Source organism: Amblyomma americanum, chromosome 11, assembly GCF_052857255.1.
Source record: "Amblyomma americanum isolate KBUSLIRL-KWMA chromosome 11, ASM5285725v1, whole genome shotgun sequence".
Classification (NCBI taxonomy): Eukaryota; Metazoa; Arthropoda; class Arachnida; order Ixodida; family Ixodidae; genus Amblyomma; species Amblyomma americanum.
The window spans coordinates 42,779,286-42,918,839 of NC_135507.1; the positions used below are offsets into that span (position 1 = coordinate 42,779,286).

Below are 139,554 nucleotides of genomic sequence, written 5' to 3' on the forward strand. Positions count from 1 at the left end.
TGTCGGCAGTTTGAGATGCTTAAGCAGCATTCAAGTCTCTACTTTTTCAGGGATGAAAGCTGCAAATACTACTTGATAAAATAGCATTACGATCAAGTATATACTGTCATGGTCCTGTCTGCACTGACGTCACAGGCCGAGGTTTCAAGAAAACCGATGAAAGCACAACAGAGTAGGACTTCATGAGATTGTAAATGCGACAATTGGGTAATAGGAATTTACTTTTTGCAGGCTTAACATCGGTCGACAAGCTTCATGTCGGCATTGATGACTCTAAGGTCTGTTCAAGAAAAACTATGAAGCTCATTAGCACATGCATCAATTATCCCCTATATTATTCCGAACCACCAAACATTTAGTTTTACCACTGCTGAATTCAACCTCAGTTTTGAAAATGTATATGTTTTTAGACATATGCCAGGAACCTGATTAAGATATTATTTGCACAGCTTCACAAACAGCGTGATGGATTCAATTTCTGTAATCAAAATTAAATTGTACTTCCTTTTTCAGTGTGGTCATGACCCATGCGACGGTACCTGAAGACCAGAGAAAACGCCTGGGCATCACTGACAACATGATCAGGCTCTCGGTTGGCATCGAAAACGCTGACGACCTTATCAATGACATTGATCAAGCTCTTAAGAAAGCTGTAAGTCATGTTCCTTCCAAGCAACGTTGTCCTGAAGTTTTCCAAATGTCCTGATAGTCGCATTTATATTTTCATGCTTTATTCAAAGGTTCTATTTGTTCTTTTCAGATACATGCTTAGCTGGATGTCGGGTTATGGAAGCTATGCTGGTGCAATTTAGGTTTTCTTGTTCAACAAGTGCTTAATAGAAAGTTCGCGCCAACTTTACACAAAATAAAGGCACCTCTCATGCTTTTACACCAACTAAGAAAGCCGTAAATATCTTTGTTCTTTCTCACTCACATGGCCAAGGAAAGCCTTCTCTACACCAATGTAAATACCTTTTCAACTGGCTGGGCCTGTTCACAAATCAAAAGCGTGAATCAATTAACAATACCTCACGGCACAACTACAAGTGCAGCAAACACACTCTCCTGTGAAAAAACAGAAATGGCAAGACATCATTCGGGGAACAGACAAAACACCAAAATGCCCTAATTGAATCTATCCTATTCAAAGTAATCTTCACACTATCCACTCAAAATCAACCATGCTCTGAGAGAACTGTTATGAAGACAGGCTGCACAACATACGGCTAGAATTTATGAAGAACAACTTGCCTCACTAAACCCTTTGCGGTGTTGTTAAAAAAGCCTGTTCAAGAACTTGACGTTACTGCTGTCAAGTGGTGCCACACTCGGCGTGCAGTTTCATTATCTTTTGCCTCCAGCTAAACGGCTTGATCTGAAAGAGGGCAACCTACAGTGCGGGACCGCTTTAAAGCAATAGCATTATATGGATCATAGGCAACGATGCCCGTCGTTGTCCATAAAATAGTAATCTGTGATCATAGCCAATGAAGCAAAGACATTAGACGAGATAGTAGTTGTTAGTGACAGTTTAGGAATGATAAAGGACGTTACGAAATAATGACGAGCGTCAATGATGGCACTGGCAATGACAAAGGCCTTTCTATGCACTTCAAGTCACATTACCTATGCACTACACATATCTATGCCCTTCAAGCCACCTTAAATTTACTGGTAAATTAGCTGAAGCTTGGCAACCTCTTTTTTCATGATGGAAGTGTACAACGCTAATAAAGTCGAGGACACAAGAAGACACATGGAACACACGAGCGCTGACTTGCAAGAGTTTATTTCGAAACTGGGACCAGTATTTATAGCTGAAAAACCAGGCAATTATCACACATGCGCAGTAGGTGACACATTCATATGTTGGCACAAATTTAACAGCTCCTTACTAATAAGAGATATATATGGCTTGGCCACGCATGGCGATAACAGAGCAATCTTGGTAAGCAGGCTGACACAAACTCTTCATCTGAATCGTTATCATTTTCATCCTTACCAATTTTCTTACATTTTCGCACACTGTACGCAGCCATCTATTGCTCTTACTCGTAAGGAGCTGTTATATTTGCACCAACATATGAATGTGTCACCTGCTGCACATGTGTGATAACTGCCTGGTTTTTCAGCTACATATACTGTTCCGAGTTTCGAAATAAACTGTTGCAAGTCAGCACTCGTGTGTTCCATGTGTCTTCCTTGTGTCCTCGTCTTTATTTGCGCTGTACATTTCCATCATGAATCACCAACTTGCCCAGACTGCCACTTTAGTTTCCTTTTTCAGCCTATTTGCTTCATCTGTGCCGTGCTCGCATCATCTTTCCCAGTTTTGCGCTGGCCCAAGGTTGCTAAGAACTCAGATGTTTTAGTAGAACATCTGTGTGATCTATGAACCAATGAAGTCAACGAAACCAAAAATAACAGCTAACAAAACAAGAATTAGGCCTAGAATCACACTAAACCAGTTACAAGAAGAAAAATATACGAAGAAATGACAATAGAAAGACGGAACGTGTTTCATCCTTAGTACAGTGGAACCCCGTTCATACGTTTTTCACCGGACCGGGGAAAAAAACGTAACAGCCGGGAAAACGCAACAGTGAGGAAAGCTCCGAAAATGAATCAAAATGTGCAGTTTCAACTATAGACAATTTATTTCCACACAGTGTGCTTAGGACTTAAATAAGTCCAGAATGGTGGCTTGCCGTTTTTGCCACGAGCCTGCTTTGCTTTCGGGCCGAAGAGCGCGGCATTCCCCTCTATCTCGGCACGATTCGAGATGATGCTGTTAAGCATCGAGGGTGGGAGACCAAGGTCCTTGGCAATGTCGACTCTCTTCTGCGCTGGCTGCCTGTCGACTGCCTTTAATGCGTCCAGCTTTTCCTCAAGGGAAAGCGCCTTCCGCTTGCGCGACGCCGTCTAAGCACAAGTTCGACGTTCACGAGGCTTAATGCACAATGACGATAGCATGATAGAAGAGGAGTCGACCTGTTCAACAACCATGCGGTGACCGTAAAAGTGAGAGCATTTTTCACGAATGGCCACCTAGTGGCGGCCTCTCGAACTGGCGTGCGGCTTCTTGCAGCCAGTTCCATAGCCAAGCCCGGCCAAAACTCGCCAAAAGTCAAAATGGCGGTTGCAGCGCATTGCCTACTTCAGCCCAGGCGTGTTCGGGGTGCTAAGTTGCGACGTATCATGCGGGAACGTTTTCACAGCTACTACGTAACAATGGGGTTCCTTATACATTGGATCCTATGGAATCTATGCCGGGACCGGATGAAAACGACGCAGCAGCCGGGAAAACACAGCAGTGAGGAACGTAACAGCGGGGTTCTACTGTACTACCATTCCATCGTGCATTTTTTTGTTTTTTTGCCTTGTAGCCAGTTTAGCGGGATCCCCTGCACCATGAGCCTAAAATGAGGCCCACTGTGCCAAGACAAATAAAACCAACAAGAATCAGTGCCATATAAATTTATTTACAAGCATCACAACATATGTAACAAATCGAGCATAGTGATAACCGTGACAAGAAAACATCACACTGTTGGTGCTAAGACGTTGTCTTGGCCAGGTTGCTGAACCCAACTCCGACGCACGTGAGCTGCACCTTGGGTGCCCCAATGCCCGGACGGTCACCATCGACCTTGAAGGTCACTCCAAAGAAGTCCCGCAAATGCCGCAGCATTTGTATCCTGCAGGGAGCAGGGTACAATTTTACAAGACACTCTTGAAATAAAAGCGATCTAGGAAGACTGCGCAATAGGACAGCAAAAAAGGGATGTGCAACAGAAGCTGCCTCACCTCTACTCAAGATCAATCCAAAAGTCAGTTGCCGCAGGAAATGATGACGTGTAAGTATAGTAACTACAGACCACCAATACTTCTCACAGTAAAGCCTGTCGAATATAGATGCTACAACATCAATGGGCCAGGTTCAAGTGCGGGAACCCCTAAGCCAGGGGCTCTAAAACTGGGTTTTGTGGTAATTTGGTCCCTTGAAGGGCTATTTGAGTTCCTCAATGTCTATATCCATGCATGCCTCAACTCTCAATTTTCGTTTAGCCACTTTTTACTTTGAGACCAATCGCAAAGTAATTACAGTAGACTGTTAACCAGACAGCCACTAATCATAAAATAGTAATCTGTTATCATACGCAATAAAGCAAAGACGTTATACAAGATAGTAATAGTAGTAGGGAGCAGAGTCAAGACACAGGGTTCCTCAACATCTTTTGAAAGCTTCCTAAGGTGAGCCATTACCATAACCATTATTTCTCAGGTGTGTAATGCACCACAAATGTTCAACCAGTATACGAATCATGCAGATATCACAGGACCCATTTTACGGTACAACCTGGTTGATGCGCTTTTTTAAATATATAGAATACGGAAAAACATAAAGCTTATTATCCGCGAAGCACAGGATTCAAACTACCATGATTTTGAAAAATGTGACTCAAGGATTTGCTTTATTTTTGGTAGAAAGCAGGTATACATAATAAGCAAGACAATTTAAAAGAGGAATATTCTACCAAGTAAAACGAAACAACATGCGTTTCTTGTATGCCCGACAAGGCCTCGTCTCCTGAAATACAAAGGCATCTACAACAATTTTACTAACTAAAAGAGCTTTTCAGTACTGGCGAAAGTAGGCGATCCTCTACACTGTCAATTCAATGACTACAGTGCATTCACTTTGCATGTTCAGATTAGGCCAATAAACATAGCAACCAATAATCCATGAAACTTTCTTTCCGTTACTCTATGGTTTCGTCAATTACAGGTGTCTCCTGATGAACGCAGTCAAATGCACGTAGACCTACGTGTACGGAGTCAGGGGTCCGACGAAGCACTTGGAGACATCAGGAGGACCAAGACACATGCACACGGCTGCCAGTCCCTGGTTGGAGGAGTCAACGCAGCCCCCCTGCACGGTTGAGGACACCAAAAAATTTTTATCCCTTCAATACTTTCCTCGTCTACATGAAATCAAGCTTTCACCAACCGCTGCTCACTTGTGAAAAGGTTAACAAGCTATAGACACAGTCACCAAATGCAAGGCAGAGCTATTTAAAAGCCGGTAGCATTTCTCCGAACAGCGGATAAGCTTGTCCATGTCTGCACTAACTGAACAAAATGTGACTTTTGCTACCGAGCTCAGGCAGTTCAACACCTATGTGGCCAAATCACTGAAAGCTTTGCAGCAACACAATTTCCAAAAACAGAAAGCTGCTGATTAAGCACGGTGAGGGGTTTACAGACATGGTGTGGTAGAACTGTTCCCTAATCCTGCACATTCAGAAGTGCACATTTTGCTCGAACATATAAAAAATCAACTGCAATGTTCATTCTCCGTAAAACAGATACCAATTTTAAGCATTTGCTGTTTCTATCCAGAAACTATAGAAACTCATCCGTGGGGAATGTCAGTGGCACTATATGAAGTGCACACTGACTTCGGCAGCCGCCTTTGGTGAATCGAAACGGGATAAAAAAAAACTCTGCAGTACAGTGAACTAGAAAGTCTGCTGGAACACTGCACTCTGTAGGCGTCTTTTGACGCGAAAAAAAAATACAGACAAGGTGACGACCTTATGTTTACATTTCTTCATTGCAAAATAAATTGAGAAGTTTGTTATGGGGGAAATTGCATTACCTTATACGGCTAGCAGATAAGGAATTGAAAATATTTCATTATAGCAGAAATATCACTGTAGCAGCGTACGTTGTCACGGGGTTTGACTTTACACCACAAATATTACAGCACATGAGTAGCCTACCAGTCAAATACATGCAGTGTCCTGTTCACCATTGTCATGCCATACAACTATGACTGGAAAGTGGCACCTGTCGAGGACAAAGAAGAATAGAGGAAATGGGACAGCCCAAGGGGAAGAAGAACAGGATAAAGATTCGATCTTTCCACCCTTAGACCACCACGGCTGTTCCCTTTCCGGCTAGGTATTTTACAGCCTCCGTTACACTGGCAAAGGCTCTTGCTGATATTATATATTTGTCTGTAGCACCATCAGGGCAAGATGCACCACAGAAACAGTACCAGTAAAAAAAAAATTTTGAAGGAACAAGGACATGAAATAGAATTATGGTGAATAATAACATCTCCCAAAGTATCACCCATCACTCTGATGCAGTAAAAGCTCCTGCACAAGAGAAAGTTGGGCCTTGCTGGACATCAGTAAGATGCCATTAAAGAACACAACACAACTTTTTTCCTCAATTATAAACAGTTAGCTACTCTTGGAGAAGAAAAATGTTTTTCCGAGTAAAAAATTATATCTGGTATGCGTCACCGCAACAAGCTGAATTTCGCATCATGAATTCATGGTAAGTTGCCATTGAAAATATAAACGTTGGGTTCCAGAACCTTAGTGCACACTAGCACTCTGAAGTAACTCCAGTCCACGTCTAAAAGGCAGTCTTGACCAAGAGAAGCCGCATCATGCACAACCAATGACAACCAAGAACTCACCCTGTACACCTCACGAAGGAGTGCGCGTGCCGCCTGCTCTCCGACATCCTCGGGAATGCTGGGGTTCTCCTCGACACCCCCAGGGTTGGACATGGCCTCCGCGCAGAGGAAGGCACCTTCCGTTGTCTCGGCCACCAGGCAAATACCAAAGCCTGGAGACCTGAAACACCACAGTTGAACTGCAGCAGGGCATTCTTATGGCAGTCGGTGAACTCTGGACAGTTTATTGTAATACTGGATGACTCCCTCTTTTTAAGACAGTGCTGATGAGCCATTGACATCATAGAACCTTTAAGATTCAATCGAAGTCATCGCATCAGAAGTTGGTTTAAAACATCAGTGCCCAAATTTCAAGAATGTGTAAGAGAACGCAAGAATAGTTTAGTAAGTCAACAATGAGACAGATAACTGACGAGGTGTTTGCAAAGAAGCGTTCCTTGAACATTTCCAAAGAAAATAATTTTTTATAAATCCTGCTTGCAGGGCTTTTAGTCAGCCCTTCTGTGGCTGTGGTTTTTAGCATCTTCTACAAAAGCAGCTCGCTTGTCTTGCAAACAAACACAATCTCAGTGTTTGCTAAGGGTTGTTCACAACCCTAGAGCTGTGAAAAATTTGTTCTCAAGCTTTTCAAAGAGCGTAATGGGCCTAAAATAGTGCCACATATAAAAACACCCACAATTTACCACTGCTTCATCAAGCTGAAACACGTACACACCTTGCAAAAGTATCCGCTGCCTGGCACATACTGCCAAAGCTACCTGTACAGAAAAACTGGAGCTACCCACACAAATGTCCTCAAGTCAGTGAAACTGCAGTTGCGAGCACCAGCGCCTGAGTGTGGTTCTTGTTCCGTGTCCCACGTCTTCATCGCATTGTAAACCTTTCGAGCAACTACTTTCACTAACTAACTCAGCTTGCTATACTGTTGCACAGCACATCCCAGCCGCCATACCTGCTTCCCTGAGCGCCACCCGTGTGGTCCGTGTAGAGGTACACATCAGGGAGGAAGCCCAGCAGAATGCCCTTCGCAGCTGAGACCACGCGGTTGGCCACCGTGGGTGACACCCGGACGGTGAAGGCCCAGCCACGCACCCGCTTCACCTTCCCCGGGTTGAGCAGCCGCACTGGCCGCAGGGCGCGGCAAACGGGGGCGCGAAAGCGCACGCGGCCACCACCCAGGGGCGCCACGGCTCGGCTCAGGATGTTGAGCTCCAGGCCCTCGGTGAACATGAAGCGACCCAGCACAGGAAGACTGGCCTGCTTGATGGCATCCACCTGGCAGATGAGCGGGTGGAACAAAAGTGCGAACGCAGGTGAAGGCAGAGGTGTCATAGTGAGGCATCAAGGGTGCATGTAACACATGAGCTAACATGAGCAGCGCTGCTGATGTGGTCAACAACTCAGCTGCGCCACAATGAAAGGGTGAGGGAGGGAGTGAAAGAGGGAAGAGAGGAAAAGGTGCTGCAGTGGAGTGCTGTGGTAGAGCTCAAGACCACCAGGGGTTCTCAATGCGCACCAATGTAGCACAGCACACGGGCAGCTTTTGCATTTCGGTTGCATCAAAGCACGACCGCTGCAGCTGAATTTGATCCTTGTCCTCGGGCTTGGCAGCCTAGCACATGGCCACTGATCCATAGCAGTGGGTCAATGATAGCAGGCAAAGAGAAGAAAATGCTGCATTGTCACAATGCAGACGGCGATGGTCTGTGACTGTGTGTTCCCATACTGTCTGCTGAAGAAGGTCCTTTGCCCTGGCCGAGGTGTGCCCTACCTGTCTGCGTGACTTTCGGAGCACCCAGACACCCTCTTACTGCACCTACTTGTCACATTTCAGTTTCCCTCTAAGGGTCCCATTAGTTCCATTAGGAAAATACATCTATCACCTAATTAATGTTACAGGTTTCGCAGCACTTCGCACTGCTGCAAATATAATATATATATATATATATATATATATATATATATATATATATATATATATATATATATATATATATATATATATATATGACTCATACGTTACGCTCGTTCAAATGCACTCGAAACCGCCTCCAACCAATATCTGCGACAGCCAGCTAACGCTGGCATATTAACCACGACAGCGCCTGCTTACCTTTCAGGATTGTCCATTTCTGCGCTCCTGTCTAGCAGATATGCAGCATGCGCAGGTGTTGCGAATGCAGTGCAATTAGTGATGATCAGTGCCCAGCATGTAAGGTTACCAGCACGCAAGGGAAGAAAATTGGAACCGGAAGAGCCTAGCAGATGATTTTCCTATGAATCTTTTTGCACGTCTTCAGAAATGCACCTCAGCTATTGTGCATTCCCTCCCTAAAGGAGCTCTCAACAAGGAAAACTGCCAGCTCAAAAACACCTCGTGCCACAAACTAATTCTCAACAATAACATCCCTGCAGACTGCAGGGCAGGCATGAAAAACACTGTCATTTCTGTTTGAACCACTTCAATCGGGTCGCGAGTGATAGTCGACAACATGCCCACTAACCTTCCCTGCCTGCAGTACCGTGAAATAAATAAGCAAATAAATACGTAAAAGTAAGGTAAACAGGTACAGAAATAAATACGTTAGTTAAATAACTATACGAGGCTCACCGAGGGGTCAAGCGGATGGTGAGTGACACCTGTCAGTGTGGCATCCATCGGCTTCTTGCAGAAGGGTGCGAGGCACAGAAGAGCCTCCAGGTAGTAGCCCACCGCCCGCTCAGTTGAACAGTCGTGCTCCACCTTCCCGCCATAGAGCAAGCCTGGCCTGTAACGCACGCATGTGCCTGCATTTTGGAGGGGAAAGAAGAAAGAAGCAAACGGCTCAGCAGGATAAGTAGGTCAAAGGCGGAATTCACGCGGAAGATAGGCACTGGTGGTCACCCCGAGATGCGAGGATGGGAATTTAAAAAAATTATTTGTAAATTACCAGCTGAATTTTGAGGCAGTGCGTTAGTTGCAATTATCAACACTAGAGGGTGGTAGTTGTTTATGACAAGCGTTTTGCGCATTTGGAAAGTGTTTTAAGGCAAACAGCAGTCATTTTCGCCAAGAATCGTCTAAATAATTTGGCGATTTTGGTACGTTTTTAAGGAACTGTGTCATACTTTACACAATGCACGCATTTGATAGTCCACTTTCAAAACCGAATTTCATAAACCCTTTCACTATTTAACTAGTATTCAAGCTCCTCTAAGGTAAGTATCAAACAATAGCTTTTAGGATGAAAAGTTTGGTGAGTTGATTGCTACATGACATGGTTACAGCATCACGAAAGATGAAGGTCAAAACTTTCTACATACTGAAGGAAGGAGGCAAGTGTGTTGCACAGCCATCAATTAAAGCGCAAAAATGCGAGACTGTTTTTGTGCAGTCTGTACTGGCTTCCCCTGAGTGATAGAAAATGCGGGGTGCTGGTTGCTTCTTGTACATTACTGGCCAGTGCATGCGGGGCTTTTTGCTTTTAAGTTTTTGCCACCTTCTTTTGCTTATTTTCCTTAGCATACCTGTACAAGCATTCTTTCTGAATAAACCAATCGTTGTTCTTTCTTTTGAGCTGTTGCAACCAAGTCAAGGTAGTGGCGAGGAAGATTTCACAAGGCTCAGAAGATTGCTCAAAAAGTTTCACTGAGCTACAGGACTACAAGTGTGTGCAAAGTTGAACAATAAAGAGGGTCTTGGGGTATGACAAACACGGAAAATTTCCACCTCGTACAATGAGGCTCCCTAGAGTAATAAGTGCATCTGCATAAGGACATAAAAGGGAGCATTTGAGTAGAACCTTGAGTTTAAATTTACCATCTGTTCCGTCTTTCCTCTGTGTCGCCTTCACTTTTTGCGCGATGAACTAAAATCACCGCCAACTTGACCAGATTTCCATTCTATGGGCATTCACCTGCAAATTTGTGACTCTACACAAACACAAGCTTTCCGAGGAACTAAAGTAGCCCACCTGTTTCACTGATCTCGACAACACTTCCATTGGTGACTTTCTCCAGCAGCTTTAGCAAGTCGACCTCGAACTCTGGAAACATGAAAAAAAAAATGCAGATTTACTAACTTCTCTGTATAGAGGCAACACAATAACTTACAAAGCACCAATGGTTGGACAACATCTCTTCTGATCCATTAGTGAAATACTATTAGTGAAAGAACAGCTCAGCAGAGACAAAAACGTGAAAAAAAAAAAGCATTTAAAGTAATCCTCTGCCTCCCATATGGATGCCTTGGGCTTCTATCTTTTGTGTACCATGCATAGCACCGTTTTAAATACAAAAAAAAGGTTCATTTTTACATGTCATTTTCACAATGTTACACATGGAATAAATGAAGCAACGCACACAAGAGCCTTGGATAAATTTTTACTTCACAGAGCTATTTAACATGCAGCAAAATGCCGATACATGACTGCTGTTTTAATTCACCTTCAATGCAGTGCAACCACAATGGCCACCAGATGATTCTGTGAACTCACACCTGCCATGACGACACACTTGGCTATGATGATTGGTGCTCTCCGTTTTATTGTCACATTTTTTACCAGGTGTGTCACATCAAGCACTGAACTGCCCCCACTATGGCACAGCGGTTGAGGCATTCAGCCGCTGACCTGAGCAAGTGTTTGCAGATTCAGACCATAATGCAGCAACTGCAATTCAATGGAGGCAGAAAGCAAACACACCGATGAATTGAGATTTCGGTGCATGTGAAAAGACTGCGCGTGATCGATTCTAATGTAGAGCCGTAAACTTTGGTGTGCCTTAAAGACCCTTCCGATATGCACTCCCTGGGCGTCGCCATACTGCTCGCTGGACTATTATGTGCCCCTAACGCAAGCACGGTGCAAGCGGTTGTGCACCTGCAACAGTTCGCTACAGTTCAAAGAGCAGGTGCTTTGACATTTACATGTACCTGACGGAAAGGTAAACTTACTGCCCACAGTGCTCCTTCGGCACATTATGCTCTACTTTGCAAGCACAAAGAAATTGTGAGTTCTGAAATAACGCCAAAAAGATAACGAACAGCGACAGTACACGAATGGGAAGAACAAACTAAGCACTGTGGAATAATGTAAAAAATAAACACTGTTGTACAAAACGCCAATATGAACACCGCATACGTAGCTTGAGCACTTATCTTTTATGTATGTGCATTCAACAAATAATGGGCATACTCCCAAGTGTCTTGCACCCTCAGTTTGCGACCGAATCTTTCACCGTGTAACTCGCGGTCATTCCTAACCAGCACGAGAAGTAAACACCAGCGAAAATTCCGGGGTCTTCTGGTCAAAAGAGCAGATGCTTAAAAGCTTGCTTGCTTGCATATACCCCGAACTTTAATGAAGAATGGCCAGAAACTGCTTTGTTCCTCTAGAAAAGTTCGGTGCTCAAGCGCCAGCTAACAATGGTGGCACTTTAACGTAACGCGTAAACCGCACATACAACTCGAGCACCAAGACGGCTTTTGAAACATTTTGACAACTATATCGAAACTGACAACAAGAAACCGGTGAGTGGCCGTATGACGGCATGACAGCCGGCAGGACACGGTGGAGTACAAAGTAAACATTGAAAAAGCACGTCGTACTCTTTAAACCAGGCTCTTCGTCTCTGTGGCGTATGTTCTTGATCTCGATCGGTCTGCTGCTCAGTGTCGACAGCACAAGGCGTTGGCGAAAGTAGTTACATCCACTGAAAGTCAGCGAACACGCTGCCGCACGGGGCGCCGCCATGTTTGCCATCTGCTTTAGGCTGCACTTGACAGCGACTCTGGCTACGAATCTGTTAATTGAAGATTCTGGCAATGCTTTGAATTTCTTGTTACAAACTTGATAACTTAAAAACTAAATCATATTGAAAGGTACTCTGTATTATATTTGTATTTGTTGATAAATAACAATGTTTTGATTGCGACGCTACATTCGGCGACTTCCGGGCTGAAGGTTCAACACGCTGTAAAGAACGCATGGCCGCGCGCACGGCAAAACCAGAACCGTCAAGCTGCGTTTGCGTGACGAAACTAAGTTCATGTGTACCCAGCTCAGCAAAGTTTTGTATTAGCCTTGTTAACTTAAAGTAATGGCCTTGATAAGGTGTATAAACAACAGGATTGCCCTGGTGTGCGCCGATCTGGTGTACATATACGAAACGAAAGACGGGTACGCATTGGCGTTTGGTGGCGAGCGGTACAACACTGCATGTAGTGCAATATTCGGCTTATTTCGTCCTTCTTTACCCCTGTTATTTGTGTAGCGAGATTCACGTCATTTGTGTGCTGTCATTTTTTTTTTCCTCTTCACACATTACAGAGGCTTTGACAAAGTGCAACTCACCATTCCAGAGGAGACGGAGGAAGCTGCTTGCCGTGATAGGTGATGTTTTCTTAAAACATGTATCGGATGCATTAGCGTCAATTTTTTACAACCTCTGCAAATATGTGTCTAGGGCAGTTGACGTGCATGCCGAAAACTCCACTACCATGGTGGCGCGACCTGTCTATTGGGTAGAAACATGGGAAGAAAGTAGGTGCCGTGCTGGCGTCTTCAAGAGTCAGATTAATGCGCTCGCACCTACAATATGCACCCACCACACACTTGCACCTGCCGTACGGCAGCTAAACTATGCTGCTCTGAATCTCTGCCTGCACCTTATCTCTGGCTCTGCGACATTGGCGAGTCACCGCACAACTTGCAGTTTGAGCAAACCGTACCAGTCATGCACTGTGGCCGGGAACGCGTTAGGTGCAGTCAGCAACTCAATTCTCCCGTGAGCACTGCCATTGTGAAGAGGTTTTTTTCGGCTCTGCGGAGAAGCTGACACTGAAGCTCAGTGAAGCGTCCTTTCCGTGAATGTTTAACACGTTTGTGCCTGTGGTTGGTGCTGTCGACTATGGATGGATGGATGGATGGATACGGCTGAACCCTTTACATCGGGCGGTGGCTCAAGCCACCTAGCCATGTCTTGTGAAATTTTACTCCTGTCTTGCTTTTAGCCACCAATCAGATAACCTTCGCTTGGTTACTTATAACCTCTTAAAATCCACTTTCCCTTCACTATCCCTAAACCCCAATGCCTTGGGTAAGTCAGCCCCGCTGCCTTCCACTGTAGGGTGAAGCCCTTTACAGGAGAGTATCAAGTGTTCAGCCGTTTCCTCCACCTCTCCGCACGCAATGCACAAAGTGTCTATCTCCTGGTACCTGACTCTATACGTCTTAGTCCGCAAAACTCCCGTCCTGGCCTCAAACAACAAAAAACTTCCCCTACAATTATCATAGATATTTTCTTTGACAATTTCCTGTATTGAAGGATAACGCGTCCACCTACTGGTGACAATTGGCAGCAGTAAATTTCAGTGACTAAACAATGCAGAGGGAAGACTTGAGATTACTGCAAGCGAAATTCGAGTATCATATCTCTTTTTTTTCTTCTTTTTTTTCGCTCATAAGTGATGAGGAAGAAAACAGCGAGTCGACCGAGAAAAAAGACAAGCAGCCCAAAGAGCCGGGATTCTCCTGCGCCAACTTTTCGCCATGTTCGACCTACTTCATGGCAGTGACTCATGCCAAGAGACTCATTGTCTGGAAGCGTCACAGTCCCGGTGACTGGACTGTTGTTTTGCAAAGGTTAGTGCGTGTAAGGTTCACTTCACACATGTGGCGGAATCGGGCAGCAAAGATGAAAGTTCTTCAGCAGAGTGTTTACGAACGATGGCCTACTTGTGCCTGCAGCGTGTTCGCTGCTTGTGTAAATTTTGCGCCCGCTGGATCGCAACTTAGTGAACAAGTTTAATTTCTTTGTACACAGCCCTTTGTGCTTGAGACTGAGTGGCACACTGTATAATTTGCACATTAACAATTAGACAACAATGTCTATTCCAAGCTGTGTGCAGAGACTGCGATGAACTGAAACTTCATCTTTAATAATGCATTCCATAAATTTTTGACAGCAGGTATACATGGAACACTTAGGTCCTCTCAGGAGAGTTGTCAATTTAGGTGCGTGCGAATAGTACTTCGAAACTTAATTGAATACCAGAACAACCATGGTCAAAGTATACAGTATACTGTAAAGTGTAACTGTAAAAAAAAGGGCATGAAATCTTTTAGGGTAGTTTGCAAATAGTGTTTTTTTGCAATCAAATCAGATGCAAATAGTATAGTTTTGCTTTCAAATTGAATACGATAAGTGTTGATAAAAAATGAAATCGAATATGAGTCAAATATTTTTTTGAATATCTGGTCCTGGAGCAAATATATGTACAAGACAAATGATCATTTGAAACATCGAAGTACTAGTGGTTCCAGTGCATTATGGAGCCAGAACTTATAGCCATGAGTACCAAAGCCAGCCATCAGTGTAGGGTTTTCTCAACCTGCGTGAGCCCTGCACTCCACCGTGTCTCCCAGACTTAGAGACCACGCATAAGCATCATGAACATGACTTGAACAGACACTGTTGCGGCACTATGATTCTCACTGCGATGTTGAAGTGGGTCTTGTTTTTGAAACAGTCCTCAAGGAAAAGTACAGCGTGCCTTATTCGAACTTCGTGCCATTTATTCGAGAACTTGAGAACATGTGCAAATTTGGAACATGCACTATTTGATTCATTCTACGATTGAATGGGAGGATATTTGCAGACCCCTAAAATTTAGCCCTAATATTTCAGAAGCGATTTTGTAATTGTATGTGAGGTGCTAATAAAGAGCAGCATGGTGTTTCAAAAGCATCATTATCAACAATAATGCGATATTACTAATGTTTTCCAAGAACATAGCAAAGCTCTAAAAGAACTTTCTGTTGTTCTAGTTGGTTTTGGTTCATATTTGATTTTAAAGGCTCCAAAAAAAAAACATAACAGAACCTGAAGGGAAATGACTTCCTTCCTTCGTGTTCTGTCATATTTTTTTTTTGGGCACCTTTAAAATAGAGACTGAAGCTCTTTGTTCAAAAGCATTTAGAAGCTGTAAATGCACCTCTCTGTGCATGCTGATCACGGCAGTAGGTTGTACAGTGTCTGGATGGCGCTATTTCTAAGATATTTTTGAATAATTGGGCACTACGTCATACGCAATATTTGAGCACAGTTTAAAAAAAAGTTTTTGTGCGCACTTGCATTCAGTTCGCTCTCTAAATCAAATAAGGGTAGCTGATTCCGCTAAAAAACTTATAAGGGACGCTGAGGTCAAGTTGAAGTCGGCCTGTATCGATAATGTACCTTGTTGTAATGAAAGATTGGTTCTTTTCACTAAAAGCGCAACTTTTACAAGGTAGGAAAGGTAAAAAAGAAGGAATGTAGAGTATTGCTGCGACGAAGTTTTCATAAGAAAACTATGATGACAATAATATACTTTTACCTCACAATTCTAAGGGTAATTTTCGCTGCAATTCAACAACCTTTTGGTTGTTGACACCAAGAGTTCGAATTAAACAATGAAAAAAAAAAGTTTCATTTTTTTAATGTAATTTTGTCAATTATAAGTGAGACTTTTGTTTCCAAGCAAACATCAGCACAGCCTCAGAAGCCAAACAACCAATTTTTCTCCGAGCAAAAATTGGATGAAATGGTCCCCAGTATCCCCATAAGAGGGAGTGCAGGCACTTTTATTTATCTCGAATGCTGTCCAGCTTGTATATTGAAAGCCTGATGCTTGTCACGCAGGTGTGTGGCACGCAGGTGTGTTCAGGTCCGAATGTGTGCCACGCAAGACACGATCATTGTGGCGGACCGCTCGGGGGATGTCTACTCCTTTTACTTGAAAGATCCGAATGACAACGGTGGTGAACTCATTCTGGGACGCCTCTCCATGGTTCTTGACATGGTATGCTGTCTCTTCTGTGTGTTCAAAGCTTCTGCTCGTGTGCCCATGGGTCAGGTCGTGCCATTTTTGAGTCACTGTGACTCATCTGTTAATTTGTTAATGCAAACTAATTTCATCTTTTCTTGCTAGAAGAGATTGGAGCTGTCACGTGGTTATCGACGGTGTCAGCTCGGAAAGTGTGGGTGTAACTTCAGGTGTTCCGCAGGGGTCGGTTTTGGGCCCTCTTCTATTTCTCATTTTTATAAATGACCTCACTAGTAACATTTCAAGTATAATCAGACTTTATGCTGATGACTGTTGTATCTACCGCAATATTTCTTCTGAAGCAGATGCAATTTCACTACAGCATGACCTCAACTCTGTATTCTCTTGGTGCAACAACTGGAATATGGCGCTAAACATCTCCAAATGTAATCTGGTCCGGTTTACAAAAAAGAAACAATTCCTCCAAACAGACTATTTCCTTGGTAGCACTGAATTATCCGCAGTTTCAACTTATAAGTACTTGGGAGTCTTTTTTTCTACTGACCTATCATGAAATACACACGTAAATTACATATCTGCTAAAGCCAGTCACACATTAAACTTTCTCAGACGTAACTTTAAGGACGCTCCCCTTACGCTGAAGGAGACATTATACATGTCTACTGTACGTCCGATACTTGAGTATGCTTCCGCGGTTTGGGACCCGCATACAAAACTGAATATTGAGGAGCTGGAGCGCGTCCAGAAACGGGCTGCTAGGTTTGTGTCCGCCGATTACAATTTCCAAAAAAGTTCTTCTGGTTTGCGCGAGAAGTTGGGATGGCCATTACTTGAAAACAGGCGCAAATATTTGAGACTCTCTTTCTTTTATAATGTGCTTAATAATAAAACTGGAATTCCAAAAGAGAAATACATTAGTGAACCCAGCTACATTTCCGCCCGCACTGACCACCCACTTAAGGTGCGCGAGTACAATTGCCGTATAAACGTATTCAAATATAGTTTTTTCCCACGAACAGTGCATGATTGGAACTGTCTCCCTTCGCGGGTCGCTACCGCTCCTCCTACATCGTTTCTGACCGATTTGCAAAGCCACCTGTCAATATAAGTGCAATAATTCTTGTCCGAGTGTATTATGTTTTAAGCACTGCTGTATTTTAAAATGTATCTTTTTTTTGTGTGTGTATGTGTGTGTTTAGGGTATGTTTGCCTTTCTACAATGGTTTTTATTTTGTTTGTTTGTTTGTTTGTTTTTGCTTCCGTGTGCATGGGTTTATTGTATTTTCTGTGTAGACCGCATCATTTGCCTAATTTATTATGTACTAGATGTTTGTTCTTATTTATGATGTTTCCCCCCTACAATAATGCCCCAATGAGGGCGCTGTAGGTACTGTGTATAAATAAATAAATATAAAATCAGACTATAGTTCTATAAATGGTGCAACTTGTGTTGTTGAGCTGAGAAAGGAACGTTCCGCCATAGTTTTGGTCAAGATAAAGGGGATTCTAAGAAAAGGTATGGCAGCTGCAGGAATCCTTTTCATCCACTGCAGTGGAATTCGGCTGCTGATTTCACGATCGCATGATCAAATCCTGGCCGCGGCAGCCACATTTCGATTGACGTGAAATGCTAAAATGCCCATGTACTACGCAATGTCCTACACGTTGACTGCCCCAGGTAGTCTAGATTAATCCGGAGCCGTTCACTGCAGTGTCCCTCATAGCTGATGTGTCGCTTTGGGATGTTAGACCCCACATACCAGCACCAAAAACCTTTCTCTTCGTTGTTTTGTGTTCAGAGCAATTGCCAGAGCTGTAAACCTAGAGGAAGACGCTCTGAAACAACGGTGATCCATGTAATTATGAGAGATGTGTACATTCATTGCATCAGAGTTTCAGATATTTGTTGTACAAACTAAACACAATCTGTATAAATTTATGAGTTCACATTCATGTATGCCCATACCATTGTGAGTGTGTGTGAGTCTACAGGGTTTAGGGTTCTAGCCTAAACCCTTTTTTGATAAACCCTTTTGTGTGCAGCTTGGCGTTCCGATCTTTCTTACACCTTGGCCTGAAAAGGCTACAAAGTTAAGAAAATGGGGCAGAAGGCTGGTTCAACATTCATTGCGTTGCTACTGGCATGCTACAGGTCAGGACATTCCTTGTAATTTTTTTCGTAAAGCAGGAATTTTGGTTTTCGGTTTTTTTGCGATGCGATATTCGTTGACGTATCTGGAGTAATAAGAAAATTTCGCACTAGAAATTTAAAGTTCAAAACATTTAGAAACATAGAATGTCTTGACCTGCACGATAGTAAGTACAACAAAACAAAAGGGGGTCACAATAGATAAAACAGCCATGAAGAAATAAATATGCTTCGCAAGCTGAGTATCTAGGTAGAAAACCATAGTGAAGAAAAATGCCCATTGTTTGAGCGTTTCCTCACAATACTTTTTTAAGAGTAATTCCCGGTTGGTTTCAGCAACGAAATTTTGTGACAGCATAAAGAAACTGGGCATACAAGCAGATACAACAGTTTTTGAAACCTCGATTTTTTTTACGATTTTGGGGGATTTCAAAGCCCCTTCATCGCGTAGAACTTCACGCCGCCTTTAAACCACAGCTGCTTGTTTCTTCCTTTGGACTCTTTAATGTGAACTACACTTGTAGTAGTCATTTTTACACTGTTAACTTTTGCGGTACACAGTTCTTAGTGTAATGGCCACTGCAGCTTCAGCTGAGGTGCAACAGGAAAGATTGGTCAGAGCTGTCTTCGGGCAGCCATCACCTCTGCATTCTTAGTTGGTGCAGACTGGAGTGGACATGCTGTTAGAGGACACTCACTGAATATGAGCCTCATTTGCATCTGTGAGTGCTTGAATTCACTGATCTTCTCTTCTCGGCAGGTGATAGGGGAGGAAGACCGTTTTCTGGCCGTCTCGGACCGTGACGAGAAGATCCAGGTGTCGTGCTATCCAAACTGCTACAACATCCGTACCTTCTGCCTCGGCCACAAGCAGTGAGTGCTAGTTGGGATGCTGCTAAGCCAAACACAACTATGTCGAGCTGCAGTCTGAACGCGAAAGGCGGTCGGTCCGCAAAGCATTTCCCAGGTTCACATTGCACGAGCACAGCGCTGCCACTTCTGTGGCACTGCATTTCCTAATAGAGAGTTGGAAACAGCTCAGGCATACCATTGAGCTTGAAATTTTGCTGGCACCTCAGCAGCAGAGTCGAGAGTTGTCGCTAAATGGAAAGGCACATTCTTGTGGAAGTGTTTTAACGTATTCCCTGCATTGTGGGTCAACAGCACGTCACGCCATTTATCCATGCTGTGCGGCTTCGGATACTTGGTCATATATTAAAGCCATGGGTCAGAGTTTATTGTGACGTCTAAGGCGAAGGACCTCACCATAAAATCTGCCCCACGGCTTCATTGTGGGACCCATTATTCGTGGCCACACAGCATAAAAAAATGAAGTGACCCATCAGTGATCCACGAGGCAGTGAACATATTGAAGGGAGACCAAGGACAAATCCGCACAAATTTCCGTGCTCAGTAAAAAAAATATATTCTACATCTCCTTTTGGCTATGTTGATTTTTTTCGGTGTTGAAAGACCAATTTATTACCGACAAAAATGTGTTTAGAGGTGGAACATTTTTTTCACCACCCACCATCTGTGATCACCATCTGGAAGTAAATGGCTGCATGGCATAGCCTCATAAGTCTTCAGCAAAATATTTCGGCAGAGAAACTCAAGACTGCTTAAGTGTGAGAATGTGAAAGCATTACAGTGCTGACTCATGCTATGTTGCAGAATGACTGAGTCATCAGTCATGACTGTGACTACGAGGCACGACTATGCATACTTTGCACAAACTCTATACACCTTGCATTATGTTACTTGTAAAGTGGTGAATCATGCTACATCGTAGAGTGACTACGAGTCATGACTTTCTTACATTATGTCCGTCATTCATGACTACACATGTTCACTTACATGTGTTGTGTCGTCGTACACCGGTGACAGACGCCGGCCTTTGGGCTAAAGGGACATATAATGCTTTCGCATTAAAGATGTCCTAATGTCATCACAGTTTGCTTGTGAAAACGGCCAGTAATAGTGGTACCTGCATATTGTTTATTGACCTGCCCGGGAGGAATTTAATGGCTCCATTGGTGGTCAGTCTTGAGCAGCTGTATTATAACCAGGTTGTCTAAGATGTAGTGCAACGTTCAGGATGGTAGTGTTCAAGCAGCTGCCTATGGGGTAGCACTTGATGCATCTAGTCAGTGATCCTTGTAGTATATGTGTCCACACATGCTTCTCTGTCATTTAAGATTCCTCCAGGCATCGTAAAGGCCGTGCTGCTTGAAGGGGCTCCCTGCATTTTTAAACTGAACGACAAGAGGCAGTAGTGGAAGTGTGTTTACCACACCAAATTTCAAAGCCAAGGACTTAAAAGTTTCAGCACTGCAATGCATTGGCATTGTACCTGGGTGGTCCAGCAATATGAAACTGATGAACTCCCTTGGATGTCCTGTTATATATGTGTGTTGATAGAATGAATATAATTCAGAGCTGCAATAAGCCACGCAACACATTCTTTGTAGTCATAACACTGCTAGCATAAGCGTATGTGACGAAGAGCTATTGAGGGCCCACATTTCTAGCATTTGCCTTCTGTTTAATATGGAAATAGACAGGCATTTCGTCTTCATTTCTACGCACCATGCTCTATGATAACCCATGATAAATGTTTGTGTTATGCATACTTCTTTCTTTTTCCCCCACAGGTTTGTAACCTCCCTCACACTGCTGCCTGGTCTTCCTCAGCTCCTGGTGTCCGGCTCCGGTGTGAGTTTTTATGCAATTTTTTTTTTTCATTTCGTGAACCCAGCAAAAATCTTTTGTATAGTACTTGCTCGGTGCTGCATCAAGACCTTCATGATAAATGTCATGAATTAGCCTGTGTTCCTTGCACCCTCGAGGGAGCGTACAGAAATTACTCTGCTGCACAGAAAACATAAAGCTGGTTGAAAACATGCGTATGAATGCCGCAGGTCTGATCTGCTTCTGCGAACTGCGCATGTGAAGTGTCGGGTGCATAACAGGTGTGCATGTTTGCACACCAGACATAAAGAAAACTAGTCCAAGGACCTACTCTTAGGCAGTAACTTTTCAACAGCACTTTTGCCTCTGAACGATGCATTTTTCAGCACAGCATTCTCAGTGCAGTCAACACTCCCAAGGGCCAGCGGGAGCTGCTCCGTTCTTGATATGCTTGGAAAATTGCATTGCCTTCTTCGGGTCGGCATTTGGCCTTGAAGCGGACAATGCAACGCTTCCTTAAAGCTGCACTAAAGTGTATTCTGAGCTCGTCTTTTTACTGCAGGAACTTGATCTACATGCTCCAAGCATTCTTAGAAACTTCGAATTATTGTCCTGTGCAGCTAGTTTACCTATTAAATCGAATTTTTTTCAGTCGCAGACAATAAAGCTGCAAATTAGGTCCACGGAAATAAAAATGTGCATGGTCTCTTTGCTTTATGTGTCACTCTGCCAATGGCAGAGCGGCAAGCCACCACACATGACAACACGGTGCAGTGATTTAGCGAGTTGATGTGCTCCCCTCGGAAGGTGTTTCAGAGCCCCCTTAAAAAGAGTTTTCTGTGTCCATCTCGGACTTGAAGCTTTTTGTTTCTGCTCGTGGTTTTTATGTCTCAATGCATCTTACTGCATCAAAATTAGAGGACATCGTGCCTTGTGCTATTGTAAATTCCTTGTACTAGTACAAGATATTTTGTAGTGTTTAGGTCACGTCCGCAAATGTGTTTGCTGTGCATGACGGGGGTACTATGATCCTTATCTTTCGCACCTCTTCTACCTTTTGGGATATGAATGCTAGCGTGTGTTTTCAGGACGGTACCGTCCGCACATGGTGCCCGGAGACAGGACGACAGCTGCACCGGTTTGACATCAGTGTGGAGAGCCCACCACCTGCAGACACCAAGACAGAGAATGGCACACGCGAGCCCGTTGTGAAACGGTTGGCTCTGGAACCTTTCAGGACAACCCTGGCCTGCCTGATTGACGGGTTAGCCGTGCCTTCCACGCATTTTCTGAGCTCTTAGCTGAGTTTTCTCTCACCGGGAAGTCGTGCTCCTGTCTTCACGGCTGTTGCAGTATGCTTAATGTAGCCAAGCACCATTTAAAGTGCAAACTGCTGCCTCCTGCTCTGATGGGCATTATTCATGGGTCAGCCCTTGTGCTCAAATTTCCTTAGCTAACACGCGCCTTTACACGTCTTAATGTGGATAAAGCCGCGTACGTGTTCTTTGAAATGCAAGCAGTGGATTACAGCGAGGTTGTTTCCATTCTTTTTTTTTTTTCACAGCAGCATTTATTCATGTGAGGGACTGTCTCGTGTGTAGATGGTGTTGTAGTCAACACCGTGGTATTTCTTAACTGAAAACTCCGCCATTGGACTGTATTGGGTCTCTCCGAACCAGTGGCAATGGGCTCACATGGGTGGATGGGGAGGTGGATTGTAGTGCATACCTTGCCCTCGCTTTTTCACTGTGGGGCTAGTGAAAAGCCTTTCTTTTTTTGGTCATTTGATAACTCTAAAGAAAGACGGCAGTCGCTCATGAATTGTATTTTTTTCCTCTAAAATTCGTATGCCAATGCATAATTTGAAACGGAGCTGTTTAATCGTAATAATAATTGAAAACTTTGTGTGGGTCTTGTGTTTTGAAATTTGGCGCACTGATTGGTCCAAGATGTGGAGGTCTGCAGGTGGTTGCGCCATCTGCGGCATGCAAGATGAATCACTCTGGTCTGCTGCGCGGAATTCACATGGTGGTACCGATAGCAGATATTGAAGCTCACAGGTGGCGACTCTGTATGCTGGCCTGAGGGAACTGGCTACAGGAGATCACCAAATCTATTATAACTGAAATTTTATGCTCGGCACGCTTGGACAAGTATTTAAAACTGACTGACAAATTTACGAACTGATTGTTTATGCAGGCAGGAAACATGAAAGATTTGTATGAATAGATTTAGAATAATGTGCAGCAACAAATGCTGCTATGCAAGGCCTGCATGGATGCTTACTACAAGATTAAGCAAGTAAGAATGCTACTATTTGAGGGATGCTCTACCTCTGCAGATCCACTGATATTGCCGAAAAATGAATGGGGCCTTAATGTTTTCCTCAAGCATTCACTGCAGCAGCAATTTTCGGAGCCCTAATCCCTTTGCGTCGTGGCCCATTCTTGTGTTCGGCTTGACTCACTATTGATGCACCAGCAAAGCAAAGTTCTTGGAACTGCAACAGATGGCAATAGCAACCTGATATGCGTGCTTTTAGCAAGCTCTTTGAAAAATTTGAGCTGTCTTGCGGCTTCATTACACAACTCAGTATTCATGCCATGCAGCATGAATACACATATTTACTGGTGACCCACAACGCAGTGAACGTGTTATGAAAGCAAGTAAACAAAAGGAGCCGTGCTGGAATGAAACCATAGAATTAGTGAACATTGAGTTTTTTGTTTAATGACGTTGTTTTGTAGTTTCAACACATTTAGGAGTTATTCGTGCTTAAAATTTTCACAGACATGCATACTGAAGTTGTGGGTTGGGATGCATTTGGTGTGCAGGGTTCCAGAAGTGGTTCTACTCCACTGGGGGGGCCCAGAAGCTGGCTGGAGTCGGCTACAGAGCCTAGCTGTTCCATGTGCACCCGACGACATCATTTTTGACGAGGACGGCCAACTCTGGGTTGCCCTGAGCAGCCCTCCATCGGTGCAGCTTTTTGCACGTTCGGCTGGGACAGCAGACGTGAGTTTGAGGCACTTCCTCGATTCTACTTTGTTGCCAGCCACGCAACTCGTTTTCTTAGGTTCTCAGGAGCCATGAAGCTGGTAAAAGGAAGAAAGGCGCAGCATCAAGTAACGAGGACAGCAGGAGAGCGAGCACACACACGCCAACTTACAACTTTATTGTTTGGCTACCTTATTGTTTTGCTCGTTACCTGATGCTGCGCCATTTTTCCCTATAGTATGTCTGACCAACTTGCCCAATCCTATATGCTTCCTGAAGCTGAAACACGTGCTTAGGTCCATGCAGCCTGCCATTTTATTGAGAGAAGTGGAATGGTAGTAGAGAAGTTGTGTGACGTTTTGGGAGTGCAGAACGATGTCGAGGGACTGCACCCACCACGACTGGGAGTGCAGTCGCTCTGCGAGCATATTTCAGTGTTGCTGCCATCAGTATGCCTAGGGACAAAGCTCGTTATCATCAGCCTGACTACAGCCACTGCAGGGCAAAGGCCTCCCCTGTATCTCCCCAATTAACCTTGTCTTGTGCCAGTTGCGGTTACCTTATCCCTGCAAAGTTCTTAATCTCATCCGCCCACCTAACTTATGGCCCCCCCCTGCTCCGCTTACTTTCTCTTGGAATCCACTCCATTACTCTTAACGACCAGCAGTTATCTTGCCTTCGCATTACGTGCCCTGCCAAAGTTCATTTTTTTCCTCTCGATTTGGACTAGGATGTCATTAACCCGTTTTTTCCCTCACCCATTCCGCCCGCTTCCGGTCCCTTAACGTTACCCTATCGTTTTCCTTTCCATAGCTCGCTGCGTTGTCCTTAACTTGAGCTGAACCCTTTTAAAAGCGTTAGCTCTTACTCATCACGTTTCGAGATTTCGTGGGGTCTGCTACCACCTTTGATCACAGCGCCATCTGTGGCAGTAACTATTCATCACGTTTGGAGATTTTGTGAGGCCTCCTACTACCCTGAGATCAAAGCGCCATCTGTGGCTGCAACTAGAAAACAGCGCATCTCGCATTGAGACTTGTAGCGCCATCTACAATAGTATTGTAGAAACAACCACCCGCCACGTGCCAATGATGACGTCACGGTCCAATATGGAGGATAGAGGTGGAACTATGTGAGCATGACGTCAGGGGAAGAAATGGCGGCATAGCTTCGGTTTCTTGAATCCAATGTGGCGGCCATTAAAATTAGTTGCGTCCTCTCATCCCCCCCCCCCACCTTACAAAAAAATATCCTAAAACGGGTAGGAAAACTGTCCCGTTACAGGACAGCTATACAGCTATACATGTATACATTGCTGCTGCTGCTGTTGTTGATGATAGGAAGAAAGAAAAGGAAAGTGCACAGGCCTGCCTACTGGCTCAAGCCGAACCATGCTCGCTCGCTGCCACATGCTGAAAGTAGGAGAGTTAAAGGATAGGAAAGCAAAGATAGAAAGAAAAGGCGCGCGCTAATATGCACCGGCCGACCCGTGCCAGAGTGCTTCAAGCCAAGCACTCCGCCATGTTCCAAAAATAAGTTTAATATCTTGGGTCCAAGGACCCACAGCAGATATTAAATCAGGCATCAGGTATCATGGTGGTGTCAGAGCCACTTGTATACATTCCTTCCGCTATATATACAGCGGAACCCCGTTCATACGTTTTTCATTGGACCGCGGAAAAAAAACGTAACAGCCGGGAAAACGCAACAGTGAGGAAAGGTCCGAAAATTAATGAAAACAGTGCAGCTTTGCCTTGAAACAATTTATTTCGACATCAAGTGAGCTTAGGTCTTAAAAAAATCGAGTATGGTCGATTGCCGTTTTTTCCGCTCGCTGGAAAACACCACACGTTTCTCGATGGCCTGGAAAGCTGCATTGCTCTCAGCGTCGCTTTGAGGTGCGACGTACCTGCGGAGGAGGTCCAGAGCAGCGACGGCTTATCCAAAGCTCTGGTCCGCCAACTCCCCGGAATCATGCGGCTCGTGCTCCTCGTCGTCATCACAGTCTGAGGCTTCACTCGCGACCGAGTCTACAACGATCTCGGCGATACTCTGACACTCGGACATCACGACAGCAGCATCCACGGCGACGTAGTCGTCATACGTGACTCCTGTGGCACCCAGCGCATTCAAAGCTTCACTCAGCTCTTGATCATGAGAGGCTGCTTCCGTCTCTTCAGCTTCCGTGGCAGTTTCCTCTCTGCCGTCCATGCGAAAGCCACACCACGCGAAGCAGTGCTGTGCAGTTGACGTGCTCACTGCAGTCCACGCTGAAGCGGCATTCCCTTGTATCTCGGCACGCTTCGAGATGATGCTGTTAAGCGTCGAGGGTGGCAGACCAAGATCGGCGATGTCGACTCTTTTCCACGCTGGCTGCCTGTCGACTGCGTTGAGAACATCCAGCTTTTCCCTCGAGGGAAAGCGCCTGGCGCTTGCGCGACGCCATCAAAGGACGACAAATCGCTCGCGGTGTTAGCGAGGCCCGACGAGGCGTAGGCAGCGTAGCTGTTGACGGAAGGACACGGACGACTCGGATGGGTTGAACCGCAAAAACAAGAAAGACTGGATTGCTGCGGGCCCGCGGGTTTTACTCGCTTCGGCTGACGAGGCAGTGGCCATCTAGTGGCAATCTCTCCAACTCGCGTGCGGCTTTTTATGGCCTCCGAGATTACCAACACGCGTGCAATGGGGTGATCTCGGAGGCCATGGTCTTGTGGCCAATTCCGTAGCCAAGCCTGGCCAAGACTCATCAAAATGGCGGTTGGCGCGCGTTGCCTGGCCGGGTTTGGGGTGCCAGGTTGCGACGTATCATGCGGGAACGTTTTCACAGCTACAACGTAACAGCGGGGTACCCAATACATTGGATCCTATGGGAGCTATGCCGCAACCGGACGAAAACGGCGTAACAGCCGGGAAAACGCAGCAGTGAGGAACATAACAGCGGGGTTCTACTGTACTCCTACAGCAACGGGCACCCATCCGGGGACAGTCGTATACCAAATTTGGAAGGCAAATAAAACCCTACGGGCTATGGTATAGAAATAAAACCACAATTATATAATAGGTAAAAATTGTATACATGCAATTACTAATTGAAGCGTTACCATATCGGACCGCAAGCCGAATTTTAGGCCCACATTGACCCCCCAAACGAAACAAATTCCGTTTGGGACGTGTCTTGAGGGGGTGCGACTCGACAATGGGTAGAGGTGCATCGTAATTTCTTTGATAGATGGCGCTAGACGGCGATCGTTCCGCTTGGCAGCGTGCTTGCACGCGTAGCCGAGCATGGTGGCAATCCACCCCATTTCAAAGGGTATTACATTCCATTTCTCGAGGCAAGTGGCACGTTCTTCTTCGCTTTCTTTATCTAGTAAACCAAACAGCTAACGCTCGTTACTTCAACGCCTTCCAGACGGTGGCGGCCTTTTTTTTTATATCCTCCACATTTGTGCCCCATACGTGAGGACCGGTAAGGTACATGTGTTATATATACTAGACAAAGAAGAAGTATGTACAGTAGAACCCTGCTGATAATTTTTTCATGGGACTGTAAAAAAAAAGTAAGAGCCAGGAAGTAGGACGAATTAAAAAATTACAGTAGTGGCCAACTGAACACGTTTATTGCCGTGCTAGCGCTTGAAAAAGTGCAACGTTGTCTGTCGCATTTTCTCGCGTCCGGTGAGCACAACTCGCTTTTCTAAAACTTGCAGTGCCGTGTGACTGTCGCAGTCATTGCGGACATATCTTCTGAGAAGGTCTAATGCCGCTACAGACGATGTAAAGGTTGGTTCCAGCAGCGGCTTATCCTCTTCCTTTTCGTCGTAACTGCTGTATGCAATCCCATTCACACCAACCGCTTCCGTGGTCGTGTCGAGCTGTAGTCCTCAGTGGTTCCAGGATCGCCTGCGGCTCCAAGTTCTGCTGCGCAATCTGCGTCGCCGAAACTTTTCACAAAACAGTTTTTGATTGTTGCGGCAGTGACAGCACTCCATGCCATGGCCAAATAGTGCATGGCATCCAGGATTGTAATGCCAGTCGGCTTCTGCCCGCAGTCCACAGAGGCCAGGGATCACTTCACGATGCACTTTCTGTAGGAATGCTTCACGTTCTTTATGATGCCAGCATCCAAGGGTTGAAGGTGGCTTGTCGTGTTGGCCGGAAGTTACACCACCTTGACGCGCAGCAGCGATCGGAGGTGCGAAACGATGCAACGATACGTGTAAGGACGAAGTCAGCCGCGCAAGCACTAACCGCACAAAGGAACAAGTACGGAGGAACGAAAAAATGGCACAAGGATAGGTAAAACAAGACACAAAAAAATGCAACGACTACTGCTGATGATGATGACGCAGTCTGGATGGATGGATAAGGCTAAGCCCTTTAAATGAGGCGGTGGCTCAAGCCACCTAGCCATGATGCGTGAAATTTCACTCTAATGTCTTGATTTTAGCCACCAATCAGATAACCTTCGCTTGGTTACTTCTACCCACTTAAAGTCTATTTGTAACAGCTTTTATAACAACATTTTTTAGTGTAAAAAAAAGAGAAGGCCATTAATTTGTAAAACAAAAGCGAAGGAATGGTTTTACTAGCCACAGCATCTGCTATCGAAGTTGAAGCACCTGAGCTGCGGCTAGCAGAAGTAAAAGGGACAGGGTGGGAAAAGAAGGAGGAGAGCAATAGAAAGGAAGGACAGGGGCAGTGGGGGGAATATGAATCTCTCAAGTTCTCTCTCTTCTGGGCTGCATCATGGGCATTGTCATTGGCCTCTGCCAGCCTTTGCACAATCCGACTGAGGCTCTCTGTTTCCCATGTAGGGCTGCTGGCAGCGACAAGAAGTACCAGCCGAGGCACCATCTGCAGCTCAGCTCCCGTGGGCACCACTCCTCAAAGACATCAGCGGGACGCTGTGCACAACACTCCGAGGCAAGTGTACACCCATTGTAGTGTTCTCTGGGACTTTGACCGATTACTGTGGTTCTTAATGAGTTCATGAGCAAGAGCTCTTGCCCATTTCTCTCAGTGCGAAACTGGTGCTTGAACGGAACAGCAGTTCTTGAAGCGTGGGTTAACTTTAATAAAAACATAGGGTCACTGACCAAGTCAAAATTTTAAAGAAACGTATTGACGTTTCGGAAGCCCTACGGCTTCCTTGTTCACAATGGGTGAAACCAGGCAAAAGCATGCGTTTATATCTTATTCAAAAATGCGTCGTAATGATCTTGCGTAGTCAGCAGGCAGATTTCCTTGCGTCCGATTTAGTGTACCGGGAGTGGTTTGTATCATCAAGGACTCTAGATACAGGCGTCTAGAAGTGATTCGTTCTCTGGCAAGCACACGTGCCCCGTCCCAATTGATGACATGTCCAGTCTCTTGCACGTGTTCGGCCAGAGCGTTAGCAGCACTGCGTCCTTTCGCCACGTCATTTTTGTGCTGCTGGATCCGTCTGCACCAGTTTCCGGATTCCCCGATATAATTCCGGTCGCAATCTTCACACGGAATCTTGTACACGACCCCAGGATATCTGTCAGGGGGAAGCGGGTCTTTCACATTGACGAGCTCGTTTCTAAGCTTGCTTATTGGAACGTGGGCAACTTGCACGCCGTACTTTCGGAATACCCGACCAAGTGCTTCACTGATATGTGGCATGTAGGGGATGGATGCGCGTTTTGGCTTAGAAGCATTGGCGACGTCAGAAGGTGGCGGTCGCTCCAGTAGTTTCTTTTTTGTGTTTGCCACAAAACTTCTTGGATAGCTATTTCTCGCCAAATCCCTTTCAACAGTCTTTAGCTCTTCCTTCAGGGACTGCTCGTTCGAGCACGTGTTTATTGCTCTTTCGACTAAAGAGCAGACGACAGAGCGCTTGTGTGCCATCGGGTGGACAGAATAAAAGTCAAGATAACGGCCTGTGTGCGTAGGCTTTCTGTACACGGTGAACTCCAGGCTCGTGGGTTTTCGCGTCACACGGGTGTCCAGAAAAGAGATGCAGCCATTCGCCTCCTCTTCCACAGTGAACTTGATTGAGGCTTCTATGCCGTTGAGGTGGTTTAAGAACCGTTGGACGTGTTGTTTCTTTAAGATGCAAAAACAATCATCCACGTACCTGACGAATAATTTAGGGCGTGGCTCGAATGTTTCTAGGGCTTTCGTCTCGATGGCTTCCATTGTGAGGTTAGCCGCCGTCACGGAAATTGATGCTCCCATGGCTGTGCCGAAGGTCTGTCGATAGTAATTGCCACCGTACGAGAAATACGTGTTGGCAAGGCAAAAGGAAAGAAGCTTACATAGGTCGGGTACGTCGAAAGGTGTGCGTTCTTCAAGAGACGAGTCCTCGTTCAAACGAAGCTTGCAGGTTTCCACAGCCAGGTCAACCGGAACGCACGTGAAAAGGGAACAAACATCGAAGGAAACCATCACTTCACCACTTTCAAGTGCGACGTTCTTCACTTTGTTAATGAAGTCCACTGTATTCCGTATATGCGTCTCGGTCTTGCCAACTAGAGGAGATAAAATCTTGTGCAGGTAGCGAGACAAACTTTGGAGTGGAGACCTTGTAAAATCCACAATAGGACGCAACGGAACACCTTCCTTATGAACTTTCGACAGCCCGTAGATAGCTGGCGCCGATCCGTTTGTGCAGAGTAGCTTGTAATATAGGCTTCTTTTTGACGGTGGAAGGAACTGAAAAATCGTTGACAGTAGCTTTTGAAGGTCCCTCTGGACTTTAGAAGTGGGGTCTTTGGGTAGGCGGCTGTAAGTTTCCGGGTCCTGAAGCAAATCTTCAATTTTGGCTTTATAAGACTCACGGTCAAGAATAACTGTGACGTTTCCTTTGTCGGCTGGTAGTATCGCAATCCTGCGGTTACTGCGTAGCCTTTCTAGTGACTTCCGCTCTTCTGAGGACAGAGGGCACACAGGGTCAGACTTGCGTATACGTGAAAGTATCCCTATCACCTTCGTACGGACTTCATCCCTGAGACCAACGTCTAAAAGTTGAAAAGTTGAACAGACCCTGTGTGCCCTCTGTCCTCAGAAGAGCGGAAGTCACTAGAAAGGCTACGCAGTAACCGCAGGATTGCGATACTACCAGCCGACAAAGGAAACGTCACAGTTATTCTTGACCGTGAGTCTTATAAAGCCAAAATTGAAGATTTGCTTCAGGACCCGGAAACTTACAGCCGCCTACCCAAAGACCCCACTTCTAAAGTCCAGAGGGACCTTCAAAAGCTACTGTCAACGATTTTTCAGTTCCTTCCACCGTCAAAAAGAAGCCTATATTACAAGCTACTCTGCACAAACGGATCGGCGCCAGCTATCTACGGGCTGCCGAAAGTTCATAAGGAAGGTGTTCCGTTGCGTCCTATTGTGGATTTTACAAGGTCTCCACTCCAAAGTTTGTCTCGCTACCTGCACAAGATTTTATCTCCTCTAGTTGGCAAGACCGAGACGCATATACGGAATACAGTGGACTTCATTAACAAAGTGAAGAACGTCGCACTTGAAAGTGGTGAAGTGATGGTTTCCTTCGATGTTTGTTCCCTTTTCACGTGCGTTCCGGTTGACCTGGCTGTGGAAACCTGCAAGCTTCGTTTGAACGAGGACTCGTCTCTTGAAGAGCGCACACCTTTCGACGTACCCGACCTATGTAAGCTTCTTTCCTTTTGCCTTGCCAACACATATTTCTCGTACGGTGGCAATTACTATCGACAGACCTTCGGCACAGCCATGGGAGCATCAATTTCCGTGACGGCGGCTAACCTCACAATGGAAGCCATCGAGACGAAAGCCCTAGAAACATTCGAGCCACGCCCTAAATTATTCGTCAGGTACGTGGATGATTGTTTTTGCATCTTAAAGAAACAACACGTCCAACGGTTCTTAAACCACCTCAACGGCATAGAAGCCTCAATCAAGTTCACTGTGGAAGAGGAGGCGAATGGCTGCATCTCTTTTCTGGACACCCGTGTGACGCGAAAACCCACGAGCCTGGAGTTCACCGTGTACAGAAAGCCTACGCACACAGGCCGTTATCTTGACTTTTATTCTGTCCACCCGATGGCACACAAGCGCTCTGTCGTCTGCTCTTTAGTCGAAAGAGCAATAAACACGTGCTCGAACGAGCAGTCCCTGAAGGAAGAGCTAAAGACTGTTGAAAGGGATTTGGCGAGAAATAGCTATCCAAGAAGTTTTGTGGCAAACACAAAAAAGAAACTACTGGAGCGACCGCCACCTTCTGACGTCGCCAATGCTTCTAAGCCAAAACGCGCATCCATCCCCTACATGCCACATATCAGTGAAGCACTTGGTCGGGTATTCCGAAAGTACGGCGTGCAAGTTGCCCACGTTCCAACAAGCAAGCTTAGAAACGAGCTCGTCAATGTGAAAGACCCGCTTCCCCCTGACAGATATCCTGGGGTCGTGTACAAGATTCCGTGTGAAGATTGCGACCGGAATTATATCGGGGAATCCGGAAACTGGTGCAGACGGATCCAGCAGCACAAAAATGACGTGGCGAAAGGACGCAGTGCTGCTAACGCTCTGGCCGAACACGTGCAAGAGACTGGACATGTCATCAATTGGGACGGGGCACGTGTGCTTGCCAGAGAACGAATCACTTCTAGACGCCTGTATCTAGAGTCCTTGATGATACAAACCACTCCCGGTACACTAAATCGGACGCAAGGAAATCTGCCTGCTGACTACGCAAGATCATTACGACGCATTTTTGAATAAGATATAAACGCATGCTTTTGCCTGGTTTCACCCATTGTGAACAAGGAAGCCGTAGGGCTTCCGAAACGTCAATACGTTTCTTTAAAATTTTGACTTGGTCAGTGACCCTATGTTTTTATTATGCCTCTACCTGACCAGACGACGTTTCGTCAAACTCTTGACTACGTGGGTTAACTTTGCAACACGTCGCAAGTTGTGCCAGAGTTTGTAGAAGTGTATTTGCAGTCCTCACGGTTTGGGACAGTTTGCAAGAAGGTTGAGGCAGTATTACCAAGTAAGCTTAGGCTGGAAGAGAACCTGAAGAAAAAACGTGGGGATGCTCAAGTCACCCAAAGTGGAACGCGATAGCATTAGGTCTCACAATTTTTGCAGCTTCTATTGCAACTTGTGCTTCTATTGTAACTTCTATTGTATTGTGTGCTTGCATCAGTTTCTTTGCAATTTTCGGTCCATCAACCGCCGTATTCAAACTGCTAGCTGAAGCAGCAGGTATCCCATGTACTGTGATGGTGCCAAAATTTGGATATGTCACACATTTATTTAAATTTTGATTCCGGTTTTCTTTCTAGGTTGCTGTCTAGAAACTAGGTTGCTCACAACCCGTTGGGCAGGTTGTGACGACATCACAAGGTCATGTGACCTCTCTCAACCAATCATTAATTTAAATGCCACATGTGTGACCTCTCTCAACCAATCATTAATTTAAATGCCACATGTCACAGTGGACAGGCTGCCACCTGCCACATGATGTCACAAGGTCATGTGACCTCTCAACCAATCAGGGTTGTTCATAAGGGCAGGTTGTGATTACATCACAAGGTCACAAGATGTCTCTTAAGCAGTCAGTGAACTTCATCTCTGACATCGGCAGGATTTTGTTGCAGCGACGACAATAATGCTGTTGCATTAAAACAATTGCTTTTTATGACAGTGGACATTGCAAAGTTTCATCGCAAGCTAGATGGCAAACCACCATGTTGACACGCATTGACATTTAGAAAGAATCGCTAGGGGTTAAACATGAAAGCGATATTCAACACAATTGTGTTGAATGTCTCTGTCGTGCTTAACCATTTGGCTGTCCTTCTCTTTCATTCCAAATGGCAACGCACGTTAGTACAACATGGAGCTGGCTGTGACGACTGAAACAGTCAACAGAAGTACTGAGAAAAAAGTTTATTGTAAGCACTGCGTAAACAACACCCGTAATGATCGTTAACGTAATGCCTGCACATGTGCAGAAAGATCCACTGCCACCAACAACGGAGCTGCCGTCGTCAAGAGCAGCCTGGCCAACCTCTACAAGCACTGGTTCAACAACGAACGCAGCTACCTGGAGAAGAAGCGGCGGCGGCTGGAAGAGGCCGCCGCCGCCAGCACCCCCAAGCGAGCCAAGGTGGTGGAGGAGGCACTCAGCTGACCTGGTCCAGGAAAGCCTTGCAGCAGCGCAGGCACTGGTTGTACACGTCCTCAAAGCCCTGGCTGCCGTCGTCCTGTACGTGCGGGAAACGTGTACAGAAAGGAAAAACTTCACTCAACACCCCTGACAATAAAATGGCCAAAATAAAATAAAATAAAGCACCAGCATCATTGATGCAGTTCTTTCTTTAACTTCAGCACAGAACTGCTCAAGAAAATCTCAAGTGCACAGCCCATGAAGGCAGAGGTTCTGCCAATGTCTCCTTTACTGGCCAACGTTCGGTGGTGATACCCTTGATAACTCTAGTGTTGCCAACAACTCTCACTCGTCATGAATATGCAGGAACTTGTTTAATCTGGTGTCATCATAACAGCACTGAAAATATCTTTGAAAGAGGCTGCTTGAGCCATCCAGGTTCATAACAACACTGTCACATTCATAAATTAAAGAATTAAAATTGCTTGCAAAGAACTGCATTCTTCAGAGAAGCCAACTTCCATGCAAAACCTGTCGGTGCCCCAAAATGCATGCACCGCAGATTCCTCCCCTTGCTTTTGCTACACTCGGGGCCTTCATGCTAAAGGTTTAAAATTTATTCACTGTATGCGTCCAGGCTCAACCTAGCCAGGAAGAAATGGTATCTCAAGGGATCTAATGATATACCGCTCATCTGCCCAGTCATGGAATGGTCAAAGGGTGAAATAACGTCCGCACTTACATAGTAGGGATCGCGAATTATAGTCTTCCCCTCGGGGTCGTACTTCCCGAGCAGCTCGATCTGCGCCGTGCTCTTCTTGGGCTTCAGGTCATGCAGGTCGGAGATGTTGGCCTCGTCCATGCCAAATATGTACTGGAAGCTGGTGAAGTCATCGGTCGTCACCTGCAGAGCATGGGAAGAGAGCCCTTACACGAACGCAGAGGTGTAATACACCAAACTCTCTTGCAATTTCCTCCACAGTGCTTCTGAAACAGCGGCAGACATGCACCTTATCCCTGCTGTCTGTGCCCAACCCAGCTCCTTCCATCCCAGAAAACAGGTGGCTCCTACATTAAAGGGAACAGCATGCTTCTGCACAAGAACGAATCTGAAAATGTCTCGTGGACATTATCCGCCGACAGGAAAAACAACCAGTTAGAGCAAAGGAAAAAGGGTGCTTTTCACACAAAACTTGCGGAGTGATGCTGCATGAGCATGCTGTGTTCCCTTTCATATCAGACACGTGTACATTACTAAACAATTAAGCCTACCTCTGTTGAACCTTCCAGCAATGTGCACAATTCTGCAAAGGGTTAAATAAAAGGTGGCGACAAATTGAGGAAGTGGCTATCCAAACAACACTGACAGCATGCCTATGGCTATGTGCAATGAGCTGTTAAGTCACCAAGAAACTATGAAATGAAAATTTGGCTGAACTATAAATTATCAAGGACAGAACTATGGAAAGAAGAAACGACGGCTCGCTACGCACAAAATGATATCAGGAGACGCTCCCATGAACAGCCTTCGCACAAAGGCTTGAACGAATACTAGGCACTCATTTCCTCAACATTTCAATACCTTGACGAAGCCTTTATTGGGGCCTGTTGCAATCATTCTCCGTTTCCTTCAACCTAAGAGCCTCTTTTCATGTTTTGACGCGACAGCGTTAAGGAGCTCGTGCCGCAGAAAAGTTGATAAAAAATCTTATGAAGATACGAGGAATCAAGCCCAGGTCTTTCAGATTGCGAGGCGAGCACGCGCAGAACATGCTACGAAGATTCATTGGTTCGAAATAAATAAAAAGTGGACCTAGTGAATGAGCTCTGGTGTTTGACTTCGTAAAGTGTCTGTGTACTGATGCATACATGAGTAATTATGAGTATGCGATTTGCCCAACAGGCAAGGCGTCGCACCGAATGGGCGATGGCGTTCTGTGGACTCCCTGGCAGCGCTGCAACATGCTGTCGCGTTCCACTTAAAAATCAAAGCTTAAGTGTCCTCCAATTTTTTTTAATTATTTTTCAGCCTAGAAGCTTACAAGCGACTAAACAACTTTATGCTCCGTACTACAGCGGTCAAACTCCCAATGCCAAGTGTGATGTCGTGAAACCAAACACTACTATCGGGGCCAGCCAGTCATGACGCTATCACTGCAGGCTTTTTGCTGTCAACACTTTGATGCTTTTTTTGCACTTTGCAATCTCCTGCCCACACAAAACTATATCGTGAAGACTGTCCCAAGACAAAAAGTGTCTCATTTTGCCACTTTTTAGTGGCTATTCCTCTGAAACATTAGTTGGATACAGCCAGAGAAGTTGCTCATCTTATGATTGCTATCACTCGTAACGTGTGCTACGATGTGCATGGCAATTTGCAACAAGTACTTGACGTCTGCTTTATGTTCCCTTTCAACAAAGCTCCAGTTTTTGGTGGAGTCTGCATATTTGCTGCCCATGTCAGATCTCTCGATCCAGACTTGCTTTCTGTTGATGTACACAGTTCCCTTAACACAAAGGGCGCCTTCTGATTTGAACTCATTTAATTAAAAATTCTGGTTGATTCAGATCAATTCCCCGATCCCATCATTATGAGTGTGTATTAAAAAGAACCCCCTTAACTAAATCATTAAGAGCTGACAGAAGTAATAAACAGAGGTCAGATCTGCACAACCATGGACCTGGGATGTCTCTCTCATTCAGATGAGAACATTTAGAATGTCTTCACATAAACTCGTTGGGTGGAAGAACAAAGGCAGTCAGGCAACGTGGCAACTTACCAACCTGGCCCGATGGTCCATCTCAACATTATGGTCCTTCATGCACTGGATCGCACGCCTGTCAGGCTTCCTGCCGACATGCCAGTCGCCGGTGGCCGCACTGTCGACCACCCACTTGATGTGTGGTCACCATGTTGCCACAAAAAAGGAAAAAAAAAGAACAAGAAACAGCTCGGTAAAGGAATCCACATTTTGGGACCTTTCAGTGGCAACCTGCAGATACCCTTCGCGTACATCATCAACATGACTGTTTAGGTTCGTTACATTTGCACTCTTCCCTTCCCCGGTACAAATGAGGTCAGAGCGCATTACACATACACATGGTGGCTAGCTTTCGAAGCACAATATGTCTGCTGTCCTACAGCATGTCAACAGTCCGTTCACCCTTGCGTGCCGTATTTACTGTCTGCAATGTGCGTATTCTGTCTGAACCATATCAATGATGACGAATTCTTATGCCGCAACAGCGGCTTTGGCAAAAGAGCACCATGTGTACACAAGGTGGGGTCAAAGGCCCATTACCCAAGCATTTCACACTAGAGAGGCCGAGCACCAAGCCAGAGTAAAGCTTGCACCCATTGTATCACCGCTGGGTAACCGGTGGCACTAGGGATCGAACCCCGCACCTCTCGCTTGCGAGGCGGACGCTCCAGCCAGTTTGAACCATATCACCTAATTCACTAAAGACAGTGTCGTATTTGCCTCCCACTACCTATACACATCTGCTATTTGTTCATGCCCAATTTCTCCTTCGCACCCTCCAGACTTCTTGCATACAATAGGGCTTTTTAATGCTTCCTCAATCCTTGCATGTTACACTTCCGGGTGTTCTGCTTATTCAGTAATAATAATAATTGGTTTTTGGGGAAAGGAAATGGCGCAGTATCTGTCTCATATATTGTTGGACACCTGAACCCCGCCCTAAGAAAAGGGGGAAAGGAGGGAGTGATATTTTGGCAGTTTAGCTAGTTTTTCTTTACCCCTGGGAGTTCCGAGAATTTAGTGCTAAAGAATTTTTTAAAGTCCTCTGTTCCCTGAAAGAGGTTGCCAGCATCCTGCCTCTCTAACCTAACCCATCCGAGCACTCCATGGCTATTTGGTAAGGTTGTCGTTCATTGTAAGGTGCGACTTCTGCCTCTCTCTCTTCAAAAGCAATCCAACAGCACAGCCACACGAGCGAACATTTACTCCGTAAGAGTATACACAGCCCCATGTTCAATCTGGAACGCGCGCGAGTATGAGTACATCCGGTGCAGCAGCTTTTCCCACTTGTGTCGTTGAACCCTCCATTAAGCAGATGGCGAAACAGGACGTTTCTGAGGGGGGAAGAACTGCGGCCAGAAATTAAGAATGGCTTGAGATTGGACCAGAAATGCTAAGCAGCTCTAAACAGAGCTTAAAAACAGCTTTTCAGTTAAGTGAAATCGTAAGCTGAACAATACATGAAACGGCCAATGTATAATCGGCCAATGTCGGCACTGTCAGCAGCTAATTTGACGTGCAGGGCATTCCACGCCCGCTTACCGTATCCTGTCTCAAGAAAACCTCCACTAAGCATAGTTCGAAAGATCGTGCTCTGGTTTCATAACCAGCTACGGTACTTACTGTAATAAGCGCAGTTTTTAGCTAAACTTTAAGTCACGTGCTCTCCAGAGCGCAGGAATCGTCGTTTGGGATGCTGCCAAGTTACCTCAACAACTCTGATTACGCCGGCTGTTGGCTATCTAACGCGTTCGGCGAAAGTTCCGCTATCCGAAAGCTTACTGTATTTTTTGAATACGACTAGTAACAACAACCGTTTGATATTTGCAAAGCGTTACCTCATCCAAGACTCCTTTTTCCTTGGCGACGTGCTTGAAGACGGCTTCGGCGATCGGAGACCGGCAGATGTTGCCTGAAGTGAAAACAGGCTCTCGACAAACGGGCAAAAACAATATGTAACCGACGTGTTTGCTGTTCTCTTACCTAGGCAAACGAAAAGCACGGACTTCGACGACTCGGTCTCCGACATAATGGAAATTTTTCGCACACAGCAAGCGACACAGATAACGTTACTTTACAGCGGAAAGTACTTGCAGGTAAACGGCAAATAGCGGTAAACTTTTCTGACTGTACTTGACTTCGCTTCGACTGAAAGTGACTTTTGTCTTTCTTTAATGCCAGTTGTTCAAAACTTCAAAGCGTGAAAAAGTGCTAAAGGTTATTCAGTATTATGCCCACAGTTAAGTAGTAAATGTTAGATAATTAAGTATGTTTGTACTACATAGAACTTGAATACATAGTACTAGGCAGTCTAAGAATCCGTCGGCATTGTTACGTTTGCTATCCAATCCAGTATCCAAATCAGTTAAAACGTCGCACCGGCGTGCTGGCGTCAGTTTTCTTCGTGCACATTGTTCGGTGTGTTGTGTTCTGTGGGTGTTAGACGTCATTTTTTTGTTTACCCTAATACTTCACGATGGTGAAACTATCACAAGACCTCATACAAATGGCCGCGCAATCCATAAATCCAGTTCGTGACAGAGAGCTAGACTTGCGAGGTAAGAACATGCCCCCTCACTCAGTTCCTCGAACGCCACTTTCTCCCATTTCATGCGCCTACCATTTCTCTGAAAACCCCTTTGCTTTGGTGCAGGTTACAAGATTCCCGTCATTGAGAACCTGGGAGCGACGCTGGTGAGTTATAGAAATCTCCAGTTGTGGTCGAGTCGAACTTTCTGTGCGTGTTCTAAACGTTGCCGCTAACACATGTTTAGTGCTCGAACGCATGGAACAAGCCACATCTTTTTCTTCTGTTTTTTCTGTTTTTCATAAGCTTTAGCATGCGCACAATTCAGTGTAAACTGATGGCGACTGGTTGACGCTCCTATCGTTTTGAACCACGCTTAAGTAAACGCCAGTTTTAAGAACGCTCCTGTCGTTGAACGCGTATTCGCTCCCTCGCGTAAAAGAACGCTATTTGGTGTTATAAAAAGAAAACAGAAAAGAACGCTCCTACGGTCGCCTTGCTACACACTACGCTGTGCACATACGCTCCAGAATGACAAGTGCACAATTCTAAACCAAAGGCCTAATAAATGGACTGGGATGATTATCGAGATCGAAAACAAGGGCATGGGCCCATTTTAATGCTCGAAAATGAGGAGTGCTTCTTGTATTGCTCTACAGGTAACTAATGCGCGTTATTCTCCGAGTCGTATATAATTCCCCCCCGTCAATACAATGTTATTTTCCAAGTGCAGTCTGAGTCACTCTTATTTAGAACGCTAGAGCGTCGCACTGCCCTGTGGAAGTTAGCAGGGGCACTTAAGGGACATACTTGCGAGGAATGCAAAAACATTGCACTTCTATTCCAGTCATATCCTGTTCTATTTCTTTGTAGTTGGTGCAGTTGTATTAGTACTGACTACTATTGATTAACATTTCGTATTTTCCCGCCTTTGATGACGTCACATATATTTCGACCAACCGCGAGCTTTATAACGCCGCCACTTTTTGTGCGATGCCGGATTTTGTGTCGTTAAGCCATCTAATGCTTTCGCATTGATAACGCAATACCTGCCACAGCAGCTATGTTCTTGAGAGCCACGTAGATGTGCAGGCGAGTTGGGCACGAGCATTTCACCAGAACAATCGTGGTCTCCTGTCTAGTTTTATTTTTTGTCTGGTGCACACTTCTCGAACGTTTTATGTAATGGTGGCGCAGCCTGCACGTTGTGTGTGTATGTGAAGACTTAAACGCAAAGAAGTGTACCTTTGGCGTTCGGCTGACATTTTGGTATCTTCAGTTGCAAAAAGCCGTGAGAAGCCAGATGGTGAGCCGATAAGCGTAGATGCTAGGCTGCGTTCCAATACGCCCCGTGCACCGCCTATAGAGGCGCCACTGAAAGCCGCCTAGCGGCCGTTTTCGGACCATCTTCCGGGAGTCCGGTTCAGCGCCTGCCGTTGCCACTGCGAGAATGGCTGAAGTTCGCAGCTGCGATTTCCCGGTTGTTCGGGTCCCCGACGAATATTTCTGTGGAGACAGCGAGAGAAAGGGCCGGGCTTTGTACGAGAGCGGGCATGTCCACGACGTCGCAGCCGTCTAGGACAACCCAGTCCGCATACGTGCGAAGTGCGTGGCGCAGACGAGCGTCACGAAGCCCAGCTACGAAGTGGAGCTTGTGGTGAGTAGCCGCTTTGTCGATAAAGTAATCACTTCAACAGAGCCTCAATTTTTTTTTAAACACATCTCCCGCACTGCACGTATGTGGTGAGCACACGCGAGTCGCGCGTTTTAAATGGATCCAGCGCACATGCTCATGTACATGTATCCGGTCCTCAAAACATCGCTTCACTGACGTACTGATATGCGCTGGCGACCGGGATACACGAATGGCAGAAGCAGACTAGCGCGCTGTCACAATCTAACTCCCACCATTCCTTTGGAAAGCAAGAACGGGAGGTGCTGCGCATACGCAGGTGTAGTGTCGGCTGCGCTGCCGTGCATGCATAACCCTGACTGCTCATTCTTGCTGCATCGAGATATGCAGATCAGCACAGCGCGCTCCGTTTACTGGTGTCCGCGCCTGTACGAGAATTGCCATTGCAGCGCCCAGTTCGCGAGTCTACCGCCCAAGTAGACACCCTCCTTGTCTCTTTTACCTTTTCCGGCACAGATCTCACATAATTACCTTTCTGTAACGAGGAGACGCGTACAGAGGATGGTCGTTAATTTTTTTTTTCGGCATTTCTTGCACTCACTACAGCACGTCATATGGATATTAAATACCTACATGCCACACGGGTCCAATTGTGTAAAAAACTTATTTCCTCTTGATACTAGATTCACACATTAAAAAAAAATTATTGGACCATTGTGGTTATGCAAGGAACATTTAATTGCAGCATACACCATCGGCATTCATGCAAGCTTTATTGCGTTGCTCGTGTTCCACAGAATTAGTTACTGCTGAAACTTTCTTTCTGAAATAACAGAGCCTTAATTATGTTTAAAATCTCTCCCTTCAGCTGATTGCACAAAGAATTTTTCTCATCAATTTTACCTGATGATTCTTGCATACTGGCAGCTTGTGATGAAAAAGAGAGTAATACACATTTTTAAACTTCAGTTCATTATTTTCTTGGCAGGCATCAGTTCCAGACTTTTCACTGGAAGATGGCAATTGCTCCTGTAAGGCAGGGCCAGGTGGACGATGCAAGCATGTTGCTGCTTTAGTGCAGTACATAAACAAAGAAGAAAATGCATCACGTACAAGTGGACCAAGAGAATGGGGGAAGCCTTCAGTACGGTCACTGGGGACGTATAAAAAGGGAGCTTGCTTGGATGGTTTTCTTGGGAAGACGGTTGAAGACATTGAACCAATGGCACCAGCAGTACCGCCGCCTCAAGATGCAACTGCTGTAGCCGCATTACTTGATGAACTGTGGGACCATAACTGCTCACTCGTTACAGCCATCAAGCATGAGCTATCTGTGAACATCGTTAAAGAACCAGTGGAAGAAACAACTGTGTATGGGCCACCAGTGGTGCAAGGCAACTTGCGAAAGTCTGGTCTCTACCGCTGCCTGGCAACCAATGAAAACGACGAAGATATGAGTTACTACATGGCCAACATTGTACAAACTGCTGAGCAAATAGTAGAAACTGAAAGAAAAACACGAGGGTCAGAAAGAGACTTCCTGCAATGGAAAAAAATGCGGGCATGCCGTATTTCAGCCAGCAGTCGGCCGCACAACATACTGAAATCAAGAAAGGAGCGCCATGTACTGGCTGAGGAGTTCTTGTCCGAACGGTCATTTTGGTCATCAGCTACAGCGTATGGGAATGCCCTTGAAGAAGAAGCCATAGAGTCATTTTCGAAGCAAATAGAAGCAGAAGTCCACAAGTGTGGGCTTGTGATTATGCTGGAGCAGCCTTGGCTGTGCTGCACACCAGATGCTATTGTTGTACAAGGCCCTACTGCATCGCTTCTTGAAGTGAAGTGTCCCTACTCGTGCAGAGACAAACCTATTGTAGATTTTGAAAGCAACATATCTGGTGTTCCATACCTGGTTTTCCAAGATGGCAAGTTGGAGCTTAAGCGTACACACGTGTATTACACGCAAGTTCAAGTTTCAATGTATGTCCTCGGTTTAGAAGCGTGTTTCCTCTATGTGTACTCGAAACAGCAGCACATTACAGTCAAGGTACCAATTGACAACGCCTTCATTGCTCAGGCTGTTCCGCAGCTTGAAAACTTCTATTTTAAGTATTTTTTACCGGCACTAACAAAAGAAGTGATGCCCACTTTCAGGTAAACTGGTGTGTATTCTTCTGTCCATCAGAAAAAGATTTCAATTCAGTGTTGGATATTGTAATAGCGCGTGGTCGCGATGAGCACGCATTATCAGCGCGCTATCAGCCGCGGAAGCGTCGCCACGGTTTGGAGTGCGTGACGTCACCTTATGCTATATATGTGTTCTGTGCCCGTGAATAAAAGGCTTTTTGTTCCCAGGATGCCAGCGTGATGACTTACTTCAGATATTAATGCAAGTGCATTAGAGGGACCATGGCGAGAAAACGTGGTGGGGTGCCACGCCAACAACAGTGATACATGGCCACGATGCATGACCCTGGTGCATGGAAAGGAATAAAGCGCAAGAATGACGGAAGCAGTCAAAATGAAAAGTGTTGCAGAAAAGACAACAAGACAGTTTTCAACATCATCCAAGCAGGTTTGAAGACATTGGTGGCTTTTTTATGGCTTCTGTCAAGACAGGACAAGAACTAAATCAGTGTGGAAAATGTAAACTAGAAAAGGATTGAGTGCCACTGATGAAATCTAGGGACATAGTGTCAAGACTATTTTCAACACTAAGGAAGTAAGCAAGGTACGAGCACAATGGAAAGGCTAAGTAAAAAATAATTTATTGTAAACATTGATCCCTCGGAGAAGTGAGATCTTTTTACCAAAAGTTGCATACTTCACCTTCAGCATGAAATCAGCATTGTCTGGTTGCTTCACTTCATAAAAAAAATCATACGTTAGCCACGTTTTTTTATAAATCAACAAAACAACTAATAGATTATCAAACATACACCACAGCCACTGTATTTACAGTCTAGAGCACTGAACATGCAAGTGCGCTTTCCTACAACTGGATAACTGGCACCACAAATCACTGCCAATGAGCTCATAAGATAGAACAAAAAAGGGTGAGGTGTTTTCATTCAATTACTTGAATGTATGGGGCAGAAAAAGTGGGCTTTTCGTAAAAGCAGTTTGACAAACTCAGTTGCCCTTCAGCTCTCATTGTGCACATATTGCAGAAAAAGTATTTGTACACATAAACTCAGTGTGAAACGCAGAGCACCAAAGAAATGCTTCAAGATGTTCTGAATGCATATGACAGCCTGAAGCGGTGAGTGCTTAAGCAACTCCGAGTAACAAAGCAATCGCACTTCAAGCTGAAACAAAGGAGTGCTCGATGAATTTAAATCCCTACTCTGCATAGCATCACACGAGAGTGATGTCTAGTTTTTGACCACCTGAGAGAAGTTTGGCAACCATGGCAGCTGCATGCACTCTCTCTGCCTGCCCATTAGTTCACAAGTATCCAAAATGTGGCAGATTTGTGTTCTAGCTCGAACTGGACGACCCTGGACATATTGTCCGCCTGACTGTGCAATCCACCTGCACAAAACATGCCAAAGTATCTCTTGTATTTAAAATTAAAATCTGTAAATGTTACAAAAAAGTCACGCTATAAGTTCAGTCGGGGAATTAAAAGATAGCAATGATTGTTAGTTCCCATGGTCACTCGGAAAGTAAATGAAAACAGGATTCTCAACAGTGTAAACCAAAACCTGAATTTTTAAAAATATACATATTGCATTTTGACAAAAAATCTGCTTATTTACAAATTTGGTTTGTGATTAATGGGGGTTTAACGTCCCAAAGCGACTCCGGCTATGAGAGACGCTGTAGTGAAGGGCTCCGGAAATTTCGATCACCTGAGGTTCTTTAACGTGCACTGACATCGCACAGCACACGGGCCTCTAGAATTTCACCTCCATCGAAATTCGACCACCGTGGCAGGGATCGAACCCGCGTCTTTTGAGCCAGTAGCCGAGCGCCATAACCACTGAGCCACCGTGGAGGCTGTTACCAAAAATGTAGCTATGGCTGCACTCCAGAGATCTTGCTGAGACATACATACTCGCATTGCAAGGCTTACCTACTTTTAATGGTATTTTTTTAAATGCCTATATCAGTTATGCAACCTAAGTATAAATGGAAGTTGAGTGCTCATTGTGCTCTCACACAGTCAGGTTTCTAGATTTGTGTAGTAATAGCAGCCTAAGTTTTTCGTGTCTCAATCAGATCACTGTTCCCAACAGTCAAACAAGTCCCAAGTTTCTCGATGTTTTCCAATAGATGTTTCAAAATTTTGACAAAGAAATGTATCCTGCAATGCGTACCTTTTACTAAACACATCCTGGGTGCAACAATTTCGCTAGAGATACATGAAGATCCTAAAAAAATAACTACTGATTTCCTGCAGTAAAAAAAGGTTTTGAGCATTCATGGTAATAAACAGCCCTGAAAAGAATATACTTGCACTGTAACGTCATCTCAGTCTATTTTGTACATGGTGAACATGACAGCTTGCACATTACCACATTACTCTTTAGCTTTAATGATTGGGCTGTTTAAGTTTGTAAGCACACCGCACATATCAATTATTTTTGAGACGTGAGGAAGCAAATCAGCAGACAACTTTTCTGACAATATCCTGAAAAGTTTCATACGTTGAATACATCTTTCAACGTGTATTCTTGCACTTGCCACTTTGTATGAGGTAAAAACTTCCTCACGAGTAAAAGGCTGGTTTGGTCGTGCAAAAGTAGGCATCTGAAATAGCACGCCTCGTTCCACAAGTGCACTTCTGATTTGAGGAAAGCCCTTGTCAGCAAGCACAAGATCTCCTGGGCTAAGCAAGTGCAAAATGCCAGAATCAGTTGTTATGAATGAATCAGTGGCACGGCCACCATAAGGCCTTGATAAGAAGCTGATAATTCCACTAGGTGTTATTCCTACAAGAAATTTGACAGTGTATGTACCTTTATAATTAGAAAACATCAGCACTTTCTCATGTACAGTGTTTGGTGCTGAGCAGAAAACCTCAGTGCAATCTATAATGACTCGACATTTTGCATACTCAGGCTTGAAACATTCAGGCATCATGAGCTCAATGGTTGATCGTGAGGGCCAGTAGATAAGACAGCGCATTTTGGCATGTAAAAGATTCAAAATCAGAAAAAAATGTCGTGAACAAGTTGTCCTATGCATACCAAAAAAGACCGCTAAAGCCGAATAGGAAAGGTTGAGCTTTAGCTTCATGAGAAAGAGGAGGAGTTTGTTTGATGCATTTACAAATTCCTCTTCCCTACTGACATTAAGCGCCTCCACAACAATGCTCTGCAATTTTGAAAATACTGGCAGTGACACACCAGCAATGGATTTTAAAATGTCTGAGGCCTTTTCACTGGAGCAGGCAGATACACTTGGGTAGCCTCGAAAGCTACAGGTAGATTTCAAGCTGTCGATGTTCATTGGGTCACACGCGCTGTCCCTGACGCCATAGGAAGTGCCCCATGCGGCATCCTTTGTTTCCTTCTTGCTAGGAAAGGTAGCCTGGAAGAAATTACGCACACAATAATTTGAAGCCGTGCTTATTAGAGGGTAACAAAGCTATTTTATGTACACATCTGCATTAAATATTGCTTAAAGATTATTGCAGTGAACAATGACAAAACTGAAAATGTGCTTAAGATAAATACTAACACACAGTTTATTTCCCAAACTGAAGTATTTTATCTATCATACACGCTAGCTGCTATCTCAAAGCTGTACCTACACAGCCCAACCCCCAGTCCACACTTCAAAAAATTGGGGCGCTGCAGAAAGGTATCAACAAGAAAATATATGTAACTTTAGGTACAAGTCTATTCAGGTGCAATGAAATTATAGCAAATATGCATACTAGTTCCCATCCTACCTGTGTCTCAGCATTGCAATCTTGCATGCAGCAAAGGAACAGACTCGGCATATCTGGCTCCAAGGTCCAAGTACAGGGGTCTGTTTGTGTTTCTACCTGCATTCATTGAAAGGCACAGTCACTTCTTTTTTGTTCAAAATTTCCTCCCCACAATACACAATGCAGTCATGCAGTGAATCGTAGTGCTTTGTTAGCACCAGTATAAACTGCAATCTTTTAAAGAAAAAATATGAATGACATATGTGCAAATGACCTGAAAGAGTGCTGTAATGATTATTGAAGACTTCTGGTGTGTTATGTTCACTGACACAATGTTTTAAAAATGTCTAGGGCAACTTTTCTAGATAACAACACAACTGAAAGCACAAAATGTCAGCATGATATGTGCAAACTACAAAGAAAGAAACCAATGACTAGAACATCGTCATGTCCATAGACACAAGCATATTAAGGGCAAGGAAACTGGGAGAAAGCATTAAATCTAGCTTGCCAGAAATTCCAAAGGTTTGTTTGTTGTTCAAGTCAACACAGAAATTTGTGAAATCAGCTTAGTAACGTTGATATTGTGAAAGCTTTTCAGGATGGGTATGTGAAGAGACATACACTTATGAGTCCATTTGTGGAATCGTAGCCTTCATCAGTAGCCACTTCCTGCACACAGCTTGATGTGGGTTCTTTGCTCTGTTCACGTGACCGCAACCTGGATTAACACAACTCTTTGAGGATTGTTACACTGTGAATCAATATTAATTGAGAAAAGTCATTACCTAGATAGAACAAGCAACAAAAATTGCTCCACAGTTAATGAATCTTTGGATACTATTGCTGTATTTGGTCTAGCACTAGTTGAATCAGTTTCATACTAGCTGCATAGTTAAAGCCATGACACAATGCGTAGTTATAATCATACCACCACAACTGCTAGCCACTAGGACCTACAGTATGTAAAACAATCATAAAATTTCCAGTATCGCCTGCCCTGTTTGGTTCTCTCTGTCACAGTTCATTCCAAGTTCCGTTCCATTCACATTTAATAATGCCAGCTACAAAGCACACCATTTGATTACAATTTTTTCGCTAGTTCATCTTACCTTTCATATCTGTAAGCAGAAGGTGTCTTGGTGCGTCTGTATTCACTTGGAAATAGGGTGGGCAGATATGCTGGACTCCGAGGGTCGTTGGATTTCTCACCATTTACAAAATGGTTGCTGCAGATCCTTCTGTGTTTGGTCGGCTCCCACAGGCTCCCGTCTTTTCTAATAAAATTATGACAGAAGCACACATAAACACAGCCATTACAGCAAAAGGGAATAAATTGTTTGGTTTATGGCTACATGGGCAATGAGGGTCCCCGTAGCGGAAGACTTCAGATTAATGTAGCACCTGGAGTTCAAAACAGTTTGCTGTTGGGCTAGCGGGTACTTTGACATCATATCCATCTAATTTAACAGCACAGGACAGCGTGTTCGTCTTTTCTTTTGTCCTGTCCTTTGCGTTAAATTAAGCGATTATGATGTTACCTAAGGGTCTTTAACTTGCGCTGACATCGTACAGCCAACGGGCATTTTTTTTTATTTCGCCTGCATCGAAATGCCGCCTCCGGCGGCGGGGTCCAACCCATGTCCTTGGGATCAACAGCCGAATCCACAGGGCTACCGCGGCGGGAGAGACCTGATAATTCAATGTGCTGTCCTGCCTCTAGACACAATTAACTACAAAAAAATGGACACAAAATCACTGCAAGCATGCGGTCATCGCGTCACAAACGAAGCTCAGACCACATACATGCAAAATGAGCAGAGGTCTTGCACGCGGTAGCAATCTGAAGTTTCAATGCGCGAACACACAGGCCCAAAACATCAACATGCGGAAAATGAAGATCAAGCTTCTAGCGATAGCGAAACTATCTCCATGACGCCGAGACACATTCATGCAGGGGGCAACATACGCAGCATGCACATATCCTAATCGAAATAAAGCACATTATCACGGAGCAGACAATACCCACAACGAGTGCATTAAAATTATCGCCATTAAAAAGCAAACGTTTCAACACGAAAACACAGAGGCGCGAAAAATATCAACATGCGAAACTTTCGAGCGATAGCGGAACTATCTCGACAGTGACACCAAAATGCACTCATGCAGGGGCAAATTACACACGTATACCGTCAACAATTGAGCGCATAATCACGGTGCAGGCAATACCCGTAACGAGTTCTTTCAAAATACCACCACCAAAGCAACAGCACCCTGCACATGCCCTAGCTGCGATGCGCAGTCAAGACAACTGCTTACCAATGTGAACTTGAGTTGCAGCAGCATGACGATTTATGATGAGACGACGACTATCCCAAACACTTCCTAGCATCAATAAAAAAAGAGGCGTGAATAAAAAATTTGACGTTTTAAAGTAAATGGAATCAGTACCTCACCTCTGCCGTCGAACAGCGGCGATCCATTGCTGTCGTCGCTCCCGCTCATAGGGCCGCGCTGGGAACGAGTAGAATCGCGTCTCCGGCGTATTTTTATATGTGTTAGAGCAACCAACCACACAACAGTTGTTATTGGACATCGCTTCGGGCTCCTATCACAATGAAGATGCTCGGACAAACCTTATTTCAACGAAGAAACGACCGAGAAAGATAAAGCCACGTCGCAACAACACAGAAGCGACCGGCAAACGGCGCGCTTCACTCCCGGAAGTTGGGAGCAAAGCCGCCACCTGTGGCGCGGCCGTCGCTTTGCACGCCGCGCATACTCTAGACGTCTAACAAGACGTCTAGTGTGACGTCTAGGAAGCAGTCTACATGTCCATGTATTGGAACTTGTCTACTGCTCCCGCCGCCTCGCGGCATAATAATGTAACTAAAGCTTATGAACAGTTGTACTACTATTTTTCACAAAGTGAGCAATAACGATAATTAAAAACGTGTTTTCAACAAGTTTACACATTTCTTCTGCAATGACTTTGCACGTAGACCGGACTGGTGGATGTGCCTATCGGTCAGTCTACTTGTAGCAGACGGGGCCGCTCTCCGAAGACGACGCTAAAGAGATATGCGATTATTCTTTTATTATTGATGCTCAACTGTACATGCTCCTCGAACGTGCTCGTTCAGACGGTCCTGTAAACATAAGAAGGAATACGAAAGACTGTAATCAATATGCGCGAAATGCGATACGGCTAATATACACTGCAACAGGAAAACACATACGTGACATTAAACCTGCTGCCTGCCCTACGTGGCACTCGGAGACAGCGAAAGACCTAAATACAGCAGCGATCTTTAATCCTGCAAAGACTAAAATCAATTCGCAACATGCCGGTGTATTTGTTCTGAGAGTGTAGAGATAAAAAAGAATGCACGCGAAAGAGTTGATCAACTAATACAGCAACAGAAGAACACATTTGTTAACCGTCACGCCAGCCGTCTTAACGCCTGTCGAGGAAACCAACGACAGCGACGAGTATTCTCTAAAATCAAGGTGCTAATTAAGATCTGGCATCGTCAGATGCCGGATCACGTAAACAGACCTACAGCGTCCGCTGCTGTAGCAAAGCTCTCAACTGCACGATTTTCTCCTGCGTGATTCACTTCTAGGAATCGCACGTCCAGAAAGATTAATTAGCCACTAGTTTGCGTACCAAATAACATAATAGAATGACTCACATTTTTCCTTTCCTATACTCCGTGTACAGTCCGACGCCCGCAAGAGCACGACTCGCTCATCCGCGTACATCAGCTCCGCCATCTTTAGACAGCAAGTTAGCCTGCATCGATGTGGACTTCGGCGAAGCAGTCTTATGAGACTGCTTCGCCGAGAAATGGAACGCGTCCCAAGATGGCGGCTGTCCGGCTAGACGTCTAAGTAGCCGTCTACTTGGGAGTATTGGAACGCAGCCCTAGAGACACACTGGCCCCCTTTGCCAAAGAAACACTGCTTTGTGTTCTGGCCTTAACTGAAGGCCTTCTTTGTTTTCTCTCTCTTTGCGCGATCAGCTATTCATCATGGAAAACCAGCTTGCCCAAGTAAGCACCCTGGCATTAGAGCGTCGTAAAATGATGACAGTTAAGACCACACGTTGAGTGTGTTATTGTGGTGTTAACAGTTTTGAGATCGCAAATAAGTTGAGCTGCTTAGCTGCCTTAGTCTCTCTTGGTAAGCACACTATAATGGTTGCCGAGATTTGGATGCATTCGCTTGACTCTGCATGAGTGAACAGGGGCCATATTACGAAACAATCACAATCTCAACACAGTCGCAAAGTTCCGCTTAGATTGGTCGGCACAGGCCGGCAGACATATCAGCCAACAGTAGCAGGGCTTTGTGACCATTTTGTGATTGCTGTGAGATCATGGTGGTTGTAATTCGGCCCTTCATGTATCATCCATTTGAGGTATCGATACTGCCTCTATCGTTCAATTACATTCATCCGCATATTCATGGATGAAGCAAAAATGAGTGGTAGCATCACATCAGGGAAGACTATTCGTGACAGCAGAGCGAAAAGTCAACCTCGCCCATGACCACATTACAGGGGTGTCTTGCTCACAGCGCGAAAAAAAATGGTTAGGTTTGTTTTTACCAAAGTCTGCTGAAAATGAAGGGTTGAGGGGGTATTATGTTGGTCTAGCTTCAGTTGTTGATAGAAAGAGCTGTATGAGCACCATTGAAGGAGGCTGGCTCTCTAACATCATACTCACCTCTAGTTCTTTCCTCTGTACACGCATCTGTTCACACCAACATGGAATCAATACAGTAAATGTTGGATAGGCAGCCGTTCAGTTGACACTGAAAGGACTCGACTGCCACTGCACTCTGCTGCAGTGTTTGCTGCGTGGTTTTTGTATATATTTTTTTCTGGCACACAAACATTGCCTGCAACTTCTGTGGGAAACTAGAGTTGTGCACAGTATGTTTGAGTGCACCACTCAAAGCGTGTTAACTTGACGTGACACGCAGGACCAGTTTGACTCCATTGACCTCTCCGACAACGACATCCGGAAGCTCGATGGGTTTCCCCTGCTCAGGCGGCTCAAGTGCCTGCTGCTCAATAACAACCGCGTGTGGTGAGTTTCTGTGTGGCCAGCTACACAGTGAGCAGAACCATTTTTCAGGGCAGCATTGAAAACACTGTGCAGATAGTCCTGACTAGTAAGAGGGCACTAGGGTTTACTGTAACCTCTCAGTAACAGTCCACATTTGGTGTGCAGTCCACACATATTGCTTCCAATCCTTCTCCAAAAAGGAATGCCTTGAGAAATAGATAGTGCCAGGCCTTTAGAGGGGTCAGAGCGGCCGGAGCAGAGCTTATGGATCAGCTCTGGGCCGGAGAGAGTCAGAGATCCATCTAGCACCACCTGTCGCTATTGAATGGAACCTCCTATGAAGCTGCTTCAGCAAAAAAACGGGGTGCCCTAACTGCTGCTGCCAACATGGTGCTGGTAGCTTTCGCGTCCTTTGCTCTCTCTGTGATCGTCACTTAATCAACGTAGTTCTGCTCGTTTTGATGAAGGAGTTTCTGGTCACACAGTGGTCTAATTTATCGCATACTTTATGTGCTTTGTGCCATTTGTTAAATCATTAAACTCGTCGCTCCTTGAAGACTCAAAAGAGCTTTACTGGCACTTGGAAAGTATAAAGTTGAAGCAATTTGCAGCGTGTAGAGATAGGCCTCTTGTTTTTATTATAATTAAAGTGAGGCATAGTATTAGAGGGGCTCATAGCATTTTTTATTGGTTGAAGGCATGACCATCACTGGAATGAATAACACTCGCTTCTTCCTGCAGAGCAACTTCAAATAATGGTCAGAGAAGCCAACAGCAAGATGTTAGCCATAATTTGATTTGCTCGCAATATAACTATATGCTTTAAAATTGACTGCTTTGCGGGCAGCGCGCCTCTAGGGAACTGCTGCTCTAAATTGCCTCTCAAGCTGCTCCAAAGTGCTCTGGACTCCAAAACTTGCTTCATGCCATGGTTTGGCAGCAGCAGCACTGCGTGCAGGAAAAAACCTCATGTCATGTGTGTACCTCTCATGTCGTGACAGGTGCAGGCTCGCGCTAGCGTGTGCTTGCTGGCTGCTTCACAAGCATGATGCCTCTGGCACATCCAGCTGCTGCCAAATTTCACTTTGCAGTGCCATAGCCACGGCATCAACTTTTCTTCCTTATTCCACTGTAACCCACTCCTCCGTTTAATGCCTTGACCCCGAGAGAAAATGTATGAATCGATAAATATTGCATTTGCGGCCTGCCTCTTGATGGACAAAGCGCAGTAGACAATACTAATTAATGCTTTCAGTGCAGTACTGCCTTTCTTCTGGGTTGAGTATGGGTCCTCTTTGCGCACAAGTAAATGCAGCCCACCTTTCGGTTGATGTACTGTCCGTCACGCTTTCCGCTTGCAGCCGCATTGGGGAGAATCTACAAGAGCACCTGCCCGCGCTGGAGACCCTGGTGCTCACCAACAACCAGATCCAGAACCTTGGTGACCTGGATCCACTTGCCAGCATCAAGACCCTCACCTATCTCAGGTGAGTGCATGGAGAGGGGCTGCTGCTGCTTTTTCACAAAAAGCGAGCAGCAGTTCAGTTCCATGGAAGGGCTAATCCTCTTCGTAACCCAATCGCGATTGGTGCTGCTGGTTATGTGTGTAATAGGAGTGGAAAGATGTAGAAGCTGAACTTGACATTAAACGGAAAAAGAGTTGAAGGGCCTCTCATATACAGTAGAACCCTGGTCAAGTGAACTCGGTTATAGTAGAAACTCGGATACAGTAAAGTGAAGCTGCGGTCCCATTTTGCCTTCCATAGACGACTGTAAATTTTTTTAGTTATAGTAAAGGTTTTATTGAAGAAACGGCTATTGTGAAGAGCGTCTGGCCGTGGTAACGTACTTCCCGTGGAATGATGACATCAGAGCTCGCGCGAAGCCTAGGATCGCGAGGCGTATAGACACCGAATGTGATAAAACGGCGCTCTTTGAGTTAGCTTCATCACCAGACTGGAAAGCTGCGAGAAGCCAATTTTTGGAGAACCTGAGGCAAAGCGCGCGACGCGCACAAAAAAGGTAAAGCTGGCTTTAATTGTAGAAAGAAGGCAGCGTAAGTCGCTGAGAAAGGAAGGCCAGTAGAAATGCATTGAGGACTGAAAAGGGGAAAAAAAGGGCATGTGTTCGTAATGGCAGAATGAAGCACTGGGAAGCGGCAAGAAGTGAATGCTTAGCGGCACTGCCACGCTTGACTGTGTCTTGCGCATTTCTTGCCTCCTGCCTCTTAAATGGCACAGAAGACACGGGCCGCAGAAGACGACGCCGTGATCATGCAAAGCTTTAGTTTTCACATGGAATCAAGCCAGCATTATATTCGTAGCCACATTGTATTCGTGCAAATGCAGTATGTACTCCCACAAGACGTAAATCAAGTTGAAAATGTGATAACTGAAAATAAATAATTATCGCATAAAGGGATAATAAAAGCAGGAGTGTTTCTTTTGTAAACCAACACTTCGGGCTTAGTAAGCACCAGAAGGCATAGTCGGACCATGCCATCACCAACAGCTGATGTAGTAAAGACTCTGGTATAGTAAATATTTTTGCTGGTCCGAGCTAGTTTACTACAGAGGGGTTCTACTGCATTTTTCTGCTGCCTTTTTTAACCTTTTCTGGGTGCTTATCAGATAAGCCCGGCAACTACAGTACTCAGTGCGGCACTGCGGAGCCTTGATAATTGGTCGTAGTGTTATTCGCAGCAGTCAGTTTCATTTAAGTACCTGGCAATTAGGGCCCACTACAGCATCACGTGGTTTCCCCCGAGACTGTTGACAGTCGCGTGTCCTCAAAGACCTCTTATGTCACATGTTTACAGCTGGCATGGTGCGTGGCTTTTTGTCAACTTCCTGTCGTCACTGTGCATATCACGTAGTAAACCTCCGGCCACTTTGCCCATTGTGGTACCATTTTTGGGCACAGCACACCTCGTGAGGCAGCTGCGGTGAATAACTCATGCCATTTGTGCCGTTTCTTACATCTGGTTCAAAGTTTAGCGTGAAGAGTATATAATGGTGCCTCTATTCTACAGAGGTAACTGGGTGTGAAACGAGTGGACAGCACTTAAAAAGAGTGAAGACTGGTGGTACCTAAAGCCTTTTTCTATACAGTATGGTGCATCATGATGGGGAACGTCTGATTCGCAGGTAACCAGTACACACACAGTATGGCTTTGTGTTGGTCTTCTATTGGCACTAATGAATTGTGATAGGTTCGGGGCTAAGTCTACTGGGTCTGGATGTGCTGCACTGGCATTAAGTAATTTCTAGATGAAAGTGAGTGACTAGACTGCTACTACTTGCCATGGTTGTGAGGAGCTAGTCTCACTCCTTCCGCCGTTTGTCTTCTCTTTGTTGCAGTCTGATGAAGAACCCCGTGACGGTGAAGCGTCACTATCGCTCCTACCTCATCCACCGGATCCCACAGTTACGGGTGATCGACTTCCGGCGCATCAAGCAAAAGGCAGGCTTGCCGTCTTCGTTAATTCCTGGCGCACTTTCTTAGTAATAGATGCATTATTGTAACAGTACACCATAACTGAAAAAAATTGCGAGGAAATAATGCTGCAAGGAACTTGCCTAAATGCATGACATTAGTATGTGAGGGTACTATGTGTATTATGGATCACCATTACCGACTCGCCCAAGTTTCTACCCTTGTGAATAGAAAGACATTACTTTTTTGTGACATCAAGGAATGCTGTAAGGGTAACATTATCATCTTGCCTATCATACAACTTGGGTTATAGCGTTTTGAAGTTACCATTTTAGAAAGACGGGCACAAACTTTTCTTCCATTTCTGAAGTGGAGACTTCAAGACTTCGTAGCTCAACTTCTGTGACGGGCAGGGTGATAGTTTTACCCTTGTTGCATTCTTCATGTCAAGACAAATCAGTGGAATGCATTTTGGCAAGTTTTATGCAGTAAATTTTCTTGGACGCTCTCTCCAAAAAGATTGCATGGCACATTGTATGAGTGCACAAGGACTCGTTTTACATGAAATTAAATGACACATTTGGAGTAAGCTTACAAAAATACCGTATAACCTTGTGCATGAGCGCACCTTCAAAATTCACTCCTGAATAAAAAAAATGTGTGTGGCCCTTACACAGACTTTATATGGTACGTGGCTCCTGAAGAAAAAGATCCTTTCAAAGTGCAGGGTCCGCCCCTTAAGTTGAAAGATGTCAGCGAAGGCACCGCACACACATGCCTCAAGCGGCACGTGACGTGCTGCCATACGCTGGTCGGAGGGCATGGTGCCCGCGATTTCTGGGATGGGTCCTTGGGCAGACCGACGTTGCGCATTGCACTGCTCCGGCCGATGGCATGTTGTCTGTATAGGCCAGCACGAGGTGCGAGGAGATGCGAGCAAGCCCTCCTGCGCCACCAGATGTGCCACTGCGCAAGAAGAGAAGCGTAGGGAATGTGTACCTCTATGCCAAGATAGTAAATGCAAAAAAAAAGGGCAGTGCTGTCAAAGCGAAGACTGTGCACCCGCGTCAGGACATCTCGTGGTCCCGGTTTGCTCATCGCTGCGCGTGAAAAAACTGGCAATTCGTCTGTCATATAATTTTAGTCATTGAAGGGTATACAATAATGTATCACCTGATTTGAGGTTGGTTTTCAGCGACCCCGCAACTACAAAAGCCAACATCAATGAAACGCTTGCCTCGGGCATGTTGGTAGTTCTTCATTTTTATCTCTTTTTTTTTGTTGTATTTGTCTTTTGGGCTTTTAATGCGGTGGGCATAGTGCAGTTCCCGTCGCAGCACGCTCTCATTCCCATCTTCGAATCTGGGACTGAATTGCGGAACGCTCTCAATCTGAAGGCAGTCTCAAAACAGTCTCAAAGCCCCGCTCCTGTTGATTGGCTCTGACCATGCACTGACCATAGTCAGGGGTGACCGGTAGGAACGGGGGCTTTGAGACTGTTTTCAGACTGCCTTCAGATTGAGAGCGCCCCGTCATTCGGCCCCTGGGCTTTGTGCCATGACGTGCGCCGACATCCAGAGTGGTGCAGTCGTGCGGAAATCTCTTGAGCATGCGTAAGACCGTCAACTCCTTCCGGCCACTTGTTTTCCTTAATTCTCAAACTTTGAAACACTTTTAAGACATTCAAGGTTTTCAAAATCGAATACTGCATTATTCGCTTTTGTATTGAAAATGCTCAAATGTTCGCACAACCTACATTCTTGTTTTTTCCCACCCACCGTGGTTTGTCAAACAGTCAGACACCTTTTGCTTAGTTCCCTGCCATCAGGCACTGCTCCTGGTGGCAGAAGGAAAGATGTCATGCTGGCCGTGATAGAACTGTGCCCTGGGTGCCACTCTGCGCACCCGTGCTGCACTGGAGTTTGACATGCCTGGAGAGGTTTTTCGGCACTGTTTCCATCTTGGGAAAGAAACCATGCTGTGGTTGCGCTATGAATTGGCGAAGCATGGTTCCTGTCGCATAATGGCACTAGATGCGGCGGCAGTAGGGTTGCTAGTGTAGTCTAACGTTTGACGGAACACCGTCTGGTCAGGATGAAGCATAATAACAGGGTGAAGTTTGGGTCACTGACCAAGTCAAAAACAAACTGACCAAGTTTTTGACTTGGTCAGTGACCCAAACTTCACCCTGTTATTAGGGTTGCTAGTGGCAGCACCTTGTCCAGACCAGCTTTGCCCAAGATTGGTTGCTCGCTTCCCCACTTCTTTTTGTTTTCGTCATCATGATTGATGTAGCGACCATACAAAAGGTTACAAAATGCAGGACTTGGTTGCCTTCCCTTCACTGCGTACAACTTTTGTTGCTGTACAGGTCCTTTTTCAGTCCTGCGTTGGTGTGCAGTTTGTCTTTACCTGTGGTGGTTGGCTGCAGGAGCGCCTGGAGGCCCAACAGCTGTTCAAGGGCAAGCGGGGCAAGCAGCTCGAGAAGGAGGTGGGCACAGTGAGCGGGGGTGGGCCTCCCTCCCGTGGCTCCGCCTCCCAGCAGCCCCCGCCTCCCGGTGCGGGCCCCGCCCCCTCCTCCACGGGAGGCAGCCGCAACAACCAGCTGGAAGCCCTCAAGCAGGCCATGTCGCGCGCCACCACTCTGGACCAAGTGGAGCACCTCAGCTCGGCCCTGCAGTCGGGCGCCCCGCTGCTGCCCTCAAGCAGCAAGGCCTCGTCCTCAAGCACGAGGCCGCCAGGAAGTGGGTGTTCCCGGCAAGGGGGCATTGCACCCCCTCCTCCTCTACTTCTCTCCTTCCTTCTCTCTCCTTCCTCTCTATCCGGGAAGTAATACGTGCAGGTGCTGTAAGCTGCACAGTAACTATGCGTATACTTCCACTGCAGCCTTCTAGGCTGTCTTACAATGCAAGCACACCCAGCCCTCCTCCTGTCCGAACAGTGCCTTAACTTGTGCTTGGCTGCTGGGCACAAGTTCAGGGGTTCAGTCTTAGCCGCAGGGCCCCCGTTTCATTTGAGGCAAAGTGCAAGCATGTTCAAACACTTGATACCTCACTCCACGTTAAAGTGCACTGGTAGCAATCTCTGGTTCTGTTGGTGGCTAAGTTTATTCAGCAGTCGTGCTTCATAGTGCAGCACACGGTGTCTCTTGTAAACAAGAACCTGATGAACCGAATGGAACAGCTTTATGTCCTCCATCTGTACCTAGCTTTTATTCCTCTTCCTTTCCACCTCACTATTTTGAATGGTTGGTTTCTCGTGATTTTACAATAGTCTGTGTACGGCTCTTCATATCCAGCATCCAGTGAAGAGCCTTTCCATCGCTGACGACCGGCTTGCCGGGCGTAGGTTTGAAGCTGCGGTCTTCCTCTCACTTTGTTTTCAGGGTAGCGGTCTGAGCCTTTGAGACGGTCTCTGTTCATCTTTTTCTTTTCACTTTCTACATCCTTCATTCTCTTCTGTACCTCTTTCCCCTTTGCCTTCCTTCTTTTTTTTTGGGGCATTTGCCTGGTTCTGTGAGCTTTTTTTGTATTAACAAGCCGTGGGATGATGCAGCTTCTAATGCTAGCTGTATGCGTTCGATACGGATGATACCTGATAAGAGAAAGATGCCCTGTCAAGTGCGCCAGACATGCACAGACTTGTCAGTGATTTGCGATGGGCTCACGCTTTTGGAAGGCATTAGGGTTAGGGCGGTTGCATATATAGCTCGGAGAGCACTGCAGGCCTGGAATTCCTCGCTACACACCGGGGAGCAAAACTTCACTGCCGACGCTGCTCTTATCGGTACGTCTTCCGACTGTTGCAGCCACAGGCCCAGGGATATTTCAAAATGTCTGATGTAGTTTGTTGTGTGCTGCCTTAGTTGTGCCTGTGCCGAAACCAGCAAAAGTTATATCAGGGAAGATTCTCAGTAGCAGCATTGAATGGACGATGTGCGGCATTAAAGCAAAACTGATAACCAGTTGAAGTTGGCCTGTGTTGATAGATAATTGTGGATAGCGATTAAAGAGACTACTTTCATCTGGAAAAAGATAGAGAGGGCGAAAGAATGAAATGCAGTTATCACCATCACCAGACGTTTTTCACGAGCAAACTCGATGACATTAGGGATAATAGACGTCTCCCTGTTGTAAACAATGCCATGTCAAAGGGCATGAAATGATGGGCGGCACTCTTTATAAAGGCTAGCAGCATGTGCTTGGGTTATGTGCATCATTTTATCCTTTCATTTTCATCTTTTTCAGCGTACATGTACGATGGAAAAAGTTTAAACTCTGCGAAACCTGGCTTTTGAGCAGGGCTGTGTCGTGGTAAAGTGGCGAACTTTCATCCATTCATATCTTTACATTTGTATTACATTCAGATGTTGGCACTTACTCTAGCTCGTCAGTGTTTTGTTGCTTGGGTTCTCTAATTTGTTAAGTCCTGAGCGTTTTGTAGTAAAAGGCACTAGGTTGCACAAAAATTATGCGCACACTCACCCAAAAGAAAGGAAAGGAAATTTTCAAAAACTGTCATTTGGGTAAGTAGAGCTCGCCTTGCATAGTATGGGGCTCAGGTTGCTGTAAAATTTAGGCTCGGAGCTATCTCTGAAACGTCAAAGAAAGGGTCCAATAGGCCACCAACATTCAAAATTGAGGCATGCAGCTGCGAGTTCTGTAATGAATTGTAAGCAGTAATGCAATTATCCTTTATATTTATATTTGCCGTTATTTTAGTGTAACGTTCGGTGTATTGGGTAAGACGTGTTTTCTACACTGGCTTGACGTAAAAAATTTCCAGAAAATATCGGCATTTGCGAGTAATTTTTTTAAGCATAGGGCTTTGTGCTGTGGAATATTCTTGGTAAACGTGTGAACGTCTGCTTAGTGCATTAGGTCTAATGTGGCTGTTCTTGCCACAGTCAAGGCAGGCAAAGTGTGTTTCCTGTACTACAGTTTGCTTCGTTCCACAGAGTTTTAAATCTGGAAAGCCAGATGTCCATAACTTCACCTTAACTATACCGACTAAATTTTTTTCTTGACCATTCCTTCCCCCGGGTTCCCCCGGTTCTGCCGCGGCAATCATACCAATCCCGCTAATCTCTTACGCCGATATTACAAACGATCTATGCCTCTGCAGGAGGGTACTCCCAGGACCCACCAAGGGTCTCGACAGAACCGAGGAGTGCCACCTTAGACGACTCCAAACCGGGTCTTACATCTCACCGTACTAAAACACTTGGACCCTACATTCATGGGGAGGTGCAAATTCTGCAGGCAGTATTCTGACCTGTACCATATGGTGTGGGCCTGCCAGTATAATAATCATGTAGCTGTTGTAAATCTGCCAACTAGTTGAGGGCTGGATGGCGGTCCTGTCCAGCTCGGACCTGGAAGCACAGCGGGTCCTGGTCCACAGAGCACGGGCAGCAGCGGCGGCCAATGGCGTCCCGCAATAGGGACGGCCACCCAGCGCAACAACCGTCCCTACCTCCCATTCCCAATTTAATACATTGCAACAGTGAATGTTTTCTCCTTCTCCAGCGCAGAAAACAGTGCCGTTAAAAATCTCCCCCAATGTCCGCAAGGTTCTACTGGGCCTTGATGTAACCAAAGTTTTATGAGGAATATCCTTTCTTGATATTCTCAGTTTGACAAATAGAATTAAGAAATGTCTTTCTTTGAATCTGTAGATGGCTTGTTTATATATACGACTTCTCTTCCTATAGCTTCTGCCATTCTTTCCTATGTTTATGAGAAAAAGATGTAAAACGGCACAAAAAATGGAAACTAACAGTTGACGCACACAGTACAGACAGGTATCATCTGTCCTGCTCTAGAAACCTTGTCTATTTAACGTGGGATCATGGGAAGGAAGCTGATCACGAGCCTTTAAAACTCGCAGTAAATGTTTCTTGATCTTTTTTTTTTTTTTTTTTTCAGCGGAGGATGTGGAGATGGAGGAGGTGAACGGCCAGTGAGCGGACAAGTCCCACAGTCACCCCCAAAGTTTATTTGTTTTCGCCAAGACAAGGTGTTTCTCAGCGCACTTCATCAAGCCACCTTTCACTTGTTTATTTTTATCAATTTTTTTTCTTTCAGTCTCTCTCATGCTGGTGGCTGGCCAAGGTGATGTATGGTGATGTATGCAGCCTTGTCTCGTATGAGGTGGTGGCTGCTGGTTGTTTTTTTTTATGTGCTTGCATGGACAGCTTGATTCCTTAACCTTAAAAGTGCTGTAAAGAACAGATACGGCACATTTGGTTTTGTATGGCCAGCTGCAGTGCAGCATGAGAAGAGATCATTCGTGGGGGTTAATAAAGTTACAAAGACATTTTTGTTTATGTTGGCTGTCAGTGTGTCTCGTCTGTGGAATCTGCTGCAGTGGTTTGAGTAGTCAGCTGCGGCACTCGAAGTTGCAGGTTTGATGTCTGGCCACAGCAGCAGCTGCAATGCGATGGAGACAACTCAAAGGCACCCATGTACAGCAAGGGACCCATGGTGATTAAATTATTTTCGACCCTTCAACCAACTATGGTGTGCCCCTTGGACAAGTTTTCTTTTAGCACATAGCTTTTTTTAGTTTTTGTTGATGCTTTCTGTGCTGTTCTTGCTCCGAGCTATATTTTTGGAAGTGTGGTCAGTTTTTGGTACCTGGTGTTTGATGAATAGTGTGTTCGTTAAGGGAAGCTGCAAGTCTTCAAAACACCAGGTAACCAGGGAGTGTCTATCCAAGTAAATCTCAAGTTCGAAGTGAGCAGTTCAAGGTAAGCTAAAAGGACTCGACCAGACAGTTTGGTTCTATTTTATGTTTCTGGAGGGGCAAAGTTTTTTATACACTACATTGAAACTGAGGCCTATGTTTCAACGTGCTTCATGTATTCAGAAATAATGAGGCTCTGATGAAAAGTTATTGACCAGTTATTGCTATTCACAATTTCTGTTGCAAATTCTTGTAGGTTTCTTTCGGCTTTGTAAGCAATGTTTTCACAGAATGCTAGTTCCCATTTTGCATGACTGTTAATGCGGAAACGTGTTTGCATAGATTTTATTTTCAATACGTAAATCGTAATATGCAGAAGACATTAGTTGTTTTTTTCCTTTCGTGTCAAGTCTTGTGTATGCCCGTTCACACAATAGGGCATTCGAACGAATTGAGCCAGCCATGATTCGGGCTGCGACCTGCAGCTGGGCACCAACAATGGTCAGACCCAGCGCTGCTTTTACTGCCAGTATTTTTGCAAACGCACTAGAACGAGTGTTTTGCCATAATATAAAAATGAATAATGGTTTTTTTTTTGGGGGAGAAAGGAAATGACGCAGTATCTGTCTCATATCGTTGGACACCTGAACCGCGCCGTAAGGGAGGGAGTGAAAGAAGAGGTGCCGTAGTGGAGGGCTCCGGAATAATTTCGACCACCTGGGGATCTTTAACGCCCCGCCGCGGTGGCTCAGTGGTTAGGGCGCTCGACTACTGAACTGAAGTTCCCGGGTTCGAACCCGACCGCGGCGGCTGCGTTTTTATGGAGGAAAAACGGTAAGGCGCCCGTGTGCTGTACGATGTCAGTGCACGTTAAAGATCCCCAGGTGGTCGAAATTGTTCCGGAGCCCTCCACTACGGCACCTCTTCTTTCACTCCCTCCTTTATCCCTTCCCTTAAGGCGCGGTTCAGGTGTCCAATGATATATGAGACGGATACTGCGCCATTTCCTTTCCCCCAAAAAACCAATTATATATATTATTATCTTTAACGTGCACTGAAATCGCACAGCACACGGGCGCATTAGCGTTTTGCCTCCATAAAAACGCATCCACCGGGGTCGGGTTCGAACCCGGGAACTCCGGTTCAGTAGCTGAGCGCTCTAACCACTGAGCCACCGCGGCGGGCTTAATATAAAAATGAAAATTGGTTTTTGAGGAAAGGAAACGACGCGGTAACTGTCGCTTATCTCGGTGGACACCCGAACCGCGCCGCAATGGAATAATAATAATAATTGGTTTTTTTTTTTGGGGAAAGGAAATGGCGCAGTATCTGTCTCATATATCTTTGGACACCTGAACCGCGCCGTAAGGGAAGGGATAAAGGAGGGAGGGAAAGAAGAAAGGAAGAATAGGTGCCGTAGTGGAGGGCTCCGGAATAATTTCGACCACCTGGGGATCTTTAACGTGTACTGACATCGCACAGCACACGGGTGCCTTAGCGTTTTTCCTCCATAAAAACGCAGCCGCCGCACTGCTTTGTGAACATTGACCCAGAAATGCATCAATGTTCACAAAGCAGTCTGTGCACCATGAACACGAGGGCAACTTGCAGAGCAATGGAAGGGAATGAAAGAAGAAAGAGGTAACCGTAATGGAGGTCTCTGGATAATAATTTCGATCACCTGGAGATCTTTAACGTGAACTGACATCGCCCATAATAAGAAAAAAATGAAAATCGGTTTTTGGGGATAGGAATCAGATGCGAAAGCGTTTTGTGGAAGAACTTCGAGCAGACGACGAGAAAGCGGAAACGCGTCTTGGCGTCTTCCTGCCGTTCGTGATGATGATAGCTTGCTTCGCTACGCGCGCGCAGTCGGGTCGCGCACGCAAACGAGCAGAGACCCGTCATCGACTGATCTCGACTATTTGCCGCAGTAGAACAGCGTCACGTGCGCCCAATTACGTGCGATATCAGTGCGCTGCCAACGGCCGTAAACGGATAACAACGCGCTGGCCAAAAAGCTGCGCGACCGAGCGCAGAAACAGCTGATGACCGACTGGTGTGCTTACGACACGACGCGACACCTTGCCCGGTTTACTCGGCTCCCTGGAAAACGGTAAGAAAACAATTTTTTTTTTTTGCGTAGGTATTTTGAGCATTCACGCGCTGGAGCCGCAAAGCTCGGCGAAGTTATTACGAGCAAGGAAACGCCACACGTCTCGCTTTGGCGAACGCGGCAGGCCGAATCACCATTTCCCAACATTTCCTGTTTCTGCCCGTTTCGACGGTGCTTTTTGTTTTGGTTTTGTTCGGCTGGTGTGTGGCTCGCTGTACTGCCTGCGTTCGCTTCTCGCCATTGCTGGCGTTGGCTCCGGGGGCATTTCGGGGCAAGGGATATGGGTCTGCACCGCGGTCCGACGTCGCTAGCGTCGTCGGCGTGAAGACTTCTCTGGCGTCGTCGACGTAGCTGAGGGAGCGGCGGCTGCACGATCCGATGAGCAGACAGCACCACTCGAGCCGCGTGAGTAGCGCGAGAGGCACCGCCGAGGTCGGTCGTCCGTCGACCACGAACAAGCAACTAGGTTGCGCGCTGGAGCGAGAGATATATACTTTTTGGGCACATTTTTTTGCCGACGGCCCGCGGCTCGTTGCCCGCAACGAAGCGCGATCAGCATCTGGCGACAGACCGTCCACGAAAAGGCTGCAGTACTTAAGCGCTAACCCTCGAAAGACAAATTGGACACCGCTGTTTGGGCAGACGATTTCGGTTGCGGGAGCGAGCGAGGGAGGTCGGTAAAAGCAAAGCCTTTTTCTTTATTCCGCTTCCCCACCGTGTATTTTTTTTCTTTTTTTTTGTGCTAGCGTAGTCCGAGCGTCACCCGTCGATAAATGCGACGGCGGCTGAGACTTCTGAACTCTAGGGGGAAACCAGGGACAGGTTTTGTTACTACGAGTGATTGGTGGCGGTTCCCTCTTCGACTGGTCTTTTCGGGTCGTCGTCGGTGCGTCGCCGCCGTATCGTCCCACGCTTGACGGCGTTGACGACTTACTTCTGGCGGTCCTTCGGTGACCATGGATCTTTTACTTGTTTTTTTTTCTTTCTCTAGACCCGAGAGAGCGCTGTGTTGCGCAGCTTCACACGTCGCGTGTCAGTGATGTGAGGTTGTCCTGGGAGGTTCTCCCCTATGATACTTGTCATGCACGCGCCAGACGAGATGACGGGCTCGGTTCGGTTGAGGTCACTCTCGTTTCGATAGTGCACCGTTGGTGGAATGCGGATTGCACGGACGGACCGATTGAGAATCGATTGCACAAGTGACAGAGAACTGCGCCTATTTAAAAGCAAACAGAAAGCGAGCCGTAGAGCGAATGCTCGGACCTCACGGGTCGAAAGGTACAGGTATACAGCCGTAGCGATCACGAGGAACTTGCGCAGTGCGGTCGAGTTTTGAGTGATGCGTGCGAACACGATGACTGCAGGAATCCGGCCGTGAGAGCGAAATACCTTTTCTTTGCCTTTCTTTGTATAGCAGAGGCGAGACATATTAAGACCCAATCAGAATTGCGATCATTAAGTTCTAAATAGGTGTGGTCGAAGTCAGACAAGATCAATTGAAACTTCCGAAAGAGATGATTGGAACCAAGTGATATTTAATTTGCTACCATCTGTTGCCGATTGGTCCCAGCTGTTTATTTCGAAGTAACATTTAGTCGTTTTTGACTGGGGCATGATTCTAGACCGAGGAGGGAGCTTTATCTTAATTGGACACATGTATGACTGAAACAGACGTGTCACGATATGCCATGAAAGCATTATTTTCCTCTTCATGTTACCTAATCTACAATGGTGCATGAGAATTACGATAATGCATATTGTAGGTCTTCAAAATGGGCTGTGGGTCGCAATATGACTGAACCTTTGCATGCTCCAGCTCTCACCATTAGCTATTGTTTTATGGGTCTATTACCTCTGGTTTTGCTGTTGTTCGTGTTGCTTTTTTTTTTCTGCCATTACCTATTGTTTCCCACCAAGCGTCCTCCTCTCCTGAGCCTTTTCATCTTTGTTCGGCCTGACTGTCCTTAGAAAGTCATTCAATGGAGCTGCAGTTGTGAGGTCTCTGTCTCCATCGTACTAACTTGCCTAGGCTTGTTGTTCTACATGACTTCAGGTAGCAACAGCAGTTGGTGCAAAGACCACGAGGTTTTAAGGCGCAACCCTTTATCGGCTCATCGTTGTGAACAGGATTTGTGCCTGCTCAGAAAGTGTCCGCTCCACATGTCAATCAAGTGACTTAGGTGCCTTGCTCAATTTGAATGTGAAAGCATTACAAGGTGTCCGCAAAATGTGGAAGCAAAATATAAAGGAGGTTTTGAGGTGTCCGCCAGGATGGCCAGATCTGAGAGCTTCTATGCCCATTTCCTTTGGTCAAAAATGTTTCCTTTTCTCAAACACATGCTTCAAAAAAACGCATGTGAAAGGTTGAGATGTTGAGACCTGAGAGCTACTGTGCCCTTTCCTTTGGTCAAAAACGTTTCCTTTCTTAAAACACGTGCTTTCACATTCCTCCACATAAGCAGACTGAAGTGCCCTCAGAATTTTTTCTGTTGTACTGGTTGCTAAATTTTGCTTTGAAACCAGGCTATTCCCCATGGCCACTTCACAGAGGCTGACAGATAGTGAGATGTGTCATGCTGCAATTATCATTTCTCCTCTTTATTTGTGTTTATTTGACCAGTGGTGGGCAGCTTGTCCGAATCCCCCAGGTGATGTGAGCGTTAGAAAGTAGTGGCCTTTTTTTCTGCTGACAAAACGTTAATTTATGCATGTTGCCTATATGCAGGGGTGTATGAATATTCAAATTTCTCTAGTGTCAAGTCAAATATTGTTCACTGAAAACTACTTGAATTTTTAAATATTTGCAAAATGTAGTCGGATAATCTCGAATGCCTTTTAATGCTGGGTTGTGTATTTTGGGACTAGCATGTCAATCACAAGCAGCCTCTGCTGGAACATTGCACGACATAGCACGGCATTTCTTATACTTGGCAAGAGTGTGTTTAGAGGCCCTTGATTTTGCTGTGCTTTATGAGTGGTGCGCCCAGAGTTGGAGCATTCCTTGGAAAACAATAATTTAATTTGGGCCAAGTGCTAATTGATTCATGTTCAATTTGTTTTTCTGCTGTTTTTGTTCATGTTTATTTTGGCTATAAAGGTAATAATTTTTAATACAGATTTAGTTAACGTAATGTCCGTCTTGCCTTTTTTTTTTTTTTCTTGCACCTACTGATCAGCATGTGTGTGTGTGACCTTCAGCCCAGTTTTCTGTTCTGTTGCGCCACAGTGTGCAGTGTGACATCTGTCGGTGGGATTGCACAATGTCACTCGCCATGCGGCCGTAGGCTGCCTGCATTGTTAGAATTTTTCAGGGCTGCCGTTCTGGCTGCTGCGTTCTTTCAGATTTTTGTTGCGCTTTTAACGGCATGACCTGAAGAGATTCGGAGTTTGAAGCAAGCTATTGCTGCTTAGCTCGGCTGCCTTGCTTTCGGCTCAGTTTTGCTCGCAGTTTTGTCACTTTGTGTTAAGAGAGTAACAAAGATTTTATACGGGAGGAGGTCCTATATTCAGCGACAGTGTTCAGGCCTCCTGTACAAACCTCCTGTTCAGACCTCCTGTACATGAACTATTCGGGTATATTCTCAAATATACCCGAATTTTTCTGAAAAGGAACAACCCAAATTCATAGACTGGCATATATGCTAGATTTCTGTTTCTATAATAGCTACTTGCTTTTACAATACTTTTTGTCAAGTATTGAACATAATTTAGTTTCCAATTGAGTGCATATTGCTTGTAGTTGTTGGGTTCAATCTGTGTAATATTGGCGAACCTCTTGTCATTATATTACTTCCTAATCTTTGACTGCATGTTATGAGGCCATCTGACTGCAGAAACAGTGAGAGATGGGACAAGCAATGACACATACTTCCATCTCTTGCTGTACTGTATCTTTGTTTGTGGTGAAAGCGCTATGATTCAGCCTCATTTAAGGCACTGGCTGTAGGTGCAACTCATCCGGGTAGGGTTGCTGCAAGGCAGTCTTTTAAACTGAACAGAGCTGTGACTTTTGAAATTATCTTCGAAATTATCTGTGAAATTATCTTCGAGACAGGAAATCATTTAGGAGCTGCACTCAATAATTTTTTTTGTCCACAAAATCCAGTGGGTAGAGTTTTCACTGCGACATGTCGTGCATTGATTGTTGTCCAACTATCCATAGGAGGTATCTGAAGCCCAAGAGAAATCTTATCAAACAAGTTTCACTGTGTGCTTGGGCTGAAGTGGAAAGCAGTGATACACTGGCTGTGCAACCCTGCAGATAAATATCTAAGCATAGGCATAATCTGGCATAGACTGCTCTCACCACTCAGTGATAAAAATCAGTGATACACGCAGTGATACTCATCTCAAACTTTCTGAAACATCTCCTTGCTTTTAAAAATAACAGTAAGAAAGATTTGTGAATTCTGATGCCAAACTACTTATCAACTTCATATATTTATTATTTTTTCGTGAACTATCTTTGTCAGGAATAGACTTCCTGATGCTGCTTGTCTACATCTTTCCAGGCATCTGTGCTGTGCCAGTATTTACATTCTGTTCTATCTCTGGGCACTTCTATCTGTACCTGTGATCTGCATCTATCTCTTGCCTGTACAATAATGCCTGTGGGTGAAATGTAGCACTTTGTTTTCAGTTAAGACTCGCGACATTGTTTTGTACCCCAAAGACAGTCCCGAGTACAGCTAAGACTGTGAAAGATTTCTTGTAGACTGACTACGTAATGTTTAACGGATAAATTTTTTCTTTGTATGTATAGATCTCCACAAGCAGCTGAGAAACAACTTTAAAAATGAAGGCCATGGTGCCAAGTAGTTTTTTGCTTTGTTTGTTACTTTTGTTAATGTGGTGAAATAATTGAGCTGTTTTTTTATTCGAGCTTGTATGCCATAAATAGTTCTGCATTTACTTCTGACTAGTTTCATTTGCATGTGATGTGTAGTGCTTTAATGAAGGCTAAACATACGACTGAAGGTGCTTAATATACCAGTCCAATCACAGGTTGTTTACCTGCACTGCTGTGCCACAGAGAACGCCGGAAATTGTATTTCTTAATTACATCAACTGGCAGCTGTGGATTGAAATGTGCTTTTCACAATAACGATGGGTTTAATGACCAGGGACAGTAGATACGTAATTATGGACTCTTTTTGTTTTACATTTTCATCTAAGGAAATTGTATGTGAGACATTGTCTGCCGGTTTCGGTCTTGGAGAGCAGTGCTTTGAAAGTTGTGACACAATGTGCACTTAAAAAAATGCCAACAGGCAATGCTCTGCATTATAAATATAAACCACAGTGTGGCCTTAATGCTGCTTCAAGGCTGAAAGCATGGCGACGAGAACTACGGCCACCTTGGCTGCCACGTAAACAGCATGCATGTTTAGTAAGCATGGCAGGATTGTTCTGTTGGGCTGCTGTTGCTGCTTGCATGCTGCAGAGCTCCATACAGAGGCAAGGACTGTTCACTCTCTGTGGAGCACAGAAACGCAGCCACACACCCGCTGCTAGGGGATAGCACTGAGTTTGCGCATATACCATGTGCCCTTTCTACTTTTGGTGGCTGCTATTTGTGTGTATGGAGGACTTTAACACGCAGGGACGGCTTTTTTGTTTCTTTTATTTTTTCCCCCATCGTGACCCGTTTACTTTTGGCAAAGACTGTACATGTTGTATGTTTTGGTGTGTGCGCACGGTTGTTCTAGCAGGGGGAGAAAAGCAACTGCTTCACAGTGACTTGTCTGCCATTGGGAAGACCGAATGAAGTCCAGCGACAAGTCTTGTGTCGGGCTACTTGGCCCACATACTTTTGGCAAACACTGCAGGATAGTTAACGTTTCCTTCTTTTCTGTGTCCCCTTCCTGCAGAGGTTGTCCGCCTGCGGCAGCGGACCCACTGGCGGCTTCAGTGTGTGCTGAGAGGGGCAGCGTCCAGCAACCAGCTCTGGTGGCAGGAGCGGTATGAGTCGGCAGGCGGCCGGCAGCAAGGGGGGCGGCGGCGGTGGCGGCAAGTCCGAGGCGGGGGGCTACCCCGCCCGCGGTGGTGCAGCGGCGGGTGCGGGGGACACATCCGTAGGGGGCCGAGGGGGCCCTTTCCCGGGCGGCAGCGCCTCGCCAGCGGCCTCGACGTCGACCTCGGCCTCAGCCCTGGCCAGCCTGTTCGAGTGTCCCGTGTGCTTTGACTACGTGCTACCGCCTATCCTGCAGTGCCAGAACGGTCACCTGGTATGCTCTTCGTGCCGGCAGAAGCTCACCTGCTGTCCCACCTGCCGGGGGCCCATTGGTGAGTGGATAGGGGCAAGCTGGACATGGATGCACATGTCCATCAAGGTGCGGTGTGGTATATGGCATTTGGCTCTGACATGTGCTTCATGTAATGTCAGGGTAGTGGGTCTGTGGATAATTTGTCAACGTGGACACCGTAATGGTTGTTGTGCGTTGATGGGCCAAATTCTGGTCAAGAAAGTTTAATCTGGAGTCCGGTTTTGTGTCGGGTCTCAGGATGATGTATGCTTTGGGAAAACTCTCTGCTTGTACTCTTCCATCTGTCAGCAGTTCTGACTGGAGTGCTGGTTTAATATCACTGATTGAGGATGCAGTGAATATAAGTTAGAATAGGAAGGTCTGAATTCATTGCTTGTGGACTGGCAATGCTTTTTTTTTCGGGTAGAAGTGGAATTTTGTACCTGCGAGAACAACACCACTAATAATGTGCCAATGGCAACAGGCTCTTGTGGCTGTAGTGTTTTGCCTTTGCGCTCCTAAGAGCAGCTTGAGAATTTTCTGTTGATAGTTTTTTGCCCACTTTCTGCCACAACATGATGAGGTGAGAAGTCGAACAAATGGGGAGGGGCTCTCTCCGTGTTAGCAGCAGCATGGCGACGGCAAATATGCATGGTACCCGGCTGTTGCTTGTGAACACCGTTCTTGAAGGCTTCAGTCACTTGCTGTGTTAGCTTTTGTTGTTGAACGATGGATGATGTGACCAGCGGCGAGATACAGAAAACGAGGTGTGTGTCAGCGTCTCTGGCACTCTGAATAAAAAACCGCAACATGTGTAAAACGAAAGAATTAGAGCTTTTGCTGATCTTTGCTGCGAGTCTTTTGTTTGTTTGTTTGTTTGTTTGTTTTCGATACCCTTGGCATCACATTCCGTGCAATTGGTTGCAGCCATAGCGGTCAACCTATACAGTGTGACACGGCTTAGTGGTTTAGAAATATCTGCAGTAATTATCTCGTCGGTGTGCCTCAGGAGAAGATTGAAAGCATGCGTGAAGTCGGCGCTTGTGTGTTATCGAAACAGGGTTGATTTGGCAGTTAGTGACACTGGGTTGGAAGGCTGGGAAATTGGCAACGTACGTGCCGCCATCCCGGCAACTTTTCGCTTCTTGGCCTAAACGGTCGCGCAGTGTCTGCGACTCGTAAGCATGAATTCGAGAGTCATGTAGGTTGCACTTTTTTTTTCCAAGAAAAGCGGCGGTTATGTGGTGGTCACACGCTGCTAGAGATTCTAGTCTTACAACCATTCTCACAGGTGGTCACACGCCCTTCGCGGCTCCAATGTGGCCCTTGCGCGATTTGGGACGCACTGAACGCTGCCTGCCTCTTCAGTTTCGAAGGCGAAGAGGAAGCCTTCCTTTAAGTTAGAGCTCTAAAACGGAAGGTGTTAGCCATCGCCTTCGAAGAAAAATAAAACAAAAGGCTATGACTGAATATTTTAGAACAATAAAATTATGTAATCTCACTACCGAACTGCTTCCCAGTTGCAGTGTACCGCACAGTCAGTCCACTTTCATTAGTTCAAACTTTGGTTTTTTCGAGCTACATCGGTGTCCCCATGGAATTTGAATTAATGAGCTTTTACTGTACTTCTATATGACTTCTAATCACGCTAGACTCTTGACTCGCTACATGGGAGCTTGTAGTTCTTGCGACTCCCACCCACACCTTTACCAGTTCCGAAATATAGACCACTGGAATGCACAAACATGCGGCAGTACTAGCTAACAGGACTGCAGCTTGCGGCTTTTTACAGTCGACTGAATGAGACCTGTAGTTACGCAAAAGTCTATTGAAGAACTTATGTCAAACCCTGAGGCACATCAGATAAAAGCAGGCCTGTTGCTTTAATGCTATGATAACTATTGGAACTCGTGTATAGCCATTTTGCTTGCTTTAAAAATAAAAATGTAGCTTGTCTACTAGCTTATAGTTTGCCTGCTTCACATCAAGGGTTTTAAGACAAGCGATGCAGTCAAGTGCATGCTTTGAACCAAGTGAGCTATGGGGAACACTTCAGAGGGGCCACAAAGTAGATATTTTGCTACTTTCATGTGGTTATTCCAGTTACTGGCAGTCATCTGTGGCTTCTGTTCTGTCAAGGTAAATTTTGTTACTTATTTCGTAAAAATAAACAATGTCATGGATTGCTTGTATTTATAGGAGAATGTGAATGCGCATATTAATCGCTCGAAGGCAAGATAAAAGTCGGAATTGTTGGACAACATGCTGTTCACCTGGTGCTTGCTGCGCTGGTCGTGCCTCTGATTGTATCCTCATGCACGCTGGCTTTGTTGAGAGCGTAAGGAGAGCCTCCGGCTTTAGTGAAGGTGATATTTGCTTCAAAAAGTAGGGTTCGGAACATCTGAGGTTTGCTCAGTGAAGAAGTGGTGCAGGGAATCGGCGCTGAATAAAACTGTCCCCCTTTTTGTCTCTCCCTGTTCTCTGTGCAGGCAACATTCGCAACCTGGCCATGGAGAAAGTGGCCAACACAGTGTTCTTCCCGTGCAAGTACTCCCTCTCTGGCTGTGCCGCCCTGCTCTCGCACTCCGACAAGCCCGAGCACGAGGAGGCCTGCGAGTTCAGGTCTGTTTCCCCTCCCACTTTTTGTTCTTGCGGCTGCCGTTGTTCTCCTGGAGTGCATGCTTGTCTTGACTTGTGCACACATGTGGTAACCAGGTGGTTGGTTCGGGTTTGAGCGATGGAAACTGCTGCCAGGCTGCACGGTATCTATTGGCGAGCCAAGGTAGCCAACAGCTGGTAGGCATACCTTCAGTGGTGCGATTGCTGTGCCAATTGTGCCGAAAGGCAAAGACTGCTACATGCTGCTGCATTATGATAAAATACAAGTAGTCTGCGCCTAGCCTGTGCCAAAGTCCGTGTTTCCTTGGGAACAAAATTCTCTGGAGCCACATGTTATCCTTCGTGAACGTACACATGCTGCATGTAATGCTGGCCAGGCCCGTTGTCACCCCGCTTAAAGAAAACAGAGAAGCGAAATAGGCCTGCAGCTCGCAAAAATTTACTCTGGTTATCCTGTGGTGTGGAGGCCATGCTGAAAATGTGCATGGCAAAAACATGCACAAACAGCGCCGGTCTTGACTTCCACGTCCTTGCTCAGCTGAAGTGGGGAAACAGCATGCTACACTGGAGTTCTCAGTGGGCGTGGATTTTTGGGGTTCGCTTCGTTGCACTGTCACAAAGAGGCGGATAGTCCGGCACAATTCTTTCTCACTCACGTTAAACTGTCTTCTTGCTGCCTGGTTCCCTTTCTCCAATGGCACTCAACTTCAGTTCGGCATCGTAGCTTCTTTGCCTCGCAGGCAGCGTTGTGCTGAGTAAGAACAACGCCTGATGCGTGCGAAGCCATACGAATGCAACGCTGAATTCGAGACTTTCGAGAATGTAACTCGACTGGATACAGCAGCAGCGCGCACTTTGTTCTGGTCAAGTGTTTAAGGAATCGCCCTAGGTGGGGTAGATTTGTAACACTGTTCCCACTTCGAGTTATTGATCAATTCGCTATCACCCTACCATAAGCTTGCTGTCCCGGTTAGCTCAGTTGGTAGAGCGACTGCTCTGGTGAAGCGGTGGTCCCGGGTTTGAACTCCGGACCAGGACAAATTTTTCTTTAACTACGAAGTTTACGAGAAAGCTGTATAGCTTTCCTTTGTAGCCGTATGGCTGCGGTTAGGTGGATGCCAGTGAGTACTCCCCGCCGCCAAATTCTGTCCGGATGTTGGGAAATTATGTGATTCTAGCCGTAGGATAGTATCTAAAAATGATTTAGCATAGCGCGATCTGCGTTCCACTACTGTTAACAGCATCCGCGGTGAGCCATCTGCACATGTGCAGATGGCCCTGAGGAACACACACCGGCCATTGCGCAAGTGTAGTTGGGTCCCCAACTCATCGCGGAAACGGACCACGGTAACAGATTGCAATGTGCTAAAGCTAACAACCCGATTCTTCTTCTCTTTTACAGATAAATTTTCTTTTCAAACATAGCTACTGAACGGCAAAAGACTGTGCGTCTCATTTTTCGCTGTACGTTAGTCGCACCAGTGCAATATCTTACAAATAATGCAACTTATACACCGGAAAATGTGGCATATATCTGCACCAGACCGTCAATTTTCTGCTTCAAAGGGCATTTTTGCTTGCTCCAAAAACTGCTCCAAAGTCATTTCATCCAATCACATCACTCTCCCCTCTTTGCTTGATGTTTCTAAACCTGCGTGAAGTTCACTATGGAGAACGTTTAAATTTTTTAGCTTGTCAACATTGAGCATTTAATTTTTTTTAATTTTTTGTTATTGCAAAATAGGTACTGGTATGTAATTTGAAATGTCAAACATTTTGATTTCATTAGTGGCCTTACACTATTTCGCTGTTGAACATAAAAAATAAAATCAAGGCACTTCTGTTTCGTGCCCTTCGAAATTTTTTTTTTTTAGAAGGCTGCTTTCTCTGCATCACTGTTGCAGAGCTGCATTTAACCGTGCAGCAGCACATGACAACCCAGTCACAACTTGTACAAGGTCATCTTTGACATTGTCGCCGCGCCATTAGTCCGATCATTTTCTTTCTTCTCCTCGTTTCTGCCCTGATGCGGACGCAGGCCGTACGTGTGCCCCTGCCCCGGTGCGTCATGCAAGTGGCAGGGCTCCCTCGACCAGGTGATGGCGCACCTTGTCCACTCGCACAAGTCCATCACGACACTGCAAGGTGAGCGAGCAGAAACAGCTGCCTTCATCATGCCTGCATGACTAGAAACTGGTGACTAGGTGACTGTTCAGGTTTGTCACTTGTTTAGTGGCAGTCGTCGGCAGCTATGCTCCAAGACAACTTTTTCTGGCTATGGAGTGGGAACTACGGAGTCAAAGGAACAACAGCTGTGACGCGAAAGACGTGGAGGAGGGGGAGGGAGGTTTAGGCTAGTCACGCTGGCGCACTGCAGGGAGGTGGTGACGCGACTTTTTTTCGTTGAATTGAAGAGCAAAGTCCCTGGGCATATACTGGGGGCAGGTTTGATATTGTTATATTGTTTGGGGTGGTTTGGTTATGCCAGGATTCCAGAAGGAGCCTTTTGTGGTAATTTTTTTTTAGTGATAATGTAGCGGGCCCGGACGGGGCGCAGGCTTGATGCCAGGGGCATGGGCCGCTCTCAAGCTTTGAGTCTCGGGCTCGGGCCTCACAATGTGGCCCGTGCAGTGCTTTTAATATGGACATTGATAAATGTGTTGCCCTACAAGATAGGCTTCAGTCTGTGAATGTCCATAGGATGTGAACCGAGTGCTAACAAGTCTGAAATTAAGAGAATATGATGCATCACAAAGTGTTCTCCTCTCCATCTTTCTGCCAGGCGAGGACATTGTGTTTCTGGCAACAGACATCAACCTGCCGGGCGCCGTCGACTGGGTGATGATGCAGTCATGCTTTGGCCACCACTTCATGCTAGTGCTGGAGAAGCAGGAAAAGTATGATGGCCACCAGCAGTTCTTCGCCGTGGTGCAGCTCATCGGGTCGCGCAAGCAGGCCGACAACTTCATCTACCGGCTTGAGCTCAATGGCCACAAGCGCCGGCTCACCTGGGAGGCCACGCCACGCAGCATCCACGAGGGTGTCCAGGCTGCCATCATGAGCAGCGACTGCCTTGTCTTCGACACCAGCATAGCCCAGCTGTTCGCCGACAGCGGAAACCTGGGCATCAATGTCACCATCTCCTTGTCCTGAGCAGACGCAGCATCATGCCGCACTCGTGGCAGGTCTCAAAACTGGGTCATCGCGTTGGGTCGCACTTTTCGGGGTTCATGTTCGTGACAATCGCGAAAGAACACCGTTGTGATTGTGGTGTCACTGTCACTTTTCTCCAGGCATCATCGTCGCACTTCATGGTTGCGCCGTGCATGGCAAGAGTGCGTGCCCACTTAGAAAAGTGTGTCAAGACCTTGCTCTGCAAGCTGCCCTCGTGTTCGTGGTGCACGGACTGCTTTGTGAACATTGATGCATTTCTGGGATGCCTGTGCGTGGACGTATTCAACGAGGGCATGCTCTCCCCTAGAACATTCACTGCTCGGGTCGCTTGCATTTTTGAGTGCATAATGGCACAGGTGCGACTTGTTTGGCCGAGATCGTGCTCATGTAGTGCAGAGCTTCTGTTACGGAGATCACTGCACTGCCGCTACCAACAAGTGCTGCTGGCCCTTCATCTGCGCGTGCCAGGACAGCTCCCCAATGTGTGCCGACCATTCAACAGGTCTTTGGGTGATGCCATCAACACACACCTCACCTTTTGAGACCAGTGCAGCTGGTATGTGGACAGGTGCAGCTCTTGGGCTCTCGGTGGATGCAGCTTGTGTGTGTGCATACACCCATAACTGTGACGCATCTGTGCGGTGTGTGGACAACTGCAGAGACACCTGTGATATGGAGTGCTCCCTTTTTTTCTTATAAACATTATCTTTTGCAGTGTGGACACTCCGTGGTGTACCGTTCACAGGAAGCCATACCACAATGCAGCTCCTTGAGGACCGCAATGCACTTCCGGCGAGGCACTGGCGTTATGCTTGGAAAGACAGCAGTGTTGCGTGTGGAGGCTGGACGCATTCCCTGCGTCGCTTGTGAGCGCCGTGCCGCCGCGACCATAGTCATGTGTTGTTGCTCACCTAATCACACCACCACCGCCTTGGAGTCATTGCGGAGATGTCAGCGGTGGGGTGCGCATCTAAAGCGCAAAGCCTTTGAACAAACATATAAGGTGGTGAAACGGCGGCACAACCTTCCATGACAGTCTGCATCATTTGAGCTAGGCTGACCTTCTACCATTGTAGCCGGCCTGAAACTTGTCATTTTAATTAGGGTCGTTCAAATTCTATTATATAAATATATAAATATAAAAATGACTTGGAAAAGAAGATGCATTAACTGTAACCTTGGGCAAGTTTCCAACCAGGCGATTGCAGCCACTACTATCGGTTCTTGCAGCCTGGCTCATAGATTTAATACGGACAGACAACCCTAACTAGAGCAGGTTTCCGATTTGTTTGCTGAAGATTTTGACACTAAACAACGTAAACTAGCGAAATATCAATACTTAACCACTGACCCACAGATTTGGATGTTATGGTGATCTCCATCCGTTTTGTTCTGTGAACTAGGTGCAATCGCATTGCACTTCTGTGGTACCCAGGAAAGAAGAAAAAAAAAAGAATTGTGTCTCTTTCCTCTCAACAGAACTGTGCCCACTAAGTTCACAAACGCAACAATGACAAACAAGCCTGAGGTCTTTCGACGACGACAACTTCCCGAGGAGGTTGGCAGATAGCTATGGTGGCCGCCTTCATGTCCGTCACTTCCATAGGTGGCGAGAGAAGACAGTTGTGCAGGGCTTACTTTCTCCCCGCGGCATTATCTTAAAAGATGTCCGTTCGCCGCAGTGTGTCGGTCACGTTGCAACCCGACTATGCTGTGTTCACAAAATGACCTGCACACATTTGCACACACTGCCGATATTTCGTGCCGGGTGATCGAGCCTTCTCGCCGCAGCTTTTTCTTTCTCTCGCAGATACACGTTGCTGCGGTTTCCGCAGCTAACAAACTGCAGTTTTCTGTTTTTCGCAATGCTTGAAATTCGGCTGTGCACGTTCTCATGACTGGGTTGCCTAGGCAACTCTGGCCTTCTTTTCTTATCAAGAAATTTTTTCAGCTTCCATTCTCACGCATTTTTCAGCTACACAGATCCTGCTGTGTGTGCCAGGCTTGTCTGTAAACCCACCGTAATGTTTATAAAGGAGTTTTTTAAAGTCACTCTCCAGATGAGTTGACAAAATCTGATCAAACGTTGCCCAAAGGGAAGGAAAACCTGACGAAACTTTCCGTACTATACATGATTTCCGCACTGTTGATGGTAAGCTCCACGAGTGTGGCAGCTTTTAGTTAAGCGATAAAAATTTTGAGCTGGCAGGCATGCGAAGTTTCTGCAACCTGCTTGTATTTTGTCTGAGACTCTATGGTTGCTTTGTGTGCTACCGGACGCTAAATCATTTGACTTGCTGTTCGAGGCAGAAGGAATTAAGAAGTGTACATATGTTGCATAGTAAAGAAATAAATCTTTTAGTACCAAGATTGTCTTTCAATGAGGCATGTATCGAGTCCTAATGGGAGTCCTAGAACACTGGTTTCCCTCTTCACAACAGACACCACCTGAGGAAGAAATCGCGCAAAAAGTACAACTCTCCATCAACCATGTTGGAAAGATAGCATGCTTGTCTTCCAAGAACATGTTTTATACTTTTCAGTTTTCTCACAACAATCCTCAACAAATTCAGCACTTCGGTGCACGTGGTGTCATGGTTTACAAAATCCTTACTGGGACTGTGATAACAAGCACTTTAGCGAAAGACCATTAATAACGATATACCAACCTTGCAAAAAGCTAGCATTGGTCAGGCGGCGAGGTTACTTGTGCTCAACCGCACATTAACATATGGTCACGCAAAATAGTGATGCACACAGCGTGGCCAAGGCATGCCTGCCAATGTGAACAATGATAGCAGTTGTGCATGCTGATTCTTTTCTTATCTGAAACCTTGCACAATGCAATTAACTCCAATCCTACCGGTGTTTAGCAATTTCTCAACAATCCCTCGTGCCACTGAAAAAAAAGTGCAAGCAAGACAATAGGAGCAAGTCCTAAAAGACAAAAAACTCGACACTAGGGCGTCTCCCATACACACAACCGCACTGAAACGTCTTGAAGTTCATGAGAAGAATGCCCTACTACACCACTCATTTTTTGATTCTCTGAAGGGTTGCTGAACAGTGGAAGTCTCCATACATGGGCTCACATTGTTTTTTTCACTCCGGTCAGCATATTATTAGCTCAGTGTTCCAAGAGAATTCTTAGCGAAGAAAAATGCAACAATCGAGATTGTATCCATCCACAAAGTCAGGGGTTCACCAAAGTTCGCTGAAGCGGCCAATGCACTGAGCCACTATGCCGGTAAACACACTCCCTCTGGTCACAGTTGCTGGTTGTCACTTGGAGGTCTTCAATCACGGGGTGCTCAATCTTGGAGTCTCTTCATGCTGAACGCTAACAGGCAGAACACTTCACCCAAACAAGCCACAATTTCGCCATCCTGCCGATTTTCAGTGCAAATGCCTGAAAATCCTTTTCTTTTTCGCCTGTAACACTCTGCGGTTAAAAAAAAAACTGCACAGTAAACTCCACGAAACTCTGCTCACGTTGCTGCAAAACCTTTCCCCAACCTCTTGAACACCACTTCTGCCATAACCTTTCACTGCATGCCATCTTGCAGATTCAAATCCACCACCCAGCTGCTGTTTGCAATACTGGTGGAAGAAAGAATAGGCTAATAATAATAAATCTAGCGACAGCAGGTTGTTACCACTGCTGCACATTTTAAAAAGAATAAAATGCACAATGTGACTGCAAAGACTTTGATAAACTCTGCCACGCAGTGAAAAGATGGCAGTGCCGGAGAGGTGAAGCCTGATAATGGCACACATTAAGCATTCAAAGTGAATATCAACATATTAACTGCAGCTGGTGACTCCTGCTTCTGAGGCTGAAGACTATCTTGTTACAGAATATGCTAACAAAACAGCACTGTTTTTTACATGAGTCTATTTCAACATTTCAGCCTCTCCCCACCACCACCAGAGGTGTCATTTGGAACAGCAACTGTGCAATACCGTGCGGCAGCCTATAAAGAACTGTACAACTTGACAATGGGGAAAGGACCAGTGATGATACAGGCTAAATGTCCATGGCATCCATCTGAGTATTACCCCACTGCGGAAGCTGGGAGTATAAGGCCACTACCTGCCAAAAAACTAATGCCAAAAACTTAGCTTTATCCACCTCAAACCAAGTACCAAGGTTAACTTGGTCATCTAGTCGCTGACACATTGCTATGTGCACTCCACTTTTACTTGCATTGCCGAGTTGGTGACAAAACCAAAGGTGCCAATTGTTCGGGTTATTTCAAAATCTGAAGAGTAACGGCACACAGCAGAGACTACCTACCTTTGGCTGGTTACCAACTGCGAAGTAAGGTATGGAGAACAGATATCATGTTTAGGTCCCAACCAAATCCGGAGACACCAATACAGATTCTATCAAAATGGCTGTTTCCATTGGGCATGTTGCACTTGCCATTTTTGGGTTAATACCTCAAGTGTGACTTAACAGCCTTTTCGCTTAAATCATAACGAAGAAAGCTCCCAGCAATAGTGCCCACACAATTGCATCCAAACAAACCAACACGCGCAGCATTCTGCCCGAGTCAACTCTGCGACTTATTCCACAATAACTATCACAACTATGGCCCACCGGGACGAAAATCCGTGGCACTCGCTGCCACACGAATTTCTGTAGTTGAAAAAAAAAAAAACGCATTGAGTGTGTCGGAGTCTCTGCTCCAAGCATTGCTGGTCTTCTCGGCTCCTCAAGTTCGGCCCACTTTGCAGAGATTTGTCCCACACTGCCATGGTAGCACCATCGAGACTAGGCTGAGACGAAGAGTGCAGCTTGGTCGGCGCTCGGCTGTCACAAGACTTGGCTAACCGAGCTCTGGCTTCCATAGACGACGGCGCCGACAAAATTGACTGCGGCGGCTAGCACAAAGACGGGGAACCAGCGGCCGTGCGACTGCGTCACCAGCTCAGCCGTCAGTGGTCCGCACAATATTCCGGGAATGGTCGCCTGCATGCAAATGCCACTTTCATGAGCAAAAAAAAAAAAAAAATCACCGGTGATAACGCTTCTCAGTAGTCTGACTTTTGAGTGCAGCTGCTGTGGTACAGGAACCGTAGGCGACCGCATATGGAACACGTGTTTGCTTACTTTTCCTTCATTACAAACACATTTGTTTACCACCACCATTTTATACAGACACGTGTGCACGCAGCGCCACCTGTCATTAAGAAGGCCAACTCGTCGATTGGGATCGAGTGGAAATGTGCAGACGCCTTGCATGTGAAGCGTGCTCAGTACTTCAATCGGGACCAGTAGTAACCAGGTGACAGCAGCATAAGCTATGATGCGCAACGCGAGAACCCTGCAACAGCTGTTACACAGCGTTCTGTAAAACACCCTCCCACTTCCGACCCTCAGCCATCAGTGCAGTGCTCCCTTATGCCGTGTATCGGCACCTCATCCTCTCCCATCGCTTTGCAATGTAACTGAACCTCCAGCCCTTGCACTGCGCTTCTGTCGTGCTCATCATGCAGCTTTCCCCCTACACCCTTGCTGTGTGGACGTCTACGCCTTTGATCTGGGGCTTCTCCCTACTAACAGCCGTCGCTGTAAAAACAGTTGGCTGTGTTCCACCTATGTTCAAGTCTTTGCAGCAATCGCACCTTTCCACCCAACAAGAGAAGGGAACTAGAGCACCAAAATTCATGTCTTGATTCTGCACTGAATTTTTCATCTCAAAACAGCAGGGTGTGATTGCCAGCACTGGAAGGTCTTAACACCAACCCAATCAGACTTCCCCACTTAAGCATATGCTCTTTGCAGGGCCTAGGTCGTAAACACTGCAATAAATACCAAAAATAAAGTACCCTATTTACTTGCATACCAACCATACGTTTTTTTTTTTTTTAATTTTAAAATATTTGGAGAGAGTATCTACTATCAGTAAAGCAGCTGAATGGGCTAGTTGGTTTTGCATCTTGGTGAAAAAACAGCGCACAAGCAGACACAGCGCTTTTCAGCGCTTGTCCCCTTCTTTCTGTCTGTGTCTATCAGCGCTTGTCCCCTTCTTTCTGTCTGTGTCTATCAGCGCTTGTCCCCTTCTTTCTGTCTGTGTCTGCTTGTGCGCTGTTTTTTCACCAAGTATCTACTATGTGGTGTAATATATTAGCAAAAATATATACTTTTGTTAATAAAACTTGTGCTTAAAAGCAGGATGTCAAAGCTATAAACACCACCCACAGCAAGCATGCAAACTACTAGATCTGCTAGTACATGACCAGCTTTGTGTGCTTTAAACAAGCACTTGAAGGAAAGCCTCCACCTAAAGCATGGAGCCAGGAAGTTAGGGCGGTGCTCTAAATTTGAAGTGCCACAGAAGCGTAGGGCTGGGCGATCACTCCCTTGCAATAAGTGACGTGTCTTTGACACCATATACAGGGTGCACCATGCCTAGAGGGAACATTTCAGTGCATGATCTTCACACGACAGCGTTAAGGAGCTCGTGTCACAGAAAATCCGGTGTCACTGACCATGAGTGAAAAATCACCAGAGAAGCAACCTACAAGGCATGCAGGCCACCTATGTCTCGTAACATTGTGGCGTCATCACAACATGCCCACCGGATTGTGAGCAAACTGACCACTGCAGCAGGTAGCACTTAAATGAATGATTGGTTGCGAGAGGTTGCTCGGGAAGAGCAACCTGGGTCGCACAAGCTCCCCCGGTGGCAGCAGCTGCCATCACAGGGCAGTGGCACATTGCTTAACTGCTGCACCACTGCACCAGGAGTGGTATGAGGACTTCCAGGGATCTATGAATGTTATGTACAGAATGGCCAATTCTGCATTTATGGGCATTAACCCATTAAAGCTAAAGAAGTGTAGGACTGGAAACGTATTTAAAGAAAGTGCCGAGTTTTAAGACCAATTTATAAGAGCTAAATAAAAACAAAGAAAAAAACGAGCATGATGGCAGCTGCCACCACTCCGTTTCAAAGGGGACGCTCTCTTCCATCCATCGATCTGTAACCATACAGCGTCACTAGGCCCAGAAAACATGACAACGCTCTAGCTGTACAAGCTGCAGAACCGTGTGCTCAAATATCTCCTGCTAAGCATGGTCTACCTGGCACATTAATCAGCAGCACCGTTCATCCTCACCAGCGTGTTGCTGACGCTGAACGTGAGCGCCGCATGGGTGGGCGCCACATCGGCATGGTTGGCCAGGTGGCCCGCCGAGTTACAGGCCAGCAGGCCCATGGCGCAAGAGATGATGAAGAGTGCTGAGGCCAGGTTGCCGGCGGCGGCAAATGCAAGCAGGCCGATGCCCGGCGCCAGCAGGCCCAGGCATGAGGTGGCCAGGCGGCGCACCGCCAGCAGACTCCACTGGCGGCCGGCCAGGTCGGCAGCGCGTGCCGTGAGCAGGCCGCAGAGCGAGTTGCACACGTAGGGCAGCGCTGCTAGGCTGAGGTGGCCCGGCCGGGCGGACAAGGCCCTTGCCAGGTACGTGGGGAGCCACTGCATGATGGTGTAGCTGGACCAGTTCATGGCGAAGTGGGCGATGTAGATGGACCACAGGGGCCAGTGGCTGACCAGGTCCAGCCAGTGGGGGGTTGCTGGAAAAAAAGAGCAAAAAACAAAGCGTATAAAAAAGGTGGGTCCAACTATGTTACACTTCCTTACTGCAAGGTCGCCTATGTTTTTAGGCTCCCGCTGTATACTGCACTGTGTCCTGGCATAACCACTTCTCACATTTGCCTTCCACTGGAACCTATTGACACCACGCTCAGTAACAGTAGCGGGCATTAATTATAGGGGCTGCAAAACTCCACTTGTAAATCTGCCAGCAGCTATGTTCACCACCTGTCCGACCTTTTGCATTGAACACTGCCACTGCCTTGTATTCAGCCGTTCTATACTCTTTCATTACAGTAATGTGACAATCTGTAGAAACCTTAGCATTGAATCACTCAGCACGTTTTCTTTTTCTTTTCCAAATTCGTAGCCTTTCAGCAGCTGGCATACTGTTAAGCAACCCCAGAAGCTATACACAGCTTGCAGATGGCATTACAGACACCATGACAGTGCACAACACATAAGTCTCACCAAGCTTCCACGGTGCAGCTGGTGACAAGCCGATTAGACAGATTGACAGCTAGAGTTTTCATCAAGCTCCTGGCTCTTCAAAATGACTGCCACAGTGGTGCCAGTGCACAGCATCTACAGCGGTTTCCAACATGGGCGTCGCCCTGGACTGCTGTCAGCACCTGGTGCCACAACTTACACCATGGCAGAGCAAAGTGCACAATGCAGTTCGCAGAGCAATACGGAAGACGCCGTGCAGGTTGTATGTACCCACCTGCGGCCACCTTGCTGGGCTCCTTGTGCGGCGTGGCGGCCGCGTCGTCCCGGTGAAGCAGCATCCAGGCGGCTGTCCACACAATGCCCAGCGCACCGAGCCCGTAGAATGCCCGGTGCCACTCCAGGTGCGGGCACACTAGCGCCGCAGCGGTCTGCCCCGCGGCGCCTGCGGCCAGCACGCTAGCCACTGCGCGCGACCGCTCCTCAGGAACTGCGGCCGCCTGTCCCACCACGTGGAACATGCAGGGAAGACCCAGGCCCTCACCCAGGCCCAGCAGGGCACGGCACAGAAGCAGCAGGGGCAGTGAGGAGGCCACCAGGGGCGTTACCAGCGTCGACGCCGACCAGAGGAGCACGGCGCCCGCCATGACGGTGCGGCCACCATAGCGGGACGGCGCGCTAGAGCCCACCAACTGCAAGGGACACGGAGGAGCCGGGAATTAGCTTTCAAGAAACTCGCTGACCTGACACTGTCCACAGTGACGTAGAGGCGACAATGACAAGTGTACACATCGATAGTTGCCCTCCTGAATCACTTGGACAACATGACCACGGAGGCACATTTGGAAGGCCATCCAAACCTCGCTTCACGCTGATCACTTGAATAACACCCTCTTTGGCCCGCAAGTGAAAGCGGAAGATTTTGGCTGCGGCATACCACGATGGCGGCTTTGTTAGCAAATTCTGTTGCCGATTCGACGTTTCTTCGCCTTTGGTTTGAACCGGGCTACGGGCTGATGGCAGGGTACAGGCTCTCACTTCCACATGTATTTTTCAGCCAAAAGGTGGCTGTCAGCAAATACAGTTAACTGGGACGCACGTACAAGTGAATGTGTCTAGCTTTACAGTGCAGCTGCTAAGCGCCCACTCCTAGTTTCAGCGCTGTCCTGCGTCGTCCCCTGTAAGAGAGCAAGGAGGAAAAGAAAGATCGGGGAGCAGGGTAATGGAGAGGAGTGCAAGAGAGAGGAAAGTGGTCAAGCTCTTACTCTGCTTAGATGGCATAGGTCGGCCCCCTTCCTAGCTTCTTGAAGCTTCCATACTCACGGCTCCCAAAACCTATATAAAATCAACCAGATGCTAGCCAATCTGCTATGCACACTTCGGCACAGATGGGAGGCAGTGAGTCGGAGGCACTGTCAATGGATATGGTAGCCCTCATTGCACGCGACTTGTCCCACCAATTCTGTGTGGCCACTTTCCACCTCTCCACATTCCACTCTGCAGCCTCAGACTGATACTCCAAGACAGATTTTGCGAAGATGGCAGTATTAGTGATTACACATTAAAACAACTTAGCGCAATAAAAAGACAGGATGAAGGCAGACGGACATAGAACCTTTCTTTAACCATGACAAACCAACTCGGCCAGCAGCACACTTTACTGAACGACACAAGGAGGTTTTGGCGGAAAACTCAACCTGGAAGCATCTCATGCCTAAAAGCTCTGGAAATTACTCACAATTAGGGGTTGGACGTTTCGATTCAAACCGAGAAAAGAAGATAAAAGTATGCCGAATTCAGTTTTTGAAATCTGTTTTAACCAAAAAAAAGGTCAGTATTCTTGGCAAGCAAGACATAGGTAGCTGACTGTTGAATGCGAATTGCACCCAGTCTAAGCTGAAAATAAGTAAGCAGGAAGCCAGGGGCATGATGCAATGATAGTGTTGCTGGATAAGCAATGCAGTTGTGCAAGTTGAGGTATTGTTACGTTTGCTTACAAGCCTCTGCAGAAATGGGAGCACCACCTCCTCATCGCCTTGGGTTCAGAAATAAAAACAAAAAAAAAATGCCCAGAATTTTCAAAAAATAAAAACTGAAAAGTCCAACCCCCCACTCACAACTGATGTCGGCCAAGCAGCACAAAACGCTACCATCGCGCATTCTTCCCAGTTCTTCTGAACTTTGCTCATTCTTTGGCCACCTGCTCCAACGGCATTGTTTCCATGTGTGCAATATGTGCTGTCGGAGCAGCTCCCTCATATAACTTCCAGATAAAAGGTCATGCAGGTGCAGACACACCAAAACAATGCGACGGCCAAGTTACTGATACGAAAGTAACCTCACTGCCACGTAATCGAAAGGATGTGCAGCCACGAAGAGTCATTGTCAGCGTGAAAGAAGTAAAGCTTTTGCGATGAGTCATGTATAAATTATGACAGAAGTCCAAAGTAATATCGGGAATATTTCAAATAATGGCATGCCTTTATGCCACTGCAGTCAGGTCATAAAGTTTCATGACCACACAGTTTCGAGGATATGCCATTTTTGTTACCAGGGTTGATGATGTGGACCCATGAAGAGGACAAGATTTTGCTGCATTTCTGCCTGAAAAAGACTGCGACATTTGGAAACAGTTTTCGTACCAAGTCTTGGCCTTCAGAGCCAAGAGGAATATTGCCTTCAGCAGACATGGCGCAGCAGCGCGAAGCTGTGCCTTCAAACTAAAATGGCGGCTCTATCTCCGTCATGAACGAGCTTACCCGAGTTACTCCGAGGCTTCCCACAAGATCCTTGGTTGAGACCTTGTTAAATATTGCTTTCACACTAAAAACAATTCCAATGACCCCAAGGTGTGTGTGTGTGTATGGATGCCCTCTCATGGTGTACTTTTATTCGTCACAATGGGAGATGAAATGCTATCCTTTATTTTATGTCACTAAGAGATGAACAACAGTTTACTGGCTTGGAGCAAGATGTAACTCTCTCATCTTTTGGAACACAAGGAAAATGACACCATTAAAAGCTAGTAAAAAAAACTAGCCACCACTGTGGTGTTCAGGAGCTAGATAGCAGATAACATCTGAAAAAGAATTTTGCAAAAGCAACTGTTCTTGTTGCACACCGTAATGTCATGAGGAGCATAACAATTCAAACGAATGAACTCTGCACATACACTCCAACTATCAAAATGCCTGAAAGTTGCAAACGCGAGGAACCACAGGCTTTCCTACATACAGTGTAACTCTATGGCAGTAATTTCAGGCACAACATTCCAGTCACTCATGTGCCATTCCCTCAATATGTATGATGCATTAAGTGTGTGCGTTCTCTGTGCGATGTCTGTGTACAATTTGCCCTGTTTACTACATGAATCAATGCTTTTAGCATAATGGGATCTTCTTCGTAATTTTGTGATGAACTACGTATCAACCCATACCACTTGACTGAGTGGCATGGAATGAATACTCACTTGTTACTTAAACAACTTTCAATGAAAACTTTTACTCATTGAATCCGAAAACTGTTGAATGCCTTCTGGGCACAGAATCCATAACTCACATACCTGACACTGGGAATCTATGTCCCATAGCTTAGTTCTGACAGAACACAGAAGTTGCCCACGCTGTGACCGTCTACTTTCAGCCACCAAACTTTGGTACGACCTCTATGAGATTTGCTGAAAAGCCTTTCAGCTAGTGTGGTCTCCTTCACAAGATCCTGAAGGACAATGGATGCTGAAGCACTGGGAACAGTCATGCCACACAGCTAGAGCCCAGCCATGTATACTAGAAGTCGGCAGGCTATGACACAGATGTCTCTACTCTTTTGCCCTTTTGGTGGCCCCAATACTCCTACTATCCATGTGAACACCGCAAGCAACTATACATAGAAAGGACGGCTATCCTCTAAGGGTTCCAAAAACACAATGAACTCTTCTATGTGCCCCTCCAAGCTTTACACGTGAGGAGCATGCTAAATACACATACACTATGAGAGTGTCTCCACACAAGACCACTAGCACCTAACAAACTGTCCCAACTTCCTCAAAATGTTGAGGAACACTCCCATACGTTCCCCAAAAACATATGGGAGTGTTGGCCCACACCACCAACGAGACAACTCCAACAAAATTTACTGTTTCTCTTAATTCAGTGCATCCACCATAAGCTGCATGCAGAGTGGTACTGGCATGGTCGGAGTGCCACAGTGGGTATGGGAAATAAAATTATGTCCCTATTCTTTCATTCCAGACAGTGAAGTTTCCTCTAACGTCTCATCTACAAGGGCACTAGCTTTTCCAGGTTACTTTTCTCTCTATTATTTCTTTTCCTCTCTTATGGGCGTTTAAAGCTAATGACGAAGTTTATACAAGAAATGCGCAGAGCTCCTGGTTCTTGCAGCAACATGGCACAAACTCTGCGTTATGAACAGCTATAGTCTGATACAACTCAAGAATGCAGCACCAAATACTCCTCAAAGGGAACCTTCCAGCCAATGGCATCGTCGACCTATTGTCACGACATCGCGGTTAGTCCTCTTTCACGGAAGATCCTATGAGCCACCTGCATTGTCATGGTAGGGGATTAACCGTGAGGTCATGATAAATGGTGGATGCCACTGGCAGGAGGACCCTCATTTGAGGGCCCTCCACGGCGTTTTTGGCTTGTATCCAAGTTTATAAGTAGTAACGACAACGTGAATCCCATTCACAAGAAGCTCTAGAAACACGCACTTCATAATACACACTCCCGCACGAAGCTTTCTTTCGCTCACACCAGTGACAGTGCCAAGGGGAGGTGAAGGGTGACTGTTGCCACCCCAAGAATTTTTCATCTTTCCGTCCCTGTGGTGGACTTGATTCTATTCGCTCACAAATACCTTAGACATCTTAATCTTAGCATTCTGTTATGAGCGGTAACTGACTATGTCATGTTTTTGTCACCCCAATTTGCTCTTGTTACCTTAAAGAGGAGCAATGCCTGCCCAAAGTCTACCCACCCAACCCCGAAATCCTCTCCTTTAATGCCAGCCCCCACAGATATTGACGCCATTCGAATTCAAATGCAGCCAAGCATTTTTGTGTCTATGGTGCCCATCAGCACAATCAATTGATGGGGCTGCCATACCTCTATACTTTGGTTGAGCTGACACGCAGCTAATCAAAATTTGTTGCTAGTGTTATAACGATTTACTTTCTTTTTTCTGCATCAGCTACGTCAACACGTTTGCGCCTGTTAAGAAGAAATTGGGACGGTTGTTCCAAACAATCTTACGATTCCGCAGCACTCTGCTGAGTGGACTGTGAGTCTAGATTCTTATAAGTTTGTTTACAGTATGAGTCAACTCTCCACAATTCCAACTCGCACAGCGTTTTCATTACACTTGAAGTTTATGGGACCAAAGCGTTACTTCGCATAAACCGAAAGTTCTAAATAAGCGATTTCGATGTATCTACTTTAAACTGTGCCTGCTTCCCGCGCGACATCTCAAACGCCACCCAGGCGCGCATGCCGACCTCTTACAAGGCCCGACTAGACAAGAGCGAGAAGCCGCACGGCGCAGAACCGTTAAACGCCGGCTGAATAAACAAAAAGGGCGTGAAGGTGTCAACGCGTACGCCAGTCACGCTTCGCGATGTCAAGCGCCGGGAAGGGAGCGCCGGAAGTTGAAAAACCCGACCGACAACGACGACGTCTAGCTACGTGGTCACCCAATAAGTTTCCCTCCTCCCTTGCCAACACCGCATCTCGCACAAAACACACGTCGCTCGAGGCAGCAGGCAGGACGCTTTCGCGCTCAAGAACGCACACCCGAAACTCACGACTCACCTGACTAGTGATGTAGCCGACGGCGAAAGCGCTCAAAATCCACCCCTGCGACAACAAGCTCCACCGGTACTGTTCGCTCATCGGAACGATGGCTATTGGCATGAGAACGCGGTCGGCCGCGTTCACGAAGTTGGCCAGGCAGCATAAGGCGACGGTCCTTGACTTTCGGGTCATGCTGAAAGACTTGGCCTCCTCACTCACTCGAACGAAAGGCCGCGACAACTATCGTAGCCACACGAGCACATGCACTACATGCGCTACACTCACCAAGCTAGAGATCACAAACGCACGGACTTGGGAGAAGTAGCGACACTCGCGCGGAGAAGACTGCGACGAACGCGTCGCGTCGGAGGCAGTAGCCAAAGTCTCATGGGTGCGTACCGACCATCAGACCGCGAGCCATTCGCCGCGATTGCACATGCCACGCACGGAGCGGTTTGGCAGTGCCTGCCGCAGACACATCGCGCGACGGCTTCTTGTCCCCCGTCGGCGAACGACACCTCCGACGACCGTAGTTGACAGGCGAACGCACACTCGAGAATGTCCCGTTCTAAACAGTACGACAGCCTTCCCAGCAGTAGCAACAACAGCGTGGCGGATGATGGGGGCACGAAGCAGCTGGGCCGTTAGGTCGTCGACGAACGGCAAGCGTAGACAAATGTGGTTGCGGCGGCCCCCGTCTCCACGACGGCACATAAAACGCACCGCTCGCAGTTATTGCTTCTGGCTGCTATTGACTTCCGACTTGTTCGTCATCTTTACTAAGCAAGCTTGAAAACTTGGCTTCTGCTGGCTACATTGTGGGCTAGATAATAATCACCCTTCAATCAACGCCAGACACACTCTTATTTATTACCGTTAACCTAAAATAAACACAAATAGTGTTTTTAATTTATTTCAAAAATATTTTTAAACAAGAAGTTTTTGTTATAAGTTTGTGTCATCAACAATAAACAGGATAATATTACTATAAGGCTACAATTTTTCTTTTCTTTTTGTCATCATCATCGTTGGTACGTTAGTAATGGCTGCGCTGGCAAGCTCATAAACGTTGGTGTTGTCGCCCATGCACCGCAGATTGACGTTGCATTCGGCGTATGCTATCTAAATTAGATTTGAAAGTTATTACCGATCGTCTTCACGTGCAACAGTGAAAGAAGCGGAGGTCTCACACAGCGATGCATGCCAGCAACAACGTCAGCGATCCGCGTAGAGCGGATAGGATTAACAGGTGCGTCTGACGAGTGACGTGACCTCGAGGATCAGCAAAGCGAAACGAGTCACGGAAGGCGATCTCTTGGCACTTTGCGTCGTTGTTGAATTGAGAATGAATTACTTAATCGAAAAACACGCTGGTCTGCCAAATACAACTTTGATAGTTTTGCTTGCTTTCTAATTTTTGTGGGGGCCGAGTTATCCGAGTCTGTTCGTAAAGTTCAGCTGCTACTGCGCTCGTTTGAGTTACATTTAACCTTTGCGGTTTTAGGTGAAATTTTATGATTCGTTTGCCAATGCGAAGATGGCTAACCTAAAGCTTTAATCCGCGCTCAATGTTGGCACCGTGTTTCTGCGCCAGAGTTGTAGCTGGACTGAAATATAATAGTTCCGGCCTTGAAGTTGTTGGTGCCGTGCTTTCTTCAAGGTTCTTTCCTCCATGGCTTTCACGTAAAGGGAAAGTGTGTGGCTGTGGGAACGACTGCTTTGCAGTTAAAGCTAATTTTCCTGCATCGCGAGAACTGCATCGCTGTCTCTACAGCCGCTTTGAAATTGAAATGTGTGGATTGTGATTCTCTGTACGAAATTCGAAAACCGTAACAGTGTGGTAAATTGGCGCCACACCCCTGTGTTTACAAGGTCAATAACCTAGGTTCGATTCACGGAAGTCGTCGTAGATCTGGCGATGCAATAATCATCGTCATCAGCCTGACTACACCCACTGCAGGGCAAAGACCTCTCTCATGTCTCTCCAATTAACCCTATCCTTTGCCAGCTGCATCCACCCTTTGCCTGCAAACTTCTTAATCTCATCCGCCCATCTAACCTTCTGCCGCCCCCTGCTACGCTTACTTTCTCTTGGAACCCACTCCGTTACCCTTAAAGACCAGCGGTTATCTTGCCTTCGCATTACATGCCCTGCCCAAGCCCATTTCTTTCTTGTGATTTCTCTAGGATGTCATTAACCCGCGTTTGTTCCCTCACCCACTCTACCGACTTCCAGTCTCTTAACGTCACACCTATCATTTTTCTTTCCATGGCTCGCTACGTTGTCCTCAACTTAAGCTTAACCCTTTTCGTTAGCCTCTACGTTTCTTCCCCGTAGGTGAGTATCGGTAAGATACAGCTGTTGTACACTTTTCCCTTGAGGGAAATTGGTAAACTGCCATTCATGATCTGAGAGAACCTGCCATATGCGCTCCACCCCATTCTTATCCTTCTAGTTATTTCCCTCTCATGACCCGGATCAGCTGTCACTACATGCCCTAAGGAATACGTATTCCTTTACCACTTCCAGCACCTCGCTACCAAATGTGAAGTGCTGTTCCCTTGAACATTACTTTAGTTTCCTGCATGTTAATTTTTAGACCCACCATTCTGCTCTGCCTGTCTAACTCATTGATCGTGATCTGCAGTTCACGTCCCGAGTGATACAGCAAGGCAATGTCATCAGCGAATCGCACATTATTTAGGTATTCTCCATTAACTCATATCCCCAACTGTTCCCAATTCAGGCCTTGGAATACCTCCTGTAAATAAGCAGTGAATAGCCTTGGCTAGATCGTGTCTCCCAGCCTGTCGCCCTTTCTTATTAAAATATTTATTGACGACTTTAATAGGGGGACTGGTAACTGTGCGCACAGACTGCATCAGTCGCACACAAACTGGCTGCTTTTTCACGTTCCAGGCATCTAGTTGTTTGCTAGACTGCAAAGCGATTCACATCGCGGTCTTGTCATGCTTTCTACTTCATAACTTAGTAAAAAGAAAACTCTTCTTATTCCACCAATCGTGTCGTAGCGTATGCCATTTTACGTTGAAAAAACTCCCAGGTCGATTACAACTATGTAACGCGAGATTCAGCGATAGCTGTTTAGGCATTTAGTTTTGGGGATATTTTGATGTAGAAAAGATACAGTGACCTCATATCGCACTGGTGTAGTGGTTGCGTGATGCATCCTTGCACTGGCAGGCGGCTGTTCCAAACAGATTCAGCTGTAGGCTTATGCGATCCAGGTTAACCGTGATATAAGGTGAGTGCGTTAATGATGGGTGGATGTCATTAACGCACCCACCAGTTACACCGATGGCGACGACTGCAATGCGCAAGCCAGGGATGGGCGCCTAACAGCTATCGCTGTAAAAGATTTCAGTGCTTTGACTTTGCTTGGAAGGACTCGGAGATAACTGACCAACGTCTGCTCATCAGCCCATGCTTCTTCAATTCTCTGCAGATACAAGCCGCCTGCAGCCGGCACTCCAGGGGATGACCCAACGCCAGATTACATGAACGTCCTTTCCATGATATTCAGCATGTGTGGTCTCATGCTGAAGGTAAGGGGGCCAGTTTGTGTTATGGTGGGTATAAAACAAACAGCAAAAGAAAAGTGAGCATGCCAGAACCATAATCTCACCGCCCGGGCAGCGTTGTTGGGGATAAATTTGGTATGTGTTCCTGCGGGAGTGCAACATTCAGTGCAAAATGCATACTGACACTTGATCATTTCAACCCAAGCACAAACTGTTCAGAATTCTCATGTTTCAGGTTCACTAGTCCATTTTTTTTTTTTTTTCTTCCTCAGTACCTTCATCCCTAAAAGCCACGGATGGGTTAGCTTGACAGCAGCCGATCTGCGAGGTGGTTTAGGATTTCTAGAGACTTAATCCAAAAGTAGCATCTCTTGTGCTGCTAGTAACTGAATGAGCAAAGTGGAAGGCAAGTGAGTGTTGCCGTGTCTGCTGCAGCACTTTTTTCGCACCATTCCATGCAAGTGAACTGCACTTTAAACAAAAATACACTTATATAGGAGTAAAAATGGTGTAAGCTTTTAGTGTGGGGCAGCACAGGTAAGAGCAATCTTGAAAAACTGCATGTTCTGCAAAAGAAATACTTTCGGTTTATAGAAAACAAATTGCGATATGAGCATGCGTCCCCACTGTTTCCTAAATATAAAATTTTGCCTATTACTAATGTTTACCAGCAAAGCATGGCGAATTACCTGTATCTTAAAATAAAATCCCATGGCACAAGCTTTGTTAACAGATACAAACGACCAGACTGTGGTTATGCTTTTAGAGGTGAAAAATACGTGAAACAAGGGGCTAGAACTAGGTACGGAGAACAATCAATAGATTATCAGCTACCATTATTACTAAACACATTTCCAGAAATAGTTACCATCGCATCTGAGAGCAAAACACGCTACTCCTTTAAAAGGCGAGTGAAAGAAGTACTATTGCGAAATGCCGCACAGTAACACCAAGTATGGCCACCAAACTATGCCATGAGGGCGTTGTTCACAGTTCCGAAGTCCAACAGGCACACTTGTAAGAAAGAAGCAAAAAAGGCAACCAAAACGATTTGGCTGATATCGCAAATTAACACGGAACCACGTCTCGCTTTCACTTGCAGTCTTGTTACTAATCCATACCCTTATCACTTGTGTAAACCAAACCCTCTTTATTTATGCTTCCTGTTGGTGTTGTCAAAGAAAATGTGCAATTGTATTCTAGCAGAACTTTTTGCTGGGCTAGTTGGTCCATTCTGACAATAGTGAAAACAGCGCTAAAGAAGAAGCCGGAAGGCGAAACGAGGAAGTCAGCGCTCTTTCCTGTCACTTCCTCGTTTCGCCTTCCAGCTTCTTCATTAGCGCTGTTTTCACTATTGTGCAATTGTATTGTTGGTTGTCCGTTTTTTCGTGCAGATATACTGCTTTGCCTGTATTACTTATATATATGTTTTTTTTTGGCTGTCCATTATATTTTCCTTTTCGAAACTTGTCGCGTTTGATCTTCTGTAAAACTGATGTCAGACAGTTCTGTTTATCGCCATCTGGAATCTACTGCCACTGTGCGCTGCGCACGTGAAGGTCACGAGGCCATGTCAGGTGCCATATGACGCCTTTTGCCTCGGGAACCTCAGCAGATGTAATCACGAAATGAATCCCATATGTACTGCAATTCTGCTGAAAATAAATACTTTCCTTTCCTTCCTTTCCAACACATACTCCTTCTAGAATCTAGAAAGTGATTCTAGACTCTTATAAAAAGGTATAAAAGGGGTGTGCTAGAAGAGAGCTTACTCTTTTTTTCTCTTTTCTGTTTAGAGTACGAGACTTCCTAGTGATGGGGCCTTACAGTAAACATTTTACTGCAGTGGCCATTCAGGGTTTTTGGTGAGACTGGAATGTTTGGTGCCGTCCATCATGCATATAGAAAATGGAGATCATCTTGACTGAAAGTAACATAACTACCAAGGAACAAAACCAAAGAACAAAAAAACAAAGCCGTTGACATATCGCGTGAGGCTTTTTTCAGTGTCCTGGTACAGGATTGGTCAAACGTCCCCATGCGACAGGGTCTATCCGCTTCTGAGCCTTGCAGTGGCACCCCTGAAGCTCGAAATCTCCCAATCCCCAGTGCTGCCAGGCAACCACTCGTGGTACAGTGGGTGCGAGCTTTGCCCTGGCCTGGTGCTCCGCATATCTGGTGTGAAATGCTTGGAAAATGGGTCTCTGATCCCGCGTTATGTACAGAAAAATACTTTGTTTCATGGTGCTCTTTGGCCAGAGCTGCCCTTTTACCATTAAAATTCATCATCATCATCACCAAAACCTCAGTGAAGCGAGGAGCCGTAACCTCACCCCTGAGGACGCCAGCATCTTCATGGGCGCCTTAAAGTGCCCAACTTATACACTCTAAGCAGGAATGCGCCTATATGGGAGTAAGAAGGGAGTAAGCTGGCTTCTAGCACGCTCCCTTTTACTGAAAAGGAGCGTACTAGAGAACAGCTTACTCCCTTTTTGACTCCTTTCCATTTAGAGTGTACTGCTCAAAAGTAAACCCTGCAACGTGGGAACCTATGTGACCAATTCTGTACATCTCACGCAATGTGTAATGAATTATTGAGCATTTGCAGAACCGAAAGACAAATAATGCTTTTTTTTGAGAAAAGTGCTTCAAAAGCGTAGATTTTTGATGTGTGCTGTCTGATGCATGAAATTATTTGCGCATGCTAAATACCCAAGACTCGGTCTTGGTTGGTATTGTGTTTTCGCTATTATTATTTGTCTTCTGATGTGTAAATTTCAGCATGAACTGCCATTATGTAATGCCCGAGTCTGTACATTGCTTATTGCATTTCCATCTAGATTGTTCTACTCTGCATTTATCAACAAATATGTGTGGCACCCGTGCAAAAAATCAGCACATCTTTTGCTTGGCTTGCTGATCATGTGCAGATAGGTGATGTCGCACAAAGAGTTACCAGTGTAGCCATCAGCTTTATTGGTTGTGGTTTACCTTGTCAAATCAGAAAGTGGTAATGCTTGATTATCACTTTACCTGCAGGAGCAATGTGCTTGAAGAAGTATGGCACTGCCTCACAGCTTGGTTGAAAAATTTTGAGAGATCTTGTGACCAGCAGGCTATTTTCAGCGCTGTACTGGCTGTAGATCTATGTAGGTGAATTGAAGAATGTGCATTTCCAGCTAGGAAAACAAATTTTAAAAAATAATTTTTTGCGTGCAGGTCCTTTCTCGTAATTTTTTTCAGTTTGTGTCATGTTCTTGCATGCACGGCCATGCAAGAAATGGCTCAGGAGTTGGAGGTGTTCCTGTTTTCGTCAACTGTGTCTTATATTTGCTCTTTTCATTTTTTTTTTCTTTTAGCTCAAATGGTGTGCCTGGGTAGCCCTCTACTGTTCCAGCATCAGTTTTGCAAACTCAAGGATAAATGACGACACAAAACAGATTCTGAGTAGCTTCATGTGAGTTTCCCCATGGTTTCTTATAAGCACTTCTTGCACTCTGTTTTATTACTTTTTTTTTTTATCTGCTCCTTTGTAGCATAAATTTGAGAGTGCATTTGAGCCTCCATGCCGAAGCATTTGTGTGATTTTAATCAGCTCTAGCAGAGTGTGGTAGCTCTTGTAGTCATTGCATCGCAACAAATAATTGTCTTACTGGCATCACCAGCTTCACTTCATTTGGTTACCTTGTAGGCTCCTGGTGTTGGTGGTACTGCATAAGGGTGGGTAACGCGAGTAAAACAAATTAATTGTAGAATAAAAGACATGAAGTGTACATATATTTGCTGTTAATTATGGCTACTTATTAAATATGATAGTTTGCACATTGAAAGCTTGTGACACATAATTTAGTGACTTGTGTGTAATGATTGATGGGTGCGGCATCTGCTGACTGCGTTTTTCTTGCTGGCATTGTAGTACATTAAAGGGACCGTAATTTCCTATACAAAGTGATTGTAGACAGATAAAGTATGTTTCAAGGATGTCATATGTGCAGATTTTACCAAAAAGAAAAGGGTTTTGTTAGCAGTGGAAAAGTGCAGACATCCAAGTGTTTGCGCTGACTTGCCGCATGTTCTACTGTGGTACTATAAATGAGGACAGCAGTAAGACAATGCCATTGCTTGCACTTCACAAATTGTTTCTAGGAAATAACAGCGCTCAGAATGGGGAAGAAAAAAAAAAGGAAAGTATGCTTTGTGGTTTAAAGTGTTGTTAATTGGAGTGCTATATGAAGTACAGAGCGCGCAGCTCAAAGAGCATCAGAACAATGAAAAATAAAAAAGTCATTAAGGTGTTGTGGGAGCTGGTCATTGCATGCATTGGTGCATGTTTTCGTGTCACATTTAATGTCACTCGCTCAACCACCAAGGTGTGAAATACGAATCCATAGTTTCTAGAACATGGCCACAATATCATTATACCATTAACTGCAACTAGAAGTGTGGTTAGAGGTGTAGCAAATTGGTGTCCCCTTAAGGTGCATTTCCATCCATAATGAATAATGACTTGAGCCAGCAAAGAGGTAAAAAAAAAGCAGTACTGAAACCATGCAAGCAAGAGTTTGCTGCTGGCAAGAAGCATTGCCATTTGTATAGATTATCTGAGCAAAAATTCTCATGGTTGTGCATCGCACGGTTGCGGTGTTTTGAAGCAGTTTGAATGAAGGAGTGAAGACTCACACCATTGTGTGGACAAGGTTACAGTCTAGGACCACGCACTTGGATCATTTATTCAGGAGCAGAAGGAATTCATACATGCACACGCACACACACACATACAAGGGAATCGCATGATGCAAAGGGTATCAGACATAAGAAAACTCTAGACAGTAGACATTCCACAAGTACGTTGAAACTGGAACTCATGATTTAACGGGGTGCACTCATCTTCACCTGTTTTCCTTCTTTGCAGGCTGTCAATTTCCGCCGTGGTCATGACGTACCTGCAGAACCCTCAACCCATGACACTGCCCTGGTCGTCGTGACAACGCAGCCTCTCCTCGTACAGTAGTCCTAAAACGCTGTCTGAGGAAAAAAGGCTTCAGATTCTGCCAGAGTGTCCGTGCCCTGGGAACACTTCCAGAAGGCCTACTCTCGGGTGCGGCGTGACTAGCCTCAAAGACTAATCAAGCCGAGAAATTCGTGTTCCAATATGCTTCAGGGTATCAGATTGACACAGTGCCAACACGGCTGATGCAACAGCGGGCATCTTGCTACTTCATTTTCGTTTGGTGTAGGTGGCGAAGAAAACAGAATAAGAATCATCATATTATTTAGAAGTGGTTGTCGTGATTCCCTTGCTTGAAACTTGACCTGATCACTTCAAGTCTAAAAGACAGCTACTACCTCATGGCTGCTGTAGTGTAGCCTCAACGACTGTATGTTGCAAAACTATGCAAAAAATTTGCCATGTGTTTGCACTCTGCTGCGTAACTTGCAAAACTCAGCGAAAGCTGTCGCCATGCTGCTATCTGTTTTTTGCTAATGGCTAAGACCCACAGTAAAGTCTTAAGGCTAATTAACTTTGTGACAACCAGAACTGCCTCAAGTGGTTACATGGTCACTTGCGTAGTGCTAATCACGTGGCCGGATGTCGAGGTTCTACGCCACAGAACCCACCAGGTGGGGCTATGTTACAGCTTTTGTTGTAAAAGGAAATATCAAGCTCAGACAGACCAAAGGTTGCCAGTGGAGGTTGTTACAGTGAACACTCATCAAGGTGTATCGCGCGGGGCCGTAGAAAAACGTGCAAAGCGGTTGTGCACCCTAACCAAGAACAGCTTTTATATATGCTCCAAATGTTCCAGCTAACTTTAGCCAAATGTAAAAATACCAAGGCACCACAGGTGGAGGCAACGACTATGTAGTAAGTAGTATGTTCGTATTTTGTTCCATTCAGTAATTAAAATACTTTTTAGTTACTGCGTTTCTGGCGAAAACTCCAGTTATGAATTGAAAAGCATTCCAAAAAACATTAATTCATCGTTTTTGTTTTTATGTGTGCTGCAGACAAGTTTTTTACGCGTTGAAAAGGAAGTGCGCGAAATATAAGATCCCACATGAAAATGCGTTCGCGCGCCAAGCCGCGACAGCAGCGCTCTCAAACGCAGAATTCGTGAGCGTTGCCGCGTTTGGTGATGCCGTAAATGCATGCGCGAATATGACAGGGCGGAAGCAATAAAATGGGCTCTGGCGGCAAAACGAAGTAACACCTGGCCGCTTTCTGAGCGGAAAGTAGCGGGTGCGCTGCTTGCGGTAGTGTTAAGCACGCGATTCACTACCATGATCCGCTTCCAGAGGGTGCCAGCGAGCGGTGCGCATCGCGCTATCCAATCTCTCTCTACTAAGCACGTACCGCGATGTATTACACGTTAACAGTGCTGGTGAAGCTTGTGCAGTGCGCGACGTAGTTCATGGCTGCTTCACAACAGACCCCTCCAAAGTCATACGCAACGGCTGATACGCGCTAAGCGAGACAAAGCTGGGTCGGGGATATCATGCGACCACGCCATAAGCAAAACCATAGTCCTTCAATGCAGAACGAATGCTTGAACGAGTACGGTTTTACGAGGTTCCACTGTACTCTGGGCTCTTGTACACACTAGCTGTGCATTGATGCTGTTCTGCGAAATTGCGAACCTGCCACATTCGGCCGGCATGTCGGCCCTTTTTTACGGATGGATGAACACTGTTCGGACCGCATGCGTGACATCTTACACCCCATACTCAGTTATAATAGCCACTCTCTATATTGCCCCACCACAGCTTACTGCCTCCACTCTCCCCCTCGCCTGCTTTATTTTTTCGTTTTCCCTCACTATAGGCCCGTTGCCCAAACGCCTGTCTTGAGTATGCAACAGGTTCTGCTGTTGTGACGACACAAAAATGCGCCAACTATATTGCAAAAGCAATGGGAAATGCGCTGTGAAACTGCGGTGATTGTGTGTCGAAGGGGGATGTTCCGAGCTAGAACACGCGTACCAGGCACTATGCGAATTATCTCTCACTGCGTAGTCGGCACAAGACGCAAGATGTCGCACTACGCTCCTGTCGTTGGAGAATTAAACGGAATCAAGAATTTGACATTGTCTCCCACAGAGCAATATGTCATTTCTGCATCATTCCCATTCGAAAAGGAAGCTGCGGAATATCGGCGCGACTTGGCCAGCGCGCTTTTGTACACAATGTTTCACGGGGATGTAGCGCAAGGCTGACGAGACGTTGCAGCCTACTCCGGTGTTCCAAAACTATATGATTTGGCGAGATAGCCCAGCCCGAAGAGGTAGTCATGAACTGTTGCAGATATTAGAGCGTGACGTGCATTTAACTGTCAATCGACCATCGCCTTCCAAATTTAGGGGCGGAATCGGCATCAACAGTGCGCAGCGCAGCGGTAACTGCGGCGGATCTGACAAGCAGCTCGCCGTAACGGCTAAAAAGGTTGTGAAACAAGGGACCCGGCCCGCGCCACGCCGTGACAGCTCTGGTCCCGTTTGCCCTTTAAATGAGCTATAGGCGCCTGAACTTTTCTTCATGTACCTGTACAGTTAATTTGCAGGGCGAAAAGAAAGGCAGCGTCTAGCTAGCCGGAGAGGTGTCATCCGTGCGCCTGGCTGTTGCCGGCACTGGCTTTCTCCTATGATGGATGAGGTGCTCCCGCAATCAGGATGACACGTTTTGGCGACGACTGCAGTGCTGTTAATGCTTTGTAGCTAATAGACACCTTTAGCATACCGTGTTACCTTTACCGGAGCACCGAGGGCCCGCCCACAACCAGTGCATGCGCACACGCGCTAATTGATCTGATATGTGCACCTGCCATGTACCTGGCGCCATCTGGCAACCTCAAGATGATCTGCGTATGCCCACTAAACGGCTTGCGGGTACTCCAGTAACACGGTATGCTAAAGGTGTCTATTGAACGTGCCGTATGGTACAGGAAGGCCCTTCCAATTCGCAGCTAGGCACTTTGCACCACCAAAAGGCTCAAGCTGCGTCGTGTATAGCTGCGTCACATCTGTTGCGTGCTGCAGGTTATATCGAATGCGGTAGTAAATTGCCTGCGATGTGCGCTAGCTGCGGCGAGTGCGACGTGATTCAGGCCGGCTGAAAACTGCAAATAATCCGACAGCGACGCTACGTCTGACTGACGACGACCTGTCACTTTCCCGCCCGCATACAAGACGAGCTCAAGCTGCCAGCTGCTGCAACATTGCCTATAGTATAGCGCCTAGACCGTGAATATGTGGAACAATCGACACGTCATTTGGATTATGCCCAAAGTCCCATGAAATTTTTCCGGCTAGGCTATAAAAAATAGACGGGCTGTAAACCTGTCTCGAGTGGCAGCATCTGCAGCAACAAACTAAATATTGCCACCGATCAATCGATTAGCCACACTTTTTTCGACAAGCACCAAAACAAGAAGGGCCCTTAGAGTGAAGTTTATTAAATAACGAAACACGAATTAGCAAAATAAGTCCGTTAAACACGTTGCAATCAGGCTGCCGCATCGAAGAACTGGTCGATAAGGTTCGACACCTGGAGTGGCGTGTACTTGAGGTACTTATCAGGGTTCTTGGTGAAGGGTACCGCCGAGTACTTCTCGTAGAAAAGCTTGTATTTGGGCAGCACGAACTCCTTGTTGTCGCGCTTGAGGCTCTCCCTAAGCTCCACGTCTGGCACGGCATACGCCTTCTGCACCCGGTACAGTTCCTCTAGCTCGCGATTGAAGCCTGTGAACTTGTCCTTAATGCTCTGGCGGTCCTTGTCCCTCAACTTGGCCCCAGACGCCGCCAACGACGTCGACAGCGGCCGCTCTACCTCGAGCACGTAATGCAGCACCCGGCTCCAGCTTTGCGAGTACAGTCGCTTCTGGTCCCGGATCTGCTCTTCGTACTGCTGGCCCAGAGTAGGCTCGTACATCTGGACCACTTCCAGAAGACCCGACCGGACCAGCGCCCGAAGGACGTAGTGAAGGTTGTTCAGGCGAAATACAGCCTGTAGCGCCTGGTCCTCGTATCGGGCACTCTTGTTGTGAAGCGTGAGGTTGAGCGCCGACAGCACTCGCGTTACGTACTGGGCCAGAGCCGCGCGGTTGGGGTCACGGCTCTGGCTAAACGAGGCCAGGTCCCAGACGGCCAGGACGGCGCCAGCGGCCTCGACGAAACCCAGAAGTTGCTCCAGCACCACCATGACGTTGCTCGTGAGTTCGTGCACCGTACCGTCGCGCGGCATCTTGCCCTCGGGGTCTCCCTTGACGCTGTCCACGAGCTCCTCAAGTGCCTTGTTCAGCGTCGTCTGGAGGGTGACGGCGAGGCTCGGCAGACGCGAGGCGGCCGAGCGGCCCGAGTTGGGTCCCGCCAGGAGAGACTCGTAGTCTTTGCGAAGCGACCGGACGTGCTGGAGGACCGGGAAGAGGCAAAGGACGCTGACAAAGTCGTGGCGAGCGACGCAGCGCTTGACGCGTCCGGCCAGGGCCTCACCCTCCTGGGTAACGCCTTCCAGCGCGATGAGGACGACGCGTTCCAGTGCCAGCGGAGGGTCGGGGCCTAGGACTTTGCGGAGCAGCTCGTCTTCGGCCTGCATGAGACGGCATAGAGCCGTCAACGTCGTCAGGTACGCCTCCACCTCCTGGTCTAGGAGCTCGTCCCTCGACGGCTCCTGGAGGCCTGCGTCAGTGGCGCGTCTCAAGCCCCTCATGAGGGCGTCGTGGAGGCGCCGTGGCACACGGCTCTTGCGGTTGCCGCCCAGCTGTGGCGAGGAGGAAGGCTGTGGAGGCAGCGTGCCACTGCTCGCCGAGCCGGTCTTGTGGTGCTCACGCAGTCCCTGCATGGAGCGCTGCAGGACGCGGGAGCGCTGCGTCGCGTACGCGTCCAGGTGCTCGGAGAGGCCACGCTTGCGCAGCCAGGCCGAGATGCGCGCCAAGTCAGCCACCACGGAGGGAGGAAGCGGCTCGAGCGCGCCACTGTTGGCCGGCGCCGTGGAGGAAGAGCACTCTTCCACGAGGTCCAGAATGGCGATGGGCGCCACTGGTCGGCTGTGTCGAGACAGCAACGCCTCGAACTCGGCCTGCGTTAGCACAGTGGACAACAAAGCGTATACAATCAATGAAAAGATGGAAGAGATACCGCGCATTATCCGAGGTTATGCAACACACACTCAGATGCACAATTAAGTGCTTCAACTGCACAATAGCTTCTCATGAAATTTGTTCATCGTGTAGCCTAAACGTAGCACGAGACCGAGTATGCCAAATTAAAAACTGCTTGGTGTTAAGTGACGACTCTGGACAGGTGAAAATGAAAGACGGACACAGCAACTGCACAAAGTTGACAACAAAAGTGTTACATTTGAGACAGAAATGGTAATAGCGCTGCAATTAGACGAACACAAGAAAGACTGACACAGGACATGCGCTAACTTCATCTGATTTTATTCACTGCAAAGCCAGCAAATATATGGAAAATTCAAGGCATGCGCAAACAACACCTACACACCAGGCATCAACAAAACCGTTCAAGATATGATATCTCATTCTTGAAAAGGCGAACCGAGGTATCACTCACGCAATCTACTCCCCTCTTCCTAATGTGGAATGCTTCCAGAAGCTCCCTCGCCTTCGTATCTCCACTCCTGCCCAGAATCTTTATCTCCCGAAGCCGTGGCTCACACTTCTTGCATTGCTGGCATCTTTTTTGCCCCGGCCCATGTTCTGCCGCACGATTACAAACGAAGCACTCCATGCAATGCTGTGAAAGATGCGCACCTCCTAGATTTGTAAGCGATCTTGCGTGCTCAGCCGCGCGGTCATTAACGCACTGCCCCGTTTGGCCCACGTAGGCTTTTCCGCAGGTCAGTGGAATTTCATACACCACACCTGTGCAGCACTTCACGTACTGCTTGCCATGCTTTTTGTTGCAGGAGCTCTTTTTATCGCTCCCAATGCGCGCGCATAGCTGGCCAAGCTTTCGTGGGGCAGAAAACACGACCGGCACGCCATGTCGCTTTGCCACTTTCTTCACATTGTGCGCGACCCTGTGCACATAAGGCACAACTTCGCTTACAAATCTAGGAGGTGCGCATCTTTCACAGCATTGCGTGGAGTGCTTCGTTTGTAATCGTGCGGCAGAACATGGGCCGGGGCAAAAAAGATGCCAGCAATGCAAGAAGTGTGAGCCACGGCTTCGGGAGATAAAGATTCTGGGCAGGAGTGGAGATACGAAGGCGAGGGAGCTTCTGGAAGCATTCCACATTAGGAAGAGGGGAGTAGATTGCGTGAGTGATACCTCGGTTCGCCTTTTCAAGAATGAGATATCATATCTTGAATGGTTTTGTTGATGCCTGGTGTGTAGGTGTTGTTTGCGCATGCCTTGAATTTTCCATATATTTGCTGGCTTTGCAGTGAATAAAATCAGATGAAGTTAGCGCATGTCCTGTGTCAGTCTTTCTTGTGTTCGTCTAATTGCAGCGCTATTACCATTTCTGTCTCAAATAATGCACCATCTAGCCCAAACTGACGTTCTTCTAAAAAGTGTTACAAATGGCCTTTAATACCTCTGTTTTTCTTGGATGCATTTTTTTTTATACAAGTACGGTCAGCACCATGCTAGGCGAGAACAAGTGTGGAGGGCACTGTTCTGCAAACACAGTGGCACTTTACCAAAGCTGGTAAGTTTTGGAGGCAATACTAGCACAAAATCACATACAGCCACACAAACCTACAAGCCTGACAAGCCACCAGTTTCTCCCAAATTTCGCTTCTAATTGCCTACTGCACACTGCTCGAATGCTTCCCACAGGTATGACATTGACTGAACGCACGGCTACCCAGACATATGCATCATGAAGATAGCAACTTGCCTGCAGAGAGGCGACACCCTCGTTGAAGAGCTGCTCAAGTAGGTTGGCCTCGATGTTGTGCGGGCTGTTCTGCTCAAAGTAGTCACGGGCCTTCTCCACCTGCTCAATGGCCTCGAGGAATGTGCTCAGGTTCTGGTCGCTAGGACCCTGGCTGATCTTGGGCTTGGCCATCTGGGACACCCCGTACAGCTGCACCACCTGTTCGATGAAAAATTCATCCAGTCAACCTCATAGCTGAACGATGTTGCAACACATGAATGAGCTCGCAGAGGTATACCCAGACCTGCGACACTGGCATAGATGTTTACACAGCAAGGAAGCATGCATGTTATGTGTGGGGGCGGGGGAGTCTAAAGTTAAGACATTGGAACAGAAATAGGTGCACAGCATGGAGGGTGAAGATTGGCAGCTACAACGCAACACAGTGGGAGAAAATGGAGAGGCATAGCGTGACGCAAAAGGGTACTGCACTGGTGGCACAGTGTGGAAAGAGAGGAGGGGAGTGGTACGCAGCAACATAATAGCTCTCACTGGGTTCTCTCCTTATGCAGCATACCTTAAACATTTGTCAGCGTCTGACTGGAATTTCACTGCACATGTGTTCTAAAGATCGCTTTTGCTCTGAATAAATTGCACCGAGTCCCTTGATGCGGCTCTCTTAAATTCAGTAACCATTTTATTTCGCAGGCTACCAAAGATATATCTATGCTCCTGGTTCCTATGGAGGCCTCATGAGCGAAAAGTACTTTGCTGCAGGCTGTAATAAAAATGAATCCATTTTACAAAAAGAGGAAGCAACAACTGGTAACATTGATGGCTTGCACTAATGTCGCAGTGCTGCCATGCTGAAGACCAGGCGCATGATAAAAATTTTTGCATTTATTTAACATTTTCGCTACTGCCCGCAGACTAGGGGCAACGCATGCACGAAAGCACATTCACGTAGACTAAGCTGCCAGGTGGGCAGTTGCTGCTGACCAATTTCACTTTCCGTAGCAGGCTGCATACTGTTCAAGTGCCCTACACAAGGGTGCCATCGTCTGTGCGACTATACTACACTAACGCTCTCTAATAAAGAAAGTACCTAGGCGACCTGATCAGTAATAAAAAAGCATGGAATGAGCATATCACAAAACTAGCTGGTGACACTTCAATAATGCTGGGCTTCGTTAGAAGGTCACTTTCACTATCACCGCCATCCATTCATAAACTTGTGTACAAAAATTTCTTCGCCCGAAGCTCGTATATGCATCAGCAATTTGGTCCCCTCATCAGGTGTGCCTAATTAAGGAAACTGAATCCATCCAGAATCGTGCTGTCAGTTTGATATCTTCAAATTATGACTTTCGCTACAGCATCAGCAGTATTAAGATATCTCTCGGTATCAGCCCACTAGCCTTGAGACGCAAAATTCCTTGCCTCTGTCTGTTCCATAAACTTTACCACAGCTTCCCCAATCTCCATGATTCTCTACTAGTTCCACCAGAGCGCACATCATCTCGTCTGTTGAACTCCATGAGCATCCGGCGCTCACATGGATCTACTAATTCATTTAACAAATCTTGTTTTACCAGTCACAATTCATGAGTGGAACCAGCTTCCTGAACATGCTGTAATCGAATGTGATCCTGTTATATTTAATATAACATTGCCTGGCATGTCATCTTACATCATAAATTATTGCTTCCTCTTCCTTTTCGTTACAGCGTCTGTATCACTCGAAGGGTGATTATGTACTTGAGCCATTTTTCTGACTGCTTTATGAAGGAAAAACGCTAAGGCGCCCGTGTGCTGTGCGATGTCAGTGCACGTTAAAGATCCCCAGGTGGTCGAAATTATTCCGGAGCCCTCCACTATGGCACCTCTTTCTTCTTTCACTTCCTCCTTTATCCGTTCCCTTACGGCGCGGTTCAGGTGTCCAACGATATATGAGACAGATACTGCGCCATTTTCTTCCCCCCCCCCAAAAAAAAAAAAAACATTATTATGACTGTCTTATGCTTCCGTTATGGCCATAAATTTTTGTGTTCTTTTTATGCGTCACCCCCCCTTTATGCAATACCCCACCCTGGGCCTTTAAGGGTATAATAAATGGTGAGGATGATGAACATAATACACAACACCCCGATAGGAATGCACGACGACACACAGACTCGTCGTGAGGCAACACCCTCGGCACAATATTATATCACGTCACCTCCTCTAGTTGTGCGAGAGTGCGCTCGATGTTCTCCTGGCGTCTCTGAAGGTTTCCCGTCTCGTGGTACACGGGCAGGATGGTGCGTTCGAGCTTCATGAGGCGCTCGTCGAACGACGACAGTATGGAGCACATGCCCTTGCTCAGCTGGCTGCTCTTGGCCAGTGCTTCCTGAAAGAGCTTGATGTTCTCCACTTGTCGGGCCACCTTCAGCTGGACGCCGTCCATCGCTGCTGCTTCGCTGCCGGCGAGGCCGAACACCGCAAGCGATGTGCGATCTGCCCCGGAAACACCGCTAAACTCTATGCTCCGCTTAATCTAGCGCCGATCGTGCGTAACGGTGTTTTTTAACTTCACCACACTTGTCACTTGGCGTTGGCATGACAAAATGACTTCTTTGGATGACACCGATGAGTTCAGCCAGCGTTGGCGCGCCTATAACTGCTGAATTGGAAGCAGTTAAATGATCACGATCACTTTCGTGAACTAGGACACACCTCCCAGCTGAGTTCCCCTCTTCGCGTTCCTATCCACAAAACGAGAAGCTGATTCATCTACTTTCGCGATTGGCTTCGTAGACAAAAAATATTACGAACTAGTCAAAATGTAGTTGAAGCATAAACTTAATAAAATTTATAAGAACGCTTGTTTGTTTTACTTTGCTCAGTGCATGAAATTGTCCGTAAACGTTAACAGAATTTGTTATACGCATAGGCGTCTGCATACAACTCTACTCTGCCGGGTCGTGCATGCCGGACTGTGGGAGTATAAAGTTTTGATTTGTGTGCTGTCATCGTCCGATCGCGTTTTCTTCGGTCAGCATGTTTGTGCCTTTGCAGCCCTTCAAAGGTCACCAATGGCACGAGTATTCGTTAGTGCTGGTGAGTACGGGCGCCCAGCGATCGCTGGAACGCTGGGATGCCACGCAATTCATGTGTGTACACCGCGATAAGTTCGCGAATGCGTTGCCTGTCGAAAGAGTTTTTCTTGGTTGAAAGTAAATCCAGTCAGGCTGTAATAAGGAGTCACGAAAACGGAGTCCGATGTCATATCAGTTGCGAAGTGTGAGCTACTGCATTCGGTTGCTATAAGTGTGCTATATAACCCAACTTCTGCTTTTTACCCACTTGACGATCTGCCACACTAGTTACTTTCATAAAGTGCTAAGTTTTTACAAAAAGTATGACACAGACACACAGAATCGACGAGTTAACGTGATAAAAATGATTATCAGCCAGTTTACTCGTGACTAGCACGGTTTTTTTTTATTAGTTCGATTAACCTCAACTTTCCACAATTCGTGTACGTAGAAGGTGTAGAATTCGTGGAACGTGTTTTTGCCAGTTTTAATAATTAAATTCATTGCTTGTTATTTCCACAATTCGTGCACGCAGAAGGTGTAGAATTCGTGGAAGGTGTTTGTGCCAATTTTAGTAATTATATTCATTGCTTGTTATTTCTTTCACATGAATGAGCTTATGAAGCTTGTTAATGTTGGTGACAATTTTGGCTGCCCGGACGTATAAATCTTTTGTGCAGACTCTTGGAGGCTTTCGGTCTGTTCCCATTCTCAGCATGGCCACACATGCACATGGTAGGCCGTGCAAATCGGGCAATACTTAATCCTGCCAAAAAAAAAAAAAAAGAAAGGAATTAGACTATGTTCTGATAGCAGGCATTGACATGGCATTCTGCATATGCTTTGCGTTTGAAATGCAAGTGTCAAGTTGTGTGTTGAAAGGTTGTGTGTGGCAATTCAGGCAGTGTTTTTCAGTTAAAATCAAGACAAGCAGTGATTGAAGGTGCTAAAAGGAAGTTTTGGACAAGACACTCACAAATTTATACATTGTGCTGCCGCAATAAGTACCAGCCACGGAGTACGGTCATGTTTGAAATGTTCTTTCATTCCGTATACTTGCTTCATTTTAGCTTTAGTTGGGCTCAGCTCAAGATTGAAGCTCCAAATGCCCCTTAATTGCCTGAACATTACGATGAATTGCCTTTCACCTGCTGCCACCTGTGATGCTACGTCAGTAGGTGCAAATTGGTTGACTGCGATGTCTTCAGGTTAGGTTCACACCATTGTTAGGAGTGGCTCTTTTGAGAGGCTTTTACTGCTTCGTTCTTGAGTTCTATCCGACTGTGGCACTTCTAAGACCTTATCTATATCACCTCCCTCTCCCTCCTCCTTTTCCAGCCTGTGGTGTCCGTAGGCAATGCAGCTCAGCTAGCAGTCGACCTGCTGCTGTCAACCCTTGAGACAGAGCTGGTTGGCTACATCCACTCGACGGCTCTCGTGCCGCTTGTCGGTGGTAATCCATACCGCGTTGGTGACCAGAGACTTGCCACAGCCTGCCAAGGTGAGTGGTCCCATGAGTTGATTCTCACTCATCTAGTCCTCATTCAGCACGATGTGCAACGATCGCTTTCTTGTGAGGTGCAAAAATTGCGTTGCATTTGAACTGAAGGGAACTTGGCATAACATCTTTGTGGTGTTTGTGGCTGAGACGATTGCAAGCGACTGGTGTCAGGAATGGTGGTCTGTGGCTAATGGCTGTGAAACAGAAGAAACCCCCGTATTGGTCCACACCCTGTACGTATGCAGTGCAGGTATCATACTGAAAACTACCTAATGTGCATGTCATGGGCAAGTCATCAAACCCATTAATGTTGTGCAGTAAACAACAAATGTTGCATACCTTTATAATACATCATGGCATGGTAACACCACAGTCTCATTCTTTTAAGAGTCATGGCGGTGTGGTTGTGTCTCAAAAACAAAATATTCTTTTTGTTTCTTGCTGCATTCGTAACAGCATATCATGCGAGAACTGCTTTGTTGGAAAGCGTCTCCAGTAGGTGTTTGACAGCACTGCTTGAAGAGACGGGAACATGAGAGGGTTTGGAGATAGGGTGGGCTGAGATGAACGCACAGTTCTTGACCGTCGCAAGTGAGCTGCTTTCTGCCTATCTCCTTCGTTTCATAGTTCCACCTGTAGGCGCTGTCTTTTTCAAAGGGAGGATAGCCACCCTTACATTGAAGTGATAACTTGTTCTAGAACGAGTGCCTCGTGTATAAAGCCTTGCATCTAAAAGTGAAGTTTTTCTCATTAGTCGTGTTCAGCATTTGTGTACTCATGCCCTTTCTGCTTGGGAGAATCGTTTGTCTTGCAGAAGTTTTGGTCAGGTACACACCATGCTGCCAGTGTGTACGCCACCTGTGTCACTTCATACATATTGTTTCCGACGCTGCCATGTTTCCTTTCCATCAGTCTACGTGTGCCATCGAAGCAAGCTTCTTGTGGTGCAGCAGAGGACGCCGGTTTCAGCGGTGAGAGTTCAACGTGCTTTGCACGATCCTGCCATGCACTTTGGCATCAGAGCTTACAGCCAGTAAACAGTGTTTAGCAGTGGCTTTGAAGCGACCTCATTTGCTCACGTGTTATGAACGTGTCTACATCATAAATGTGTCCTCTACTTGAATCTTTAAAATATAGGAAGTATTTAACTGACCACGCTGTAGAATTTTCCTCATAGAAAATTACCTCACCTCCAAAGTTAGCACCAGTTTTCTTGGCTGCAGGTTTGTTATCTGTGATGTGTGTTAATGTGATATGTGCTGTCAGTATCTGCTAGGCTAGATAAAGGTGCTTGTTGATATCAGACCAAGTATGGCCATTGTTGCGGAGGGTGCTCTTTTTTTAATGTTTTAAGTTACTGGTACATAGAGTGAATAGGTGGTGGGTGTGGAGAAGTTGGAAGTCATTCCATGCATCAGCCTAATGGTGCACTACATCGTTGTGTCCTTACACATCATAAAGTACACCATGAAGGTGTATACACCTCATAGTTCGTGTCTGCAGTCCCCTGTGCATTTTTGTTTAACGGAACACCCTCTTTGTGGTGGCAGCTTGAACGCACCGAGTGATTTCGCTTTGCCACCTTGTTCTGCAACAACCTGCTTCAGCGTGTCAGATTTTAGTTTGTATTTTGTTTGCATTTCACGCTTGTTGTCATTCTGCATTTTGCCACTACTCCCCCTTTGTAATGCCCCTTGTGGCTGAAGGTAAAAGTGGTGACATTAGCTGCGGCAGCTCAGTCTAGTGCGCATGTTTCTGGTGTTCATGGGTGTTACTGCGCCATTTCAGGCTCGCCGTTTAGGTTTATTGTGAAGCCAGCAGGTAGGTAGTGAAATTCATGCTAAGATGGCTACAGCATAGAAAGGCTTATATGAACCTGGGTTGCTGTTCTTGAAGCTTCTGCTGCAAGTAGCATGTGTACTGAACTCTGAGCACACAAATTTATCATGCTCATATTAACCCCAGATGTGTCAAAGTAGGTCTAAAATATTGAAGCCATTTCTTCCTTTACTTTCTTGCAGTTTTTGTTTGAAAAAGGGCCACATGCTGAGAACTGCAAACATGTGGTGGTTATGGCATGGTGTGAACACAGTTTTTTTGTTTGCACTAGAGGAATCACTCAGGCTAAATGTGAAAGGAAACAGCCGACTGACTGCGCCTTCCGTTGAGGTCATGCTTGGCATGGCTTTGTGCGTTGTTAGTGCTGGTCACAGCGGAGGCATTTGGTTTTCCTTCTTGGTGGCAGAACTGCCGCGCCGAGTACCGCCAGTTCCTGACGGACTGGATCAAGCAGGAGCGGTTCCGGCTGGTCATCATGCTCTCCAGCTGCCTCTCCCAGTTCACAAACCCCTCGGACATGCCCAGGTACATCGCAACCCTCACCGGAAAAAAAAAAAAAATGCTTCCAGTTTTCTGAGCCAATGTGTGAAAATGATAACTGTACTCTGCCCCAGTAGAAACACTGTTTCTAGCGCCTCTGGCGTCTGCTTTAGAAGCGCTTAACTACTCATATTAAACCAGTGCTGTGTGCAGTATGTCTGTAGCTTAGTTTTTGGCATTTCGATTAATCTGCGATGTCGGGACACACCTCTGTGAGACTAACTCAAGTGCTGCCGGTGGTCATGTTGCCTTCGATTTAGGTGTGATGCACAGTGAGTGGGTGTCATATTTACAGTGGATTCCTGATTATCTGAAGTGACATATTGGCCCCACCATCATCCCAGCTATTAAAATGGCATGTTTTTATGCGAACTCTGCATAAGTGAAACAAAATTTTGCGTCCCATTTGAGCTTGAATTATTAAGAGCCGATTTTGCTAGTATATTACTCCATACAATGGACTTGCTCCCCAAAACTAAGGCAAAATTTTTTGGGGAAAAAGAAAGGGCATTCATTATGTAAATAAGTGTAGTTACTTGAATTTTTGTTTCTCAAAGATTTCAATAGCTTATGTAAAGTTAATCCTGTCAGGCTGTGGGTTTACAGTGTAGAATGTTCTTCAGTGGGACAGAAGTTTCACATGCTTAAAATATACCTGACTGCAGCCCCGCACCCCGTTTTTTGTCACTAAATGTATGCATGCGTTTGGCACATGACAGCCTCAGTCGCTTATGTGCCATAAAACACAACGCGCATAAAAAGTGTAGTTTGCTGTGGTTGAGTCTTATTGCTGCCCTTGTGCTGTGAGGAGCCTGAGTTGCTATTAACCCAGTCTTTTCATCACCTGTGTTCTCCCCAGGTACTCGGTCCACTACTACTGCACTCCGACAGTGGGCGAATCAGTGGAGGCCCAGCTGCGGGAACTGCACTGGACGCGGCTTGAGAAGCAGGACCCCGTCACTCGGGAACGCAACCCCGATGGCGTACTGCTCATGCCTGGTTCGGGCATCACTCGATCGCTGCTCGACAAATGGTGAGCAAGCTTTGCGGGCTTCAGAGATTCTTGTGTGTTGATGCTGTGAGCAGCATTTGGTGTTGTTTGGTTGTTTCTCAAATCCTGGTCATCCAGTGTTGAACGAATCAGGGCAATAAAAAAGGTTTTACAGTCTTTCTTCGCAATTGACATTGACGTATGTTTCAGTGTTGCATTAAATTTACCATCATTCATGACAAAGACTTGAAAAAGGACTTCTTTCTCAGCTCTGATACTAATCATTGTCATAAATTAGGCGTCTCTTATTGCTGCTCTAACATACGATACATTGCAGTGAATGGAATACAATACAATCTTCATCGTGCAAAAAGGAAATCCAAAATACAGGTAGCAGGTTTCACAATTCGCAGCAGTGCAACAAACACTGTTACAAGGGAGATTAGACAAAACAGGCGCTGTTGTGACTCGTGAATGTATACCAACTTGACCAACTTTCTTCACTAGCAGGTTTCTGGCTCAATCATTCCAAAGACTACTGATGAGTAAAGCAACCTGTCAGTTGTAGGCATTGCAATAACGTACAAATCTGCATTTGCGACTGCTGCTGAATCCTATGCCCTGACTTTGCAGTACACAGTTACATTTTCTTTCTTTTTATGTGTGGCTTTGTTAACGTGTTCTGATGACCACTGCCTTTTATACTGCCTATGGGTCTAGATTGCTTCTTAATAAACCAGAAGGAAATATAACTACCTCATTCCAGATGTCCTGTGTGACAATGATTGCAACACACTATGCCTGAAGCAAAGGTATTGAAGTGGTTCTTGGTTATGTGCACTGTGTTGGAACGAATGAAGAGATAATATTTATTTGTGGCGCTTGTATGGTTGCCTAAATTGACTCTGGTGCTGTTTCCTTTTTTTGCATTGCAGTGTTTCTGATGAGATTCCTGTTGTGCTGCTCCTCGTCTACTGCTCCGAGGGCGATAACACACCGGACGCCATCTTGCTGGCCGACCGGCTCGATGAATGGCTTCACCTGTGCCAGGTGAGTGAGGATCCTTTTCATTGAGGAACGGACAAGGAAAAGTGGGTAGGTTACCCTGCATCAGGAGAATGGGAAATGTGGTACCCTATAAACGCGTGTAAGGGCCGCACTTTTTTTTCCAGATTTGGGGGCCAATTTTTGGGGTGCGGCCCATACACGCGATTTTTGGAAAAAAAATCTTTTTTTTTTTAAGTAAAAACGCTCTAATCAGGAAATCAGCCGCATTTATTCTACATTCAATCGCCACTCATGGTGTGTTCCTACTCCAAGCTGATGCTGTGCTAAAAAGTTCTAGCCACACTAGCTGTGCACTTGTTGCTCTGGTGCGCATTCATTTCACAAGAAGCCGTGCAGCACGTCCGCTGTCTACGCCTAGCCGTCGAGCAGCTCTTCTTCCAGTTCGGGAAACTTGCACGGCTTGCCTCGAAAAGCGCGTTTTTTGCAGCTTGTGTTCCTCAATGCATCCTTTTCGTTCCACCATCGTCAGAAGCACTTCTCGGCCACGTCAAATTTCCTGCCCGCCGCGCGCTTGCCGTGTTCGACAGCAAACTCCCAGCTGTGTAGCTATTAAGGTGCTTGCCCATCGTGTTAAAACTACTATAACGCTCGGCGGCAGCATGCGAAAGCCACAACTATGATGAACCACAACTCCCGTGCCTTTGACAGCCACAAAACGCTGGAGCTGGTGATGCTGATATGGATAGCGGGAGCCGGTGGAAGCTCGCGGCGGAGGAAAAAGTTGACGATGATGATAATGAGCCACGGCCTCTGGCACCATTCGTGGGCGGCACCTGGAAGCTCTTGTGCGCATGTGTCACCTCTGCAATGAAGTTGCTATTGCGCACAGCTGGAGCTGATCTCAGAGGCCACGGCGCGCGTGCATTTCAAAGGCTATTTCGGTGTGGGTCCTGTGGAAAGTTAGGGTGCGGCCCATGCAGGGATATTATATTTTTCTAATAATTCCTTCTGGAAAACAGGGTGCGGCCCATACATGGGTGCTGCCCTTACAGGCGCTTATAGGGTATATAAAGGGGAAAGAAGGGTGACTTCAAAATGGAGTATGTTAGGGCAAGGCTGTTGCATGTGAATGAAACCAGGGACTGCAGCTGTTGAGATTGGACATTAAAAAAAGTTTTTTTTTTGTTCATTTATAAGTGTAAGCCTTTCAAATGGCATTTCTAATTACAAAGAGGTGATGTTTTGGGGAGGGGGAAGCTTTTAACAGTATTAAAAATGTTCAATGCCCATTGCTTTTTCTGCCTGTCATTGCCATCACTTGTAAGACAACATTTTGAATCACGATGTAGCCTTACGAAGTTGAAGTGGGCTTCTCAAAAACGAGAAGATTTTGCGATCACACAAGTGCAGTGGTTAAATCAGCCAATTTTCTGTCAACTGTTTCTGAGACTGTTAAGCTTTGGAGCAGCCAGATGTTTTTAAGAAAAGCAACCCCTTTCTTTGCAGCCACCAACCAATAGCAGTGAGCAGAGTGGACGACGAGGGCCGTGGCAGACGCCCATCTCATGGAGCCTCCTTTTTGGCAGTGCCCCACCCACCAGCATCTACTGATTCCCATTTTCTCTGTGCCTGTGTAGTCTCATTATGTGATTCCTGATTTTATTTTGTGCTGTGTTGATTTCGAGACTGTCAACCCATTGGTGCATTTCTGGTATTGTGACACAAAGTCACTGACTCAGGTATATAGTGCTACGTACAGTGCTGTCAATGTAAACCAACAGTCCCGTACAAGAAGAATTTTATCGGGATCTCTGAGCGAGCTACGCTGTGGCAGGACCCTAATGTAATGCGTCTGTAAGAAAAAAAAAGCAGGTGCTTTTCTTTGTTGGTGCAGCGCTGCAGATGGCAAAAGTCTGCATTTCTTTCCTGCGAACAGTGTGGCACAGCATTATAGTTGCATTGCTTGATTTGTCAATACACAACTTCATGCGTTATTGTTGGTCCTTATTTGGCATCTCAGTTCTTTTACCTTTCTTCATTGTGAACTGGGTTGTACAGTACAATCTCGATAATACTAACTTCATGGGTTTGTGAAAAATATTAGAGCATCATACAATATTTGTGTAGTCCAAAAGAACAAAATCTGCAAAGAGGAGCATGGGAAAAATCCATTCACGCATATATGTTTAAAGCTCACAGGGTTTCTTTGCGGCCACGTGCCAGTGCCCACTGCTCACAGTGTGCACCGCGCTACTGGTGATCACTTGTTGGCTATGCACGGGCAGAGTTTACTGCTCGAAGTTGCGGCGGGTGCGGTTTTTGTGTTCGCATCATCCGCAGTGGCGAAGAAGTTTTCGGAATACCCGAAATTCTACACATTGTACACAATGCAGTGTGGCCAGGGCATTTGATGAATTCATATCTTCCCGAAATCGGTGTCAGCCGTCATCGTATTGAGAGTCAAGTCTACTGTATTCGTTGCAGTGCTAAGGAACAGAAGAAGCACAAGGAACACACTGTACTGTGAAGCTGTCTTAAAAGTAGTAGCAAGTATTGTGCATGGAATCTATTGGACACTTCCTAGGCTTCTTGCCCTTCCCCATCCTTGTACATCGAAATATATATTGAGCTTGATGTTATTAATTTAAGAAGTGTCTGTCCACATATCAGCCATGTGTTGACAGCTTATTCTTTATCATTTTAACAGTACCATACACGCATTGCGTTTGAAAGCTGTATTGCGCTGGAAGTTATTAGGTTATTTCATTCAATAGAGGCCTGACTTCCATGTCAAAGGTGAGAGAAGCACAATTTGACTACTGCAGTGGAGCAAAGATACGGGCCATTTGGGTGGCTATGATGCCCAATATCCCTCTAGAGAAAAAATCAGCAGTGGCTTAGCTCAGCTAGGCCAGGATATACATAGTGAAAGAACTCAAATGCCCTCGTTGCCAAAGCACTGGCTGTCAGCCGTGTGGTGTTGTCAGTCATCTGGCGCGTCTTCGCGTCTGGTTCTTCATGCTCCATCGTACGTTGTTCTTCTCGTCGGCAATGGCTCGGCGTCTCTGTCGCTCCGTGTCTTGACGCCGCCGCTTGGCGAGACGTTCTTCCCGCTCTTTCGACGTCTCGGACGCACGCTTAGCCTTTCGTGTTTCATGTGTACACTGTCTGGCATCCTTGCGCCAAGCAATGATTTCCGGGTAGTTGAGTTTCCTATGTGCTGCGCCAGTTGAGATCCTGTGTCGACTGCGCCAGTTGAGTTTCAACTTCCTGTGGCGATGAGAGGAAACTACTTGATGATGAAATCGGGGTTTCTTGATGACCCGGTGGTTCTACTCGCAAACATTCACATTACTCAAGGAAAGGAGAAGGTTAACTATTTATTTACAACATAGGTAAAAAAACGAGAAGAAACAAAGCAAGGAGAAAACTATTTACATGACTAAATCGTGGATCAGACGAATTCAGCCCCCGCTCAACCCAGAGCGCTTGGTTTTAAACCCTCTGTCTCCGCCCTTAGCGGGGACAGCAACCAACAAGATAACAAACGACCCATCTCGCCAATCAGTGGTTAGGGAAAGGAAAACAAGGTCCGCCCACTGATCAGAGATTGGGGAAAAAGTACTGATTAAACATTTGGGAAAGGAGAGGTTGCAATCAAATAGACAAACAACAAATGCGACTTCCGTTCCCCACGCCACCCACGGCACCACAGACGCTAGAAACATGTGCCGATGAGGCGATGACTCAGGTTGTTGACAGCAACAAAGAGAACACAGTCGTTAAGGGAAGTAGACAGTCGTTACAGGAATCGTGGGTTTCCGGTCACTCGGCTAATACTCAGCCGTATCTCGTGCGCCCCCGAAACCTCGTCAGCCCCTTAACAACCACATGTCGACAGCTGTACATTAGCGTTTTTCCCGGCGGGTCATCCCCGTGACGGCGCGGCGTAAACGAGGACGTCCACCGCACGAAGGGGAGGCAGGGACGGGACGGGCCCCTTTGTTGGGGACTTCTGACCCCACTGGAGCGGCTTTCCTTGAGAACACAAGACCAATGAGTTCGCGGAATGGTCAGCGAACTCCACACCTCCCAACCAAGAATGTCACGCGGACACTTGCTGTCAGTGTGGCATTAAAGTCCAGCCACAGTTTCCCAAAACAAAATTCACACACGCGCGCACATGTATGCTCAGCTGTTCAATCAGACCACAAACACGCACACACGCGCGCACATTGCGGTTAATTCAATCCGCACCCACAAGGTTAGGACACCAATCTGCACATTCCAGAATCCACCATGTCAGATCGGTGCACTAAATTGGCAGAATGATTTCTAGCCACCTACATCTCGAAAAAGAAGATGTTTCCTTTTAGCTTTGTCCACAAGATTGGACCAAAATTCCAATTTATCCGGCACGGAGCCGGTTGTGAAGGCTACCGCCGTTATCGTGTCTACATCGTCAGCTTGCTCAAAATCGACAGAGCTCACCAGCTCCCTGAACTCTACAAAGATTGCTGCTGTCATCGCTTCTGCATTCTCCCGTTCTCTGAATCTCGCACTAAAGTTAGTTCTCAGATCTGCTACTTCGCATGCAGCTTCACATCGGGTTTCAGGTGAGGCTAGCTCTTTGCAGAGCTTGCAGCCGATGTTCTCATGAAGAAAAACCATCTCCTCAAGGATTCTTTCCCCACAATTACCTTGACCAGCTTGGTTCCGCACTTCTGGTAATGAGGTATCATGCTTCATGTTTAGACTTACAGGGATGAATGCGGTATCCGAATCTCCGAGTTCCCTACCTGCTGTGAAACTCTTTGCAGCTGTCGCTGTTAACTCCCAATCTGCTGCAGAGACATTTGCAGCTTCCGAATCTGTTTGAAGCTCTACTGAAGCCTCAGGTTTGTCACTAACGGATTCGCGCGGAATTTTGAAATGCTCTTTGACATCAGCTTTCTCATTTTCTTCCTGCAGCTGCACCTTTTCTGGCTGCTCTAGCAGCGCGGGCGTCTCAAGTGTTATCAACTTCCCTACACCTGCAGCTACATCTGCTGTCACTGCGCACAGTGTCAGCTTCAGCTTGCTAACCAACTAATTTTTGGCAGCTAGCTTACCATCACCTGCAAGGAGTGTTTCGCTATCAGATCCTGATTTACATCTTCCTCGCGCGTTCCCGCTGCCTCAGAGCTAGCGCCGACCTGCTCCTGGGCAACGCTGAACGCTTGTTCACGAGAAGTACACTCCTGCCCCTCTTTGGTCTGCTCTATATGTGCTCACTCTGACAGCGAATGCTTCACAGGTGTGACTAACGCCCCTATGCCTACAGTACAGTCTTTTTTCTCCGCACACAACGTTAGATCACCCTCCTGTTTTGTTATTTCGGCCCCTGAATCCACACAGGCTTCAGAACTCTGACCTTCGGTTTGCAAGACGCCGCATGCCGGCGCCAGTATCTCTACCTGAGCTACTAGCTCGCACATATCTCCCCTCACCGCGGGAACATCTTGTTCTTGCTCTTTTGGACACTCAATCATCGAATGCCCAAATTTCATACAGACAAAACATTGAACTGATGCGAATAAGACCTCGCTATCGACTTTCGCCCCCTGTCTTAATTTTAACTGCATCTGTGCAAGTTTTCTCTTTTCCAGTTCAATTTGGAGTTTCAAATTTTCAATTTCACTCAGCTGTTCAGCCTCCTCCTGCTCAACACGTCGCATCCTGCCCTCCTGATCATACCGTACGGCAGCCATCTCCGTTTTCCGTGCAATCGTTTCTAGCACTAAACACTACACTGACATGGTGAATTCGGAGAAAGCAGAAAGGTATCCCACCTTACTGGTTGCTCTCTGCCCCGGTGATCTCGTCGTCCTCAGTGATGACGACAGGCTCTTCGATGCGGACGACTTGAGCTCTGGATCTCTCAGCAGCTCGCTGACTCCTGCCTCGTTTGACTGGCTTGACTTGGTCGCCTGGTTACTTTTCAGCAGCTCGCTGACTCGAACCCGTTCGATGTGGACGCCTGGTTCTTTTCAGCAGCTCGCTGACTCGAACCCTCGATGGCTTGTTGTTGCCCGGCTCCTTCAGCTCCTAGCTGACTTGAGCCTCCGACGTCCTCTCGAACTCGACCCGTGATCCCGAAGCTTTCGACGTCAGTCTTGCGACGCAGCTTCACGTTTTCTCCTTTAGGACAAACAGTTTGTCCACCGACTTGTTCTTCTCACCTTCCGTCCAATGCCTTGAGTAGAAAGAAGTTGCGATCCTGTGTCGACTGTGCCAGTTGAATTTCCGCCTTCAGGTAGCGATCTGTTCTGGCACGGCACACAGCGTTAGAAACATGTGCCGACGAGGCGATGACTCAGGTTGTTGACAGCAACAAAGAGAACACAGTCGTTAAGGGAAGTAGACAGTCGTTACAGGAATCGTGGGTTTCCGGTCACTCGGCTAATACTCAGCCGTATCTCGTGCGCCCCCGAAACCTCGTCAGCCCCTTAACAACCACATGTCGACAGCTGTACATTAGCGTTTTTCCCGGCGGGTCATCCCCGTGACGGCGCGGCGTAAACGAGGACGTCCACCGCACGAAGGGGAGGCAGGGACGGGCCCCTTTGTTGGGGACTTCCGACCCCACTGGAGCGGCTTTCCTTGAGAACACAAGACCAACGAGTTCGCGGAATGGTCAGCGAACTCCACACGGGTCGTCCGACGCAGCTTCTCGCAGTCTCCGAAGATGCCACGCACTGTACGCGTGCTCACGGTCCGCTTCTTCATCTATGGTGCATCATATATGTTCAGCTGCGCAGTCAGACGTGATGAAGGCGAGACAGCGCACCGGCAAACGGTTTGCGCAGTGAGGCTGCATAACGAGGCATGTGACATCACGAGTCGGCGCAGCAGTGGAGATCGTCGCGGCGCAAGACCTGTGGATAGGCACAGCTGGTTGCCATGGTTACGGCGCATGCGCAGCTGTGGCTTTGAACAGGCACGGCAAAACTCGCTTCTACTAGCCTAGTGTAGCTTTCACTACAAAAAAAAAATGCCGAGGTTTAACTCCGCTATGCGACTGATAGGTGACGTGCGAAAACGCGGTGACGTAGATGGTGGTCGCACAATTAGCGACACCATAGCAACGCAAAGGGGCAGATCTCAAAGCTGTGAACAATTTTTTCAGGGATGGCACTGACCAAATTTTTTGAAATGACCCGGGTTAAATTGAAGACCGCTATCGTGTCAGACACAGTCAGTTATGTTTGACATCGATTTTGGTGAAATTTTGTTGATTGCCCTGTCCAGCTTGGGTGGCCTGGGTTAAATTTGGAGGTCGCCTTCGTGCTGGGCACATTCAGTTATGATTTGACATCGATTTTGGACCAAATCAGTGAAGGTCAAGTTTCAGGGGTGGCCTGGGCCAAATTTTGCCTCGACGTCAGAATTGTTATGGCAACGAGTGATGCACAAGCAAGATTTTTGCTCGGCTCTAATGATCGTATGGTGCTTTCGGACCAACATTGTCGGGACCTAATGAGCCGTACAGGCAGACGAAGGGGTTAACCTAAGAATGAGGTTTTTTAATCACCGAACCAGGTCTATTCCGAGCGCTCATCTTGCACCAACAGCCGCTTAGTCACTGTTCTGGCTAAGTTTGAAGGAAAATCACCGTCTCAATGCTTGGTTAATTGTAAACACTGCGTTCAACGAGCGAACTTCTGTCACATCCTATGGGATTGCAAAATAGAGCCACCTACGGGTGACCTTGCTAGTTACCGATCCTTCTCTTAAGTGGTAGGAGACCGTGCTAGCTAGCTCTGACCCATGGAGGAAAAAAAATGTTTTTAAAGCGAAAGCTTTACTGGCCTAGCGACGCCGATTTCGCCGTGGGCTGCAGTTTGACCTTCATTTGACCGGAGCTGCGCCATAGCCTTGGCAACGCCGCCAGCTCGGCGCATGCGCTCTCCGCAGTTGGGTCGCTGGCCAATACTCAGTTTTAAACATCATGTGCAACGCTTTCAAAGCTAGCGCTCTTGTTTGCGCTGCCTGCATCCGCGACCAAAAAGTAGTGCGTCATTTTTGGTTAGCAAAACATACTAAATGTTTTGCCTGTAGGCTTACCGCATATGACACATTTGTCATGATCTTGATTAAATGCACTCTTATTGCTGATAACACCCTGTCGCTTCATCGTGCCATAGACCACTCGGGCACAGAACAATCACGGAGTAACACCCTACCTTTATTTTCTCGTCCGGACTACATCCGTACCTTTCACAGCGCCGCACCTGATATATGAAACGGAGTATAGTCAGTGCGAGCTTGGCCATGCATGAGAGCGAGGCCGGGCCGTTTTCTCTAAGCATTGCTCGGGAGCGGGAGGCTTTGAGCCGTCGTCGCAAAGCGCCGTTTGACCACCCTGCTAGCTGCTTCACTGGAGAGAGTCCGGAATGCCAAGCGCGCGAAGCTTTCGCTTGAATATCTGGGCTTAGCCACAGTTAAGCCACACCCATTTTTTTTCCTTCATGCTGTGACCCCAGAACCCAAGTTTTGGCGGTGGAGTGGGCTGGAAGTCGTCGAGGTCTATGTACTCTCGACCACTTAACGTCATCTCTTAGCACCAACCTCTTTCCAACGAATAAAATGTTTGACAATCAATCGTCTCAATGCCAAATCAGCTCTGGACAAGTAAAATAAAAAAACGGTGAACTGAAATATTCAATCCGTGTTTGTTGGGAGGTGGAAGCAGACGAGTGAAGTTCACACTTACAGAAAGGTAATAACAGTGCAACTTATAGCGTGAATAGTGCTAAATCACGCGAAAAGTAAGGCTTTAAAAATAACATGCACAATTTCAGGCCACTGACGCCAATAGCCGACCGCAACAGTTCCATCACGAACAACTTCGTGGCTGATGCACTGCCGATGCGGCAGTGAAAGAAAATTAGTTTCAAAGCAAAAGCTCTACTACTCCCTTCCGTAGCTTGTTCAGCGTGTGTTTTGTATGGCCTTGAACCGAGGAGAACCACTTGACGTCGCCGAGCCGCAGCTGTGCCGGCTCATCAATTTTCTTCGAAAGCAAAGGAAAGGCGCACAACTTTCCCCCTGGGGCAGGACACCTCAGTCGTGGTAGTGACAGGTGTGCGCTGCATGCGTTGGCATTGGCAACTTTGTGGCAGAAGCGCAGCACTGAAGATATAGGTGGTATGCACTGGCACACAGCCACTCCGCGGCGATGCGGTGCGCTGCTGCCGGCCGCCATGATTGAGGTGGACGTAGCAGACGAACTCCTGCTCCGCAAGTACGTTTTCTTCGCATGTCGCATTCAGACTGCCGTTTGGAATTCGCGTGCATCGGAGATATGGTCGGTAGTCTCTGGGCACGATAGTCGCACGTCGCAAATTTGAACGCCACTTCGGTTGGGAAGCTGTACTTGTTAGCGCTGCTCGAGCCGGCAGAGGAAACAGGCACCGCGACGAAAGTTGGTCGCAGATTTGGTTCCCCTCAATTCGGGGTAGAAGCTCGGATAGTGGTCAGTGATGGCAGTGCTTCCATGGAACCAGAGCTGCATTTAGTTGAGACACATTCGCGGGGAAGTTGTGATGCGAGCTCTTGCTACGGCATCTGCGGTGCATGGGCGCACCGGGTGAATATCTGACAAAAGGCGCCGATTATGTCTTGTGTGGGAGTCCTGCACACAACGCATACTCATGAGCGGACTTGGGATGCCGTGTTACCCCTCTGGAGCAGCAGTTCTTTTGCACAAAGGTGGTCGTAGATTGTCTCAACGGCTGCTCATAAGGCTAGCAAACTGGACTAGGTAGTTCACTTTTGCACTGTGCATGCCGTGTTGACAAAATTCGACATGAGAGTACCTGCTAGCTGACACTTGATAGTCTGTGCTTCATCATTGTCGTGTGTCTTTTTCGTGCCGGCATCTGCCAACACAGCGCACGGTGAAAAAATTATTTTGGTAGGCATCGAGGTTGCCGCGCCAGCTCTCGAGCTTGCATGCAGTATCACCCTGAAGCAAGCGCGGAGTTGATGCATCGACCACTATTTAAAGACGCCGCGCGCCTGGGTGTCTACAACTCCAACGAAAAACGAAGCGCATGCCCCAATAAATCATTTCAAGATCAAAGAAAGCATGAGGTCACATCCTTTCATTCAACATTTAAACTTTGGTGGCCGTGCTGCGCTTGTTGAAGGAATCCCTTCACATCGCCACTGAACAAGTTGTCGGGATAGCTCCACCGGGTACTTGCGCCTTTGGCAGGAAACACGCTGACGCACGTCGAAGACTCGGCACACTTTATCGACGAACTGAAGACTGTTACTTTTCGCGATGATCACATTATGGTGTCATTCGACGTGAAGCATCCATGTTTACATGCGTGCTGGTGGACTTCGCAGTCGGGAGTTGCAGAACTGCCCTGAACAACGACTTATCTCTGCCGGAACGTATACGCCCATAGAAACAGACGACTTGTGCCGGCTCCTAAAATTCTGCCTGTCAAACACATACATTGTGTTCACCTAGACGTTATACAAGTAGGTCTTCGGGACAGTAATGGGAGCCTCCATTTCCGTAGTCTGTTCCAACCTGGCCCTAGAAGCGATAGAGAGTCGTGCACTTGCGTCGTTCGACCCGCCACCAAGGCTTTTCCTGCGGTACGTTGACGACTGTTTCTGCGTCATCTCTTTCTTTCTTCCTTTCTGCGCACCCAATAGGACAGAAACGCTCAGTTGTCGCGACCCTTTACATTCGGGCCTTCAAGCTTTACCCGTGTACTGTGCGATGTCAGTGCACGTTAAAGAACCCCAGGTGGTCGAAATTTCCGGAGCCCTTCACTACGGCGTCCCTCGTAGTCTGAGTCGCTTTGGGACGTTAAACCCTAATAAATTAACCTTCAAGTTTGGTTCAAGCCCATGCAAAAGAACTCGTGAAGTCCGCCGCATAAGAAAGGAGCTGGCAAAGAACGGATACTCGCGTCAAGTACTACAGTCGCAAGAGCGACACGCTGCGGCCCCTCCAGCCGAAGCAAGAGCAGCCAAAAAGAAAACACGTGCAGCCATCCCATATGCCCCTGGTGTCAGCGAGACGTTATGCCTGATATTGGCTGACTACGATATCCAAGTTGCCCATGTCCCATCCAGCAAGCTCAGAAACCATTTGGTACGGGTGGAGGACCCGCTTGAAAAGACACTCTACCCTGGCGTCGTTTACAAAATACCTTGCAAAAGGATGCGGTGCAGCCTATATAGGCGAAAGAGGGGACTTCGAGAGACGTTTCAAAGAACACCAGCGTCACGTCAGGAACGAATAAGTGAATTCTAACGCTCTCGCCAAACACCAGCAAAACACGGGCCACTTGATTGACTAGGATTCCGCGATTCTGCGCGCATACTTGAAAAAGAAAAATCCGTATCTACTCGCCTGTTCAAGGAATCCCTTCACATAAAAATAACAAGCCAAGCGATTAACAGGACACGAGGCAATCTACCTGACAGGGACTCCGGAACTTTCTGTAGCGAAAGCTACAGTGGCCACGAACTCGCAGTTTCGCCGTGCCCGCATCGCACCACGTGACTGGTCACGTGACCAGCCACGTGACAACTAACCAGACTAACCTGGACTTGCAATCAAGATTAACAAAGCCTAACCAAGATCTGCCTTAGCTTTCGCTACGTATATCCTGGCATAGCCGAGCTAGCCACTGCCATTTTTTGTAGCGATAGCTACATTACAGTAGCATTTCGAGCCTTCAGCATGGCGGCGCCGCCACCCTCTGGAAAAATGTTGGGGGGTCGCAGCCCCCCTGGCCTCCCCTGTTCCTTGGTCTGTGCACATCCGCACGATACGCACCATTTTTCCTACATAAGCAGGAGCCCATCTCGTTTTCATCCTGTTGTGAACAAGGTACCCGCAATGGTGCCGAAACGTAAAAGCATTTACTTTTTTCCTGAATGACTCTGGCGAGCATTCGTTTCTGGATATGCTGCATTTCCGTCGCCAGACGGGTTTCCGTCGAACCCTCAACTATGTTTACAGTTCAGTCAACCGTTAAAAGAAGACTCATTCGAGATGGAGGAATGAAGAATACGAAAAAGCCTATCTCTACAGCTTCTTTTAAAAGAACGATACCTAAGTCAAAGGATGAACACAGTACAAATCTCGTTCTTCTTTCTGGGTGCCCAAGGTAGAAGCTTGAGCACCTGTTTGTTATGAAGCGACGCGCTCTGCGGCTTCGATTAGGTCTACCTAAAAGAGTGGCGAATCCTGTCCTGTGCTTGGAGGCGCGGATACCTGATCTAAATTCGCGGTTTTAGCTGCTCACTGTGTGGACGTTTTTAAGGTCTAGGACGCCTGTACCTGGATTGGCTAACCTCATATTTACAACGAGCCCAACCTTCTTCTCAGGTACTATTTGGCCTTGGTATAAACTCCTTCAGGTTGTGTTCACTAATTCCCTGCTGTCAAAAATTTGTGTTCCAGTAAATCCCAAGTACAAGTTAACCACTGGCGGACTTATACTGTAGTCTCCTTGCTCTTAAGACATTCTCCCAGGGAATGGTAAGAACCGGCCCGCCGAGGTCTATCTCGATAATTTTACTAACAATATTTCCGTTTTACAGACTCCTCCTAGCAAAATGAAAAGGCAGCCATTGGCATTTACTCAAGGGTTCTTGATTGGAGTTATTCATTTCGGGCCGCTGCCTATACCTCTATTTTTGTCGCTGAGTTTCTGGCCATTGAGCTGGCCTCAATAAGGATTCCCTGCAGTATCTCTTAGTTTATTATACACTTTCAGACAGCCTTTCTGTCTTGACAGCGCTCGAAAAATCGAGGGATACTTCCTATGAGTCGTTCTCTTCAATTTTTTATTCCACCACATATTGCAGAAGAACGCTTTCACTGGATCCCTGGGCACTGTGGCATTGCTTCTAATGAGAGGGCTGATTTTTTAGCAAAGTCCTCCCTTGGTGGACCTATTGTCCTGTTCATCCCAAATGCTGTCTACTTAACTATAGCACGCTTTCAACGATGCAGCATTTCCACTACTTGAGCCATGAGCCTCTCCTTGCAGCAGCGGATTTTCAACACCTGGCATTTCCTTGGAGTGTGCGGATGTGCAGTTCAAGGCAATGTGAGGTGTCCATGACCCTTTTGCGCGGCAGAATAGCGCGACTAAATATTTACGTCGGTAGGGGTTATCTATGACCAACCTTTGTGAGTATTGTGGTGAAATTGACTCCATAGATCACTTTTGTAGCGATAGCTACATTACGGCAGCATTTCGAGCCATCAGCGTGGCGGCGCCGCCACGCTGTCACGTGGTTGGTCACGTGGTGCGGAGCAGCTGCCGACGAAACCGAGCTGCCACAGCTGTGCGCACGCGCCGTGTCAAGTGGGACGAAGATGGTCTGGTTTCGCCCAGCGAAACATTTATCTGAAAAACTCTGTGCCCCCCAATTCTTGGCCAATCCCCCTATTTGGGCATGCGCCATTGTATGAGGGTAACAACAACGGAGCGGTGAAAAACTGACTTTGCAATTCAACTGAGCAAGTTCCACTCGGCCAGCTGTAGCTATCGCGTCACTCAGGTTGTTGTTGTTAGCCTATCAAAAGATGGCACATACCCACACTGGGGGATCGGCCAAGAATCGGGTGGCTATTCACCTGAACACAGTTAATAAAAAAAAAGCACGTGGAAGCGCAACACCGGTGAATTCTTCCTCATGAACAGAAAAGCGATGAGAGTTTTGATTTCAAAATTATAAGAATAATATTAAAGAGAGGGATTAAATAATAATGATTAAGTCAAAATGTAATAATTGATAAAAAAGAAAAATGTTGGAACACTTAGCAAGGCAGTCGGTGAGATTCTATCAGGAAATTTAGAACAGCGGTACAAACAGATTTGTGGCTGAACCCAAATGTGGTGGCGCCAAATGATAGCAAGAGCGGGCTGCTCAAACTAAGGCCAAGATGCTGCAAGGGCTCCTCCAGCAACCCTTTTCTCAGAGAGTTGAATCGGCGACAATACAGCCAAAAATGTTCTATAGATTCAGGCTCACGGCAAAATGCACAAAGGGGAGAAAGCGCAAAACACGACTTCAACCACTCACTCAGGTTCAACCAGAACTAAACTACCGACAATTTTCTTCCTCTTCTGCCGGCGGTTCGCTTCTCTGCGTAGAATTTGCTTGGAGATCCCCCTAGCCGGACTAGGACTTCCTCTGTCCCGATTCTCCTCTCCCTCGGGGCAAGCGCCAAGGGATATGCCCTGAAACCAGTATACGATTATATTCACAGGCATACAATTACATCAGCTACATTCCTCTGCTAGAATGAGAATTCACTGCCTTTTCTTTCCCGTTTTCTTTTTTCATTTTTTTGTACAAATTCTAGTCTAAGACACCAAATTATCCATATACTCCGCTCCTTGTCCACGAGTGCGTTTGTTTCCGCAATGCACCCTGGCCAATCCCCCGCCGTGGGCATGTGCCATTAAGCTTGAGGACATCCTCATCATCAGCCTCACGAGGATCCGCAATGCACCCTGGCCAATCCCCCGCCGTGGGTACGTGCCATTAAGCCTGAGGACATCATCATCAGCCTCACGAGTATCCGCAATGCGCCCTGGGCAATCCCCCGCCGTGGGCATGGGCCATTAAGCCTAGGGCATCATCATCAGCCTCACGAGGATCCACAATGCACCCTGGCCAATCCCCGCCGTGGACATGTTCCATTAAGCCTGAGGGCATCACCACGAAGACCACGAAGAGCCGCCTTCAACCATGGCCGCCGCCGTCGATTTGGACGACCTTGACGCCGAAGAGGAGCAGGCACCTGCGCCTCTGGCGCCGCCCCCCGATGCCCGCTTATCGATGCGACCTTCTCTGGGCGGTGCCGCTACCACTGCTGCCGCTGAGGACGTGGCCAAATTCGGTGAGGCTGAGCAAAGGGCGCTTCAATTGGACGCCATCAAAACGCGGGAGAGGCTCTACGGTAGCATCACCTGCGGCGTGCTCCTGGTCATAGTCGCCTGCCTGCTCGCCTTCGTCACAACAAAGATCATTATGGCGACGGACCCTGAGGTCTCCTACACGCATGTCATCCGCAACACGCACACCCCATTCGAGCCGGTGGTTCCGACCGACACCAACACCAGCGGCAAGCCTAACGAGACCGATTTCAGGCTGGCTCCCGAAGTGGATACATTACTGGACATCAGCGCAGCAGCAGGAGGTGCGCTCGAGCTGCCTGATGTCCCTGCCGAAGGCGCCTACTTCTTCTGCGCGACGGAAGCGTGCAAGAACGTGGCCGCGTACCTGGAAGGCCTCCTCAGTCCCCACCGCGACACCTGCAGTAGTCTGTACGACCACGTCTGCACTGCCTGGGCCCGGAGCCACAGACACCTGGCGGAGTCCCGGGGCCACTACAGCGTCGACGACGCCATCCTGGACGCCGTCCTGGAGCAGATGGGGCGTCTGCTGTCCAGTCAGGAAGTTCCGCTCTCGGAGCAACGAGATTTCTACTCCGGCTGCATCGCGGGCCACCTGGTCTCCGAGCAAGACCTCGAGGATATTACCAACGACCTGGTATCACTGACAGAAGAACGGACGCCAGACATACTGGCCGAGGTCATCGTACGTATGGCTTCCATCGGCGTGTCACCATTTTTCGAAGTCTTTGTAAAAGATGCAAATGACACCGTATACGTGAACCTCGTTAACTCTGGAGACGGAGCAACGAAGGAGCACTTAACAACAGACCGTGAAAGCAACCTAATAGATCAACCTAGCACTGACAAGAGAGACAGCGCTGCAGCGTCCCCATCGTATGGAAGAAACGAGAGCACCGAGTTCCTTCTCTCTTTGGAACGGCACATGTGCCTCAAGGTTGCCCATATGACTGGAATTAACAGAACTTGCGTCTTGTCAGTAAACACCTCCAAGCCGCCGGGTTGGGATTATGAGTGGTACGCATCAAACGGACCAGCACGTTTAGCGACCGCCGTCGCGTTCATGCTTGAAGACCTGTCAGCGTACCATAAGGAGATTGAAAAGATGATTAGTTCGTTTACTTCGTTCCGGATCACTGTCGCCCCTAAGCGGGAACGATTGGTCAGATGCCTTCGATTTGTCGATCAATATGATCCTGACCTCATACCGCACCTAGTAAGAATTAACCTCGCATCGTTGCTTAAAGCGGACGCTGGCGACATGCTTAGCCAGCTGAAGAAGTTTTTGTACAAGAAGATGCCAAACGCGTCCACTATCAACCTTTCTTTCGACGTAGCTGGGCTTTCAAAGAATGCCTCATTCACGTATCCCTACTCCGACGACCTGTATGGCAAAGAAACAGCGAACGCCTCCAGGTTGAGAAGGTTCCTCGAGAGGTCAACCTGGAAACGATGGACCGGAAGCTTTATTTCTAAAACTTCGGCGCTGTCACTCACGCCAGCGTTTTCTCACAACTCGTCGACACTGGAGGTACCCATTGGCGTGTTCAATCTCACGACGTCAGGAGACCAGTGGCTTCGTGACCTAAGCATAGCCAGAACTGGTCCTCGCGTATTCAAGACATTGTTTCTAGGCGCACTGTCTCCGGAACTTGCGCGAACTCGCTTTTTCAGGTGCATCTCGGAAAGGTCAAAGTCTGCGCGTTACTTCAACGAACGTGGCTTGTGGGGCGTCATCCGAAAGGTGGCTTTGTTCGCTGGATACGGTGCTAAGAATTCCGAGTTTAAACTGGATTTGGAAGAGCTCGCATCTTTTTACATCTCGCTTCAAGCCTACCGCGCGCGTGTCGGGGAAGCAGTCGCAGTTCCTGGCAGTCTTCTCAACAGTGACACACTGTTCCTGCTGTATTACGTGTTCAACAACTGCGAAGTTGAGTCACCTGGTACGGCTGGAGGTTGGCTGCATGACACGACAGGGCACGATGATCGCGACTCTCTCGGTGTCATTTCCCGCCGTCGTCGCGTGGACTCTGTGGCGGCCATGTTTGGCGGTATGCTGTTGGAGAAATGCATGACACTCTCCGACCTCTCCTCTTGCGAGGTTGAGAGTGACGATCAGTTCTAGGCGACATAGGTTCCTGGTAACTAGAGGCACCTGTAGGAATCCTACTGTAACAATATTGCTTGTATACGCGAACATCCAGGTATCACAAAGAAACCTTTCCAAACTGAGCCTTGTCAAATTGTTGTCTGGACTGCTATGTCAACCTGGCTTGCGCTGGGTGCACATGGCAGTCCAATGAGCAGCACGACGATACCTGGGGATACTGTTGTGTGTGCTTGCACTGGATGAACAGAAGCAGCGTTCAATGCACAAACTTCTAAGGTAAGGGAGGGGGGTAGGAGCTTTGAGGCGCTGCTCCTGCAAACAGTTGCATGCAAGCAGCTAGGTGCATGAGTTTGAATGACACATGACAGTCCTCGAAGAAAAGAAATTACAAACAAAAAACTTCATCTGCAGCAGTGGTGTTAATGGAAGGTTTGAGGCTGAACTGTTTACAGCTTTTTTATTCGGCGCATACGAGGCGGGCGCAACGCTACCGATGCTTTACTGTTCCTCTCATGCCGAAATGCCATGCATATTTTTTACAGCAAGAGCTGTTATACGAAGTCCTCCCTACGCGTAGACCCTCAAAATCCGGTCACGTGGCCAACACCAGGCACGTGACCGTGCGCTCGTTGCTACCGTTTTGGTAGCCGATGCCGCGAGAAAAACCTATATAGGTCATAGACTTTACTGTAGATTTTAGACTTCCGCAAAAGACAGTAAGCAGCAGGGCGACTGCTTCCACTGAGTTTTGCGCGTTACGCAGCAGAGCTTAAACCTTTGGCAATTTTTATTTTAATTTTGGTGGCGCACTGGTGAACGCCTCTCTCCTCTCAAACAACGAGCTCCAATGTCATATTAATTTTATGTAAAACCAAGACATGAATGCCACCTTTCTTATGCACAGGAGCTACGTAGTGTTTAGTCGTATTTTCATATTCCTGGAGGTATTATTCTGATAGTCTGTTCCGTCCATGTCCTGCATTGTTAGTTGCATGTGTTTCAAGTGTTTGTGCTGTATTTTTCACAGTTCTTATTAATTATGCTTAACGAGTACCTTCTCCAGGCCTGTATGTGTTAGCATCGATCAACCCCCCCCCCCCCCCCCATTTTCGTTCTTTAAAACCAATGATACCACAGTCCTTGTGCAGGAGCCCTCAGGGGTATTTAAATAAATAAATAAATAAATAAATAAATAAATAAATAAATAAATAATCATGTGGCTGTATACGTTACTCATCGCTGAAGGCCAGGAAAAATCGACTAGGCGGACCAGAGGCTACACTGCACATTATACATCAAAATAAAAATTAGGTGCTAAGCTAGTAAGACCAGTTATTATTCAGCACAAACTATAAAGGCATATCAGAACGACATTCCCCATCATCCAGATAGCTTTCATGCATTCCATTCGAACCTGCGTGTAGGTCGTACTTCAGTCTGGGGCCTTGAATTTATTAACAATTAATATAACTCTTGTGTAGGCGAAAAATCTCCCCCCCCCCATCTGCTTGGTGCTTGCATAAGACACGCTCTTTAGATGTGAAATTTTGCGTTAAATTGATTTGGTTAGTTTTAGAAAGTGTGAATGGTTTATCTCATCCGTTAGCGATGTCGGTGTGCTCCTGATGTGGCTGCGGCATTTAGTCCTGCGGAGGCTCCATTAACTACGGGAAACTGTCAGCACGCTACGATGCAGATGCAATATATAAAGCTGTTTCAGAGAAAGGGAGCAACTTTATTTTCAGAAAGACTGAGGCACGAAAAGGGGTAGTCCTCCCATCTCCATGGTGAGCCTCTTCCTAGGCAGGACGGCAGGTGACCGACCGGCGATGCCGTCTGGCGGCCTCTCCAGCCCTTCTCATGACCTGGAGTTTAACTTCTGGGTTCAAGCTGAGCAGCGCGTCCCTCCACTGGAATATGTTTGAAATCGTGAACAAAACTGTGTTAAAAACGCGCGCTCAAATGCCTTAAGCCATGGTTGGCGACTGAGAGTTACTTGCCCTGTTGGGAACTAACAATAACAAAGACCGGTAAGGCGCTAAATATAAAAACAAAATCTAATGGAGATAACAGTCTGAGAGGCTGTGAACATTTCGGAAAGCAATCATGCTCAAAGACAACAACTTGACAGACAAACGCAGCAAACAAGACCGGTAAACAGCGATCAATGCTCGTTTTCTTTTCCACACAGCTGCGCTGCTGCCATCTGTAGGGCCGCAGCGTAGAGGCGCACAGCGACTGTGTCGAGGGCTCGAGTGGCTGCAGCTTCTGGGTCACGGTTTCTAGGTGGGCACAGACCGAAGTACTCCGCAAACGGCATCAGCGGCGTCGGGGATGCCCGGCAGGTTGACGCTCCGCGTCGAACCTTTCCGGTAGTGTCAAGCATGAGGAGGAGCCTGCATCTACGGAGCGGTGGTGGAGGTGTCAACGAACCCTGCCCCACCGTCGCCAGGCCGCCGTGTGACAGCGTCTACGGCGCAGCGAACGAGAAAGAGACGACCCGTGAAGAAGAGTAAGAGCGGAAACCCGTCCAGGGGCGCCGAAACCGCGGAACGGCCATGCCGCGGCGCAAGACACCCAAGCCGCTGTACCGCCTCTGCGTCGTCTACGTCGCCCGCGCCATCCACTCGCTGTGCCCGGCGCACGAAGACGCAGCGACCAGCGTATTCCCGCCGCACGTGAGCGAGGATTTGGTGGACGTGCTGCAGTCGTACACTCAGTCCAACTTCACTTCGGTGCACCACCTGCTGACGCACCGCCTGCGCCGCATCAGGCTGAGCTTCATCGACTGTCACCTTCCCTTCAACAAGCCGTCGCGGCTTCCGCGCCTCCTGCGCCAGATCTCGGAACATGGTAAGCAGCTAGTGGAGCTCTCGCTCGTCGGCTCCGTGCACCAGGACGACACGCCGCTGGTCGAGGCCCTGTGCAAGCTGCCGCGGCTACGCCGGCTCACGCTCTGCCTGTGCAACGTGACGGACCGTGTGGTGTGCTCCATCGCCGAGCACTGCCGGGAGCTGAGCGAGCTGAAGCTGTCCGGCCAGCGCTTGACAGACGAGAGCCTCTACCTGCTCGTGGCCTGCACACAGCTGCGCTCGTTGCTGCTAGAGAGCGACATGTGCTTTGACCCGCGCATCAGCGTGGCCTCGCCGTTCCACTTGCTGCGCGGCCTGCCCCGCTTGCAGACGCTCAAGATCCCGTTCCTCACCGAGGCCCTGCTCCTGTTCCCGGTGGGCTGCAAGCTGTCCCTGGTCGAGTACATGGAGCGCGGCCTGAGCCCGCTGCTGCAATGCACCACCGCGCTGCCGCACATCGTCAGGTATAGTGCAGCTTTTACTGGTGCACTTCGCGCATTTGTTGCTTCTGTGTGGTGTTGAGGCTGATGCAGCCTAAACCCTGCGTAACGGGTGATTACCAAGTCTGGATCAGGCCAAAACAAGAAGTTTTACCATACAACGCGAGTGCGTTGTTTTGGTGCCTGTCGCAGGGTCGGCTTCCTGCCGTTGACTGTAGCGAGAGAGAAAGAACAAACTTTTATGTTCCAACAGAGAAGGTGCGTGCTCCAACACCCTCGGCCTGCGGCCGAGGATGTCAGGGGGAAACAGTGCCTTGGATGCTGGCCGGGATGTCTTGTTCCTCGGCGGCCTCCTCAGCTAGGACGAGTTTCCGCTAAGTCTCGGGGTCTGAGCTATGCAGCAGGGCTTCCCAGGCTTCTTCACTATCGATATTCAGTGCCCTTCCTGGGGAAAAAGAGCATTTCCAGACGATATGGTCGAGGGACCCCCTCTCACCGCAGTGATGACACTGAACCAATCTTATTTGCGGGAACATTACGTTCACGAGAACTGGATTTGGGTATCCATAGGTTTGGAGTCGCCTCCAGGCTATTGCTTTTTATTATCTAGCGACGCGTCTGGTGGTGGCACCAGCCTGCGCTCTGGTCTGTAGTGTTGTGCGATCTCTCCGAATTTTATCATGCACTCTCCGCACCATTGGTCAAGGGTTCCTGAACCAGCTCGGCGATGCATGTGCTACCAGTAGCCTGCAGTTGAGGTTTTGTTTCACAAGGTTGGACATGTTGCTTATGCCACTGCAAAGGGCAGTGCAGTGTAAAGTACTTTGCAAAGCACGACTGGAAAGCTAGCTGCTTAATTATGTCTGCTATCGGATAGAGTAATGTTGCTCCTATCGAAACCATCTTTCCATTTCTTGACTTGAGTTTGTTTGCCTCCTTTGACAAAAGATAAGTACTTGCATATGGTGCTTATCTGCTTATCATGCATAGTTAAGGCTTCCATGTGTTGATTTAGTACTTCATACTGACTGAGCAGCAACTAAGCAAGAAAAGGCACATTTGTTTGTCAGAGTACTGACGACTTTGAGAATTCTTTCTTGTTGAGCACTAAGTATGTGTTTATGGTGCTTGCCATTGATGAGACACATTGGTTTTATTAAATCTCAAGTTTCTTAATACCTGAAATCAATTTGTTCACATCTTCTTTATTGTCTGAGGGCACCGATGGCGTCTTACAATGAGTACAGCGCAGGAACATTCGCAAAGTTGCAAATTATTGAGCCATGCTCAGATAAGTGCAAATTTGTATTCCTCACAGGAAGTGAGCCTAGTCCTGAAGTGAGCCGACGTGCAACACCACTGTGTTTGGTGAAGAAATCTAAATTCAGATTGCAGTTGAAATATTTGTACATGGACACAAGATATCGCAGCGCTATTCAACAGCACAGCAGTAACTGGGATTAAAATATGACAATTTGTCACACATGCTTGTGACAACTGGACTAACGTGTTTTGACATGCTGTGTGCCTTTCATGTATATGTTTCCTGAATTCTAAGTCACGTCCCTAAATGCTTGATGACACTACAGCAGGAATGCATGCTTCTTATCTCGGCTCGTAATGTACTCATTCCCTCAGTAGGTACTCCTGTATTATGTCAAGGGTTCGGGTCACAACTATGACCTATTTTTGTGCACTAGCTGATGTTTCTACTGATGGTATCGTCAGGGTGCACATTCGAGAACATTTGCATAACCCTAAGCATTTTTTCTTGGAGCTGTCAGCCATTACTTACTACTAGGGTCATAATGTCATTGCTACTGTCATCATGCATGGAGCAAATCCTTGCAGCATGGTCTCATGGTTATTTTGCGTTATTGTCTTTTGTAGTGCAGGTAGCAGCTGTACACTGAAATTTTTAGTTCTTACCAAACAATGGAGGTGTCTGTACTGGTTCCACTTAATACGAAAGGCTTTTACATACATTTTTCTTCAACAATATGTATTTTCACAAAGAAAACGGGGACAAACGAAGAAACGCAAGACATTGTAACAGTATTCAGTTATGTGACACATGTTCACGACATTTGTCATTCTGGCTAAGTTTAAAGCTAGAGCTTTTATATTTGTTTGTTTACCTGTCCGTAATATATGCTAGTGTAATTTACGCCCGCTGACAACTGCCAGCTTTTTGGAGCTAGGGCCTCGTCAAGCTTCTGCTCGCGCAGCTTCTTGCCCTAGCCACCTTCCTTCATGCAAATAAAGTAAATAAACTTCAAACACGTACAGAGCACAACTGCCAAAGCTATGCTCTGTGCATGTCTCGTTTATCCCTGTCTTCTGTTTGCAGGGTGCATACCGTTGAAGAAATGAACCAACTCACCCTAACAGAAGTACTAACTGAATAAATTGTTTTGTACGTGCATTATTTTTTTTTAAGTGACTCGGGCTACAAGGAACCTCATAGGGGAGGGCTCCGGATAATTTCCCCCTGAGGTTCTTTAGCGAGCACTGACATTGCACAGTACATGAGCTACTAACATGAGCTACTAACATTTCACCTCTATCAAAATGCGACTGCTGCGGCCAGAATCGAAGTCACGTTTCAGGTTGGCAGCCGAGCACTGTAACCACAGAGCCACTGTGGCAGCTGCCTAAGAACTTGTGGGCTCTTGGGTGTGCTTGTCTGTGTTTATTTTCTCGTGGCTTGGAAAAGTAAATTTGCAGTAACTATCATGTACAAAACATGGTTCACATGCGCCTTCCACATGGTCCTTTTTTTTCTGTCAATAATTGCCAAACTTCCCGTAGTCATCTGCTGCAGTGACAGTTAATGTAATGTTTTTGATCTTTAGGCTGTTCTGTGTTGGGCTCACAAAGTTCATTAGACTCCTTCAGCTGTATAATTGTCATAACTGTGTCATTTTTTAGAGCTGTTTTTGGTGCAGATTATTTGTGTTTTGTGTTATAATCTGCTTGAAATCCAGCACTCATGCTGCCATTGCCATCGTAGTGACTGCCAAATTCAGGTTTGTCTTATGTACGTGTCGATATGGATTATTGTTTTTAGTAGAGACCCAGATATCCTCTAACAGTTCAGGCCTATATGTGGAACTTTGTAATCATCATCTCTGTGCGATCTTCCTGACAGCTGAATACTTTACCAATAACTGCATGAATGTAATAGGTTTTTCCAAGCCAGTCTGTAATCAGCTTTGTGGCAATTTACCTGGCCTTGCAGTGTGTCACCTGGAATCTGTAAAGTATCATGAACAAAAAAAAACACCTTTCTTTGGTTCGTTGCCTTAAGCACTAGCCATTACATAATACAGCGCACAGCAATACGGGTCACTAAGAAGCACATACTACATGAACACGAGTGTGACTTGTGACTGAAATGAATTGGCAAAGTCCACAGCGGAATTTTCCAATTTATTTCAGGTGTTAGTTGCACTGCTGGTGTTCAATCAATCTTTTCTTATATTGTATTATTATAATTATTTGTTATTGTATTAGTAATGCAGTAGCATTTAGATTGTAATCGCAAAAAATTCTCAGCTTCTTTGTCGTGAAATTCCATGATCGGCTGAGAGAAGTACCGCGGCCTTGTGACGCCATCACAAACTGTCCACTGTGGCATCTGGGGATTCAATTGATGATTGGTTGAGAGAGGTCACGTGAATGCGTGATGTCATCCTAATGCATCCATGATGGTAGGCGGCAAGCTGGTGGAAAATCAGAGGGCCCCTAGAATTCTCAAGGGCTACCAAAATTCTGGAAGTAGCTCCACCTAAGAAAATGAATTAGAGGGGATTAGTGGTAGATAGTGGGTGGATTATGATGGCTTAGTGGGTCAGGTTAATATAATCCCGTATGATAATCCAGTGGAAGGCATTGGAGCATTGTAGGTGATGGCTCATGCATACCAAATAAGGGTAGTGGAATCGGTTCCAACCGAAGTTTTGGTTGGAAAATTGCAAGAACAACATTAGGCACTCATTGTAGACAATATAGCAGGGAACCTAAATGCTATTGCATTTTCTTTTTAAGAATATATTTAAGAAGGCCCCCAAATTTTTGTGCGCTGTATTACATGATGACCTACCACCTAGACCTACCTTGCACGATATTGAACTTCAAAGTAGTAGCAACAAGTTGATCATATGTGGGGCAACCTTGTAAATGGGTCAAGAGTGATGTCAACGGAAGTTCCTTAGTCGCCAAGTGAAGTGTGGCATCCACACCTATCTTACTGTTTTCCGAACTGCATTGTTTTCGGAAAGATAGTGCTGCTTGTGTTTTTCCCACCTGCTTGTTTAGACCTAGTTCTCATATCAGTAGAATTTCAGGGCCCAAGTAGTGTCCAAACAAATGAAAGAGAGTGTCAGGACAGCACAGATACTTTCAGAAAAGCCTCAGGCACCCTTGTGTTCATTTGCCCAACATTTGCGTCTTGCACGCACATCATTCCCCAGTGTACCATTTACTTTGGTACAACGATGCACAGGTTTTGAAATTCAGTAGTCTTGAGCAAATATCGCATTAGTTTGGCTCAGTCAAAGCAGCATGTCTGCT

The 139,554-nt window shown here is 46.7% G+C and overlaps 12 protein-coding genes and 2 long non-coding RNA genes across 15 annotated transcripts in view; 8 read left to right on the top strand and 6 right to left on the bottom strand.

Annotated features, from left to right (window-relative positions):
- LOC144109575 (cystathionine gamma-lyase-like) overlaps positions 1–903 on the top strand; it is a 16,291-nt gene extending 15,388 nt beyond the window's left edge. Inside the window, exons 10-11 of the mRNA XM_077642395.1 lie at positions 514–652; positions 761–903. Of these exons, the coding sequence (XP_077498521.1) occupies positions 514–652; positions 761–772 (151 nt within the window). The 3' untranslated portion in view covers positions 773–903. The remainder of the gene's footprint in view (positions 1–513; positions 653–760) is intronic.
- A 2,559-nt stretch (positions 904–3,462) lies between these two features.
- Rtc1 (RNA terminal phosphate cyclase 1) lies at positions 3,463–12,238 on the bottom strand. The gene is made up of 7 exons (XM_077642805.1): positions 12,084–12,238; positions 10,450–10,521; positions 9,108–9,283; positions 7,449–7,771; positions 6,497–6,656; positions 4,830–4,933; positions 3,463–3,698 (listed from the first exon to the last, which is right to left on the bottom strand). Exons 1-7 carry the CDS (start codon positions 12,235–12,237, stop codon positions 3,557–3,559), a joined length of 1,131 nt encoding a protein of 376 aa, XP_077498931.1. The 5' UTR covers position 12,238; the 3' UTR covers positions 3,463–3,556.
- A 210-nt stretch (positions 12,239–12,448) lies between these two features.
- Positions 12,449–34,294, top strand: wuho (tRNA (guanine-N(7)-)-methyltransferase non-catalytic subunit wuho). Its single transcript, XM_077644695.1, has 10 exons — positions 12,449–12,654; positions 12,805–12,867; positions 13,942–14,118; positions 16,157–16,316; positions 19,211–19,323; positions 21,105–21,165; positions 22,230–22,405; positions 23,976–24,156; positions 28,959–29,071; positions 34,120–34,294. The coding sequence occupies exons 1-10, from the start codon at positions 12,575–12,577 to the stop codon at positions 34,292–34,294; spliced, it is 1,299 nt and encodes a 432-aa protein (XP_077500821.1). The 5' UTR covers positions 12,449–12,574.
- Positions 34,036–39,169, bottom strand: LOC144111412 (low molecular weight phosphotyrosine protein phosphatase-like). The gene is made up of 5 exons (XM_077644696.1): positions 39,016–39,169; positions 38,871–38,944; positions 37,051–37,164; positions 35,013–35,174; positions 34,036–34,367 (listed from the first exon to the last, which is right to left on the bottom strand). The coding sequence occupies exons 1-5, from the start codon at positions 39,059–39,061 to the stop codon at positions 34,287–34,289; spliced, it is 477 nt and encodes a 158-aa protein (XP_077500822.1). The 5' UTR covers positions 39,062–39,169; the 3' UTR covers positions 34,036–34,286.
- A 221-nt stretch (positions 39,170–39,390) lies between these two features.
- Positions 39,391–61,918, top strand: LOC144109403 (U2 small nuclear ribonucleoprotein A'-like). The gene is made up of 7 exons (XM_077642191.1): positions 39,391–39,590; positions 39,686–39,726; positions 52,063–52,169; positions 53,510–53,635; positions 55,508–55,610; positions 58,015–58,327; positions 61,511–61,918. Exons 1-7 carry the CDS (start codon positions 39,509–39,511, stop codon positions 61,546–61,548), a joined length of 810 nt encoding a protein of 269 aa, XP_077498317.1. The 5' UTR covers positions 39,391–39,508; the 3' UTR covers positions 61,549–61,918.
- On the top strand, positions 42,378–43,740 carry LOC144110880 (uncharacterized). The gene has a single exon (XM_077643948.1). It carries the CDS (start codon positions 42,415–42,417, stop codon positions 43,348–43,350), a length of 936 nt encoding a protein of 311 aa, XP_077500074.1. The 5' UTR covers positions 42,378–42,414; the 3' UTR covers positions 43,351–43,740.
- On the bottom strand, positions 46,492–47,738 carry LOC144110663 (uncharacterized). Its single transcript, XR_013309892.1, has 3 exons — positions 47,698–47,738; positions 47,095–47,190; positions 46,492–46,730 (listed from the first exon to the last, which is right to left on the bottom strand). It is a non-coding gene; the product is annotated as an uncharacterized LOC144110663 (long non-coding RNA).
- LOC144111065 (uncharacterized) lies at positions 50,151–50,993 on the bottom strand. Its single transcript, XR_013309975.1, has 2 exons — positions 50,769–50,993; positions 50,151–50,222 (listed from the first exon to the last, which is right to left on the bottom strand). It is a non-coding gene; the product is annotated as an uncharacterized LOC144111065 (long non-coding RNA).
- A 2,641-nt stretch (positions 61,919–64,559) lies between the features above and the next one.
- Positions 64,560–78,803, top strand: LOC144110574 (E3 ubiquitin-protein ligase Siah1-like). The gene is made up of 5 exons (XM_077643583.1): positions 64,560–64,791; positions 70,257–70,671; positions 73,121–73,253; positions 75,289–75,395; positions 76,033–78,803. The coding sequence occupies exons 2-5, from the start codon at positions 70,350–70,352 to the stop codon at positions 76,401–76,403; spliced, it is 933 nt and encodes a 310-aa protein (XP_077499709.1). The 5' UTR covers positions 64,560–64,791; positions 70,257–70,349; the 3' UTR covers positions 76,404–78,803.
- A 997-nt stretch (positions 78,804–79,800) lies between these two features.
- On the bottom strand, positions 79,801–91,117 carry LOC144110573 (sialin-like). Its single transcript, XM_077643582.1, has 4 exons — positions 90,302–91,117; positions 84,751–85,165; positions 83,553–84,007; positions 79,801–81,399 (listed from the first exon to the last, which is right to left on the bottom strand). Exons 1-4 carry the CDS (start codon positions 90,473–90,475, stop codon positions 81,244–81,246), a joined length of 1,200 nt encoding a protein of 399 aa, XP_077499708.1. The 5' UTR covers positions 90,476–91,117; the 3' UTR covers positions 79,801–81,243.
- A 194-nt stretch (positions 91,118–91,311) lies between these two features.
- On the top strand, positions 91,312–99,105 carry LOC144110757 (PAT complex subunit Asterix). The gene is made up of 4 exons (XM_077643829.1): positions 91,312–91,532; positions 93,751–93,850; positions 97,186–97,283; positions 98,739–99,105. The coding sequence occupies exons 1-4, from the start codon at positions 91,480–91,482 to the stop codon at positions 98,809–98,811; spliced, it is 324 nt and encodes a 107-aa protein (XP_077499955.1). The 5' UTR covers positions 91,312–91,479; the 3' UTR covers positions 98,812–99,105.
- A 3,149-nt stretch (positions 99,106–102,254) lies between these two features.
- Positions 102,255–108,641, bottom strand: Exo70 (exocyst complex component 7). Its single transcript, XM_077643827.1, has 3 exons — positions 107,886–108,641; positions 105,689–105,886; positions 102,255–103,897 (listed from the first exon to the last, which is right to left on the bottom strand). Exons 1-3 carry the CDS (start codon positions 108,111–108,113, stop codon positions 102,326–102,328), a joined length of 1,998 nt encoding a protein of 665 aa, XP_077499953.1. The 5' UTR covers positions 108,114–108,641; the 3' UTR covers positions 102,255–102,325.
- Positions 108,604–116,630, top strand: LOC144110756 (proteasome assembly chaperone 2). The gene is made up of 7 exons (XM_077643828.1): positions 108,604–108,766; positions 110,083–110,245; positions 111,158–111,216; positions 112,491–112,609; positions 113,484–113,657; positions 114,551–114,665; positions 116,130–116,630. Exons 1-7 carry the CDS (start codon positions 108,707–108,709, stop codon positions 116,232–116,234), a joined length of 795 nt encoding a protein of 264 aa, XP_077499954.1. The 5' UTR covers positions 108,604–108,706; the 3' UTR covers positions 116,235–116,630.
- A 17,242-nt stretch (positions 116,631–133,872) lies between these two features.
- Positions 133,873–139,554, top strand: part of LOC144111107 (uncharacterized) — a 15,381-nt gene continuing 9,699 nt past the window's right edge. Inside the window, exon 1 of one of the 2 annotated variants that reach the window (XM_077644244.1) lies at positions 133,873–135,003. In XM_077644244.1, the coding sequence (XP_077500370.1) occupies positions 134,246–135,003 (758 nt within the window). In that variant the 5' untranslated portion in view covers positions 133,873–134,245. The remainder of the gene's footprint in view (positions 135,004–139,554) is intronic. The other variant, XM_077644245.1, reaches the window with a different exon arrangement.

What these genes read in the sequence shown, in the direction of transcription:
- Rtc1 (XM_077642805.1), bottom strand. Translation starts at nt 12,237, where the DNA reads ATGGCAAACATGGCGGCGCCCCGTGCGGCAGCGTGTTCGCTGACTTTC. An exon ending in TGTCGAGATCAGTGAAACAG is followed by an intron (nt 9,284 to 10,449) that starts GTGGGCTACTTT and finishes TCCAAAATGCAG; the next exon opens with GCACATGCGTGCGTTACAGG. An exon ending in GGACCCCTGACTCCGTACAC is followed by an intron (nt 3,699 to 4,829) that starts GTAGGTCTACGT and finishes TGCTCCCTGCAG; the next exon opens with GATACAAATGCTGCGGCATT.
- wuho (XM_077644695.1), top strand. Translation starts at nt 12,575, where the DNA reads ATGGCCTTGATAAGGTGTATAAACAACAGGATTGCCCTGGTGTGCGCC. An exon ending in GAAGCTGCTTGCCGTGATAG is followed by an intron (nt 12,868 to 13,941) that starts GTGATGTTTTCT and finishes TTCGCTCATAAG; the next exon opens with TGATGAGGAAGAAAACAGCG. An exon ending in TGGACTGTTGTTTTGCAAAG is followed by an intron (nt 14,119 to 16,156) that starts GTTAGTGCGTGT and finishes CTTGTCACGCAG; the next exon opens with GTGTGTGGCACGCAGGTGTG.
- LOC144110880 (XM_077643948.1), top strand. Translation starts at nt 42,415, where the DNA reads ATGGCACCAGCAGTACCGCCGCCTCAAGATGCAACTGCTGTAGCCGCA.
- LOC144110756 (XM_077643828.1), top strand. Translation starts at nt 108,707, where the DNA reads ATGTTTGTGCCTTTGCAGCCCTTCAAAGGTCACCAATGGCACGAGTAT. An exon ending in AGAGGACGCCGGTTTCAGCG is followed by an intron (nt 111,217 to 112,490) that starts GTGAGAGTTCAA and finishes TCTTGGTGGCAG; the next exon opens with AACTGCCGCGCCGAGTACCG. An exon ending in AATGGCTTCACCTGTGCCAG is followed by an intron (nt 114,666 to 116,129) that starts GTGAGTGAGGAT and finishes CTTTCTTTGCAG; the next exon opens with CCACCAACCAATAGCAGTGA.
- LOC144111412 (XM_077644696.1), bottom strand. Translation starts at nt 39,061, where the DNA reads ATGTCGGAGACCGAGTCGTCGAAGTCCGTGCTTTTCGTTTGCCTAG. An exon ending in AAAAAGGAGTCTTGGATGAG is followed by an intron (nt 37,165 to 38,870) that starts GTAACGCTTTGC and finishes CCACACATCAAG; the next exon opens with TGGGTGGTCGACAGTGCGGC. An exon ending in TGGACCATCGGGCCAGGTTG is followed by an intron (nt 35,175 to 37,050) that starts GTAAGTTGCCAC and finishes CATGCTCTGCAG; the next exon opens with GTGACGACCGATGACTTCAC.
- LOC144110757 (XM_077643829.1), top strand. Translation starts at nt 91,480, where the DNA reads ATGCATGCCAGCAACAACGTCAGCGATCCGCGTAGAGCGGATAGGATT. An exon ending in TGTGTGGTCTCATGCTGAAG is followed by an intron (nt 93,851 to 97,185) that starts GTAAGGGGGCCA and finishes TTTTTCTTTTAG; the next exon opens with CTCAAATGGTGTGCCTGGGT. An exon ending in CAGATTCTGAGTAGCTTCAT is followed by an intron (nt 97,284 to 98,738) that starts GTGAGTTTCCCC and finishes CCTTCTTTGCAG; the next exon opens with GCTGTCAATTTCCGCCGTGG.
- LOC144109403 (XM_077642191.1), top strand. Translation starts at nt 39,509, where the DNA reads ATGGTGAAACTATCACAAGACCTCATACAAATGGCCGCGCAATCCATA. An exon ending in CAGAGAGCTAGACTTGCGAG is followed by an intron (nt 39,591 to 39,685) that starts GTAAGAACATGC and finishes GCTTTGGTGCAG; the next exon opens with GTTACAAGATTCCCGTCATT. An exon ending in CTCAATAACAACCGCGTGTG is followed by an intron (nt 52,170 to 53,509) that starts GTGAGTTTCTGT and finishes TTCCGCTTGCAG; the next exon opens with CCGCATTGGGGAGAATCTAC.
- LOC144110573 (XM_077643582.1), bottom strand. Translation starts at nt 90,475, where the DNA reads ATGACCCGAAAGTCAAGGACCGTCGCCTTATGCTGCCTGGCCAACTTC. An exon ending in TCGGCTACATCACTAGTCAG is followed by an intron (nt 85,166 to 90,301) that starts GTGAGTCGTGAG and finishes TGTCCCTTGCAG; the next exon opens with TTGGTGGGCTCTAGCGCGCC. An exon ending in GCCCAGCAAGGTGGCCGCAG is followed by an intron (nt 84,008 to 84,750) that starts GTGGGTACATAC and finishes CTTTTTTTCCAG; the next exon opens with CAACCCCCCACTGGCTGGAC.
- Exo70 (XM_077643827.1), bottom strand. Translation starts at nt 108,113, where the DNA reads ATGGACGGCGTCCAGCTGAAGGTGGCCCGACAAGTGGAGAACATCAAG. An exon ending in CTCTCGCACAACTAGAGGAG is followed by an intron (nt 105,887 to 107,885) that starts GTGACGTGATAT and finishes TTCATCGAACAG; the next exon opens with GTGGTGCAGCTGTACGGGGT. An exon ending in AGGGTGTCGCCTCTCTGCAG is followed by an intron (nt 103,898 to 105,688) that starts GCAAGTTGCTAT and finishes GTGCTAACGCAG; the next exon opens with GCCGAGTTCGAGGCGTTGCT.
- LOC144110574 (XM_077643583.1), top strand. Translation starts at nt 70,350, where the DNA reads ATGAGTCGGCAGGCGGCCGGCAGCAAGGGGGGCGGCGGCGGTGGCGGC. An exon ending in CACCTGCCGGGGGCCCATTG is followed by an intron (nt 70,672 to 73,120) that starts GTGAGTGGATAG and finishes TTCTCTGTGCAG; the next exon opens with GCAACATTCGCAACCTGGCC. An exon ending in GTCCATCACGACACTGCAAG is followed by an intron (nt 75,396 to 76,032) that starts GTGAGCGAGCAG and finishes TCTTTCTGCCAG; the next exon opens with GCGAGGACATTGTGTTTCTG.